At 34.4% G+C, this 130,074-nt stretch overlaps 3 protein-coding genes and 1 long non-coding RNA gene across 12 annotated transcripts; all 4 read right to left on the reverse strand.

Moving 5' to 3' along the window:
• Positions 1-12,533: 12,533 nt before the first annotated feature.
• On the reverse strand, positions 12,534-73,484 carry LOC149422584 (gamma-glutamyl hydrolase A-like). 7 transcript variants are annotated; one of them, XM_089633374.1, is made up of 8 exons: positions 71,908-73,484; positions 32,232-32,460; positions 19,897-20,080; positions 19,716-19,766; positions 18,318-18,553; positions 16,084-16,190; positions 15,262-15,359; positions 12,534-13,482 (listed from the first exon to the last, which is right to left on the reverse strand). In XM_089633374.1, exons 3-8 carry the CDS (start codon positions 20,052-20,054, stop codon positions 13,218-13,220), a joined length of 915 nt encoding a protein of 304 aa, XP_089489500.1. In that variant the 5' UTR covers positions 20,055-20,080; positions 32,232-32,460; positions 71,908-73,484; the 3' UTR covers positions 12,534-13,217. The 7 variants fall into 7 exon arrangements, with proteins under 7 accessions (XP_089489500.1, XP_089489501.1, XP_089489498.1 ...); XM_089633375.1 differs by lacking the exon at positions 71,908-73,484 and adding an exon at positions 40,883-43,750; XM_089633372.1 differs by lacking the exon at positions 71,908-73,484 and adding an exon at positions 40,845-43,750.
• On the reverse strand, positions 53,479-54,679 carry LOC149422585 (uncharacterized). Its single transcript, XR_016302429.1, has 3 exons — positions 54,627-54,679; positions 53,697-53,766; positions 53,479-53,595 (listed from the first exon to the last, which is right to left on the reverse strand). It is a non-coding gene; the product is annotated as an uncharacterized LOC149422585 (long non-coding RNA).
• A 1,811-nt stretch (positions 73,485-75,295) lies between the features above and the next one.
• On the reverse strand, positions 75,296-108,277 carry LOC149422586 (gamma-glutamyl hydrolase A-like). 2 transcript variants are annotated; one of them, XM_089633381.1, is made up of 6 exons: positions 107,975-108,277; positions 83,047-83,097; positions 78,038-78,267; positions 77,229-77,335; positions 77,003-77,094; positions 75,296-76,116 (listed from the first exon to the last, which is right to left on the reverse strand). In XM_089633381.1, the coding sequence occupies exons 1-6, from the start codon at positions 108,010-108,012 to the stop codon at positions 75,786-75,788; spliced, it is 849 nt and encodes a 282-aa protein (XP_089489507.1). In that variant the 5' UTR covers positions 108,013-108,277; the 3' UTR covers positions 75,296-75,785. The 2 variants fall into 2 exon arrangements, with proteins under 2 accessions (XP_089489507.1, XP_089489506.1); XM_089633380.1 differs by lacking the exon at positions 107,975-108,277 and adding an exon at positions 87,985-88,390.
• An 8,262-nt stretch (positions 108,278-116,539) lies between these two features.
• Positions 116,540-125,265, reverse strand: LOC149422587 (gamma-glutamyl hydrolase A-like). 2 transcript variants are annotated; one of them, XM_089633864.1, is made up of 7 exons: positions 125,165-125,265; positions 124,985-125,134; positions 120,644-120,694; positions 119,458-119,687; positions 117,971-118,077; positions 117,745-117,836; positions 116,540-117,387 (listed from the first exon to the last, which is right to left on the reverse strand). In XM_089633864.1, exons 1-7 carry the CDS (start codon positions 125,224-125,226, stop codon positions 117,063-117,065), a joined length of 1,017 nt encoding a protein of 338 aa, XP_089489990.1. In that variant the 5' UTR covers positions 125,227-125,265; the 3' UTR covers positions 116,540-117,062. The 2 variants fall into 2 exon arrangements, with proteins under 2 accessions (XP_089489990.1, XP_089489989.1); XM_089633863.1 differs by having other exon boundaries at positions 124,985-125,256.
• Between the last annotated feature and the right edge of the window lie 4,809 nt (positions 125,266-130,074).

Genomic DNA, 130,074 nt, shown 5'->3' on the forward strand with positions numbered 1-130,074 from the left:
GAACTTATCCTTTGGAGACTTTCCGTTTAAATTTACAAAACACATAACCAACGTTTCGACTCCTGTGTGAGATCGGCCTGTGCTTGTTCGAGTTTTGTGGCTTGAAGAGATGAAAATATACAATCGGTTATTTGGATTAAAAAATGGTTTTATTTGTGAAGCGTAATTCCTTGGAGACTACACTGGATTACCAAGCATGCTGTCGAGGTGACACAAAGATGAATCATCATTGTTCCGTTAAACGTTCAATGGATGCTGTTTAATTGAAGATGGCCTCGCGCACTCCATCAGACGAATCTCTACCCGGCGCAACCTGCTCACCGCTGGCGGAATCTCAAAACACCATCAGACGTGACATCGAACGTGACATTGGCGCCCAACGTAAATAAAGTTTAAAACAACTTTAGGTGCTCGTATTTAAGCCTATGGCAAGGGGATACTCTCTATCGTATCAAATTTAAGATTAAAAATTGTAATTTAATAATTTTTAATGTATAAATTCTCTAATAATATGCTTAATGTTTATATATAATGTGCATTACGAAGTACTTATGTGTGTGCATTGCGTGGTTGCGTTGTGGCTTCGTTCGCTTTACATTGATGTTTTGTTCGGTAGACGGTGTACAATTTTGACGTGAACTAGCTTCGTTCGCTCATTTGCTCAAAATATATTTTTTTAAATTAACTACTGAATGATATTCGGGTGCTGTTGTTTTAATCCACTGGTAACACGGACCTGTCAGTTGATATTGTTTTGAACATAGTGACAGCGATAATGTTTATTATTGTCGATCATTTGATATGTCATTACATTTGTAAATGCGAGCTATACACTTATATAGAATTTGAACACATTTGTTACGACTTGCGGTAACGTGTTAGTGTACCAGATTTTTTTTTTAAATTTAAGAGTTAATGTTTTTTAAATAATTTTTGAAAAATTTCTCAAAAATTTTTTTTTCCTTTCAATTAAAATGGCGATTCCTAACATCAATAGTTGTACGAGGGAGGAGTTGATGGTACTTTTAGAAGATAGAAAAATTGTTCCAGAAGCAACCCTTACAGCAATGAGACAACAGGCACGTAATTTTAATCTATCATTAAAGGAAGGGGGCTCCGAATCAATAGACAAATCCTTGGATCCTCAAGTAAATAATATAACAAATAACAACTATTATTCAGCAAGAAAGGAAGATGAAGTCTATTCATGGCAGTTACGTTTTGACGGGACGTCAGACGTCAGGGATTTTTTGTACAGGGTCGAGGAACTGAGTAGAGCCAGGAAAACTAAGACGGACAATTTGGTTTTGGGTTTTGGTGAACTTCTTGAAGGAAAGGCGGCCAACTGGTTTCGTGCATTAGATAAAGAGAATTTAAATTGGAGTACATTGAGAAATAAGCTTATAGATCGTTATGAACGCGAAGACAGCCAGGTAGAAGCAACGCGAGCAATTTACACTATGCGACAGGAACCTAACGACACTGTTGCTGATTTCGTGGACAATTTGAGAATAGCGAATTCCAAATTACTAGAATCCCTATCTGATCAGCAGTTGGTGCGTCTGGCAAGGCATAGTCTTTTAGACAAATATGCAAGTGTATTAGCCTCCAGCGACACATCCGATCTAGAGTCCCTAGTTTCAGCTTGCACAAAAATAGAGATGTACACTTCAAAGCAACCCTCACATAGTCAACCTCGGCGAGCTGTTCATTTTGAAGGACCGACTTCTTCTTCTTCTCGAAATAATTCTTCCCAGAACAATAGATCTTTTTATTGCAATTTTTGTAAATTACAGGGCCACTCTTGGAATAACTGCAGGAAAAGACAAAATCAAAATCAACGTCGGTTTTCAAAAAACTAAAGGGCGGTTTTCACCATCTTACGTACGAGGATGAGGGGAACCGTACTTTGTTTTCATCTTTAGAGTGTTCTAAGACACGTGCAATGCAGGCATTCACGCCTCTGGAACATGCTAAGGATGACATCAGACCACATATTAATATTAACATTGCAAATAGGATCTTTTCATGTTTATTGGATAGCGGCGCTTCGGTTAGTTGTTTTGGGGGGAATATTTATAATTTTTTTACTAGTTTAGGATTTGAATTAAGATATTTAAATTCTTTTGTTACCACTGCAGACGGTAAACACCAAGATGTAATAGGCACGATGCGAATACCTGTTACCTTTAATGAAAAAATTAAAGACATTTTATTCTTTGTAATTCCGTCACTTTCACCTACGATTATTTTGGGGGTCGACTTTTGGAGACAGTTCCAAGTAGCTCCGCAACTGTTTCCAGAAGTAAACATCACAAGTAATGATTTTGAGAGGGGCATTAATGAAATTAGAAAAATTACTGCAGCTTCTTTTCTCTCTCCAAAAGATAATTGGAAGTTAAAAGAAATCATCAAAAAATTTGAAACAATTTCATTTGAAAAATGTGGGTTAGGACTCACCCATCTTGTGCAACATCATATAGAAACCACGGGACCACCGATAAAGCAACGTTACTATCCTTTGTCTCCAACGCGTCAACGCTTATTAGAAGCTGAATTAAAGGAAATGTTAGCTTTCGGTGTTGTTCGCCCTTCACGATCGGCTTGGTCTAGTCCAGTGCTTCTAGTAACAAAAAAAGATGGTTCCGCAAGATTCTGTCTTGACAGTCGAAAAATCAACGCAATTATGAGGCGAGATTCATATCCACTACCATACGTGTCACGCATTTTGGACAAGCTTCGTGGCGCGCGTTTTATTTCGTCTGTGGACCTCTCGAAAGCTTTTTGGCAGATTGCTCTAGATGAGTCCTCAGCTCCTGTCACAGCATTTGTTGTACCTGGTTATGGTCTTTACGAGTTTACGCGTATGCCCTTTGGCCTAAAAAATGCACCCAGTGAATTACAACGTCTAATTGATAAGCTATTTGGCCCTGAATTTGATGAAAATGTGTTTGGATATGTAGACGACTTAATATTAATATCGGTTGATTTTGAATCTCACTTAAAACTACTACGAAAGGTTTTCAAACGATTAAAAGAAGCTGGTCTAACAATAAATTTAAAAAAGAGTGAGTTTTGCAAGAAAGAACTAAAATACTTAGGTTACGTGGTAGATTCAGAAGGACTACGGACAGATCCGGTTAAAGTTGATTGTATCAAACAATATCCAATCCCGAAAAACTCAAAGCAAATTAAAGCTTTCATTGGATTGTGCGGTTATTACCGCAGGTTTATTAAAGACTTTTCCACCGTAGCAGCACCGTTAACTAAACTTACTGGTTCAAGAAAAGGAGTAAGTAATTTTAAATGGTCTCAAGAAGCAGAGGACGCATTCAACAAATTAAAAGAAGCCCTTACAACAGCTCCCGTAATGAATTGTCCAGACTTCAAGTTACCTTTCATTATACATTGCGATGCCAGCGCAGTCGGGATCGGTGGAGTTTTAACGCAGAACGGTGAGGAACACCCAGTGTCTTACTTTTCGCGTTGCTTAAATGTTCATGAAAAAAATTATGGTGTCACAGAGCGCGAACTTCTTGCAGTTTTGGACTCGGTTAATCACTTCAGACCATATATAGAGGGAACTCATTTCACTGTGATTACAGATCACTCAAGTTTGCAATGGTTGGTGTCTCTTTCGAACCCTACCGGTCGGTTGGCTAGATGGTCTACGCGATTGTCGCAATTTTCTTTTGATGTCATACATAGAAAAGGCAAATTACATACGGTACCTGACGCACTATCCCGTATGGAAGTCTCATTATTGTCGACAGGGGATGCGCCTGCTCCAGTTCCCACAAGTACTGATACGTGGTACAATAATTTGTTCTCTAATTGTCTTAATGCACCTCAAAGATTTATTAATTTCAGAATTCTGGGTAACGAACTATTTAGACACTGTAAGACCCGTTTCGCCCTTTGCGAAGATACGGCGTGGAAATTAGTAGTACCTGCAGAGAAACGTATAGATATCTTGAGGAAAGAACACGAATCAGACCTTTCATGTCATCCGGGAATATTTAGGACTTACAAAAAGGTTCATCTACATTATTATTGGCCTGGAATGTATAAGGATGTGAAAAACTTCGTAAATCGGTGCAAAACATGCAAAGCTCATAAGATTAATACAGCTGCACCGGCGGGGATTTCTGTTAATCCAAAAATAGTCAACAGACCAATGAAAATGTTGTCCATTGACCTTGTCGGTCCACTGCCAAGAAGTTATTCCGGATTCACATATATTTTGTCAGTCGTAGACGTGTTTTCAAAATACACATGGATTTTCCCACTTAGGAACGCTACCACAAAAAGCATTGTTAAAAATGTAGAGCAGTACATTTTTCTCATTCATGGGGTCCCACAAACATTTGTTTGCGACAATGGCAAACAATTTATATCTAATGAATTTAAAAAATTGCTATCTGATTATAATGTTCCGGCACCTTTCTATAATGCTTACTACACGCCACAAAATAACGTCGTAGAACGTTATAACCAAACGATAGGTACTACACTGTCTATTTTGACCGAGTCCGACCAACGTAATTGGTCTAGGTTTCTGCCACAAGTACAGTCAGCATTTAACAATACGGTTAACTTTGCGACAGGTTACACACCTTTTTTTTTAATGCACGGGCGTGAACAAATAATTGATGGCAATTTTCATAAAAATTTGATCTCTAGCGGTGCGGATTCGAATTTAGAGGAATCAAGAGATAGTTTTGCTAAGAAATTAGAGGACTTGGCTCCGATTTACAATAAAGTTTCGGAGGCCTTGTTGCAGGCTTATAGGAAAAATGCTCAACATTATAATTTACGTAGGAAGTCGGTAAATTATGAAGTTGGAGATGTGGTGTGGAGGAAAAATTTTGTCCAATCGAGTGGACCCAATTTCTTTTCGCACAAATTGGCTCCGAGGTTTGTGCGAAACGTTATCAAAAACAAAGTTTCTAATTTAGTGTATACCCTTGCAGACATGCAAGGCAAGGTAGTAGGAAATTTTCATGTTAAGGACATAGTTCGTTTAGATTAGGTTTAGTTTAGTATATCATAGGAAGCCAATGAAATAGTGTAAAGGACTACCAACCCTTCATGCTGCTTCATTCCCTTCTTTATGTGTTTGTTCCGGTCACGTGTTCTGGAGTTTGGTACCTTCAGGACTTGTGCTTGGAATAAACGCAACATTCTAGTGTACTGATGATAGATTTCATTTTTTTATCCTCGTTGAACTAGAATAGGAACATCTTCACAAAAGATGTTTCTCTGATCCTAGTGATCAGTGGCGCCCATTAATTTAGTTTAGGTCTTAATTCTTTATTATCACTTAAACTTTACTGAGATTTATTCTTATTTACGTTTTGAGTAATTTTCATTTTAAATGACACGATTCGTCTTCTTACTGTTGTGAGCTTAGTAGTGCGACGCACACGCGCACAGACACACATTGGTACGTTCCGTCAGCATAATGGACATAAGTTTAGTTGTCATTATTCTTTGGTCTGAACCCTTCTTTCACAAGTTCATTGGAGTTTTCTTATACTTTTGTCAAGTATCGAAGTTTTATTAGTATCCAAAGAGTCTCCAGGGGACTTGGAAAGAAGGATTCTTATATTTTTGTGTGAAAGAATTGAGCAATTTTTCATACACAAGATTATGTAATTTCTATTTTAGTTGTTCAATGTACTAGTTTTATGATTAAATATATTTAGTTTAATATATATATATATATTTTTAAGTCTTAGTTTCTTAAGGAAATTCTCAAATTGTGTTGTTTCAAACAAAGGGAAGTACATACTGCTTTGGCGTACTTACATATTAAATAATTCCGTCTGGATATTATCGTTTTACCTCTACTACGTAAGAGTGTGTCTTTGTACAGTTTTGTTAGTCATAAGTACAATTTGGTTAGTTATAAGTAATATATGCATAAGTATCTCATTGCTAGTACCAGTGTTATGCTGTAAATTTTGTAGTACAAGTGTCGATCTCTTGAATTGTGCTCGTACACCTCGTAACCTGTGTCAATTATCTAAAGCACATAGTTGAACACCAATTATATTTTGTTTGTCCAAGAAATTTCGACTCTTTGCTTATGTGGTAAGTGAAATTTTTGTTAGAATGCCATCTAGGTTACTTCCTTAGTCATATTTCTTGAGCAAGCAATGTTCATTCGAAGAGAATATGCTGGGTATTTTTTATATGTAAACCCTGATTCAACCACGATAGACAGGTTTATCTTCTGATTGTAAAACCTCATCTAAAATTCTAGGCATTAAGTTATGTAAATCCTGCACTGAACATTTTAAAATCAATGTTGTAATTGATTTTGTGAAGATCCCTAAGAGATTTAGTGGATTTTTATTTTGTTAAGTTCTATTGTTTCAAGTTTTTATCTTAGAATGGTAAATTTGTTTTATATAAACATAGGGAGAGAAAGAGAGTTTAGGTAGTTACTTTATTTATTTTCTGTTAAAAATATATATGTGTTTTTGTTTTCTTCTTCAAAGAATAAAGTGGGAGCTTGAGTTCTCCATACTCACTGGAGTCTCAGAGAGATTGTCTCTCGATAAGTGAGTAAGTGTTTGCGAATCTCATATTAGAGATATAAAAGTGAAGGTACAATCCCCATGTAAATATTGATAATAATATCGGTTGTGCAACACCAATCTGCGAATTGGTTAACTCTTTTCGTTTTCTTGGTTTATAACTTGTTTAGTTTTATGGTTTTCTGTAAAAACTTATTTATTTCTACTAGCTTTGTCTTTTTCGTACATGTGCGGGATAGAAAGGTATTCGCGTGGGTTTTTTTTTGTTTTGGTAATTTTACTTCACTTCGCGGCGTAAAATTTCCGGGGGTTGCGGGGAATTGTAACGTCAAAGAATTGTGCAAGTTTGGATTGCCACGGTAGTGCCTGATTATTGTTTTGTTGAGAGTTTTTCGGGTGGCTGGCCTGCGATCGGTTTGACGGGCGAACAAAAATTACGCGGGTAGGTAGATTGGGAACAATACGCGGGAGGACGATTCCGCGGTGCGCGTGGCGTTAGGCGAGAAAAAATGGAGATTGATTTTTGAGAAAAAGATCGCGCGGATACCTTGAACTTATCCTTTGGAGACTTTCCGTTTAAATTTACAAAACACATAACCAACGTTTCGACTCCTGTGTGAGATCGGCCTGTGCTTGTTCGAGTGTTGTGGCTTGAAGAGATGAAAATATACAATCGGTTATTTGGATTAAAAAATGGTTTTATTTGTGAAGCGTAATTCCTTGGAGACTACACTGGATTACCAAGCATGCTGTCGAGGTGACACAAAGATGAATCATCATTGTTCCGTTAAACGTTCAATGGATGCTGTTTAATTGAAGATGGCCTCGCGCACTCCATCAGACGAATCTCTACCCGGCGCAACCTGCTCACCGCTGGCGGAATCTCAAAACACCATCAGACGTGACAACATGATCAAGGTTCTTCAATGCTTTTACACATTATGTCTTCTTGCCTTAGCCCCATAATAGCCCTGGTGATTGACAAGGGTCCATGCTCATCATACGCTCATCAGACGTGACAATCTATAAGACAACATGTTTATGTTCAACACTTAATTTTAATTTTCGTGATATGAGACAAGTTGGAAAAGAAGTTTTTAATTTTTTTTTTTTGTGTTAGGAACTCATATAATCTTTGAAGAAAGGTCGTCCCCTTTCAAATATCCATTGATGTACACGAGCAGTAAATATGGATATAGAATTACTTGACTTTAAGTCGGTACTCAATGCATTGTATATTTTAGGCGCGATGAACCAGAATTGCCGCTGAGCGAAAGAGGTTTTAGTTTGAGGAACCACGCAACCCAGGTTTGATGAAAAGCGGGTGTGAGCTTGGTGTTGTGGAGCCAACAGTAGGTTATTTTTTCGTATGTAACAAATGCTTATCTTAGTAAATAACTGTCGTATATCTAAGACCCTGATTTTAGCAAAGAGTTCATTAGAGGGATGGGTAGGTTGGCATTTAAATATAATTCTCAAAATTAGTTTTTGAACTGTAATAATAGGATTAATAATGGATTCAGCACAACCACCCCATCCCACTATACCATACGTTGCTATAGATTGGAAAAGGGCAAAGTATACGCTTCTTAAAGTCTGTAAATCAAGGATGGACCTAAGGGAGCAGAATACATGGCAGAGTTTACGAAGTTTGTTTACTGTGTCATTGATATGGGCTTCCCACCGTAGTTGGTTGTCTATGATTATTCCCAAATATTTAACTGCATTTGATGATTTAAGGGTAGAACACGTGCAATTTATATTAGGTGTGATTTCGTGAGTGTGTAAATTGAATGAACACGAGTGAATAATAGGTTTAGGGCAGTTGTTGGGTACATTATGTTTGCGGATGGAAAATGTCATATATTGGGTTTTGTCGATGTTAAGTGTGAGGAGGTTTGTGTCCAGCCAATGTTTTACTTTTAATAGACCATTATTAGCTTTGTTAGTGACTGATTCCCATGTTACATCTTCAAATATTAGAACAGTGTCATCGGCAAATGATAATATTTTACCTCCAATATTCATGGCACAAAGTGAGTTTATGTATACAAGAAATAAAATTGGTCCTAGTATACTGCCTTGAGGTACACCAAAGGACATATGTAATTTTTCGCTTATATGTGTTTTGTCAGAGTGGATGAGAGTTTGTTGTGTTCGGTTCATTAGATAGTTTTCAAACCATGTGTAGGCTACTCCTGTTATTCCAACCCGATGTAGTTTTTTTAGCAGTAAGGAATGAGAGACCGTATCAAATGCTTTCGCAAGATCGAGAAAGACAGCCAGTGGTTTGCGACCAATGTCAAGATTATAGGAAACGATTTTCGTGAGGGCAGCTATTGCATCAGATGTACTTCTACCTTTGCGAAAGCCATATTGGTTGTCTGATAATATGTTGTTATCTTCGAGGAACTTACACAGTCTATGTTTCACAGCTTTTTCTACAATTTTAGATATTGTGCTTAGTAAGGATATCGGTCGGTAGTTATTTACAGATAATTTGTCACCTGCTTTGAAGATTGGGATTATTGTAGCCTGTTTTAAGGAGTTAGGAAAAGTACCAGTTTTGAAGCTTGAGTTGATTATGTGTTTAAGAGGGGGGGCGATAAATTTTTGGAGGTGTTTAATAATTTTTGCCGAGATGTGATCTATTCCGGTGGAGTTACTGTTTTTGAGAGATGCTATTATTTCCATAATTTCTGATTCAGTAGTGGGAGTGAAGTGAAACGGGTTGTAGGTCAGAGTACTGATAGGTATACCATTTGCAAGATCTTTCTCTGAGACGTTTTTTCTGGCTAAAATTTTTTTTGCTAAGTTGGGACCGATATTGCAAAAAAATTGATTGAAATGGTCGGATATTTTTTCAGGTTCAGAATTTACATGTATTGTTTTGTCTTCGATATTAATTTTAACAATAGGTGTGTCGGTTTTATTAATGTTGGCTATATCTTTTATGATATTCCAAATTTTTTTTTATCATCGGTAGCTTCACTGATTTTTTTTTTGTAATAATCCCTTTTAACAGTGTCAATTATTTTTTTGCAGTTATTTCTGTAACGTTTGTAGAATATGAGAGATGCATAGTCGCTAGGGTTTTTCCTACAGAAGTGATGGATCTTATCACGCTTTCTGATACAGTGGAGAATACCAGCAGTGATCCATGGTTTAATTTTTGTTTGCGATCGGTTTGTTTTAGTTTTTGAATATGATGTTGCTTTGGCCAAGTGGTTATGTAAAGTATTTATAAATAAATCGCATGCAGAGTTGGCATCAGTACAAGAATAGATGAGTTCCCAATTTTCTTTCGAGACATGATCTAGGAGAATTTCATAAGAAATCATTACTTGGGGTGGAGCATTTTGAGTTGGTTTGTGAATTTTTTTGGTAATGGAAGTAATGATTGCATAGTGGTCTGTTATAGTTGATTGATATACAATGGATTTGTTGTCTAGTTTACTCTTAACGAACACATGATCTATACAACTACTATTGTTTATGTCTGATTCTCTTGTTGGAGAGGTGACAGCTGGCAAATATCCTAATAAAGTTAGTGCATTTAGGTATTCGTTGGCTTGAGGATGCGTTTTGTTGATTATATTTATGTTAAGGTCACCAATTATGTAAGTGTTTCGGCAGTGTTTTATGTTTGTTAATATTTCTTGTAGTGAGTATAAGAATGGGGTTATATTATGTGTATTCGGAGATCTGTATATAGTAAGGATTGTTATGAGGTTATCAAGTTGTATTTGAAGGCAGTTGGCGTTTTTAATTCTGATCTCTTTGACTGAGTGTGGGATGTGATTTTTGATGTATACAATAACGCCATCGTTTTGAGTTTGGTTATGTAGTGTGTTATAGTGATTGTAGTTTTTTATTGTTTTAGGAAGGAAATTTTTTTGAATCCAGCATTCGGTCAAGACAATTACATCGAAATCTAAGGCAAGGTCAGTAAGAAGAATGGATAATTCATCAAAATTTTTGTTAATACTTCTAATGTTCATTGAAAATATCATAAGGGTAGAATTAATTAATAATAATTGACGTACAACTTCAGAATCGTTGGTTGATGAACATGGGATAGGTGTTGTATTATCTAGTAGATCTGCTAAGTCTTCCATTTTTTGGTTTTTTGCATTGCGTTAATTATTAATAGTAAAGATGTAGTGACAGTGATATCTTTATTAGTAATATAGGTATTGATTTGTTGTGAAGATGTAACATAAGAATATAATTTATACTTGGTCATTTTGAAATTAGGAAGATTATAGAAATAAGAATTGAAAGCAATGGTATAATGAATATGTGGTATACATGGGATTTGAAATAATGATTTTGAGATAAAAATCTTGTTTGTAGGTAAAAATAACGCACGGTTAAGTAATGTAAGAAAAAAATATTTCCGAAAATTCTTATTGTTCGCAGAACTAAAAACAATAAAATTTAAAAAGTTAATTTCATTCTTGTTAGTAATTAAAGTAATATTGCATTTAAGGGTAATCGTATCAATATGTAGAATATTATTAAAATAAGTTGTACCACTGGTTTCTGTTGTTGGCAATAGTCGAGAAGGAGTTCGCCAGTTATTAAAAGCAATAACAAAATAAGCAATGTATATAATTGTATAAAGCATAGTAAGTTGTAATGGTTTTGATGCAATTACAATAACATATTTTCTACATGATAAGAAAAGTAGATTACTGGAAAGAGGTGATTGTATTAAGTTATTTGATCGATTAAAAACAATGATGGGGTACATGCTTTTGTTAAATGTCTTTGGGCTAGAAAAATCCAATAATATGTTTTTTGTAACAGAGAGTATCAAGTAATATATAGATGAATATATAATAGTATACAGGAGAATCAAGTAAAATAAAAGTATACCAAAGGATGAAAATTGATTATAAGTTATTTGGTGAGGGAGATAAAAGGTTTTTGGTTTTTTCATTGATAAGTATAACGGGCGTCCCAACGTCTTTGCGTACATATACTTGTCCCCCTCTGGTCCAGGCAAACTTAAAAATATTGTCTCGTGTAGCCTTACGTGCAAGAAACCAATGATGTTTAGCTCGAAATGTCAAGTGTTCATTGATATAAATCTGAGAGCTCTTTCCTGCCATTCCTATGATATTTGTGTTTAGTTTATCCTCCCGATTTGCAGATCGCTTGTTAAATGTTTTTATGTCATTTAAGAAGATTTCACGGTCATCGTTTGTTTTGAATCTGAGGATTATCGGCCGTTGTAAATCCTTGTTGGTTTTTTGTCCAGTACGGTAGGCTGCTTCCACGTTTTTCACTTCTGTTCGGGCATTTGTAATTTTTTGGATATTGAAAACAACATTTTTTAAGTCTTCTCCGCTTATTTCCGGGATTCCTCGTATTTCTACGTTTTTCGACCTGTTTTCCCTGTCTAAATTTTCAAATTGTCCTTCTATTAGCTCTAAGCGCGCTTCACTTCAGTTACACACACATTTTACATGACAACATCAATATAACAAACATGTAATTGCCATGACGCCTGGGTGGAACCCAGACGCGTTGCCAACTCACCCGCTAACTGGTCTATAGTATGTCACAAATACAGATAGTGTCTCTTATAAACATATTCAATTTTTTTTATATGGGATACCTATTAACTTTTTCTAGTAATGAATATTCAATTTTGAAAGAAAAGTTGTTTTGAAATATAAGAAAAATTAGTTAATATTGTTAGTTATGAATTTGAAATATTAGATCAACTAATATAACATATAATAATAAGGTCCCAATGGTCGAGTGGGTAAAGACGTTGTCCCGGTAAAACAGAGATTCTGAATTCTATTCCCAGTTAGTATGTGTTAGTATTATCTTCTTCAATGATGCATTACATTAATGGTTAAAAAAAAAGTAAAGTTGTTCGAATCAAAATATTACTGTTGACCTATTTAAAATATATGACTGGGAAATATGTAAAACATTAAATAATTTTGGTCTGTTTTCGTAAATCGGTTTGGTAAAATATATTTCATTTTTAATACAATACATAAATAAATATTTTAATACATAACTTTTTCTTTAGTAATTTCATTTTAAGCAATACATAATAATAGTCATTGATTTCTCTGTTCAGGACAGTCAAAACACAGCCTTTGGATAAATGATGATCAACGCATGCCGCAATTATTATTACAAGCTTTTTGGAAATATCGTTTCATTTCAATACAAAGTTGTTAATGCTGCATCAAATAACTATAACAAAGTTAAATGGTGGCTTATCATTTGTTCAATTCAATTAAATTTTTCAATTCTTTGTATTATCAGTCTTACTCGTACATTTAAATTGTTTTCTAATACCAAATATAAATATAACAACTACAAAATAATAAAATAATTTAAGTACAAAATAAATACCATATTCAGTTTTTTCAAACATCAACAATTATCGTCAATTTTCCCTTCTTTCTTGAAACAATCACATTTAACGTTAATAAATTTAAAGACATCTTTACGTGTAATTTTCTTTGCTCTTAACATAAGGTCACATCTTGACGTCGGCAAATAATATTTTGGCAAGCGGATTTTTTTCTTTATATAATATTCTTATTTTCTTCTGACAAAAAAATAAATTAAAATCTTCAAATCAAAATATGACAAAGCATGCTTTTACAAAATATGTGAAAAAAATTATTCTTTGGTTTATTCGTGTTTAAAAAGATAACACTGCTCATATGTGCTTCCTTGCAGTCCGGTGTAGGTAATGGGGTAATTGAAAATGACTTCTAAATCTTCTTCTTGATTATCTTCCGGATAACGGTGGGCACTATCCCTACACTTTTCGACAAAGAAGTCCGCAAAATACCGATTGGCTTTCACAGCTTCTATGGAGTGCGGAATGGGTTTGCCCCTTGACACCTCGAACAGCGGCTTCTCGGGGTGAAACTGAACACCGAAGAATGGATATCTAAGGAAATAAATAAAATATATAGATATATATTTACTTGTGTACTCCAAAGCAGAAAGCGACCAATCAACACTTTTTTTTAAATTGACTTTTCCATGTTTTCCTGCAAATAAATATGAGATTTTATCTGCTGATATCATCCAAGCTCCAAATGCCATAGATTTTTGGCAATTCAGTTTTATATATCAACCTTCATTACTCAGTTATCTCACTGTTTTGGTTTTATTTTAATATGTTTATAAAGAATAAGTTCAATCCACATAGTAAAAATGCGCCTTAGGGACCTTAGGTGCATATAAACAGAATTCGGAATAAATTTTGTAATATTTATACGCAGCAGATATACCTCGCCAACCGTTTCATAGAAGTTAATAAAAATATAACGAATTAGTCTCATTTACATTTCAACATTTTGTGGAAAACATTCAAATATTAAAATGTACAATAACGTAGGTTGAAAAAAAAACTGATTTTCAGTTCATAAATGCGCTAAAATGCCTTTGAATTGCCAAATTTTTCAAAGATTTTTCTTAGTTTCCTCTTTTCAGATTGGACGCTTTCTGCATAACTTTTTCCTATTATGAACAACACACATTGTGTGTATCATAATAGACTTCCAACAGTGATGTCCTTGCGACACGTCATGCGTCACTGAGAAACGATTTTTTTTTACTTGCTTACGTCTACTTGTTTTTAGCGAAAAATAGACTACAAATGTATAAGATGCATGAATTTGAATTTTCGAAAAGTTTTGCATTGTGTTCAATTTCACAAGAATTTTCTTTTGTGAAATCGAATAACAGGTTGTATACAAGCAATGCATCTGTTGTATTGAAAACTCTGGCTGCGATAACTATAAATTAATGAAGCTTAGATAAAGAATACAAAAATAGGGACAGCATATTCAAGAATAACTAAAGTAATGAAAACTAAATATATCAAAATTTAAAGAGTTGAAAGAAGCGAACAGCATTACTGTGTCAAATAAGTGAACGTGTTTTTCAAAAATTTGTAATTGATTTGAGATAACGATTGCTGGGTTATAGAGAAGTGAAAATATTATCGTATTGCACACACTACTGTGGCATCCTGTACGGAAAATAATTCATATTTTTGATGAGTGAATGTGATAGTGTTAGTAGCCTGTTTCTCATACTCAGATAATGTTGTAAGTGTCGGTAAAATATATTTGTGAATAAATAAGTGTGTACGTACATATACATATATATAAGTATATGTATTTATGTGTATATATGTGTGTGTGAGTAGAAATATATGTTTATATATAAATATGCGTATGGATATGTATTTGTCTATGTATATGAAAATGTGTGTGTTGATGTATGTGCATATACGTGTATTTACACGCTTATGCATTCATGCACACATACACAACTAGAAAAAAGAGTTATGTATATGATCCAATCCTGCATAATAGCATGTATTATTCTTCTTTTTTTATTTTATTTTTTGCTCGTTTTTCTGTTTTCTATTTTATAATAACATGTCTTTTTCTTCTTTATTCTTTTTTATTTTAGTTTTTCTGTTTTATATTTTCTATTTCCGTTATAAATTTTCTACCGTAATCTTTCCTATTCTCAACACGTTTATATATTTAATTCATATATTCACACTAGACCTCTCATAGACTCTACTCCATTGGTCACCATGAAACAGAAAGTCGCCTAGTATTATGATTTAATGTATCATATATAAATAAATGTACTATCATGTATTATATAAATTAAAAATTAAAAAATAAATTGAACAGATTATTACTTGGTAGATTCCATTGAAGATATGTAGGTAGCGTTATTGACATCATCACTCGTAGACAAGATTTTCCATTCCTCGCCCATATTCTGGTTTTCAAATATCTGAAAAGATACAGTTTAGGCTTTAATTTTTTTCAATGAATTCACCGTGTTTTTTAGGATTTTAATAAGGTAATCGTATCTGCCAACAAACAAATTCCACCGGTTGGTCTGCTAAGTCTTGCAGGCGACTCTTTGGACACTTGTAGGTAATATCCTATGAAAATATACCACCCACGTACAAAGAAATTTTCAGTAGGTACTACACAATTAAACTTTATAATTACATGATTAAATCATTGAAACAACCCTCAAAGAATACACCAACACATAAAATCAAACATAATATTTCGGTCTGGATTAAAACAAGGCACAGAAGTTTTCACAACATAATAATACCTAACCAAACTTAGCACATTTACATTAAATATTATTATTACTAGCAGTATTTTTTTTTATTTCTGAATATATGTTTTATTGTTCTTTAACATAATAATAAAATATATTTACAACAAAACAAAAGCACGTGAACACCTCGGCAGACGTACTCCTGTGAGGTGGTCACGAAACACTATAATATATGGTTTTAGAAATAAACTTTATAGATGGTGGTAGCGCAACACGGCGTAGTACCCCAAAAATAAATCACGAATAAATCGTTTGGTAATAATTTTATTGGAAAATTTTTACATAATCTTCTTGTTTTTTTTTATTTGTATTTTATTATCATCCTGGTAGGAGTTGGGTGTATAATATAGCAATATTGAGAAATTTTTTATGTGCTTACCTCATGAGTGAAGCAAAACCCGTGAAAATTGAAGGTGACTTCGTTTTCTGATAGGAGTTCAATTACGTCATCTTGGGCAGAACCGAACAATTCACTCCTCTTGTAATCTAGAACACAAATATTTATGCCAAAAACTTGTCTCAATCAATGAATTTGGGTGGAAATATATAATTTCATGAAATTAATACCTAAGGGTGGGTGGTTTCACATAATTTTAAAAATTCATAAAATTTCAATTTCTGTATAGGAGCCATTCCAGTTCTGTGAAACAACTAACCCATGATGATAAAATAACAGAATTTAAATAGAACTTTCACAGAAGTTGATAATTAACTTTTAAATTTGATAAATTGTTCAAATTCTGTGAAACAATTCGTCCTAAGAGTTGGGGTCCAAAATTTTTATCAATGTATTAACAATAACAGGGCTAAAAATATCCAACCAAATTGATAACCTTAAAGAAGTTTGCAAACGGATAACTTAATTACAAACCACAATTAAATCAATTTAAAATTATCAAATTAAAATTATACTACCAACCATTTAAAAACCCTCTGGGCGTTAAATAAATAAATAAATAAAATTAAAATAAATAAATTTAAAAACAAATAATCAACCCATTACATCATGTTTTTAACAATTGCATCACCACTAATAATTTTAAACTCGGCCACATCATTCCAATGCATAAATCCAAACCCCAATGTAAAACACTACTGACTAATGTAATGTAAAAACTACAGACCAATAACCTTAACTTCACAATTTTCCAAGATTTTTGAAAAATGTTTAGAACAACAAATTATCAACTTTCTAGAATCTAATACAAGCCTCTCAGCTAACCAATTTGGCTTTAGAAATAAACTCGGTACTTATAATGCTACACTTAATTAAATAAAGTTTCCATTCAATATTCCAATAAAGGTTTCATTCTTTTTATTTAGGATATCTGCGAGAAAACTGTCATCTCACTTTTTATATCAATAAAAAAATCAAAAATTCACACCAGGACAAAAGGGTTCGGAGCTGGGAAATTACAATATTGTCCTTTCCTCGTGTGAACTGGGTATTAGCACTTGTAACCATTAATTGGCGTTTTTATTTTGGTTTTAAAAAACTTTCCACGGGCTTCTTGTTAAGCATTACTATGAATGTATGTATGACATATCCTAAAAACTATTTTCTAACATAATGATCTTAAATAGAACAGAGACCTTTTTATAAATTTTTGTGTTTTTATATAAATTTAATTAATATAACCACATTTTTTTAAATGCCAAATCTAATCTTATTGCCATTTCTTTTTCATTTGAACGATGATTAATGAAATGAATGATTATTATACACAATATGCAACGATGAAGAAAATCATCGGTTTGCATGTCCCAGTAAAAAACAAAAAGAAGGATTTCTTGTAATCGAAGATCGGATTTGGATTTTGAAACACGCCCACAGGGGACTTCTTGTGGTATTCTTTAATTATGGACTCAAAAAAACTCACTGTCGGCATATATTGTAATATTACCGTATTTTTCTTATCCGCCACAATCGAATAAATCAAAGATAGGAGAATGTCTCACACACTTACGTATTGATAAAATAACTTCAAAACAATAACAAAGAAGATAATCCGTGCAGTGTCTTATCTTATCTTATCTTGGAATTATGATAAAATTGGCAATTAGTAAAATGTCACTGGAGGCATCACAATAATGTTCACAACAATTCTTGGAAAAGTAGACAAACAAATAATTTATAAAAAGGTAAAATAAATTCTCAGTGACAAACAATTAACACAAATAACTCGAGAATTTTCTAGAATTGCACTGTGCGGATTCAAATTACCAACAAGAAATGAAAAATTTACAAATATGAACAAAAATTATTTTTCTAACCATTAGCTTTAAAATTTCAGCATTTTCAATAAAAAGTGCAACAGAGTTTTCCTGGATGTAAAATATACTTGGAAATGGGAAATAAGTTGAGAAACTCCTCTTTAATTATAATAGAAATGAATTTAGCCGTTTCCCACGGGCGTAGGTAGAGAAGATGAACCATCAAACAACTTGGCCTTGGCACACACTCCTTACTTCATTCACATTCATACATCGTCTCATAGACACCACCATTTCGACAGAGCCACTGGCCTAATTGATACAGTCGGCACTCTTGCCAATAATTTGCAAGATAACCTACTATTAACCCTATGTATCAAATAAGTAAAAGCAACTTACCATCTACAAAATGAAGGTTCGAAACCTGATTTTTGGAATCGCATTTGCCACGAATTTCTTCCTGCGGCCTGTTCAGCCACAGGTACGGCAGGAGTTCGAATCCCAGACAGGTACCCCAAAGTGGGAAATAATCCTTCTTGTCGTTTAGTTCTCGAGCAATCTTAAAGATGTGTTCTCCAGCATCTGCGTACCCATCGGAATTTGTGAAGTATGTGGCACCCCCTGGCAACAATACTCTGCAATCAAAATTAAAGTCCATGACAAGTAAAACTTGAGGCCTATGCATATTATACCCGACTTTCCCACCGAATGTCGGAAAACAAGCGTTAATTATAAGCATATAAATAACAAGCGTATAAATGAACGATCGGACGGCCGAGCATTTCAACACGGAGAAAAAAGAGTATTGCTGATTGATAAAAATATAAAAGTAGACTTATGTATTGTAGTATGCACACTTAAGAGGAACGGCTGCGCCGCTTTCTTCATACAAAACTTTGGAACCAATTTGGATTTGAGGGCAATATACTTGACTAAACTAAATAATAATTATTTATTAAAGATATAGCAAATATCTATTATGGATATGTGCTGTTTTATTTTTGTATGTCTTACATTAAAAAACATAGGCCGTTAAAGAACTCATTATTTTACCATTAGAGGCAACTTTTGACAATTTTTTGTTAGTTGATAAATATTTTCTTTAAATAATCTTTTCCAGTCAACTATGTAGATACAATGAATTATAAATAATTAAAAATAAAGAATCATAAAACGAGGCATTTTTGTGTGGGAAATTGAAATTTATAAACAATTAATTTATGTTCCAACGTAAATCGGTCGTTTGAAAGTGAAGTTTCAAAATAATTTATATTTTATATTTCATAGTAAAAAAAAATATAATTTTTTAGAAATTAGCATTAGATCACAAATAATTGCCAAACTTGCCTCAAAAATCGTGTAAAATCGATTTTTTTAATTTGAAATACAAATAAATAAAAGTAGCACAAATCCATACTAGATTTTTGCTACACCCTTTGGTTAAAAAAATATTATTCAATTTGCTTAAGTATTTAAATTCATATTTAAGTTTTGTATGAAAAGTGCCGCGCAACCGTTCCCCTTAAATATATAGTGGTACTTTGATAAGATAAAACGCACACATCTTGCGTATGGGATTAGCAATTAATATTAATCGATTGATCTTGTGGAGATCGCTCTTTTTTACACTAAAATTTACTCTAAATAGATTCAAAAAACACGATTGTAAAATAAATACTAACTGAAAATCAAAAAGAGCATCTACATATTGTAAACCTAGGTACTGTTGTAACACCAAAAATATTTTCAAGATTTTATATAATATTTTTATCCTAGTAAAAATAAACATTTCCTTACCCATTGATTTTGTTCATCAATGACTCGTAATACTTTCTATCTTTCCCAATTCTGAAACGAATAGTAAAAGTAGATTAGAAATTTAACCACGAAATTTTACTAATTTTACGGTGGTCTGTCAATCATTTATAGGCCACCACTTCGTGCCAAACTCATGATTCAAAAATGATTTTTTCATTACCTTATCGGCACCACCCTGGCTCCAGAACTTTCCAAAAACTTCACATACGAAGCGGCGATATAACTGTGATATGTTCCTTTTCCGTAGATTTCTTCTAGCTTGTAGGAAATCTCTTGCGACAGAATGCCGATTACTGGACGTCGATTCTCGGTAGACATCGTCTCTCAATCCAGGACACGTCTCACTGCAACACAAATAAACCACACCTAGGTTATGAAAACCTAAACTGCCTCGACTACCTTAGATACACAGAGAGTGACCTTGCACTTTTATGCACTTTAAATCGCAAATTCACCTACAAATAATTAAAAATAAGATGAATCTAGATTTAATAACCACACTTAAGCACACCTTATAACAAAAAGTTTTATGCTTTTGTAAGCACACTTGCGCACTCCAATTATAACAAATACTGAAAGCTCGGTCATTGCGAATCGCATCGCCCCACCGACCGCAAGTGGTGGAATGATTGTGATGTTTACGTGTCTGATTGGACGATAAAAATAGGCAATCCAGTTTTAAAGATAATGTGCATTTTCCAGAAAAACGTTGTTTTTCATTCAAGTGCAATAACAAGAGATGATTTGCAAACAAAACTCCAAGATAATCCAAGTATTAAACACTCATGAAATATTGGATCTTTTCAAAACGTGCATAAAAATAAATACGTTGTAAATCTCTTCGATAAGAGACGAAAATTTATTCATGTTGATGCCGTGGGAGATTGATTCAAATCACCGCTCGCAAATTATAAAATTGAATGGAAATAATTTGCTTCCACCATGCCTAGACATTTTCATATAATTTCCCATTCATATATAAGCCCATCTACCCTGAAACCCAACAAAAATCACACTGATTTGAGATTTTAGAACTTTTAAATAATCACAGTCACCTGAATATATGTTGGTCTTTGTTTGTTGGTTATTTGTGTTGGGAATGCCGTTGTTTACACTTCAGGTTCACTGTCGTGTGCAGTAACTTACATGCACGGTTTTTGTTTTCGTATTTACACAATAAATTGTTCCCAAGTCAACGTTTGTCAACGGAATGATTAATTATTAGATAATGGCATGTATTTATTAAGATATTAACATTATCAATAAAGAAAGTCATCGCGATAGCTATTTTGGCTTCAAATCCAAATGTCAGTTTTGTATGAAAAAGGCAGCCCAACCTTTCCTGTTACGACTTAGAGGAAAAGTTGCGCTGCGGTTGCGGTTGTGTAGAAAGCGTTCAAAGATGGTTTGAAAGTTAGATATGTAAATATAAATGATTATTTAATAAAAAATATTTAATAGTTTGAAGTAGAGCAAAAAATCTCTCTTTATGTTTTAGTTGCCTTTAAAGATACACTGTGAATTTATCATTCCTAAAACATATTAAATAACAAAAAAGGGGTTTTAAATAATTTTTGGAGGTTACTTTGGATTTTTTTCTATCAAAGGAATTTCATATAATTGCCGTTTCGGCATTACAAATGTATAGATAGTATCTTCGAAAATTACATATAATTTTTTTTGGAACTTAAAAACCTTAAATCGGTAGAAATTGGGAATGCGGGGGCTTAAGTAGGAAAGTACCCACCCGTTCAGGAGTAATGAGAATAAGTAAGTGCCTAATGCTGATGACTGATGACTAATGACTAAAGAATGTTTACTGTCGTACAAATCTTTCCTTAGTGGGCCACTTGCGGGATGATTTCTCTTTTGGCTCTAGAACAAGGGTGGCCAACCAGCGGCCCGCTGGGTGTCTGCTTGTGCCCCGCAGAGCATATACACACTTTTTTTTTCTTTTAGTGTGCATAATGTTGATTTTTTAACAAAACAGAGCGCACATAAAAATATCGCTCCACAAAAATTATCTGAATTTATAGCGTATAGTACATAAAAAGCAAACAAAGTATCAGTAAACGTTTTAGTGAAGAATAGTACAGTGAAATATCAACAAACCGTGAACTCTTAGAGGTCTCATTAAGTGATTTCAAGTGTACAGATAAACTCTGCAAAGTGACAGCGAGTATTATCAAATAAATATCCATCAGCTTATTTATAAACGTACTTCTGCAAAGATAATTGATATTGCATTTATCTCACGGTACGTCAAAAGTGGCCGACAGCTCAGTGGCGAGAGCGGTTAAGGGAACGGCATTAATAGATAGGTATATATCCGAAGCAAGTCTGTTCGAATCCTACTGATTCGATAGGGTTTTTTTTATACACAAAGTAAATAAACAATACTACACAAAATGGATTCGCGAGCGCACACGAAATTGGAAAAAGACGCCGTAAATATACTTACTAATGTAGCAATGGATCCCAATCGCAAATTCACCAAAGAGCATATTGCAAAAATAATATCTAAGACCAATGAAATACTGGGAACGATAGCCGGTATAGGGCTGCCAGAATAGAAACTCTTGGAGGAGAGCTTAACGCATTTAAAAGCCAACCACCTCTTCGTCAGCTATCATCAAGTGGCACTGCGGACGTTTCTGGAATTTCAGAAACAATAGCAGAAACGGAGGAGAGGAAAATTCGCGCCAATAATACGAGTATTATATTCATCAACATTCCAGAAAGTAACAACGGCAACAATGAAATCTGACTGCATCATTGAAAATCGGAGCCAATTAACCAGTATACTCAAGAAAGTGGACAACGTCGTCACCACCCACCTACAAATTTATAGGTTAGGACGAAAAGTGCGAGAAAAGTGCTAGAAAACACGCACAATTAAGATTGTACCATCAGATACGAACCAAGCCCAAACTTGTACTAATGAAAAAAACTGTATATCTGGATAAAAATACCATTAAAATAAAACACGAACTAACCGTACTTCAACTTCAACAAATTGCAAGCTTGTGGAAGGAGCTGGAAAACAGACAAAACAATGGAGAATCAAATTTAACATTAAAATACATAAATTAAACACACAAAATAGTTTATTCACTTCCAAAAAACTCGTCAAGCCGTCCTCGAGAAGATTTTACTACAAGAACGTTAGAGGTTTAAGGACAAAGCTGAACGAATTTTGGATAAACGCCCCAATTATTTCACACGATGTCATCGCTCTTACGGAAACATGGCTAGAACCGTCATTCCACTGAGCGGAGCTTGGTCTATCCTATCATCAGGTCTACCGGCTTGACCGAAATATCAACACCAGTTCCAGATCCAGAGGTGGAGGAGTCCTCATAGCAGTCAGCAAAAAAATGTCCTCAAAAGTGTTAAAAACTATGTATTGTGATGTCGAACAAATTTTCACTATGGTAAACGATAAAAATCAAAAATACATCATTGGTTGCGTGTACATTCCTGCGTCAGCTAATTTATCGATGTATGAAAAATCATTCCAGAGATATCGAATTTTTAAAATCAAAATATAAAAAATAGAAATAATTGATATGTCAATATTTCTGAATCTCACCCATAATGTACATAATTCGAATAATCGCCTCCTAGATCTTGTTTTTTCAAATGAAGAGGACATAATAGTTAGTAAAGCATTAGAATTTATCCTCCCTAAGGATAATCACCATCCTCCACTGTCAGTAATTATTCCAAACAATGTTTTAAAAAGTAATAAACTCTCAAGTTCTAGTTTTAATTTAAAAAATGTCAATTACAATGTTATTTATGATCATATCAGCAAGGTAGATTGAACGTTTCTCAAGGAAAACGATATGGTCCATAATACAGAATCATTTTATTATAAAATAGATACCATTATCATAGACTTTATACCCTTAATTTAATTCATAGAATCAAAGCATCTAAAATGGTTTAGCAAGGAATTAATTCAATTAATAGCTAAAAAAAATTTACAAAAAAAAATATTAAGAAGAGTGATCCCTACCAAATTATATTGTGTTCAGTAAAATAAGAAAAGATTGGAAAAATATGTCAAAAATTTGTCACAAAATTATAAAATTCAATAATTGACAGCCCTGAACTATTGTAACGGGATAAATTAAGTACCCGTTAATTATATTATTTGGTGTGGATGTCCTACAACTCCGAACCTTGTCCAATAGTGTCGCCAGTGTCGCCAGCCTTGTCCAATATGATCTATAGGAAAAAAAAATAACACCACACACACACACAATTATTATTTTCATGCATATATTTTTTTTTCTTTCTCAACACATTTTTGATGTTGATGATTTTTCAAGTAAAATTTACTAAAATACACTTGAGTATTTTACTACAACACGGTAAAATAATGTTGTCTATCTCACTCTAAATATTTATATTATTCGTTCTTTACAAGTTCTCGTAATCGTTTGAACGCCACAAACGAGAAATGACAATTTGATCGCTTACATTTGATGCGTAAACGTAACGCGTATGTTTACACATTAAATGTATGTTTTTTTTTGTACTGTTCGGTAGTCTTGTTCGGTAGTCTTGTCGTATTGTTTAAATTTTGTTTGGGTTGGTCTTAACGTATGATTTTCAACTTAAAAAAAATATATATATATATACATTTACATCTAATGTCCATAGGGCATAGGGGGCCTGTAGCGTTTGGAATTTTTTGCCTACATGAGACAGGGGAACTATGTTCTATGTGATATAGTGAAAGTAATTGGCTTTTGTTGCAATTTTCCTCGGGAGTAAAGTACAACATGCTTTTTAGCCTCTGAGAGTACATTTTCTTTAATGCCGCCATGCTTTTATATGCCTCTGAGTGTGCACCTGATGAAATTGTAGATAGTGTTTTTAAAATAATATAATTAACGGGTACTTAATTTATCCCGTTACACTATTATACTTGATTTCTTTACATATGCATCGCCAACATCGAGGCATTATCTACCGTTCTATTGTGATAACTCATAATTCATAATTCTATACCCCCGATCGCCGTATACAAAATTTGGGTGATGACTATAAAGATGTTGTTGATATATTCAACACATCATTCACCAAATATAAACAAGTCATAACCTAATTTATTTAAGAAAGAAGAACATCAAATTTAACTATACAAACTACGTAGCTGTGTGTATCTTACCAACTTATCTTTTTTTTTTTTTTTTATAGTGTACCTCACTATAAAAAAAAACCTCCCAAGAGTCCCAACTGCTCCCGTCTGGAGCCAGTGAGACTATGGCATCCCCAATTGGGGGATGTTGTGAGGCTGAAGGTAAGTGGGGAGGGGAAAGAGGAAGGTGGGGAAGTAACTGGCTATTCAGATCTAGTCACTAAACACGGCTAAAGCCATTTGGAGCAACGTTTCAATTCTGAATGGTGGTCTTACACCAGGGCGATACTGGTAGTATCTTCCACTCTGGAACGTGCCGCAAATATACTATATATTATTTTAATTAATTAATTGTGAAATAACACAAATTAATCAAATAAAATTTATTTATTTGAAAACGCGGCTTACCGAGCCTACAACACATCTCGAACGCCCGAAAGCAGATTAGCATACAACAAATCGGCAAAGGAATGCAAGAGAATCATTAATAGGTCAAAATTCGAACACGACCTGCAGACCAGCAAAAAGCTGGCTGCCTGCCCGCATGGCAGCAGAGCATTCTGGTCGCTTGCGGGCTCAATAGGTCGAAATTTTTGCAAACCCAGTTTGCCACCTCTTACCAGACCTGACGGCTCACTAGCAAACACCGCCACCGAAAAGGCTAACTTATTAGGGAAAATGTTTGCGGAAAACTCGACCCTCGACGACGGGGGTGCTGTTCCGCCGTCGGTTCCTCACTGCGGCTTCTATATGAAAAAGCTGAGGATCCGGCATCGGGATGTACTCCACGTCATACGGGGGCTCGATGTTAACAAAGCTAGTGGACCTGATTGAATACCTGCCCTGGTATTGCAGAGGTGTGCTGCGGAAATAGTTCCGGTTTTGACAAAGCTCTTCAAAATGTCCCTGAAGTGTGGCACTGTGCCCTCTGGTTGGAAAAAAGCGGTAATTCACCCTATTCCCAAGAAAGGTGACCGCTCCAACCCGGCCAACTACCGCCCCATAGCGATCACATCAGTTCTGTCCAAAGTGATGGAACGTGTGATCAACGACAAACTGCTCACATACCTCGAGAAGAACAAAATTATCAACGACCGTCAATACGGATTCCGGCGGAACCGCTCGTGCGGTGATCTTCTCGCGTATGTGACGCATGTTTGGGGGCGGTGCCTGGAACGTCACGGTGAGACCCAAACGGTCGCACTAGACATATCCAAGGCCTTTGACCGGGTCTGGCACCGAGGACTTGTCAACAAATTGCATTCTTACGGACTTCCCGCATCCCTGTGTACGTGGATTGCTAACTTTTTAAGGGATAGGTCGATTCAGGCGGTTGCTGACGGTTTCACCTCTTCCTCGCACTCCATAAATGCTGGCGTCCCACAGGGATCGGTTCTGTCTCCGACTTTGTTTTTGTTGCACATCAATGACCTTTTGACATGTGCACCGATTCATTGTTACGCGGATGACAGTACAGTTCATGATAGCTTTTTGTTTGATAAGCCCCCAAAGGGCACACAAACTCCAACGGCTCGGAGGGCTTTGAAGCAGAGAATGGACGGTTATCTCGAGAGTATTTCCTCCTGGGGTAAAAATAATCTCGTCGAATTTAATGTTTCAAAGACCCAATCCTGTCTGATTACGTCTAAAAGGGATCCAAATGATAATCTAGTCTCCTTCAACGGAAGCAATCTTCCGAACAGGCCTTCCATTGATATGCTTGGTGTAACTATAAGTGACCAGCTCAGGTACGGGGGCTCCATCGAAGCCAGAGTAAAGTTGGCCTCTCAGAAGCTGGGCGTACTGTACAGGGCCCGCAGATACTTTAATAGTACACAACTGCTCACCCTGTACAAATCGCAAGTGCGCCCTACGGTCGAATTTGGCAGCCATCTCTGGTCTGGAGCCCCTAAATACCTGAAAAAAACCCTTGACTCTGTGCAGAAACGGGCGGTCCGTTTGATAGATTCCCCAATCTTAACAAACGGACTGCAATCTTTAGAGCACAGGCGTCAGGTAGGTATGCTGTCCTTGTTCTATCGGTATTACAATGGAAGATGCTCTGAGGAACTAGCGTCATTGATCCCTTCGGCACCGGTGCGTAGTCGGGATACACGCCAAACGCGCGCCCAACATTTGTACACAGTTGACACTTGTCACATGAGAACGGGTCGCTTCTACGATTCGTTCTTAAGTTCAACAGCTCGGCTGTGGAACGAACTGCCGGCCTCTGTGTTTCCTCCCTCCTACAACATGGGACTCTTCAAGACCCATGTTCACTCCTTCCTCTCCACAAAAAGACCCTCCACACAGCATCCCCAAAGATGACATAGGCCCTGAGGGAAATTATTTTCTTCAGGGCCTCCTGTGTGGAGTAAATATAAAAAAAAAAAAAAAAAAAAAAAAAAAATTTGCGCACGCCGGGTTCGAACCCGCGACCTTCGGAATGGCAGTCCAATGCGTTACCGCTGGACTATGCCGGCCGCCGTTTACAATACATCTTACCAATGTATTGTAAATTTCCAAGTGTGATATTTTCCATTTTGCATGGTGGAGTATCTAGTTTCAATTTTATATCGTTTTTGACTTGTTTTAGAGGTTGTTTTTCATTTAGTCTTCTATTTTTTTGCTTTTTTTATCTTGCTTTGATTTTGTTTTTTGATTTTGTTGTGCTTATTTATTGGCTCTTTATAATAAATAAAAAAAATAACATGTAAAAGCCCAGCAGGGCGGAAATAAAAAATAAATAAATAAAACCACCAAAAAAACATTCCAACGTTCATATCATATCTCGTATATAAGTAGTATCTTAGTGCATTGATTCATGTTTTGCGACTATTGCCCTTACTGCTAGTCTTTCAAGTCTCGGATGTCTCTTGCGGCTGTGATGGACCAAGGTCTTTCCCAAGGAAAATGACATAAACCGTCATGGCATAGACATCTATCGGAACAGGAGTGCATGAATGAACGGCACCGGTGCGTAGTCGGGATACACGCCAAACGCGCGCCCAACATTTGTACACAGTTGACACTTGTCACATGAGAACGGGTCGCTTCTACGATTCGTTCTTAAGTTCAACAGCTCGGCTGTGGAACGAACTGCCGGCCTCTGTGTTTCCTCCCTCCTACAACATGGGACTCTTCAAGACCCATGTTCACTCCTTCCTCTCCACAAAAAGACCCTCCACACAGCATCCCCAAAGATGACATAGGCCCTGAGGGAAATTATTTTCTTCAGGGCCTCCTGTGTGGAGTAAATATAAAAAAAAAAAAAAAAAAAAAAAAAAAATGAATTAAAGGGAACTGCATACTTGGTTAGGAATTTTCTATCAGGGATTATCAGAAGAATTGAATTGCCCAATCGGATTACAGGGAGAAAGAAGGAGGTACGACTTTTGACAGGACAAAGGATATCTTAAGAGAGGGGTGTGGTTTAAGCTTTGATTTATATGACATCGAATTTGAAAATATTCCCACCAAATGGTTAGTTGAACGCACTAGCAAGAGCCACTCAGATTCAAGGTTGATTAACTTGACATTTTTGAGGGATTCACAACCTTTTTTAAACGTGTAGCGCCATATGGGACGACGCGAGATAGGGTTGCAACAGATCTGTTACTCGAGAAAAAGGTTTCCGATTTCTTTAAAACTCAAGTGGAAAGATTTAGCAGAATTTTAGTCTAAAGTACCCACTAGACTTTACATGGTGGGTATAGGAGTAAGAAAATCCAATCAAATTAATGGCCAGAGATAAAATAAATGTATAGCTTTTTTTGTTAACACTTTCAAGTGATGTTTGGCACATTATAACTTATTTATGTCTTTTTCGTGAATGAAAGAGACAAAACAAAGGTACAGCCCCGAATAAATGAAAAAACACGCCCAAAAGAAGGAGCGTACTAGAATATTTGGCAATAAAATTACGTACAATCAGGAAAAAAATCGGAAGTTGGAGACAAAAAATCGTGGAAGAGTGATGGGTTCACGTAGAAAAGGGAGGGGAAAGTGAGTCATCAGAGGCAAATTGAAGATGATCAAAGCTAAGCTCGTGAAAGCGTTAAAAACAAAGCGTACCACATCATAAACAACTGTAGACGGTAGGGGAAACTGCTGCAGGTCTACGTTAGATTGTGACCTCAGTCAAGGATGGTTGCAGTGGGCATTTCTCGGGTTGGACTGGTTAGTATAAAGAGACATTCGTCTATCAGGGTAGCTAACGACAGTCATTAAAGCAATTTTGCGGACACAATAGCATTTTAAAATTAAAAGTCTGGAATTCACACTTCAAAAAACAGCGTTCACTAAAGCATTATATTGAAAGCGCCCTATGGGAATCGGAACTCGCTTTTCCAGTCCACGCCTGATCATTTGATCACATGTAACAGATTTCTGGGTGTGAACCTTTTGAAATAACCAGAATGGCCTAATTAGCATGATGCGACTATGACCTCAATAGAAAAGAACATACAAGTCGATAAAGGTTAGAATAGCATATTTTTAACGTGATTAAAGGGAAAATACAGTTATAAATAGATCGGATTTAGAAAAAATGGACAGTTTTGCCAATTTTTGGGGAGTTAGTTGCAGAGTAAGTGCGTCGCCAGATTTTAAACAAAAAGTTTTCAAAATTAATTTGAACAGTTTTACACAGTTTTCGAAAGTTTCGGCAGTTTTAGAGAAGTGAATTCGCCGAGTAATTACGTCGCGGTAATTTAAAAAAAGGAGAGTTGGAACCCAGTGTTAGGATTTCTTTTTTAAAGGGTTTTGATTTCGATAAAGTCACGGGTTAAGAATAAATTTTTAATTAAAATAATATACGTAAAAGTCTTTATCAAACAAAATAAAACGCAAATGTTAAGATCTCCTTTTAAGATTTTGATAAAGTCACGGATTACAAATTAATTTATACTTAGAATAATTACATAAAAGTCTTTTTAGAACAAAATAAAACGCAAATGTTAAGATCTCCTTTTAAGATTTTGATAAAGTCTCGGATTATAAATATTTTTGTAATTGAAATTCTTGAGCTGTATAGGAACGCGAGTGTTAGGCTCCATCATAGCTGCGCATTATAAATAAATTTATGATAAACAAAATAATATCCCTGAAGTCTTCTTAAAACATAGTAAAAGACATAGCTGTTAGATTTCAATAATTGCTAGGTTAGGGAGGGGTGTTGATTTTACAATTATTGGGTTGACTCTATAGGCAATCCAAATATAGATTAGTAGAAAATGGAAAGTTCAAAGTACATTCATTATGGAGGGTAGTGTGGATAACACAACCAAATTAGGGAAATAAGATTGTAGATATCTCGGATTAAGATATAAAATTTTAGCTTACCATCTCAGGATAAATCTAGTAGTAATTACGGTACGCTCCACCCAAGAGCAATGGTCGTGTGTTTCCTGGCAGGATTTTGCTATTAGCGGGTAGAAGCTTGGTAAGTGTTTTCATTTCCAATTCAGGTGTTCCACATTAACTTAGAACGAGCGATGCTGACATCTGTCGACTAACAATTACCACTAATCCATTTTAATATGTATATAAAACCAACATTTCAATTTTTCAGGATTCCTCAACAAGTCCGATATTACCTCGGTAGTATCATTCGCAAACCTTTACCTCATCCCCGAATTTGAACCTCGATTAAACTTCATAGTTGGTTGATGACAGATAGTGACGCTGTAAAACCGAATCCCACAAATACGGGCCAATCAGAAGGATTTTTTCTCACGCTACCATGTGATAGGGGTTGCCAACGTGGACGGAGCGGACAAACGGGCTGTTGAAAATTATTCCCTCTGACGGGACCATGTTGCGTGAGGGGCGTGAGAGAGGAATGAAAAATTGTGATGCCGCCTTGTAATGAACGGGGACATGGTTCGCTGTCGGGGCGTCTAGAATGAAGATACTTCGGGGCGTCTGTGAAATCCACGTGGAGGGGGCGACGACGTGATATCACGTGAGAATAAGTCCGCAGCGCTATTACATTATCCAATGGTGTCGACCGGGAAGCTGATGTAAGCCAACTGGAACGCTAACTTGGCGGAATTACAACAGCTTATTTGAGGTGGAGTGTAGGTCGGAGGGAGTTGAGTGGGAGGTGAGCTTCATCAGACGAAACCTACATGACACACTTTCCGCGTTAGCATCATGATATGGGATGCAATTACCTTCCCCATCTAGAGCCAGTACAGTAGATCTTACGGAGGTATGGGCGTTGGAGCGATTTTGGAAATGGCGTGATGACTTAATTCGTTTTCTCTCAGACGTGAAAGGATCCGCGTAGGTCAGGTACCTTTATGAAATGGGTTGCCAGCTATGGGGGACAGTCACCGTTATCGTATTGGTTGTGGAGGAGCCAACGTAGTTTGAAAAGATTTAATTCATATAGTTTACCCCTTCTCCTTCCTCCTCTTCTCCCCCCTCTCATTCCTTCCCTTCAATAAGATTATGTGTCGAGTAACAAAACTAATATATATTAGAACAGATGGAGGCGACCCCGGAGCTGAGATGGCAGGGAATTCCCCCCCTACCTATGCATGTCGGTACTATACTATACTAATTTGTGCAATAACGAAACTATTTCATGTTCTCGGATTTATTTAAGGTCGGAAACATTAAAAAAAATACAAGTGACGACTACTGTATTAGAGTTAGGCGTACTGTAGGGGACCAGAGTAGGTTAAGCGCATAGTTTTATAAGAAAAGTTTTAAAATTTCAATAGTGAAGAGATCACTCACTCTAATTTAAACGAAACTGGATTACCACAAACGTATGCATTAATAGCTCGTTCATATAGGGGAAGTCCCCTTCATATGAATTTCAAAACCAAAAAAGATAACACAACGCTGAAAAAGTGCATTATTGCGAAAATAACTTAAGATCTTGTTACTGTATACTCCATACAGGGATCGAAAGGTTTAGCTAGGGTTTCCTTTTAAGGTATGCCTCCTAAGGGGTGCCAACACTAGCATAGGAAAATCGAAGGACAAAGACCAGGGTGCTACATTTTACAAATCAGACAGAAGAAATTATCATTATTTTAACGTAGGTAGAAAGTTAGGATCATCACACGGTCCGTATACGCAATACTCGCCAGCCGCAAGACGCTGAAAAGAGTGTTCCTCTCATGAAAAAAATTTGGGGAATTTTTCGACACGGAATTCTCCAGCTACCTCCCTCTCCCCATGGATTTTTGAAAAATCATTGTGAGGAATCATGGAAACGCACTCGTAAAATAAAATACGAAATACTAGGGAAAAGGTATTTGGACTAGGTATTTATTCATACTTGCACCAGTTGTTCTAAAGTATCAAGACGAGCTAGTACGACTCACCTCTAGTGCGGCCAGGTAGGAAATCTCATTTCTAAAATCTTGCCTGGCTGCTAAAAAGGTTGGACAACCATGCTTTAGGTTGTCTGCAGCAGTGGCCAGTTCAGTCGGTAGCCAGCAAGAATTGGCCAACCTTTGGGTTTTCAGCATCGGTGGCCAGCAGTCGGTAGTCTCAGGACGTCAGTGGCGGCATGGTCATTTGATTATAAGGGCCGGCTAACGTCCGGCTCAGCTGTTTGAAGGAAAGCAGCTTTCAGTTGAGAATCAGGGATGATAATTCAAGTTATAGAAATTGTATTATTTTCGTTTTACATTTTTTTAAATAAAGTATTTATTTGGAGTAAAAAACGTAGAGTAAAATTATATTTAATACAATATATTAATGTAATAATAAATATAAGAGACAATGACTACTCAGTAACAAAATGTTACTCTCCATATTGCAACATGTGTTACTTTTGGAGATTTAATATATTTTTTGTTAATTATTTCCCATTTTTTGAAAAACAATATTATTTAACTAATAAAATACACGTAAAATGAAAGATTACATTATTCAATTCAAATAAATCACGTAATTTTAGGTGCCGAAAGCGCAGGTCCATTAAGCAAGTCGTCGAAGCAGCGAATGACGATCGTTTGAAAGGGACTTTATAAGGGACAAAAAATGCATACATATACAGTATTGTATTGGATTTTCTCGAAAGAATTGAGTTTTCAAATGAATAAAACTTTTTATTCATATTGCGTATGTACGGGCGCAAACAAATAATTGGTCTTAAAATAAAATATAATAATAACGCATTTCAAATAAAAACGTATTTAAAAAAAAATGATTAACGCCATCTACGTACACGTATATTATAACGAGCATCGCGTTTAACCTCAATGACAAATTATTAATCACTTAAGGCGTATTTCGCCAAACTCTTAAAATTTTGATTATAACTATGTATCTCATAACTTTATGCACATGATAAACATGCCCATAAACCTACGTGCGTTTCACCACAGAAAAAAAGGTCCCATATGGCTATTATACAAATTTTTCTTAGTGATGGGCAAGATTGAAACATTTACATGATCGAAATATTTTGATCGGAGTTTAGAGTTTTTACAGAGGCAGATTTATGTCTGGGTGGGGAGAGGGGGGGACACATAGACAAAGCATGGTATATTAGTATGGCAACATTTTTGTATTCAACATTACTGCATTTGCAAAAAATGGTCTAAACCAGTGTTTTCATAATGGCAATTATGTTTATTGTTTACTAGAAACAGGGCTTATAACTCTGCTCTGGCCTTGAAACCCATTTGAAACCGAAAGCCCAACTCCGTTTTCTTATTGAAAAAATGTTGTGGCTGAAAGCTCATATTTCATTAGCTTAGAGTTTGACATCTCGCTCCAGGCCACGCGGGACATGACACAGTTGGCGAATGGCGTAAAATACTATCATTTCGTTTCTTAAATATTGCTTGTTAAAGTTTTTCGTGATAAAAATAGGGAGGCAGTGTAGTGCTGTAGCGAGTAAAAACATATATACAACTCGACCTAATTGTATTACCTACGGAAGTTCACGTTCAAAGTGAATTGACAGATTTTAGGTTATTCCGACATAAGTTGTGCGTCATTTTGTGGTATATTGCTATCGCAAAAGATGATTGCTCGTTAAAAAGTGCTTCATACCAACGCCTTCTTTCTTCCTCCACAACGTATAAATGTTATTAATTACATCAACCAACTTATTCAGGTTATTGATTAATGATTATACTGTTTTATCTTATTGTTTTGGTGAAATTAAAAAAATGTAAGCCATGAGTTTTTTTCATTTTTCTTTTCAATAAGCAGAAAAATGTCAGAATTCATCTGTCGTAGATAAGCACTATCATGTTTTGCAAATTTTCTTCAGTGTTCTTTGTTTTTCATCTATTCAAATTACTTGTTCCTTTTATAAAGAAATTTAAATTTCAATTCATTTTGGGTTTTTTCGTCTCAGATCAATAAGTTTCACTGGCAATGTTTCCACTTGAGAAAATTAGCTTTAAAAGCTAATTTTCTTAGTCAGATGTACTCCCTTACGAAACATTTCGATATTTTTCTGCTTCAAGGACAATTTTATTTTTAAAATAGTTTTTTGGGCTAAATAATAAATTGCTGAGTGCTATTATACTGTCTATGGTCGCACCTTTTTTAAATGGCCTTGAGTTTCTCTACCTTGTCTATCATCACCAATCCGTCGGCTGTATCCGTGATTTAGAGCGGGAGCACACAGAGAGCGGTCAGGAGTTCCGAGTTCCGCGTTCGGCGTTCATTAGAATGTACTGATATTATAACAACAACGCACACAGCGGGCAGTCAGACCGCGGCGGCAGGGGCGTACAACTCCCATCTGACCTTGTAACCCTGATGGGAGGAGTTATCCCTAACCCAAATTCTTATAGACAAAGCTGTTGTGGCTGAAAGTTCACATCTCATTGGCTTACAGCAAAAATTGTAGTTTCATCTCTCGCTCTCTACCATAGCGACTTGTGTAACAAAAAGAGAAGCTAAGCATCGGTTACGCTCCAATAAAAATTAACGGTAATTTCCAAGACGCCATTTCGAAGGTTGAAGTTGAAGTCAGTTAAAGTTTTTAGCGTAAATATTTTGAATTTTCTTTCGCCCATCTAAAAATAATTTTGCGTGCTAGAATTCTTCAAGGTGATAAATTAATGCCGTGTTGTGTTAAAGGTTGCTCAGACGGATTCGATAATCCGGTGCTAGCAAGAAGCAGCAAGAAATACGTTTGTTTGTGGGTGTCATTTCGCGATTGAAAGCACACGGTACTTTTGAGATTTAAAAATAATGCGTTGCCAACGCTTAATCTTCCAATCATCATAAAATATCCGGTCTACCTCCACCAATTGAAAGAAGGACCCGATCCCGTTGTTAAATACAGGTACTAACCTCTCGTTCTTTGATACAATGTTCCTGATTCCTGAATGTACTTCATTGGCTAATAATTTGATTAATTTTCCTTTTCAGACCTATCCGTATTCCGACGCGATCTTATACCACGTATTAGGATGCTAAAATTGCTAAACAAAGACACGATTACATCAAACAAGGTCATTTAAACCTCTCCAGAATTACATGATGTTTGCTGACGACAAAGCTGTGGAAATTATATAAAACCCTTGCAGGAGAACTTAAATAACTTCTAGTGCTGTGGCGATAATAATTAACACTTAAATTTGTTATTCTTTAACTAATATTTATAAGATGTAAGTCACCTACAGTACGTTCAACAGTGTGGAATCCTCATTTGAAGGAATATTCTGAAGGTATACACCTAATTTATATTACAGTGAAACTCGCTCAAGAAGTTTTGTTTTCAGTCCCTACAAATTCTGCAGAAACTGCATAAAACAAGATTTTTTCCAGAAGACAGTGAAAATCCATCACCATAAATGTCCCCTTTTTCTTAAAATATTTTTAATTAATTTTATCCATGAAATTTATTAAATATGTGTACAATACTACAATAGTGTAATCATTGGCCTCAAATTTTGTCTTTTTCTAGGTAAAACGAAGGGCATTTTGAGCTGCATTTGTCCGACGGCAGCCCTTTCTCCCAGAAAACGGAAGACGCACTTGGAGATTTTGGGGACCAGACGGCAGCTGCGATATGTATCACATTTGTATATATATATAACAAACTTTTATGTCGGTCATTTTAAGGTATACAATTCCGTAGTACATTATTTTGATATTCTCATAAGGTCTCGCCAGCGTTACCAATGCAAGCGGCCAAAAATAATCTTTATATCGACTTTTCTCTGCTTTTTATCAATATTTATTTATTTATTTATTTATTATTGGATAATTTGTATAGCGCCGCTTTTGTGAGATATCACCTCAGGGGCGCTTTACAGTTGATGCAGGTATTACAGAAAATATAAATATTACAAAAATAGAGTGAAGTTAAGTTAAGTAAAATGAAGTAAAGGAACAGGTGACACGAAGATAGAAGATGGAGACTCTGCAGCAAGAATCCCAGGTGGTGAAGAAACTGGTCCAGCTGCTGCAGCGAAAGAGTCCACCGCGTCCACCAACAGTGCCAGCACGAGGTTCGTCATCCGTCCAGGTATGTGTCTGCTGCTAATAAAGCGCTGACACACTATCCTCTCACAGATACCAGACCTTGACAGCACCGCTGTGACGTTCTACGAAGATAGAAGATGGAGACTCTGCAGCAAGAATCCTAAGTGGTGAAGGAACTGGACCAGCTGCTGCAGTAAGAGAGTCCACCGCGTCCAACAACAGCGTCCAGGTATGTATCTGCTGCTAATAAAGCGCTGACACCTCACATAGATAAGAGACCCTGGCAGCACCGCTGTGACGTTTGGCAAGTCCATCATTTATCTCCATGTAATCCTGTTCCTGGTAATTGTTGAAGTGGTGCATTCTGTCCGCAATAAAAAGCGACGGTTGGGTAATAAATTGCCCTGGGCTTAGTAAAAAACTTGCCAGTGTCCAAGCTTGCCCAGTTTCCGAGAATTTTTTGAAAACATCTGGAGTGTATTTACCGGTCGCCGTTCGTTTCGAAAGTCCGATATTTTTGAGCAAATTTCAGAATATTCACTTTAAAACACTGCACTCAAATCACATATTATAAAGTTCTAATAATTATTAAGTTTATTTTTATTTAAGTTCAAATGTTGATGGATTGATTTTAAAAATAATTTCAAAGGGATGTTGCCTCATTTCCCTTGAAAATACTAAAAAAACACAAAGCGGTTGGAGGAAGCGTTAGGACGCGTCCTGCTGCCACGAAGGGCGCTACAATACTAATATGTGTCAATGCATGTGTTATTTATCTAAACCTTCCGGAATAAATTCTATTAATGATGGTGAAAACCTTATCAAAATCAGTTGCATAGTTAAGAAGAACTAAGCGCACAAACAGACAGACGCGAATGTCACTTTATTTTATACTATTTAGAGATAATGGATTCCACGTCAGTATCAATAGAAATATTGATTACATGTTCTTAACTTCTATTTTATAATATCTTTTGTTGTTATTATGGTTTATGTATTATTTAAATTATACCATGTAAAAGTCAAAAGGCGTTACTATTGTTGTTCGTTTAGTCAGGGCCGGCCCTGAGCCAAATGGCGCATGGCGCAAGTAAAATTTTAGCGCTCCTTGTCAAAACCAGTAGAATAGATGCCTAGGCCCTAGGTAGTAGATAGACGATCACTGTAATCAATTATATTTTGATGCTTTGTATGTATGCGTAGCGTGGTTTTTATGAAAGATAATCTTACGTTAGTTTAGGTATTATCACCTTTTGAAATTCAGCGCCCGAAGCGGACTGCTCCAATTGCGCCCGCACAGGGTCGGCCCTGCCTCTAATTATTTTTTTTTATTACTTGACATATCTTTCAACACGTTGTATTTTGTGTATATATTCTTGTATTTTTGTGCAAGGTCAAATTAAATCCTATTAAGTTGTTGCAGTAAGACAGAAATCCTGGGTTCGATTCCTAGTTGAGACTGTTACTTTTAATTTTTCTGTGTCTTGTTCTGTTTCATGTTTTTTTTAGATATATTAGTATTATTTTCTACTTCAATGATAAATCAATGCTCAATACATCGGTTGTACTGACTCTGTTTTGTATTACTGCCCATTGTCTTTTTGAAAATAAAAAATAATTTGATGTGTTCATAGCTGTGGGTTTTTTTTTATTTTCCTTTTCCTGCATTCCAGTATTTTTATTTTTAAAATATATTTTTTTGGGCTAGTGAATGAACGATGTTAGCTGGGTGCAGGTATATTGTCTATGTTTACTTTTGTTTTAAATGGCCTTGAGATTTCTTTATGGTTCACCATATATTTACCTGTCTGGACCAAACGACCGTTTTATCTGTGGTCGTCTGTGGATAAGGGGGTGACAAAATGGGGCCATACAAAAAGCCCGAAGATATCGATCTAGAGAGTGGTTTATTTATGCGCGGCGGTCAAAACGGAACGTCGCGTTTTAAAGGCCCGAACAAACCGCCGCGTTCAAAGTGCGTCCGCGATCCCGTGCACGGTGGCGATCAGATGTTGTATATGAACTTGTAGCAACGTGTTCACATCGAAGCGTTCTCTGATTGGCCGCGGCGTCCTGTGCAGCGTCTGGACGCGGTGCTCGCGTCCGCGGATCAGTTGCTGCTTGCAGGATCTGCACGCTGCACGCAACGTAATTATCTCTGAGTTTGTGATATTTCTCATGATGTCGGATACAAATACAGAGAGAATGATCAACGAAATTAGCATCTGCCGATGGTTTTTTCATGTTTTCAGCAATTAAATTACAATTATTATCACTTTTGATATAAAATATAATAAACATAATCGATTAGCTATGAATATTTATATTTTTCCGATATTAAATCGCTTATTTTGAGATGTGTATTGACTACACAGCACCGGAACGCGTGTATTTTTTTAGCACAGTTCTATGTTTATATTTTGTACAAAAGAAGTTGTAATTATTATATATGTGTTCGATTAATTTGTTTTATGTAAGTGTAAACCATTCTTAAGAATTTTGTCCCCATTAATCTGATATTTAAAATATTGAAATCGAAAGAAACTCTTGTAATTAAAATTCATTAAAAAATAGTTTATTCAAATATACATAAATTCTAACAAAATTGCATTATGGGTTTCATTTTATCCTACCAACCCGTCGAAATTATTTATCTTACCAAACCGTCTTTTAAGTAAATTTACCCTTTTCAGGGGCTTTTTCACCATCTTCCCAATAGCTTATCTACCCTAATAACGAATATTATTAAAATAAATAAAAATACTTGCAGTGGTTAAAAAAATCGGCCAACTTATCCAATATATAGGCACTATACATAGGTTCGATTACCGAACTATAAACTCCAACTTAATAAATAAATAAACCGTAAATCGTAAATCGAAAATATTCGTTATTAGGGTAGATAAGCTACTATCTTCATCATCTGCAATAGCCGCTAGAAGTAATAATTCTTCTTCAGATTCGTCTCCAAACATGATTATGATTATTTAAATGGTTCCCGCTCCGAGCTATACCTACCACACAACCGACACGAACGTACGAGTGCCATGGACCCCAGCTGATCGCTAGTTGATCGCTAGTTTGGTGTGAACGGTTCTGCACGCACACAGGACGCTCACCGTGCCATTGCGGACGCAAAATGATCGCGGCGGTTTGGCCTTGCCTTAAATCAATCTGACAGTAAATAGGCATCTCGCATTATAATATCACCATTTACTTCTTAAAAGTAAAATCTGCTTTTGAATGAATAGAAATTTTTACATGGGAGCGCATATTACTCGCCACGTTATGAACAAATTTGCGAAGTCCAAATTCGGCAAAAAAATTCGGTTCTATTTTCAGAGTCGAATATTTCGTTTAAGTATTTAGTTAAGACACTCTTATAAATGTTCATAATTTACTTCCCAGCAACCAACCAGCTTTGTGTTTCGCGTCCAGACGTTTCTCGATGTGATAGTAACAACTGATTCATATTATACGATGTGAATATGCTTAAAATAAAGTAAAATAATGCTTATATATGGAATGTAATACGACAATTGGGTTTATTCTCTTTTTCACATCTATTTTTACAAGTTTTCATTGTACAAGTCAACATTTTGCCGTGTTATTTCGTAAAATGAACCGATGATGCCTCGACCATAGTTCGCACAAGAATGATGACGTCACGTTTTCAAATTTCACTTGAGGCCATACGCGAGCACAGCCGGCTCCAATGGAACCGGTATGGGGAGTGGGGATAATACGCTTTTAATCACTTAGGGCAGGTCTACTAATATTCATATGTCTATGGATGTTATACAATTCATTAAAACTATTAATCGACATTCGAAAATAAATATAGAATCGTTGTTCATCATTAAGTAAATCCTGAAAAATACTAGAAATTCGCCTTGCTCTTCTCGCGTTGTGTTGATTGGGTGCACCCAATACTTCCTTTTCTTTTTAGAAGCTGCTAAGCTCCACAAGAGCAATAATTCTTCATCGGATGATGAACTTTCTAGTGACATGTTGCATATGCAAAGACCCAAACGAAACTAGAACCCGAGAATTTGAACGCCGCTTGTGTGCTTTGGAACTCTTGAGCGTTCAACGGTCACTAGAACGCAGAACTCTGACCGCTCACTGTGTGCTCCCGCTCTTAGAAGTGTACAAACTTTTTCCATACAAAAAGCCCGAAGATATGGATCTAGTGAGTGTTTTATTTACGACGTGTAGATAGCAACTTAAAGATCGTATCGACATCGCAGAATACTTGCATTTTTATGCACAAAATACCTTTTCTGTTGAGGACTTCAGCATTTTTTCACCTGAAACAAGGGAAAGTGATTTCAGTAATTAAAATTATCATTTCAGTGTAATGGCAATGTCATCAGGTGACAACAATGTGCTTGTCACTTGTCCTGTGAATGAAGTTGGCTTTGCGTCTTCATTACAGTATGTTATTGAAGTAGCAGAGGTACTTGATGACTTTTCTATTTGCAACATTTTTGCAGGATAGCCTTTAGATCCAAGCCAAATTATAAATATACCTCTTTTGGGAGCCAGGTCCTGAGGGAAGTGAACTTACACTGGAAGAAGGCGTACAATAGCCTCCAAGCACTCCTGTTTGATGCAGCTTTATTCCTGAAAACAATTATATTTATTATATTATGGTGTATCTACTAGTATGTACAATGCTTGTAGCAGGATAGTGTTGATATAATAATATATTGTGTGGGCACACATAATAACATTACAAACAGTACATAACGTCACTGCACACATACACTGTTGTTATTTTTGTTAAAAATATAAATATTCGTATTAAAATAACATACCGGGTGGTTGTTATTGGAGAGATTTTGTCGTTGATTCGGTGGTGGATTGTATAACAGTATTTTTATCAGTCGAAAGCGCGAATGAAAGTTACATCATTCAACACTTTTAACTTTTCACAACCTTATTTTTCACTCTTGGTCTTCGCATTATTGACGCCCGCGACCCGTCATATGCTTCTGCATCTTCAATTCTGGCAAAATCTTCAATTAAATCCATTTTAAAGTAAAATAAATAATGAACTCTAAATAAAGCTGTAAACTTCACAGCTCTCAAAAGTGTCAAGTTAAAACGTACTGAAAGGCGATAGGTAGAAAACTCGGCCAACTTATCCGATATATAACCACTATTAGCTGCTTCGAGTGCCATTTAGTAAAGAGGGACTTTATCTTAAACATAAGCGTTTTTGAGCGATGATGAAAATCGACAAAATACTTTATCCTATGCATAGTGCTTCAGACAGCCTATGATCAAGATGGTAAAATAATCCCTTATATGTGTTAATGTTATACTTGATAAACTGCTTGCATTTAAAAATCTATTCACTTATTTCTTTGATCTGTGGTTCATAACGTGGCTCATTATCCTCTTTCTCGTAAGTCTTGCAAGAAAACGTAAAATACGAACAAATATGAAAATTACGAATGTATCCAATAGTATAATATAAGTACATAGAATAAAGTGAATAGAATAATTAATAGAATAAATACAAGTACATAGAATAAAGTACATAGAATAAATATAAGTACATAGAATAAAGTACATAGAATAGATAATAGAATAAATACAAGTTCATAGAATTGGCAATCCAGATTTTTTTAATTCTAGTTTTCTGATTTTTCACAGTGCAGAATCCAGATTTATTAATAATATTAAATCAAAATTACTTGAATTTTTTTTTATATATTTGTGATGGATTATGAAATGTACGCGTCCAATAGTAGCCTATTGTGTACTTTATTTAATATTCAAACATTTCAACAAGTCAAGTCGTGTGATGAAAGGCTTTAAATCACAGTGAAAAAACAGATAAACCATAGCTGCAAAAAAATATACGAAGTAATTATGAAAACGGACATGCTAACGACATCTGGCGGAGAAAGAATTGATTCAGTTTGCTTGCAGTAGGCGCCTGTAATAGTTGGACTTAAATTGAGGTTCCGGGATGAAAGCAGAGAGGTCGTAAAATCGTCTAAGACGAGAAAGGAACCCCCTTTCTAGGCTTAAAAATAAATATTGAAGGTTGTCGACCAATTAGACCTGGTCGAGAACGATAAAAATTTTGAATAACCAATCAGTGAACGGAGAGGCGTGCATCAACTACAGACAAAGGAATGAACTTTGGATCGGGCAATAAAAAAGATAATTAATGGCTTCTTCTTTCCCACAAAAATCAGAGGTAAATGCACTATAGAGTAAACATCGACGTTCAAGGGAACTAGTCCTGGGAATGTTTACAATAACTGAGACATTTATGAGGTATCGAACCATTGAAGTCGAGGGCTTTGGAAGTTTTACAAGTTGTAAAGCACACACACAAAAATGCAATGAAAAAATTATAAACGTGATAGTATAAGAGAGGGCGGAAAAACTTATGGAAATTACTGGCAGAATTTTCAACTGTAGTGCAATTATTTATGATAGAAGGAAGGTGTCAAGTTCGATAAAAATCGTACTAAAGGGAGGTGAGAGTTTTGGAAACAATGGAAATAAATCGTTATCAATTTAAGGTGAAGCGGAAATATTGGTAAATCAATTTTGGGTGAAAATCTCGCAAAAAAAATAGACATTTTAGAAAAGTGCGGCGACCGAATGGAAGGATAATACAGAGATTTTGAATTGCTACGAAGGTCCTAGGGACATGAAAATTGAGTATCAGAAGAAGACAGTAAAACTAAACATATAGCGATAGATTAGATTCAGGAAAAGTAGACATTTTACATGATTATTAGGTTAGATAGATATTAAAGTTACACAAGATTACAGAGGGATCGAAACAAGATAAAAGGTTGACGGTCTCATGTGTATTTTGGAATATAAACAATCGAAATCCGAACATGATTTTTATTTACGTTAAGGTAATAAACGATTGGAGAGACAATTAACTTTAACGTGGAGCTTATGAAGTATTTAGATTAGGCAAAAGAGATTAAAATTAATAGGTTTGAAATAAAATAAAATTTACGACCATAGTACATAAAATCTGAGGCGTAAACATATGTCCAGACGTATAATTTATGTGAAATCTTGTAAGTGAGGGATGGAGAATGGGCGGAGATTGGGTCAGGCAATAAAAATGACAGATATCCCAGAGTCTAATTAGGTATATCTCCCATAGAAGTGTGGAAAATTATATATTAATTAATAATAGATGAAGTATGAAATTTTCCTGGAGACCACACACATCGGGAAAAGTGGAGAAAAGATAAAAGAAAGGGTAAAGAACGGTGATAAAGAATAATCCAAGTGGAGAAAAGTGATACAATTCAAATTTATCCGTGAAATAAATAAATACGACTTGGAAAATAATTAGTTATAGAGTTATGAGAAATAACAAAAGAATAAAGAAGAAAATTGTGCAGGAAAACGTCGCGAATAAAAGAAAATCCAAAAAAATAAGGAAAACTCAAATCTGCGACATAAAGAGGGAAGGTACGGGTGAAAATGGAAAAGCTCATATAGGTGACAATAAAATTAAGTAGAATTTAGACAAATCGAAATTCAAAAATGCGTAGTAAAGATTTCAGCATGGATTTAAACAATTTTCGCACGAGATGCATAAAATTGAGATCTATATATATGTTATTGAGGATGGACCTATCGCGAATTGAGAAAAAAAAGGAACGCAAAATCATGAGATTTTAACTACATTTTGTATGAACGGAGGACAAAGGAAGCTTGGGCGACTAACGCGGACTTACCCGATTCGGACCCTATCGACTTAGAGTTGTAAGATAAAAATTAACCACCGCCCAGAGCCGGAAAGCAGAAGATCTTATGGAAGCACAATCGATATTAATGGCAGGGATGTTCGGATTTGCGAGTTGGTAAAAGATAGAATCGATCATCAGAGGAAATTCAGATACGTCTTTTGGAATCTGAGAAGGGTATAAAATGGCGGTGCAGACCAGTTTTCAGGGAGTCAGTCGAGAGTTTTGAAAACGGAGTTTACGTCGCAGTACTACGTCTATTGGTAAAATTCTAGTGAAATAATCTAAGTGTTAAATTTTGAACAAGTCTAAGTATTGAATTTTGAACAAGTCCCTGGACTTAGGAAGTTTTGTGAAAAGTTAGAAATTTTAAATTCAGTTTAAATTCCTTTGAAAATCCCATCAGTGAAGTTTTGTTGAGTCAGTTTAATTTGGTTAAACAGTGAAAATAAATATAATTTAAACTCAGTGCTAAAAAAGTGTTTAGTGAAGTGCAAAAATTGATTACTGAATTAAAAATTAAATCAAAATTTAAAAATAATTATTCCATTCAAGTGAAATTTAAAATTCGATTGAGAGTTTTGTCGTTCATCTAGAGTGGATGTGCTCGTGAATTGATGTTTAAAAATAGATTATAATTTAACATCAATTTGGTTAAAAAATAATAATAATAGTAATAAATATTTACGTCTTAGTTTAAAATAAACACAATCTAGACAGTTCGAAAAGAAATAACAACAAATGCTCAAACCTTTGTTCTAAAAGTAACAGTTCGGAAAAGAAATTAATTTATTAAGAATCGAGATAATTAAAAGTCTGCGCAATTCGGAAAAAATTTTCTTATAAATTTATAAATAAAAAGAAATTTAGAATCAATAAATTGATCAATTAAAATCCATCGTGCGTATAGCGACAGTGTTAAAAGTGTTTGTCGTTTTAACCGGAATTCTAAACATCAGTCTACCATTTCGAAAAAAGAATTTGAAACAGCTATCATTCAAAAGCCTAAACTAGAAAAGTGTTATTAAATCAACGGGTTTTCTGGATTAGGATTTCGTTCGGAAGAAAAATTAAATATCAGCTAATTTATATGATTCAAGCGAGAATAAAATATTATATAGGAATAAATAGCCGAAAAGATTTATTTTGAAATTAGTTGAAAAATACAATTAATTAGGTAGGATTTCTTCATCAAGGTTGTTGTGTACTACCCGACCGGAAATACCTTGACGGGGGTAAGTTTTCCTTTTATAAATAATTTTCAGGTCCCAGGAGACAAAGAAGGGCTGTGAAGTGGAAGTATATCAATTGAATATTAAAGTGAAACAACAAAAAGGAATTACACACTAATATATGTAATATATGTATTTATTCATAAAAAAAATAAAGTAAAATATTGTATATAAATAGTATATATGAGTAATGTATGTACCATGTATATGTATATATATATTTATCATTTAATCAGAACATCGAAATGGTAGCGATCTTAGATACCTACATATGGACATATCTACTTTATTGAAAAGAAAATATGTATTTATTAATATTCAAGACTATGTAGAATCATATATTCTATATTTATTTATTAATATATGTACTCTTATTTAACATATTTTGACAATCGAGATATGTGTACTTATATATATATATATATCTATTCTTCAATTAAACTCTAGTAAATTTACTAAATTCGGAAAAGAAAAAATAGTTTAGCTTCAATAAAGGAATTAAAAATATTTTAAATTGACTATGCACAATAGAGGGTAACGAAACTGAATCACAAGGAGAGCGCGAGATAATTTTAAAATAAACAATCTCACATTTGGGTTAGTGGGTCAGATGAGATGTTTATATTATTCGATTTGTTGATAAACAAAGCATACACTGAAGAATTGGGTCAGTCAACTGCATAGTTTGAAAACGACCTTGGCCATAATTAGATAATTTATCAGAGTTATAAGGATAATCATCAGGATGTCATTGTGCAATGTGCAGTGATTTGGGTCATTCACAAATGCCTATCGTTCGCAAACGACGATTGAAAAATCACGGGTTAGCCAAATTTATATCGAATAATTATACGAAACATTTGAATATTATTGATTGGGTGCTCATACAGAACCCCATCAGTTGCCTGAGACATTTGAGAGTCGAGTACTCTCTAATGTGGCAACCAACTACTTGAAACAATTGGAAAATCACGGGATAGGATGAACAAAAATTAATGTTGAACCCTGGAGGTAAAATTTAAAACAAATACAGTTCATCAGATAGGAGGCAGTGGTCGCTCCTACAACAAGACCATTAACCAAACCAAATAGAGATGACGATTCTCTTAAATAAAAACGTCAAAACCAAACAAAAAGCCTGGAGTTCGATAGCTCTCCAAAACAAACTATCAATAAGATCTTATTCTACTAGTATTTATTAGTATAACCTTATTCTTACGTATATATTCGGTTACCAAGCCTAGAGTTTCGCAGAACTCTTCGTGCGAGATCCGAGCTTGGAATGCGAGGTAGATAGCCTCGTATTGCGAGTTATAAACCTTTCCCAAACTGTATGTATACATATATTTATTCGTATGTACTGTTTACTGGAAGATGCGGACCTGCATACAGCTTGCATTTTAGGTCTTCTGGACCACTCTCGCATCTTCTCTTAAACGTGGAATGAGGATTCACGACCCGTAAGTCCACACCAACCGTGAGTATATGATTGTATATAGGACGAAACCGGTTCGCCCTAAGTAAATTGTAGTCCAAGGAGGGGTCGGAATTTGGGGGTATCGGGACCCGAGAGGAAACTTGAAGGCAGTGCATGATGACGTGGAAGGCTTTTTGGGACGCGATAACTTAGGTATCAATCAAAGAGCCGTGTCAGAAGATTGTGCGAATTTCACGTTGACTCACGATCATCTCGTTTACTTGCAGGAGGATTTGGAGCCAAATTATGCCAGCAAATGGGCTATTCCGAGTTCGTCAAATATGCAATTAACTAATTACATTAACCTACTAAATCAATCTTTACATGTACCTCATAGCAGCAGAATCATAAAGGAGTGGCGCCAAACAGACACAAGAGTTTACCAAAATCAAATTTACTAACAATTAACCATTTGAGTTATATTTAATCACCTGTTCAAATAAACATGTATAATATCTTTTATCAGCATTTAACTACGACTTTGTTAAGGTGCAGGGAATCAGAATAATTACAATAGGAAAGTTAGCTCATTCAGAGAATTCATTTAAGTCTAGGTTTGCAATGGAAAGACCAATTAAATTTTGAAACTCGACGCCTCGATCAGAACCAAGGGGGTTACCACAAAAATGAAGGTAATTAAAATCCTATATCATAAATCAAAAAATTACACAACGTTTGATGGAATTTAATTACAATATAAATACGGAAATATTTGCGTTCAAGTTCGTAAATAACGTATTAATTAGTTGAGTACATATGTCTATAAAGATACGTAGTACAAGAGAGCTTTAAGTAGTTTTCTGTAGATATCAAAGAAATTAAGGGTCCAATTTTCATGGAGGCTTATGTGTTGTAGGGGAGGAATTTCCCATCCCTGCGAACACATATGCAAAGCCTTAAAAGAAAAAAAATTAAATATCGGCCATAGCCAAGAGAGAAGAAAATTTTATTTTGTTTTAAACAAATAAAAGAATGGCGAGAAGATGGAGAATATCACAGTCGTAGAACATAAATTTATAATCAATCGGTTGCAAAATTTAAAAAGGCACAAGAAATGACATGTGGGCGTTTTTCGTGATTCAAAAGTTTGACCATTCTTTGCTTAATTTATATGTACAGAACTAAAATTCAAATGATGGCAATATTCGATGTCAGGTAAGTACGAGAGACAGAGAGCACGCTAAATGGGATAGAAATAAAAGGAAAGTCAGTAGCGAATTGATTTCCATCTAATCTACATAAATCATACAATGCTAAAAATAAAAGAAATTCGCTTCTCAAACACCAATTTATTTACAGTATTTTTCCGATCGATATCGTGTGTATGTGTGTATATGTGTGTGTGTGTTTTTATTAAAAAAATAATATTAAATAATTTACAGAAAATATAGTCATTATTTCAGCCAATTTTATACGTAAGATGTACCACCATAATAAAGCTATGCTTGGGTGTATGGGGAATGTGTCATTTATTACGTTCATTTTATATAGGTATTTAATTTATATTTTCAGTAGATTTTTTAATGTGAATTGTGAAGAATGGGAAAATTATTCGAAATTAAACTGAAAGAAAGATTTTTTCATTTATGTATTCAATAATATTCCTATTAAATTTACAAAAAAACTGTTTATTTAAAAACAAGTTCTGCTGTGTAATTTTTATTACGCGCGACAGCTGTTTAGCCCTGTGAAGGCATTATAAAACTATGGTGAAGCCATTTCCAGATTATATATTTACATTACTTCCATATTATATTTCTCGGAATTAAATTTTTTAACTCATTACCAGAAAAAATTAGAAACATGAATGCAAATATAAACGAATTCAAAAGCCACCTTAAAAAGTATTCCGAACAGTTGAACTGAATCGTACCAAATATAAACAAATATAACAACACCCCCATACACACAAGCCCTGCTTATTTATGGGGGTACATCGAATACTTATATTATGTAATTAATAACCTACTATATTGTGTAATTATATTATGTAATTGTTATATTATGTAATTCGTGTATCTTTTTTTACTAATAAAAAAAACTTTAAAAAAAATATATATATAGGTACTAAAAATGAAAACAAATTGATTTAATTTTTATTACTAATGCCATTATCGATTTCCGAGTAAAATTATTAAAGGTTATTCATAATTGAATTACCCTTTAAAGTTTCCAACAACAATTCCATTGTTTAAATTTGACTAAAGGTGGTTAAAGTAAGAAAAATAATAATTTAGACGAGAGACGAGTGAATTATATTTTTTATTCATTTATCAAACTAGCTTTGGGGCTATTAGGTTTTTTTTTATTTCCAACTGTTCGTAAAGATTGAGGTTTACGGCCTTTATCTTGTATCTGTAATGGGGTTGGCTTAGTATTATCATTGAGTGAGTGATTTTTTTCTAGAAGATGTTTACGAATTGTGACAGTATTCTATTTTTATTTTTAAGAAATCGCACGTTTGTAATAAATAAAACTCAACATGTCAACTGCAAAAAGAAAAAAAAACAATGGGGAAATTCAATTATAAATATACATTGGAGTAATTTTTTATGATTCATTACCAGAAAGATTCATAAATATATATGACAATTTACCAGATTTTAAATTTCACGTTAAAAATCATGAAATGTATATAAACTGAATAAGTCTGACAAATAAACAATTAAATAATAGCAATAATATTTATGAAATAAAAACAATATTTTTTGTTTAAAACCACGATTTTTTTATTAATTTTAAGACCGACCGGTTTCGCTACACTCGAGCATCGTCAGGGTACAAAATTAAACTAATCAATAATACAAAATGTGTCATTATATATACATACAGAGGGAGATAGAAATAAAACCAAAATGAAACAACAATATATTAAAAGAAAACGATTAGTGTACATAAATATTATAATAATAGAGAATAGGCATTAATAATTGTAAGGTGATTAAGGGATACTGGGAATTTTACAGTTTACAGGGAATATTCCCAGTATTGGGCTTTTTGACAAATCTAATTGATTATTCAGAATTAAACTTTTGGTTTTAATGGCTTTCTTAATTTCTAGTGCTTCTAGGTTATTCAATTTGTTACTATGGTATTTTCTATGGAGAATCTTAGCACCGGTGCTTTTATTGAAGGTATGATCTTTTTCAATAAGATGATTGGCAAACTCTGAAAAGCCATTGCTATTTAGGCATCTAAGATGTTCTTTAATCCTAATGTTGACATTGCGCGTTGTCTTCCCGATATAAAACGCTGGACAATTGTTACAATTTAATTTATAAATTCCTGCATGACAAGGGCGAGTTGTTTCGGAAAAAATCACGTGTGAGAAAGTCATCACAACGTCAATCCACTCAATTTTCCATAAATTGGGTTGTTTCATCGTCCGTCAAGAGAAAATTCAACGAAATATTCATGAAAATGTGATCAGCCGAAATCGGCCGGTTAACGCGATCCGCCATTTTGAAAAAGATTGACGCATGCGCGAACGTCACAATTGCGGTCTGACATATCGTATGTGCCAATTACTGGTGATAACGACCCTCACTATTTTGGCAAATAACGCAAAGAAAACCCAACGATTAAAATTTATGAAGTTAAAGGTTTTGTGGGAAGAAGTTTAGATACCTTTTCTACATAAAATATTGTCGAAATTCGTTTTTATATCGTTGGTTTCCGTGATTTAAAATGACGAAAAAACTGGTAAAAATATTGAAAAACTACAAGTTTGTTTCTTTTGTCGACCAATATATCACAAATTATGACCAACATAGTAGCCAGGTGGCCTGGAGATACCCATCTTTTTAATAGTAGCAGCATCAAAGTAAGGTTGGAATGCGGTGAGTTTGGAGATGAAGTGATTGTTGGAGATGGTGGTTATGGAATAAAGCCATATTTACTAACACCCTTAAGGAATTCCGTTTCTCGAGAACAACATTTATATAAAGAAAGTCAGATCAGGACCAGAAATGTTGTTGAAAGAACTTTTGGAGTTGTTAAAAGATGGCTTCCAGTCCTTTCTTCATAAATTAAAATGCAGGTAGGTACAAGGGATCATTGTAACAAGATCAACCACCTGTATTCATAGACCCCTTGGACGAGGTTAACGATGTACTGGTGCAAGCACCAATCTTTAACAGGGGAGATGACCACGTTCGTCAAACCCTCATTAACTCATATTTTGCCAGATTGATGGACTAATAAATAGTAAAATACTACCCAGCACAAAAAGCCCTATCTTACCTCCTTCTGTACCATTAAGCCTGTCGTCCCACGTGTCGGTAAGGAATCCACATAAGCCGAGTGCTGTAAAACCCTGCATTGCAAGAGAGGTTCCACAGTAGACCGCCTTATAAACTGTTTTCTTACTTTACTTCTCTGTGCAGAACTCGGTTTATATTGATTCTTTACCAACCCATGGGGCAACACTTTCTGCAACATCTTCCGCCTGGAGACTCGAACACATGTGTACAATCTCTTGGTACATGAGCGAAGATAATATAAGTCTTTAGAAGTAGGTATATAAAAACACACGCATATTTGAATGCAACATTGTGTCTAAATTTCAAAGCAATCAATGAAGAACTTTCAGAGATTTTCAACAAACGACCATTTACATATATTCAGAGATAGATAGTTAACATGTACAAAATAATTAATGTAATGATAAATCTTCTATTTATTTTATACTTTAATGTTTATAAACTTAGTAAATTACTTTGTTTATTAATAGAGAATACATACCTACTATTAGAAATGTTTTGAACAACTATCTCACATATACATATATTATGTAATATGCATTGGATCGTTATTGAATGTGAATAGCTTAAGTGTAACTGCATACTCCTACAAAATTTCATAAAATAAATAGAGTACCAAGATGTAGTATATTCTTTTATTTGTATTTTACATAAGTGAGGAACAAAATATATCAAAATAATATAACAAATTAAAATAAAAGAGAAAATAAGTAAGGCACCTACCTACACTGTAGAAATTGAAAAAAAAATGAATAAATCGGAAGGTTGCGGGTTCAATTTCCATCAGCGGCATTTATTTTTTCTCAGAGTTTATTTATTTTTAAATATGTATGGGTGTTTCAGACTAATATTTACTGATTATAATAATTTGTTAATATAAATTCAGTAAAAAAAAAGAAAATAAAGGTTTAAAATAATATTTATGGTATTTTCCAATTATGTTCTAAATCCTGTATTAACAATTAGTTAATGTTAATTAAGTATTAATCTTAAGTGTACCGTACCATACCGTCTACAGTACCATACTTATCTACCAGGTAACTATGGTACTGTATATTATCTCCATATATAGTTAGTAATAACATAGATCATTCTAGAAATGTATTACATAGTAAATCACATCAAGGTCGCTGTAGCGACTTGATTAGCGATTGTGATTATTTATTTTTTATTAATGCCCTGAAAAAAGTAAAATTATACCAGAATACTCTCTCGGAAGAAAGAATAATTTACAGCAAAAATACATACTTATACAATGGGAAAGAAACATTTAAGAACATAGTATAATGGACTAGTTAATTGTGTGCGAATGCATTCATTCATCTTTTTCTAACAATAATTGACAATAATTGAAAAACATTAGAAAGAACACAAAAGATTATACGGCCCATAAAGTAAAGGTCACACAGCATTAACCTGTTGAATGTGGGACGAAATTTCGGAAACGGCGCGAAAATTACCTCGATGTGTTCTGCTCAAATATCTTAATGAAAACTAAGTATTTGCTTTTTTTTCGATTGTTTTCTGTTTACCAGATAATGTAGCTAATTATTCATATATAGTTCATGATTATATCGTAAGACGTTTTCCCAGAATAGCTAACTTTATCTGAAAAATTAATAAAAAATTCCCCCGTTCGGGAAACAATTGTCAAAAAAATTATGTATATGAATATAAACGGATTTTATTATTTCTACACAAACCTGAATAAATAGCCTATATGAAAAAAAAAACAAACCAAAAGTGTTTTCAAAGAAATAATGGCATTTACGTTGTTTTGAAAATGTAAAATATTTTAGGCTTTTCAAAAAAAAATGTCAAGCCAAGCGTGCACTTTAGAATTTTTTTGTGTCGTATTGTATAAAGTTATGAAAGCAATTCTTTCAGTTTTTGGTAGTTCATACTATTGTTGTTACTAATAATATTTTTTTATACTAGAAACCTGTAAATAAATAATGCTAAAAATATATTTATGCACTATGATGTAAATTTTCGCTGTCACTTTACTAACCTGGTTTTTGACACAATTATATTGCGAAATATTATAAAAATTACATCAAAATAAACTAGATAGAATTACCTTTCTAATGGAACCTCACACCTATTATTTCGATAATGAATTTATATCCAAAACAATGCTAATATATACAATATTTACCTCAGACAGTTGACCAACTTCAATACATCGATATCCAAAATGGCCGCCATTTTTGTATACAGATATTTATCGAAATACAGAGTGGTGCAAAGAATCATGATTCAATGAGAATAAAAATAAATTTTAGTGATATTTTTTTTCATAATATTTATTTCAATTTTATATAACATAAAATGCATTTTTTCAATTTCAAGTAACTGGGTGGTTCAATAAAAATAAAAGTCGGAGATTTATGTTTCATCATATTTATTTCATTTTTATATTACATGAAATACATTTTTTTATTCAAGTGCTGTGGGGTTCAATAAAAAAATGTTTAGTAAAAAAAGTTTTTTTTCATCGTATTTATTTCAGTTCCTCTTATGTTATGTTCTCTTATGTTCCTCTTATGTGGCCGATTTGAAACCTGAAACAGTAAACATTTATTGTTACACTAATGTCTTTCAATTCTGGAAAAGATGAAGCGTACAATCAACCTAATATAACTACTACTAATACAAAACATACCGTCATGGCGATCGATGCGGTGTCTTTGGTGGTTCTGCCCCCTGCATCATGTTGTATTGTGGTCTCCATTCTGCAAAGCGATAGAAGCAATCAGACATATACTTGTATTTATATAATTTTAAAAAAGATATTTATAATTGCATACTGTTTTTTTTTATCATATATAAAAAAAATCTTATAATTTTTTTTAGCACATCCTGTACACCTGATCTAATTTTGTGATATTTATTACGATTTTTCATAAAACAATAAATAACAAAAAAAATATTTCCGTAAATAAAACAATAGTTTTACATTTTCTAGTACACCCTGCTGTGGTGGATTCTTTTGTATGGAGATTGCAATATTCACATATCACTACAGGTGGCGACACTAGTCATTTTTCAAAGCTTTCGTAAAATTCCGTAAACACATACATTCAAACAAATTGGAAATCTTGATTGTATTGGTGTAAATTGCTGAGATGCAAAACTTATTTTTTTATAATATTTTAACTAAATATTGACTAAACAATGATTTTGAAACACAATGCCAATAGTTTTCCCTACATAATGACATATGAATCTCTACAAATAATATAATATTACGATGTCAATAATGATAAACAAAAACGAACTTTTTATAAGCAAGTTTTTTTTGACATTTTCGGCCAGTAATTCATTTTTCATAAAATAAACACTAAATATTGACAAAACAAAAGCTTTTATATATTCTCTCAAATGGTTTTTCTACACAATAACATGTAAATCATTCCAAATAATGTAATATATGACATAAATAACTTGATTCAAACACAATAAATTTTCAGAGCGAAAACACTTCCCGTTTTTGACAGGAATTTTACGTATTTGTCTTTTGCAAAAATGAATTATATTTATGAAAAACACATGACTTGTTCACTGAACTATGCATAAAATCATGTTTACTTACGTTTCTTTGGGAAATTCGTCGTATAATACAGTCTTTACTGTAGCAGTCCGTCCACCAGCGAACGTTGAAAAAGATGCACAAAAAAGATGACAACGGCTTTTCATAGAGAAGTCAATTTGAAAGCTACCAAAGAGGCTACACTAATAAAATAAAAGGTATCTTCTAGACTGATATTAGCGCAAGCGATTTTGACCTTGTTCTTCATACAGTTTCTCTATAGATAAGGGTTAAAATAGCACTTAAAAAAAAAAACCAAGCAAAAATATTTCTCGGATGCCGGCGTCCGACTCACAGTCGAGAGGTTAAAAATATGCATAATATAAAAACCTGGACATGCCGTGCATAATATTGCATAAAATGCATTTTTTTAAATTTACAGTTTTAAAAGGAAAGAAAAGAAAAATGCGGTCTTACTGGAGTACCCCGTCGTAAGTACACAATGTACATTTGTTAGTATTATCATGTAATATAATGTAGGTAATTGTGAAGCCAGAAAATACTTCATAAGAATTGTGTACATAAAAAAGAGAAAAATTATTAAAATTAATATTAGTACATTAAAGAATTCACCCAGTAGATAGTGAACAGAGGGGAATAAACTGCTTTCATCTCAGTTTAGTTTTAGCATGACTCCGATATTACTCGTTCTTGTCTCAATAATCCAATTTTTTTTTAAACCGGAAATCGGTATGTATAATAGGGGGCGCTTCTGTCAAAAGGGTTGGATTTGGATGCTTCAACAACATGAGAATACATTAACTAATCAGATTATTATCTTAAATAAAGCAACGATAGTGAAATACAAATATTTTGTACTAAAATCTACTAATAGTTTGTTTGAAAACTTGTATTAAGTCAGTCAACAAATTCGTTTACATTTAAAGGAGATGAAATTGCCCTTAGGATTGAGGTTTCTGGGGCGCTGCTATCAAAACGGTTGGATTTGGATGCATTAACAACATAAGAATACATTAATTAATCAGATTAATTTCTTAAATAAAGCAACGATAATGTAAAATAATTGCTTTACACTACACTCTACTAACATCTTATATAAAATCATTCGACAAATTCGCTTACATTTAAAAGGAGAGGAAATAGGTTTTTAGATCGTTGGTTCTGGGGCGCTGCTGTCAAAGGGGTAGGAGTTGGAAGCTTAAAAAAATGTGAAAATGCATTAATTAACCAGATTATCTTAAATGAAGAACTAATATAAAACTAGGAAACATTGTAGTAATAGTTAGTAAACTGCAGTCAACACCATAATAAACCCCAGCTATGGCGCTAACCAAACTCCCACCTTCTTCCACCACCAGCTAGCTCCTGCAGCACCAAAGTGCTGATGTCATCGTCAAACACGCTAGGGAGTCCGTCAATCGAAGTAGCCACTATGCTCCGCATAAAATTTGTGTCCACCGCTAGTCCTCTCCTGAATTTCTCTGCTACCGTCCTTGAAGCATTATTAAAAGTCAATTAATAAACATATATACCTGCATGAATTAAACAAAGCATCAGGGCAACGAATTACTAAATATAACAGTTCATTTAACAGCATTATGGCGTTAAGATTAATACCAATTAAGAAATATATTCCAACCTGCCTTGCCCGACGCTTCATATTTTCAAACCGAGCTCGGAGCTGTTTGACAGAATCCATCGCCATTGAAATCGGATATAAGAGTAAGCCATGTCGCCTCTCGTTGTTTGAAGATGACTGCGTCGGTCTTTTTATTGGTGAGAATATGGCTATACTTCCTCACCAACATTGCATTGTTTCCTGAAAACACATTTCATATTTATAAGTAACAAGATCGTACAAGGAATTGCTGATCTCCTGTAATTGCTGAAACCTGTCTCATTGCACAGAAACACCGGGTAATATTACAAGCGATAATTATATAGAGGTATCGCAAATGTTTTCATTATGATCGTTTATGTTGTTTAGAAGACGAAACTCTACATAATATTATCAAGCTTTACATTGGGATTTAGGAAAACAAAATGCCTCACGTACCTATACGGTTACAAACATGTGTATTATTTATTCATAAAGTTCTTATTTATTATGGAAAAAGGGTATAATTTACAATACTTACAGTAAGTTTGGGTCCATTTTAAGTTTTCAACATTTGATACAATAAACAATCACAAAATACAGGCAGTCTAACAACGCGACGGCGGGAAAAAGTTTTGACAGATTGATAAAAATACGAGGTGTTGCCAGCGTAAAAATGATTCCTGTCTCGTAAAAAAATTATTCTCTGCAATAATTGCCCGATTCGGCGGGGAACACTGGAACGGATTATTCAAATATAACGGAAGCTTTTTCGGAGTTGAAACAACCCAATTTGTATTTGAATAAAATCGACGTGAAGATTTTATTACATTTGAATAGAAGTGTGTCATCTTTATCTTTAGAATTGACTAAAAATTTACCTAAATTGTTGTTGGTATAAAACGCCGGTTTGACTTCAGAAGGAAGGTTAACTATACTGCAGGAAGAAAAATTATTAATGAATAGAATACGGCGCCATTGGAAAGGAAGATTATTATTATTAATATTATGTGGACTCGCGAATAAGAAGTTTTTAACTGCTAATTGTTTTAGTTTTTTACTTAAAATTCTATCAATAAAATCTGGATCGTATCCATTATTAGACGCTATTTTTTTAATTATTGATAATTCGTTAGAGAAATTAATATTAGTTAATGGAATCGTGACCAAGCGATGGACCATTGAGTGAAATGCTGAGTGTTTGTGTGAAAAAGGATGATTGGATGTATTATGTATGACAATATCGGTGTAGGTAGGTTTCCGAAAGATATTAAAATCGATTTATTATTTATGAGAGATAATGATAGGTCTAGGAAGTTTAAGGATGAATTAATACCTATCTCTAATGTAAATTTAATATGTTTATGATAAGAATTTATAAGGTTGAGGAAGGAATTTAGTTGACGTTCTGTGCCTGTCCATATACAAAATATGTCATCGACATATCTTTTCCACAGAAAGACGTTTTTTATAAGTGGTGAGTTACCGGCAAGTATTTTACTCTCCAAGTTATTCATGAATATATCGGCAATCAAAGGGCTAGTGGGGGCACCCATAGGTAAACCTTCTTGCTGATATATTACATTATTAAATTGGAAATAGTTTTGACTTAAGCACATATTAAATAATGACATGAGATCATTTATAAAGTCTTTGGATAAATTAGAAGTATTTAACAAGTCTGATATTAAGCCTCAGCATATGCTGTTTGGAATTGCGATTTGGGTAACACCCTCCTTTTTTAGTTTTCACAACTGCGCATAGGGTTTTGATTGTCGCTAAGATAGCAATGTTATATATTTCACTTCTTGCGTTTGCTACATCTGTTGATATTATTGAGAACTAAAATTAATTTTACCAAAAATTGGACATACTCTCCAAATTCGCCGTGCATTTAACTGCAACACGTAGTAAGGGTCGACAGGAGTCCGCCGGTCGTTAGGTATTTGGTACTTGATAAATAAACTTTTATTTCGGTGGACAAATACTAGCGAAGTTACTTGAACTGGACGCGCGCGGGACTTAAAACGTCTACAATTCTCAAACTAAGGATATTACAGATTTAATTAATTAAATCTTTTTTATATTAAATTAAAATGTAACTTATGTATATACTTTTATAAAATTATATAAATAAGTAAATAATTACATATTATTATATACATTTATAAAAGTATATACATAAGTAAATAATAACATATTTTCAAAAATACTTTTTATTGTTTTAAGCTTTTTTTATATCAACAGGGTTTGAACTCTAGGTTCCTCCTAAGGAGTTGTAAAACAGAAGACTTTTTGTAATTATATATTTATTCATTTAAACAGTACAATAATTTTAAATAGTTAACTAATAAGTTTGCATTATAACATTATGAACTACAATCTACCATATTTTACCCCATTACGACGTATATGTGCTGACGGAAAATCGGCTCTACTCGGAAATAAAATCAACAAAACTCGGACTTAAGGCGAAGCTCAATTAGTGCTAAATAGTGATTTTCCATTAATCTTTATAACGAATTTGTTTACATTATGAATACCAAATAAAATGCTTTATATAAATTGATGCTCTTCTTATCTTTTCTCTTGAGGAGAATTCAAATGAAAAAAAATTGCTTCATATAAAATATAAATGTAACCTACTAAAAAATGTATTTATTCAATAAAAATGTATGAATGCACAAATGAATCAACTTTTAAAAAATAACATATTATGGGTAAGATTATTTGTGACAGTTTCCTTTGATTAATTTTTTGCGTACTTATAATTTTTTATACAAAATAAATAAAAACCACTTTTGCGCATGAAATTGAGTGTTTCTTGAATCCATTTTCCAAGCGAATTTAATGCCTATTACCTGTGTATTCGTCACGAAATAAGGCAAACAAAGAATATACATATTTTTGGTTTGTAGCTTCCTCTTAAGACGCGGCATTCTGCATTTCGAATTGTAGATGGGCGACGCCCACCACTTTTACCTGTCATAGAGTTCGTATAGGGTTAACAATCCATTGTGTTTTTCCTATAGAACAATATTTTTCCATAGAAAAATATTTATTTATCCTTTAGTTTATTAACTTACTTACCTGAAATCGACCTTAAAGCGTTGGAATTTCGAAAAATTAACATTTTATTTTTTACTTGTATAATCACGCAGAATTACCTGCATCCTGTGTGGAGTTACGTAACAAAAACATCATCATTTAATGGCCAATACAAAACAAACTTACTCGGTTTTTACAGTTATCAATGCATTAAATATGTCTAAATGGACGCAATCTAAAAAATAATATAAAGTATAAAATTATAAAAACAACTTGAAATAGTTGAATATGTTTTGTAATACAGAGTTGTCCCTTGAGGATAATTTCTAATACTCGATTTTTTGCTTTACTTCACTTTTTTCTTTTTTAAATAAATATTGAATTTCATAAAGATATTTGTAAATTTTATAAAAGTATACGTGATAGATACATTTGAATTAAATATGTTATTCAAAATATTTATTGTTGTTGTTTTAAACCACTTCATTTTGCTATACACGTCGACCGGTTTCGTTTGATCTCAATCTACTACTATTTCTAATGCTTCTATATTATTAAGGCGTATTCCTATTTTATTTTTATGTATAATTTTGACTCCTGTATTTTTATCAAAAGAATGGTTAGTATTAATTAAATGTTCGGCAAAGTCTGAATAACCAGTATTTTTTAAACACCTGACGTGTTTTACTCTAATATTTCCAGAGTGGCAAAAAACGACTGCGGAATTCATTCAAGAAATAATCTCACAGTTTTAGAACAATCAGCTTCCATCGCCTTGTGGCAAACGAATTTTTGGCGAATAGTACTTTTGTGCACAAGCCGCGGCCTTGGGACATTTCATTTATGTTTGTTATTTATTTTTCATTTTTGAAAAACAATATTATTTAACCGATAAATGCAATATTCACGTTAAATAAGCTATTCAAATATTTTAAATTAAATATTATTTACAATAAATCACGTAATTTTAGATGCCAAAAATTCTGACACACGTCCACTATGCCTGCCGACTGCGCGGGACTGATGAATGTTTGAAATGGTCTTATGTAAATCAGAATGTTAGAGAGAGCGCGCTAATATTTAACGCGATTGAAATGAACAGACGTAAGCGACTGCTGAGAAAATATTTAATAAAACACGACACATTTAAAATAGAAAAAAAATCTCTCGTTATATTTTTATTTGCATTTTAACATACAGTCTAAATTTTTTTCATTCCTTTAACATATTAAATAACAGAACAAAACGTGTTTTTAATAAGTTTCGGAGCTTACTTTGCGATTTTTTTCTATCGAGGGAATTTCATATAGTTGACGTTTCGGCAAAACAAATGTATAGATATAATCTTCAAAAATAACATTTATTTTTTTTGGAACTTCAAGACTTAAGGAGTTAGCGAGAAACTGCTTATAAATCGGTAGAAATTGAAAATGCCGGGTCTTAAACATTTACTTTCCCCAATGGGAACATTAGGGAACAAATTAACCACGTCAAACGAAATGAGTTTACAATTATTAGGGAGAACCAAATCTTTCAATTCTTCTACTAATGTAAATGAGTTTTTAATTGTGTATTTAGGAGTGAAAACATTGGTATTATTAAACACTTTAGTAATAAATGACGATATTATAAAATTTGGGGCATTACAACATAATACTAATGGTCTAATTGGGTTGTCAATTTTATGAATTTTAACAAAAACCATATAATTTTGGAGATTTGGGGTTTTTAGTTAAAAAATTTACTTGGTGATATGAATCATCTTGGAATTTTTTAGTTTTACATGCCTTAAGGCGAAATAGGTAGACTCGACCTGAAATTTGGCATTTTTGAGGCCACTTTTAGACGTATGGACACTTTTCTAGAAAAAAACACAAATTGATTTCGAAAGATCGTTATTTTATCTTGTAAAGTAAGATGTAAAATTTTGAAAAATAATATTATTTTCATATCATAATAAAGTGTTACCGTAGGACGATGCGCAGATTTGTTGCATTTTCAAAGGTGAAGTTGTATTATACAACAAATATTTCAAATCATATAATAATACAGTATAAACAATCAATAAATTATCTATCATAAGTATGTATGAGAATTTTGTTATTATTTCAAATAAAATTACTAATAAATAGAGACCGGATTATATGCAACAAAAATAGCCCAAAATATGCATGCAAATATGCAATAAAAATAGCTAAAATATGCACGAAAATCCATAATAAGGGTCAAAATATGCAAAATGAAATAATACAGGAAGTCGTATTTTTACATATTTTTTTTTATTTTAGTAAGCTCACAAGGATAACAATTATATTTTCGAAAATATCAATTATAAAATTTATTTAACAATAAAATTTAGAATTTACCTTTAAAAACGTACATGACTAAGTACCTACTGTTCTAAATGTTCTGTAGACAAATTGTGTCTACGATCGCTTAATATATTTTTGTAAGCGGAAAAGGAACGTTCTACGTCTACTGATGTGGCTGGACAGAATTTAAATTTGGGTGCGATTTTTGAACTTATTGTTCCGGGCAAAATTTCACCGGCCCCGTTGATGAAGTTATCAATTTGGCACAAAGGTTCAAAACCTGGGTTATTATTCAGTTTGTTTTCAAATTTTTCTTTGAGTTTACTCGGGAATAGCTTTGGCAACGAGGAATTCATAAGGCGAATTTCCTTCATAACCTGAATAGATGCATTCAACGCCAATCCATGAGTTTCAATCGTTTTTATACTTGCAGGTATGTAGGCAAAATGAGTGGTAATCATAGCTAGGTTTTTTTTAATACTGGCGTCGTCAAATGATTCTTTGCACTGGAAAACTGCCAAAGCCTTTGCACTATCGAAGTCATTGATAACACCCTTGATGGCTTCAAAATGTTCATGGTAAAACATCGCAGCTTCGATACATGTACCCCAACGTGTTATTACTGGCTCAGGAGGTAAGGGGATATTTGGCAGTTTTTCTTTGTAGGCCTTTATACGAGCAGGCGCCTTAAGAAACACTTTCTTATCTGATGAAATCAGGTTATTTACAATCGCAAACGTGGATCTCACTTCTTCGACGAGTCTGTGAATTCCTTGAGCAAAACACGTCACATGAATCAAATTGGAATAAAATACTTGGAGGGCTTTGCCTGCTTTGATCATATAAAGGGCAGCATCTGAGAGCAACACATACACATTTTCATCCGCAGAAGATTCAGGAAATATTTTTTTATACCCTCATTCACAAATCTGGCGATCGTAAATGATTTGCCTTTTCAAGTTCTCTGCAGGCCACCAAATAGGAAGGTGAAGGTTCAAGTTTTAATGCACCAAAAATCAAATTTGCAATGTAACGGCCGCAAGTGTTGGTGGTTTCGTCAGCTGAAATCCATATGATGTTATCCTTGAGTTCATTGCGTATTTCTTCCAGCACATGTAGATAAATGGATGGTATGTAATTTTTACGTAAAGTAGATTCATCCGGTATATTTTGATTTATGCAATATTTTCTGAGAAAATCCTTCAAGGCAGGATTTTTCAGTTTGTATAGAGGGATATTGCTTGCAAGAAATGCTTCACATAGATCCATTCTAAAGTAATTTTGTTGTTTACCTTTGGAGGTTACTTCACTGTTACTGCTACTTGCCACTGTAAAAACTTGTTGTCGTGGGCCCTTTTTCTGCACTCCTGCGATATGAACACTGGTTTTGACATGCTGGTCTATTTGGAACTTTTTTGTGCTAGAAATTTTTTTCTCGCAAACTCGGCAGTATAAAACTTTTCCGTCTTATGCAAATATTCCAGGATATTCAGCTATCCACGTATGGGCACTTTTTTATCAGGGAGCATGGTTCACTTTCACAATGTACAACTTCGTACAAACAAACAAAACACTAGACGAAACTCTAAAGAACAGCGCGTGCGACCAGTCAAAAAAACAAAATTCGCAATTCACTGAATTACCATAAAAATATACCAAATCACCCCTCATACGAATGAATGAATTGTTTTCGGCAATTAGCCGAATTAAGCCGAGTAGGCGCGAGCGCAGGCGAAGATGAGAGAGGTTCCCTCCCGCTCCGGCCGCCGGCCGTAGCGATCAGTAAGATCAGTTATCAGTTCTTCGCTCAGCTTTGCTGGCCGTGCGCCTTGCTATCTGACGTCTATTGTGTCGCTATGTAAGGCATATGAACGATATCAAGCGTAAATATGCAAGATCTCAAATTATTTGCTAAATATGCAACTACCGCTGAAAAGGGTCTAAATATGCATTTGCATATGCAAATATGCAAATGCATATAATCCGGTCTCTACTAATAAATAAATCCGAGCACGCGTTTTGTGACGAAAATCCCTCAATTGGACTATTTATTTATGGTCTTACAAATTGGTATAGTTCAGATTTTTTTAGAAAAATAATTTATCTAGACATTATTGAAACATTAAAAATAATTTATGACCAAGAAATATATTATTAAAGTATATAATAGTAATTAATTTCGATTCGCGTTTGTTGTTTGTGATTACCCCGGCGCAAGCCGAAATTTTATCATTCCCCGCTGCGACAGAACGGCGAGCGGACGTCTATTCCACGCCAGTCTACTTGATAACATTTTAAAGAAATTCCTCGCTTAAAAATGAGGAGGAAAATTTTTTTTTCTGAGGAGGAAGGAATGAGGAGGAGGAATGAGGAGGAAATTTTTTTTATTAGATAGCACAAATTACGACATCAAAAACGTATGTGGGAGATATATTTTCAGAAAAAACAAAGGTTAGTGATATTTAATTATCCGTGTACATTAGGGTGTCCCAGGACATAAGGAAGAATTTTTTTTTCATGAATTTAAATATGCATACCCTCTTATTTTATTCCATTTGATCCCAAAAACTCATATAATAAATATTATTTTGATTAAACATCGGCAACCCGTGCCGACTTGATGCCAAACATATGGTACAGAGTTAATATGGAAGGATTTTCAACTTTCATTTTTGTCGGATAAATAAAATTTTAAATTGCACTAATGTTCAATTATGTAGTATTTTATATTTAAAAATGGTTTATTGATTAAATTTTGTCTTCATAGTTTGTTTTTTACAGTCAGGATAAATCTTCCGGTGTTCCTGAACGCATCGTAACAAAAATTATTTTTGTTCCTCTTCGACCGTGAGATTAAGGGGGTATTTCACTATGTCGGGCTAAATATCTGACTAGCTAGCCGTTGGCTGGCTTTAAAGATCAGAATAACTTCGTTATTCAACGGCGACCGTTTCACCATTGTTGCCGAGCTTCCGGAGAGATAACACTCGAAATAGTCTGGCAACATCGCAAAATGTTTGCAGTTACCCAATCTACTACAACGGCTGTCATGTTTTGCCGCAATGTCTATGGAATGCCAACGTCAACGCAAATTGACAAGTTTCCCGCCCACACCGCAAAGTGTGCATTTTTTGGTTATGTTATGTTGATTATCAGGTCATTTTAGATAGATTCGTGTCGAATTAGTACATTGTTTCTTATTTTGAACACAATCAAATAATTCAGGATGGATCATACAAGCATTCAAATTCATTCAGGCTCTTAAAACTCGCGGCCTTCGCATCGCCGCCCTTTCACCTGCTTCTGTAAATCAAAAACCTCGGTATCCATAATAATTTGCAACAGAATTCGACTCACTTCTCCGCTGTCAAACTCGGAATGTTTTGACGCCATCTTTGATTCGAGGAATAGCGCCTGACGTGAGGTTCGAGCACTGATTAGTCAAATCGAACTTTAACCCGAGCTTTAGCGTTATTCAGATATAGTGAAAACGAAAAAATGACTAATCCGCGGATTAGTGCTTAGTCAGAACATAATCAGAGATAGTGAAATACCCCCTAAGCCATGAAAATCTTGCATTAACTTAATAGTTCTTTCAGCTGTATCATTCACTACCCTCAGCGGCGACACCTTCTTTCTGACTTCTTGATATGAAGCATTATTTGACCACATCGTAGGGAATTCGTTAAGAAAACTGGCATCTGTTTTCAGACAGTCAAACAAATACTTGTTCTTGATTGAAATGAAGTCGTAAATATTTTTCTCTGAAATAAAAGTCACTAAATTATGATATGAACAAAAACCTCAATACAAAACATAATTTAAACTTCTTAATTAACTTACCATACAATTTACAATCAAGATCTTCCTTCGATGGGATGTAACGTTTGTCATGGGTTGATAAATTTTTTTTTATGATATTTCGACTATTTTTATTTTAGTTGTTTGACCTACAGCGTCGTCAAACAGCGATAAAATAGATCCTTCATCGGTCAAATACCATAACTGCTTACTGAACAGAAATAAAGCTGCCATTGAGATGTTTTCATCAATTTTTTCCTAAGCCTTCATCGATTTCAAAAAGCAAAAGTCCTGCTATAATACATTGTAACCATGGCTTGACATAGGATGTTACTATGAACAGGCAAACGTCTAAAAGTGCCGCCTTATCCTTACCGGTAATTTTAAATTGCGCACAAATTAATGATATTTTCAAGGAATAAAGCGCCTTTGCCATCCATCGAGCACCTGGAGGCGGAATCTTAAATTTTCTCGCTGTATCTCCTCCTAAAACTATCACACAGAGCTCTAAAAACTCTCAATAGTCATCTCCAAGTATTTTTGTTGTCAATGCAGTATGGTAAAAGTTAAGCAAATCATCGATTTCGGAAGCGTTAGGTGCAATGTGAGATTTTCTCTGTAGCACCGAATTTTATCGGGATCAACATTTTTACAGTTATCTCGAAACTTTTTGAAGATTGGTATGTCAGGGCTTGTAGTCATTTGACTGATTTTTACTTCAAACACAGCTTTCAATACCAACTATGGCTATATTTGGTATATATTGACAGTTAAATTCACTTTCCGGATATTGTAGAGCAAAACTTGTCGATTAGATGGCAGTTTAGAACCCGATATTTGGTGTTTTACGACTCCTATTAAAAATATACTCTTTTTAGAAGTGCGTATATCTAATAACATCTTGCTTGAATGAGTGATTTTCGTTTACTAACAAAATAGCAAGTTACTACAAGCTCATCAACACGTTTGCTCGCTGGCGTCTTAATATACAAGTACTGACATCTTTCGATGCAAGTCGGCACGGGTTGCAGTTGTCCAAAGTAAACGAAAAAATGTTTATAAGTGTTTTGTCATTATTAAAACAAAATCAGAGGGTATGCGTTCAAAAATAACAACTTTAATTTTTTTGGGACACCCTAGTGTACATTGTATGTACTTATATGCTACAGAGTCGTTCGAAAGAATCAGTCAGAATAAGCACATATTTTTTATAACATTTGGCGATAATTTTGTGTTGTTTAATTTCCAGGGAAAAGAATCAACTATGGACAGGAGTTTATGTCTGTTATCGTTTTTTCATTTATAAATGTTAAAACTTATGCCAAAGTACGTGAAACTGTTTGTGATTGGTAGTCAAAAAGTGCCACGAACCAAATGAATTTCGATTCGTGATGTGCGATTCAAATCATTTTTTGTTCATAATTTCTATTTTATTGTCCAATTCACTATTACATTGGTATAATTCAACATATTTAATATTTTTTGTGTTACTTTTTGTCAGTTTCATAATGTCATATTGTGAATTGAGCTTCTTGTTTTAGGAAAAAAAACAAGGTTATTTTTGACATACTAACCTATGATTTTTCAATCGAAATTTACTTGTGAATGTAAACATTTCTAAAATTAGACGAGTCAGGTCGCTCCGTTAATCATGAAAACAAATACATGAAAGCGATACAATATTATGCAATCGCATAACTACATATATGTAGGTAGTAACCGTAGAAAATAGTTGGAAATAAAACCTAGTTTTAATATATATACTACTTCAGTTGTAAGGAATAAACCCTCTTTTCAATGTCATACATGTCAAATCAAGTAATACTTTAAAGATAAGTATTAGAAATAAAACTTACCGGTAATACCTTTCGGACAAACGAATAAATAAGTAAAACAAAAGATTTTTACTCACCTTTGGAAAACTCGTGTAAAATATTTTAAAAAAAAAACAAATTAAACAATTATTTGAAATTTTTTTAAATGTATATTCATATACCTAGGTACATTTTTTTATCTACCATGTCAACAAACTGCATTTGTATTTATTTATGTTTACGCACTCCGACGTATAATTTACAAATATGTATGTAACTACTTACTAGGAAGAAAGCTACAACCAAGAATTTAACAACAATAATTGTTATTTCATCGGAACCATGCTGTAGTTTTCACAGCCGCGCGAGTGTACGGCTCGCAGCGGAATGAATTCGGTATTTCTGTCTCGGTCTAAAAAAACGTCCGATCGCGAGACCGTCTTTTAACGAAATTTGAATTCTCGTCCGCTGGTTAAACCGCCATGTTTGTTTAACATTTTCTAGGTACTTGTTAGTGGGGTCTTTATTCAGAATTACAAAATTATCACTATTAATGAAGTCTTTCACTTTTTCATTATATACATTTCGTGGGATGATTAAAACTGTATTACCCTTGTCAGCTTTCGTCAGGATCAAATCTTCATTGGCTAATTTTTTACGAATATTTTTCATTATAGTTGTCTCAGGATTTGGCATAGGTTTGAATTTGGGTATGAGTTCTTTTATTGTTTCAGCGCTCTTGTAAAAGAATTTTTGTGAATGATTATGTAAAGCTGAATCTATATCCACTGCAACTTGTTCTATTGCAGCATTAAACTGATTATTAGAATACTTCAGGTTATATTTTAATCCCTTGGATAGTAGGGTTGTTTCTTCAGGTAGAAAATGTACATTTGACAGGTTCTGTACACGATCGAAAAATGTATGGGCTGGTTGTAGGTTTTGTTTGAGGAACACAAATTTTCAAGTTTTTTATTAATTGTATTAAGCTTATTAAAAGCTTTAACAGAAACCAAGTATCTCACTTTGTCATCAAATAAGTCCCATTCGATAGGGTGCAACTCGTATATGTATAAGTTTAATTCTGAATAATCAATTAGATTTGTCAAATAGCCCAATACTGGGAATATTCCCTGTAAACTGTAAAATTCCCAATATCCCTTAATCACCTTACAATTATTAATGCCTATTCTCTATTATTATAATATTTATGTACCTACACTAATCGTTTTCTTTTAATATATTGTTGTTTCATTTTGGTTTTATTTCTATCTCCCTCTGTATGTATATATAATGACACATTTTGTATTATTGATTAGTTTAATTTTGTACCCTGACGATGCTCGAGTGTAGCGAAACCGGACGCTCTTAAAATTAATTTAAAAAAAATCGTGGTTTTAAACAAAAAATATTGTTTTTATTTCATTAAAATGTTAAACCACAAAGTGATTGCTTTCTACGAAAAAATAATATTTATTATAATGCTCCCCCACACACACAAGCTAACCTTAATTATCGGATACAACTTATGTATTACATTATATAAAATTAATTTTACACTACAAAATTTTGTTTTGTAAATGATGGTGCATTACTTTTTTAATAAACATATTAACCTGTCCGGTGGTATGACCGTACAGGTACGGTGAAAAAAAAATTCCTCGTAAGGAGTATGACCGTACCTGTACGGTTGCGCCTAAAATTAATTAATTATTGAATTTCTTCCGGAAAACCGATAGTTACTGCCATCTAGGGACAATTTGTCATAACTTGCTAAAGTTCTTAGCGATTTAGGTACATTACCAACGGAGTTATTCACAATTAAAATATTTCGTGGCGTCACCGTCTGGTAGTCGGTGGTAAACAACATTTTTATTGCGAGCGACGTTTTTGGTGAAGTGAAATTTGTGGTTTTTGTTTGTTTTTACACTGAATAACCTAATCATCTTCATTAAAAATTACCTCACGTGTTTGAATGTGAATATTTATTACATATATTGTACCGACAGTGTTTGTTTTCAGTTTGAATACAGTTTTTGACAGTTTGAACAAAATTCAATAGTGAATCTGAGTGCTGTGAACTATTTGAAATATTATTCGTTTTACTGTTATTATCATTGAAATTTTATTATTTTAGGTTATTAATAATTTGGACAGTGTTTTACTGTGATTTGACTTTGTGATTCGTATTGATAACTTGTTCAATTTAAATATTTTACTTTTATAAAAATGGTTAACCCTTTGAATGAACAAGACATTGCTGATATTTTAATCGAAAGTGAAGATGAAGATGTTTACGAGGATCTTCATGATTTGCCAATACATTCGGATAGCTCATCCGACGAATCTGATACATCTGATGAGGATGAAACTCTCCCTAGTTGTTCAACATCCAAAAAGAGAAAAGTTGATCATCGTAAATGGGATCAGGGTAAGTTTACGCCCATTATTCTTGAATTCGATTCAACTAACTCAGGTATAAGAGCAAATATTCCCGTTAGTGAAAATTCATTGGAAATAGACTTTTTTGATTTATTCTTCACGCTTGATATAGTAAAAATAATTGTCAGCGAAACAAATAAATACGCTGCAAAAATTTCTTTAGACATTTCTCTGAAGTCTAAAATGATGAAGTGGAAAGTCACCACGGAGGCTGAAATATATACATTTTTAGTCACGATTATGCTTATGGGACTTGAGGGAAAAAATTCGCTGAAGAAATACTGGACAAATAATCCAATAATTGAAACACCTTTTTTCAAAGTATTATTTTCGCAAGATAGATTTTTTCTTTTGCTCCGAGCTCTTCGTTTTTCTGATAACGATACTGCGACAACCGATAAATTATCTAAAATAAGAAATCTTCTGGAATCATTGAAGATAATTTTCAAATCAACTTTTTACCCATATCAAAATCTGTGCATAGATGAGAGTCTCTTGTTGTGGAAGGGAAGACTTTCATTCAAAATTTATATTCCCTCAAAACGACATAGATTTGGGATCAAATTGTTTGTACACTGTGATGCACTCACCGGCTATTTTTTGGATGTAATTGTGTACACTGGCTCTGAATCAGACATACAAATGAATCCCGACATTGGTATATCAGGATCAGTCGTTACCACTATGCTTGCAGATTATTTGGAAAAAGGTCACAGAATGTTTGTAGATAATTGGTATACAAGTTATTTTTCCCTGTTCGATTTCCCGCATTAACATAAAACTAATGCATGTGGAACGGCTAGAGCAAACCGAAAAGATATGCCCAAATTTGGTAAGGAGAAAATGAAAAAAGGGGAAATGAAGGCTTTGAATTCGAACAATCTCATGGCGCTGAAATGGCACGATAAAAGGGATGAAATTATGCTTAGTAACATACATACAGATGCAATGATTGTTACTGATAAAATTGAATTCTCTACGGGAGAAAATAAAATAAAACCAGAGGTAGTTTTAGATTATACCAAGAATATGGGAGCTGTTGACAAAGTGGACCGCATATTAGGCTTCGCAAGCAGTTCCAGGAAGTCTCTAAAATGGTATAAGAAAATTTTCTACAGATTGATAGACATTGGAATACTAAATGCTTTCTTTGTGCATCGTTTGAAAACGCAAAAGGTTTTATCATTTAGCGAATTCCGGGAAAACTTGGTGTCTCAAATGATCGAAAAATATCACACGCCAAGGCCGGCATCATCTGGAGGAAGGAGAGTAGTGGATCAACCAACTCGCCTTTTAGGAAAATATTTTCTCCTCCTGTACCAGAAACTGCAGCCCAAGGAAAGCGAACTCAACGACAATGCCATGTGTGTAGACATACAGCAGTTCGAGCTAAAAAAAGAAGTGACACGAAATATATGTGCACCGACTGCAATCTTACATTTTGCGTATATCCATGTTTCGAAGACTACCATACGAAAAAGCAGTATTAGTTAGTGAAGACAATTTTATTCCTAAGATAGTGTACATAATAATTAGAACAGTGTTATTTTTATCGTAATTATTGACTGCATATACATTGTGTACCTATGTTCAATTTTTATAATGAAAATATTGTGAAGTAATCTGATTATAAGTGAATCTGATTTTTATTAAGTAAAAACAAAAATCTGCTCCGATTTCGATGGTTGGCGATTTCTGCAAGATTGGTTTTATTTTTTCCTTCTAAATAGCTTAGTATTTGTTTTTTCGTGCTAGTTTCTAAGGATTTTTTTATTATTTTTTTATTCTCTACGAAGTGGCATTTATTTTTTTCTATATTTTGATTGTTGAAAAAACTCACTCCAGCGGGACCGTTTTCTTTCCAGAAACTCACCACCGGACAGGTTAAAAAATACAATTAAAATATTATGGATTATCAATATTCTCATGAATTATTTATATAACCTTATACTACCACATCTATTTCCAGTTACTAATAATTATTAGCTAATTAAATCTTTTTGAGTTGTGTTGTTATAAACTAGATTTTTAGATAAATTGAAAAAATAATAATTTATATACTATGAGCATCGATGTGACGACCCTGGCGAAAATTTTCGAAAGCTTTACTGATATTTCAAAAAGTTTTCCACGAATGACTGCCATCTATGCAGCGTTTCTTAAACTACGATTGGAAGCAAGTTAAAAAGCGTAGATATAACTTTTATTTTACGTAAGTATCAAATATTCTAAAATGTGTGCTTATTACATCCAACAAAATTATAAAAATATATTTTTTTAAATATATGTACTTGTTTACTTATTCTTACCTTTAATTGTAGCCATGGTGATAAAGCCAAGAAATGTTTTGTTATGATAATTGTTAGATAACATTATTTTTGACAATTATTGTTCTTGTTCTCAGTCTTATATTTTTACGAACAATAAGAAAGCTCCGAAGAGACGTAATTAGAAATTTACATTTGCATACATGTTCGATGGTTCATATACCATCTGCAAATAGTATATTGCAAAAATCTTGAATTCTGAACACTACGTCCGAACTAGCGAACACTGTGATCGCCTCACGAAGCACGAACTGAATACACGAACATTGTATTTTTCATTCTTCTGCATACGCATGCGTCCATTACTCCAATCTCAAAACCAAAATGCCCGTTCGTTTGGAACATAATATTATATTTTCTGTAACCAATAGATTTCATTGAAGTTTTTTGTAATCTTTAATATTCAACTCTTTTTAGGGACCAAATTGCCTAGGATTATGTAAATCATCGTTCATCCAAATATAAAAACAATACTTTTTTTCCCGACTTTATGTCCGGGTTAAATCTTCCCCACAGGAAAAACTAAACCCTTCCACACACTTTTCCACAAATTATCATCTAGTCAATCCACATTATGCAAGTGCATTATATGTATAAGCATAATAAATACAAGAACAACACGTCAACTCACCAAACATCAAATGGGAAAATAATTCACCGACTCCAGATATTTTCATATCAGAGGGTTCGGCTCGGTAGAACTCCTAACTGGACCTATAGATCCTACTGATCCCTCAATATAAATATTTAAAAAATCTTTCGTAATCCTACATGTACTAAATATGACGGATTTTTACATTTTTATACATAAATTCTTTGATAGATCTAATACGCCTAAATTTTGAATAAGAGAGCTAGGTATAATGCCAGTAGCCGAAATAACAAATGGTAATATTTTTATCGTCTGAGAATGCCAAATTCTTTTTGTCTCATTTCCTAAATCTGTGTATTTACTATTTTTTCACTAACGGATTTCTTAATATTACAGGAATTTGGAATAGCGACATAAATAATATAAGTTATTTTTTTAATTGTGTCATGTAAAAACATATCGGGTCTATTATGACTAATCGTTTGGTTTGTTAGTATAGTTTTATCATAATATATTTTATAAAATTCATTTACTAAAAATGAATTTGGTTCATATTCATAATATGGTACTTTATTACGGCAGTCAATCAAGTTATGTTTAATTACCAAACTTTGGTGAATTATTTTTAAAACTTGATTGTGCCTAAATGTATACTCGGACGGTGCTAAAACAGAACATCTAGATATAATATGTTTTATAGTTTCCGGAAATGCCAAACATTTTCTAACTAACATAACATAACTTTTAAAGAATGTTCTTACCTGGAAGAGACACGTTGACGATATTTTCTATATTGGGACTGGGACAGAGCGGCAATTAACTAAATTCCTCATTCTTATAAATTCATTCCATAAAAATATCCAATTCACTTTAGAGATAGGCAGTAATGCATCGATTATTTTTTTTAGATTTAACGCTAACTTCAGTAAATAATAAAATTGATTTTAACATTACACGGATACAACCATGCATACAGAGGCGGATTTGCCCTTAGGCCTATGTAGGCCCGGGCCTAGGGCGGCCAGATATTAGGGGCGGCCAATCGTGACAAAAAAGACACAGATGATAACAAGAAATTTCTTCCTAAGTACCTAAATATTCTACTTACGAAATAGCGATATTTTATTTATTTATTTATTAATCTTAAGTTAGCTCACATCTTCGTGTGTGCTAATAGTTTTATAAACATATAAACATGTACATTGTTTGGCAAACATAATCTTTCTTTAAATATTTCAATAAAGTCACAAAAAAAGAAACATTAATAATTGAGATAGACATATTTTCTTAATTCATTTTTGAACTTATTAATATTTTCTATCACAGCAATTTCCTTCGGGATTTTGTTATAGAGTTGAACGGCCTGGTACATCAGAGATTTTTGGGTGCTTGTTTTTTTTCTTGTTGGCAATCTAATTTGCTTAGAATTTCTCGTCCCGTGTCCGTGTATCTCGTTATTGTAATTTATTTTTCTTTTCAGTTCCTTAGACATCATCCCTAAGTTAATTTTATGTATAAAAATAAGTACATTCAAATACACAGTTTGCTTCACCGTCAAAATATTCAGCTCCTTTAACATGTCTCTTATCCGTATGTATATGTTGCGCTTAAGTATTATTCGCATTGCTTTATTTTGCAGTATTTGCATTTTTTTTATTTTCTCTTTATTGCAGAGAAAAAGAATACTTGAACAGTAATTAAAGTGTATGATATGTAATGATATGCAAGAGCGTGTTCACACACAGCACACAGCGCGCCCCCACGCCCCGCAGCCGCCCTCGCCACACCTATGATGGGTACTGAGAAAGGGGCGGCTACATGGTCTGGGGCCTAGGGCGGCCAAGACTGCAAATCCGCCTCTGCATGCATAGAACGTCAAACCATCCGGTAACACGTAAACATTCTGCCTATCATTCGATGGTACACCGACTAGTAAAAACCCCCTTATCATCTGTTAATTTCACAATTGAATTATCTAAAATTAAACAAATTGCTCTTAATAATGGTTACTCCACACACTTAATTGATAAAATCCTGAATAAGAAACTTAAGCTCATTTCAACTAATATTTTTTATTTGGTACAACCGAAACTAATAATAAAATCACAAATCCCTTTCAATGGCGTAGAATCTTATATATATCCAATTTTTCTTCAGTTAGTACAAACAAATTACCTTCCCACATTAAACCCGCGTTCTATACTGATAACACCTTAGGTAAATTATTAAAAAAACACTAAAGATAAAGATCATAAATTGAGCCACTCAGGCATTTACCAACTATGTTGCAATAATTGTCCATCATTCTACATAGGTAAGACAACCAGAAATATAAATATTAGAATCACGGAACATTTAAGATGTTTAAATAACAATAATTTTTCAGAATTTGCCAATCATCTTATTTCCACCAACCATACTTTTAATAAGGACACAGGGGTTAAAATTCTTCACCGTAATAATAAAAGCAAAAGATTGGATAACTTAGAAGCTCTTGAAATCAAAAGATCCCTAAATAATAACGCTAGTATATTGAATAACCAAATTAATTTATCGTTTAGTCCCATTCTAGATATATTTCCAGTAAACCGCTCTGTTATTGCCGGAATTCCCGCAATTGCCCCTCCCCCTTTGTTAACCTCCCACTCAAATACCTAAATTATATTTTTTGTGTATATATCTGTCAATATTTTGTCATATTATCATAGGTTAGTTTCAATATTCTCCTGACGAAGGAAGGGTGCTTCCGAAACCGGTAGAGTACAATTAAAATTAAAGTGGTCTAAAACAAATTTATATCTTTTATTGTAAATTATGACGAGCCACAAAGTAAATGCTTATTACAAATATGTAAAAAAATGTATTTATATTTATGTATATATTTTTTTTATTAGTTGCCGGAAACCCGGGCGTTTATTGCAATTACATGATTAATATTACAAATGTGAAAGTAACCCGCCTCACTAGAAGGTTTCTGTTCTGAGGCGGGTACATATATTTGCTTACACATACACATACATTTATACAAATATATACATATATCAATATATACATGGAGCATTCCATATATAGTTACATACCTATATAGCAGTAACCATGTGTTGAAATGTTTAAGTAAACTGTTTGGGTGTTTATGAATGTTGTAGTGAGTGGTTTCTTTTAGGAAGGTGTTGAAGATGTAAGGTATATATATATATATATATATTACGGTTATCTGCTACATTCAATTTGTAATTGTTATAGAATAAATGGTAAATAACATTTTTTTCTAATAATTATGCATGTGGTTCCGACTCATCTTTTCGGTCCTTCTTATTTTCATACTTTTCGTCGAATCCTCGTTCCCTGTAAAAACGTAGATTTGCTCGTACGCACTTCCTTTTATTCCGGAATACTCGAGATTGTAATTATAAATCACTTTAGATTTTTCTTCGTCGACATCAGTGAAAGCGTGTTGGCTCATTCGGGCCTGGGAGACGAGAAAATCACCGAAGTATCTGTTGGCTTTGATAGCTCTCGCCGAGTGATCAATGTTTCTGTTCCGAACCCACTCGTAAATATTTTTTTCCGGGTGAAATTGAACCCCGTAGAATGGGTAGCTGGAATAAATTAATAATATATTATTTGTAGTTACAATTGCTGAAAAATTGTGAAATAGATCTAGTTATGGCGTTCCCAGTATCCAGTTGCGGATTTTCCACTACTCAGAATGCTCGCAGGTATACAAGTGTAAAGTGTCAGCTACACTACTCGCTTCGACACTTCGACGAAGTCCTCGACGAAGTTAGCCGAAGTTCGAAGTGCGTGCCCACACACTCGTGCAACTTCGCGAGTAACGCTTCGAGTCCTTTGACTCGGGCGCATTTACCGACAACAACCGGAAGTCGGGCGAAGCGAAGCGAAGTTGCCCGAAGCGAAGTGAAGTTCGTGCCCACACTATCGTATTCGGTCAACTTCGATCAACTTCGCGAGTAGTATAGCTGGGCTTTAACCCTAAAGTGCCAGCTACACTACTCGTTTCGACGCTTCGACGAAGTCCTCGACGAAGTTAGCCGAAATTCTAAGTGCGTGCCCACACACTCGTGCAACTTCGCGAGTAACGCTTCGAGTCCTTTGACTCGGGCGCATTTACCGACAACAATCGGAAGTCGGGCGAAGCGAAACGAAGTTGCCCGAAGCGAAGTGAAGTTCGTGCCTACACTATCGTATTCGGTCAACTTCGATCAACTTCGCGAGTAGTGTAGCTGGGCTTTTTTAAATTAATTTTAAAGTTTTTTTCCTGTATATAAAATCGTGATATCTGTATAGCTCCTTGTGCCAGAAACAATGTTTTGTATAATATGAAACATGTGACATTTAACATATTAATTAAAGTATTAACTTGTTATAAAAATATATTTTAAATACCTACTACCATGGGTATGCATACAAATTACCAACTGGGCAAATATTTTAAAAACCCAAACCATTAAATTGGGTACTTACTTCTGAGATTCCATTGACGAAACAAATTTCAAACCATTAACGTCGTCATTAAGCGATAAGACTCTCCAATCGTTTGAAAATTTAGACAAAATCTATAAAATAAATATTTATCATTATTATTATTAATATTAATATAATAAATCAATTTCCTTAAATGTGGCCTGTAAAATGAATAAGTATCTGCCTACCAAATCAATGAAAAAATATTTCAAGTATGAAAACTTACATCTTCTGTTATACAGTAAGAGTGGAAATTTGATGTGACGTTTTCATTTGATAGAATAGACACCACATCGCTTGGAGCACCTTTGAACATCTTACTTGTTCGGAAGTCTGTAAATAGAAATGCCTGGTTAAAGTGCATAATAATAAAATAGTGACCCCATATCAGATTATCCTAAAGGAGTTGCAAATTAGAGGAACGATGGTAGCCTGGGATAGCGGAACATGCTAATCTCTAATAATCATTGCTGTGGTGCTCATAAAAAAACCCAAACTAAAACACAATTAAAATAAGTAGATTAACCGAATAAAAGATAACCAGCACCAATAGTGATGATGGCTTAATACTAAGCTAGATGATTGGATGCCGAAAGTCATGGTCAAGTGGAAGCTACCCAGAAGCAAACCGAGGAAGAGCTGGACTGACTGCGTGGAAGAGGATTGGAGCAGGATTGGAAGAACTGAGAATGGAAGGTGAATGTCTAGGGACCGGAACCAGTAGAGAGCATTATTATGGAGGAGGTAAAATGAGGGTATTTTCAGATTTCAACGCAGTCTTCCACAATAAAGACGATTAACAACAACTTTGACCTGCGACATTGTATCTAGTGTCAATGCTACACAAACAATTCTTGATCTAGATGCACTCTACACATCTACCCTGAAACTGGAAACTGCGAGGCTGACCAGATCGTGATTTCAAGAAACAAGAGGAAATGAAACAAAGCGTAACACCACAAAAATCAAAGAGCATTTTGTAATAATTTTATAAATGTTGGGTACGGTTTGGGCTGTAGAAAATGCATTACATACCATTTTTAAATTCGAGATTTAATGATTCTCTCTCACTGCTGCACACCGCCCTGTGGTCATTTCTGTTGTCTGAAAGATATGACAGCAATTCAAATCCAAGGCAGGTACCCCAAAGAGGAAAATAGTCGCCACCGTCATTCAAGTCTTTCGCAATGTTGTAAATATGTTCTCCTGCATCAGCATAACCTCCGCATCGGTTGAACCAGGTTGCTCCACCCGGGAAAAGGACTCTGTAAGGGTGAAGACACATTACGCTATACGCATCATGGCTTGACCTATTTCAGCATATCCCTCGGGATACTACCTATGGGAATGTATGGCGAGCGATTTACTGAAATAGGTCAAATCACGAGAATATAGCGCGTTTATGGCGTGGTCTGTCACAGGCAATTTTTTCCACTATCTACATAACAACACATGATACCGGAATATAATTAGATATTAGGTATAGGTTGTGATGAAAGGCTTTAAATCACAGTGAAAAAACAGATAAACCATAGCTGCAAAAAAATATACAAATTATTTATGAAAACGGACATGCTAACGACATCTGGCGGAGAAAGAATTGATCCAGCTTGCTTGCGGTAGACACCTGTAATAGTTGGAATTAAATCAAGGTTCCGGGACGAAAGCAGAGAGGTCGTAAAATCGTCTAGCACGAGAAAGAAACCCCCTTTCTAGGCCTAAAAATAAATATTGAATTTTGTCAACCAATAGATCTGAACAAAGAGCTATAAAATTTTGAGTAACCAATCAGTGAACGGAGGGGCGTGTGTCTACGAAACACAAAGGAATGAACTATGGACCCGACATTAAAATAGATAATTAACGACATTTCGATTCCCACAGAAATTAGAGGTGAACGCACTTTAGCGTAAGCATCGACTTTCAAGGTGACAAACTCCTGGGAATGTTTACAATAACTGAGAAATTTAGGAGGTAGCGAACCATTGTAATCGAGTGCTTTGAAGTTTTCATGTTGGAAAAACACACACACGAAAATGCAATGAAAAAAATTATAAACGTGATAGTATAAAAAAAGAACGGGAAAAGCGAAGGAAAGTTACTGGCGGAATTTTCAACTGTAGTACAATTATTTATGATAGAAGGAGGGTGTCATGTTCGATAAAAATCGTACTAAAGAGAGGTGAGAGTTTTGGAAACAATGGAAATTAATCGTTATCAATTTAAGATGAAACGGACATATTGGTAAATCAATTTTGAATGAAAATCTCGCAAAAAAAATAGACATTTTAGAAAAGTGCGGCGACCGAATGGAAGGATAATACAGAGATTTTTGAGCTGCTACAAAGGTCCTAGGGACATGAAAATTGAGTATCAGAAGAAGACAGTAAAACTAAACATATAGCGATAGATTAGATTCAGGAAAAGTAGACATTTTACATAATTATTAGGTTAGATAGATATTAGAGCTACACAAGATTACAGAGGGATCGAAACAAGATAAAAGGTTGACAGTCTCATGTGTATTTTGGAATATAAACAATCGAAATCCGAACATGATTTTTATTTACGTTAAGGTAATAAACGATTGGAGAGACGATTAATTTTAACGTGGACCTTATGGAATGTTTATTTAAAGCAAAAGAGATTAAAACTAATGGCTCTAAAATTAAACTAAATTTACGGCCGTAGTACATAAAATCTGAGACGTAAACATATGTCCAGACGTATAATTTATGTGAAATCTTGTAAGTGAGGGATGGAGAATGGGCGGAGATTGGGTCAGACAATAAAAGTGACAGATATCCCAGAGTCTAATTAGGTATATCTCCCATAGAAGTGTGGAAAATTATATTTTAATTAATAATAAATAAAGTATGAAATTTTCCTGGAGACCACACACATCGGGAAAAGTGAAGAAAAGATAAAAGAAAGGGTAAAGAACGGAGATAAAGAATAATCCAAGTGGAGAAAAGTGATACAATTCAAATTTATCCGTGAAATAAATAAATACGACTTGGAAAATAATTAGTTATAGAGTTATGAGAAATAACAAAAGAATAAAGAAGAAAATTGTGCAGGAAAACGTCGCGAATAAAAGAAAATCCAAAAAAAATAAGGAAAACTCAAATCTGCGACATAAAGAGGGAAGGTACGGGTGAAAATGGAAAAGCTCGTATAGGTGACAATAAAATTAAGTAGAATTTAGACAAATCGAAATTCAAAAATGCGTAGTAAAGATTTCAGCATGGATTTAAACAATTTTTGCACGAGATGCATAAAATTGAGATCTATATATATGTTATTGAGGATGGACCTATCGCGAATTGAGAAAAAAAAGGAACGCAAAATCATGAGATTTTAACTACATTTTGTATGAACGGAGGACAAAGGAAGCTTGGGCGACTAACGCGGACTTACCCGATTCGGACCCTATCGATTTAGAGTTGTGAGATAAAAATTAACCACCGCCCAGAGCCGGAAAGCAGAACATCTTATGGAAGCACAATCGATATTAATGGCAGGGATGTTCGGATTTGCGAGTTGGTAAAAGATAGAATCGATCATCAGAGGAAATTCAGATACGTCTTTTGGAATCTGAGAAGGGTATAAAATAAAGGTACACACCAGTTTTGGGACAGTCAGTCGAGATTTTGAAAACGGAGTTTACGTCGCAGTACTACGTCTATTGGTAAAATTCTAGTGAAATAATCTAAGTGTTAAATTTTGAAAAAGTCTAAGTTTAAATTCTGAACAAGTCCCTGGACTTAGGAAGTTTTGTGAAAAGTTAGAAATTTTAAATTCAGTTTAAATTCCTTTGAAAATCCCATCAGTGAAGTTTTGTTGAGTCAGTTTAATTTGGTTAAACAGTGAAAAATAAATATAATTTAAACTCAGTGCTTAAAAAGTGTTAAGTGAAGTGCAAAAAGTGATGACGGAATTAAAAAATTAAATCAAAACTTTAAAAATAATTATTTCATTCAAAGTGAAATTAAAATTCGATTGAGAGTTTTGTCGTTCATCTAGAGTGGATGTGCTCGTGAATTGAAATTTAAAAATAGATTATAATTTAACATCAATTTGGAAAAAAAAAAAAAAATAATAATAGTAATAAATTGGAATGCGAGGTAGATAGCCTCGTATTGCGAGTTATAAACCTTTCCCAAACTGTATGTATACATATATTTATTCGTATGTACTGTTTACTGGAGGATGTGGACCTGCATACAGCTTGCATTTTAGGTCTTCTGGACCACTCTCGCATCTTCTCTTAAACGTGGAATGAGGATTCACGACCCGTAAGTCCACACCAACCGTGAGTATATGATTGTATATAGGACGAAACCGGTTCGCCCTAAGTAAATTGTAGTCCAAGGAGGGGTCGGAATTTGGGGGTATCGGGACTCGAGGGGAAACTTGAAGGCAGTGCATGATGACGTGGAAGGCTTTTTGGGACGCGATAACTTAGGTATCAATCAAAGAGCCGTGTCAAAGGATTGTGCGAATTTCTTGTTGACTCACGATCATCTCGTTTACTTGCAGGAGGATTTGGAGCCAAATTATGCCAGCAAATGGGCTATTCCGAGTTCGTCAAATATGCAATTAACTAATTACATTAACCTACTAAATCAATCTTGACATGTACCTTATAGCAGCAGAATCATAAAGGAGTGGCGCCAAACAGACACAAGAGTTTACCAAAATCAAATTTACTAACAATTAACCATTTGAGTTATATTTAATTACCTGTCCAAATAAACATGTATAATATCTTTTATCAGCGTTTAACTACGACTTTGTTAGGGTGCAGGGAATCAGAATAATTACAATAGGAAAGTTAGCTCATTCAGGGAATTCATTTAAGTCTAGGTTTGCAATGGAAAGACCAATTAAATTGTGAAACTCGACGCCTCGATCAGAACCAAGGGGGTTACCACAAAAATGAAGGTAATTAAAATCCTATATCATAAATCAAAAAATTACACAACGTTTGATGGAATTTAATTACAATATAAATACGGAAATATTTGCGTTCAAGTTCGTAAATAACGTATTAATTAGTTAAGGATATATGTCTATAAAGATATATAGTACAAGAGAGCTTTAAGTAGCTTTCTGTAGATATCAAAGAAAAGGGTCCAATTTTCATGGAGGCTTATGTGTTGTAGGGGAGGAATTTTCCATCCCTGCGAACACATATGCAAAGCCTTAGAGAAAAAATTAAATATCGGTCATAGCCAAGAGAGAAGAAAATTTTATATTGTTTTAAACAAATAAAAGAATGGCGAAAAGAGGCGAAATATTACAAGGTATTACCTACCTAACAAAAATGTCATGAGTGCCAATTATTTGAACAACAAAAGTGTTAAATTATTTATCAAAAAGATGAGAAACAAAGTAGGTTATAGTAGCTGAATAAAGATAGTAGGTACATAAAATAGTAATGGAATAATGAGAAAAGAAAATTAAATTGCTAAATCAAGGTAGAACAAAATATTACATTTTTCAGTTAAATATTTAAATTTAAGACCATGTAATGCACATAACTAAGACTGAAAATAATGCCACGCTTACAGCGAGTACTGCAAAACTATTACTGGATGATGTTTGAAACGAATTTTTAATTAAATATATCGATTTGAATTACACTTTGCAATGCAATTGTAATTTTACAAATCTTGCAAATCTTGGTGGAAATCATGTACACACGTGGACAAATGCGCATTCCCCTGAAATCGGATGACATTACAGCAGTTAATATTTGAAATAAATGTCGGTCCTACCCGATCGGCATTTGGCGAGGTTGGTGAAGTAGTACACCAGTTCCTGGGTTCAATCCTCAGTCAACTCATTTTTTAAGTATCAAAACACATTTTAAAATAGATGTACAAAAATCTGTTATTAATATATTATTCAGTGTGTTTTTTTACAATCTCCATAGATTACTCGGGCCAGTTAAAGTTGTAGTTATATTAGATATGTTTGGAAACATTTATTTCGGTCCTGGACGGTGTTGTGTAAGAAAAATTAAAACAATTATTTACCCATTAATTTTGCCCATTATATCTTCATAGTATGCCTTGTCTTTTCCAATCCTAGAATAGACAAACAAATACATATGTAAGTAGGTAAGTTATGCATCAACTTTATAAATAAGGAATTCCTATTAAACATGTCGTGTTGTCCTGCCACACATCTAACCTACAGAACCTCGCAGATGTCCGTCATTTTTTTCGACTAAAAACAAACAAAATATATTTTCTATCACACCTCGCCACTAAATATACCACCTAACATATCACGAGGTACTTGTTCCGTATCGTTCCAGCAACAACTTAAAGATATCTACATTTTTCACTCCAAATGAGCTCAGGAATCGCAAGTCGTTACGTCCAGATGCAACCTGTAATTATACATAAATCGCAGATCCGTACATCCAGATGCAATCTGTAACTACACATAAATCGCAGTTCAGTACTTTCAGGTGCAACCTTTAAGTAGTAACATAAAATAACTTAGTTTTAAATTTAATGACACAATTAAAATAGTCACAATTAAATAATCTTCAAAAAATATTGAATAACCAACATATCAAAACACTCCGAACGAGTTTTGACGTCATAAGAACCGTTCTGAACGTCACCCAGTGAGGAGATTGAGAGCATATAATACATATTATAATGTCAAGTGTCTAGTACCTACCTATGGAAGAATAAATCGGGGAAGAACGATGAAGACAAGGAACGGTCAAATACTTAGTCGGTTATGTTAAAATTTTGTACAGTGTTGTAACAGAAGACTGAATGAATATAAGGAGAGGGGAAGGAGATCCGGAAGTGGAAACTTAGCCTATTCAGATCTAGTCACAAAACACGGCCATATAAGCCATTTGACTCGTTGTCTTTCACAAGGGCGACACAGAGAGAATCTACCTCAGGAACCTGGTGCAGCTTCTGTTTATGAAATTATTTATATGTAAGTATTCAAATTAATTTGTGCTTTATAGCTAGTATACATCAGTCAGAAAATTCTTAGTTATGTTCTGATGTACTATTTATCTGTACCTTAGAAGTCAAAGGTCGGTTGTCCAGTTCTTAGTGAAAATGAGTTATGTATGAGATCATTTTAATTTTTTTCAGTATCTACGCAGAGGTATAAATACGGTTGTCCTATTACCTTAATGAAATGTGAAACTAAGTTAGGTCAACATAAAAGTTCTGGAATCCCCAATTTTACTATTTCGTCTCTCCTAAACAATTTAATAAATGTGACAACTGACCTTTGACTTCTGAGGTACAGTTATTACAATAGGTGAAAGGTCTCGAATATGAGAATGTGACTCTTGCAAATAGTCAACTAACCAGGTAGGCAGAGTGGACGGACCGCCAAACAACTTGGTCATAGCACACACTCCTTGCTTCATTTACATTCATACATCGTCGCATGGATATATTTTTACTATTCAGATTCTTGACATAATAACATTGCGTAACACCAAAAAATATGTATTAATACGCTTTGGAAAATTTGTATAGCGTTGTTTTTATTAAAAATAGCCTCGAGGGCGCTGTAGGGATATACATAATTATTATATTGTGTTACGATGTAGTTAATATATATCTACATGATTATTTCATGATTTCATATCAGCTGATTGACTCTTTATATCGATCGATCAATTTATTTTAAATTTTATCGATCGAGTTATTTTAAGACACAATCTTGAGCACGTATTTTTTTAATAGTTGATTTTAATCGTATTCTTCTTGATAAGTGTTGTATGATTAGCATCGCCAATTGTCATTATTGTAATTCAATGCCAAGAGTCCAATCTAGTGCTATGTACAATATACACACTGGGGCATTCAATCCCGGGAATCTTTTTAGCACCGGGATTACGGTGCTAGCATTTTTCAATCCCGGGATCCCAGTGCTGGCACTGAGAATTTAAATGTTTGAGTAATTAAAAAAATAGGGGTTGCAAAAATGTTTTTTTTTTAATATTTTTTTTTTCAGGTATTATAGGTACATAGATTAGGTAACATAAATTATTAACTAAATTCCACTAATTTTAAAAATAGCAGCCAAACAGAAAAAACATTTACAGTAAAAAATCTATATTTTGAGATTTAAAATGGGACCTTAATAAGATCAAAGTGTCTAAAGTTTCAACAGTGATGATCTTATTTTATTCGTCGCTATTTTTCCACAGACCGAAAAACCCGTTCGGATTTTACTCTGTGTTGGGAAGTAAGAGCTACATAGGTGCACTCATAGAGGGCAGTGCATAGGACTTGCTTGGAAGTCCGCAAGATGGCATCTAGTAGCCAGTAGTCGCCAGGACCAGTTAGAATGCTCCCAGACAAACTTGGTATATTCAGATCTCATTTAGCCAGCTCCTAGATAAAGCTACCTACTACTTATCGAGTCACCATCATAATACGCGAGGTATTAATTTAACACAAATAACCTATTAACACAAATAACCTATTATTTAAAATCTCTTTCCACGACGAGTTGGAGAACTGTTTGTGGAAACACAACACTCTGTCAGGTTTCATTGATTTCAAATCCTTGAAGTAGTGAATTGCCAACTACTGTTCATGATATTTGGTATATCTCTGGCTGTTCTTATTTTTTTAATATTTTGGAATTAAGTCCATCTATCGAGCTTCTCTTGTAGAGACATTCAATTCCCATATCTAATTTCGATAAAGAGAAAGATATCTTTTCTTCGGCAGATTTCGACTTGTCTGTAACCGTCTGGCGTCTTCATCTTCATCTTCTGAAAGGATTTAGGTTTAGATTTCTTGAAGAGAACATCTAAAACGGCTAGATAAATTGCATGTGCGAAACAAAGAGACGTGAAAGCTTGTCTGCCTGAACAATTCCTGTGTAGTGATGTAAGAAGACTTAATACTGAATGTTATTCAGATTTCCATAAAACTTTCCTTACTTCTGAGAATATATGAATAAACCTACCTCAAATTGTTTATGACGTATATCCCAAGATCTCGAGAATATTGTGCAATGAACGTCGTGCTGCCGATAAAAAAAAGATATTCCCACGGTTGAAACAAGCTTGTGAAACCAAAAAACTTCCCGTAACACGAGATCAAGATAAGCGCAGCACCGGGATTACGGTGGAGACAAAATTTCGGGATTCCTGGGATTGAAAGTTCTAGTATACACTTACATTCATGCTTGACGGTTTGGCTCGATCGAACGTGTTGACTTCGATGAGCATGGAGTGTGGGTACTGGCCTGCGATTCTGGAGTTAAACCATCAATCGTTTTCGTATGCGCCGTCTTCGAGTGAAAAACTACTAGTCGTTGCGACTAACTTTTTCGAATGTTTCAATTTTACGTATTCTTGAGCGTCGAACGGTCGAAGTTGGTAGAAGAGATGATTATATTGGCACCCTTGTGAATATTGTCTATGTTCCTGATGTTTTTGGGATTTCTATGGTGTGACTGTCAAACAGACAACAGTTATTCGTTATTCAAAACAGAAATGGCTGCGGGACATATTACAAATTGCCAAAAGCAACTCTTAATTGAGCTTGTAAGCTCCGATAAAGACTTAGTAAGTGGGAAATTTTCACCCACTTTTACATTTGCGGAATCCGCACGGTAAAACAAAAATTGACAGCTAGACTAGATTTTGACAGCCAATTCCATAGAAACGCCAACAACCTACCACTTGCTGCCCTGTTTCTACTGGTTATACCCAGTAGTTGTTGTGTGGAATGACTTTTGACGTTTGGCGTCGAAGTATGTACCTTCGACCAATTTCGGGAATAGCAACGACGACCAACGTACGTACTTTCGACGGCGATTACGAGCGCCCTCGATTCAGGAAGGAGCCCCTGGACTACCGAACAAAATCTACTTTTCATATGTACCTACTGAAAGTGTCCGTGTCAAAATTACAAATCTAAAGTTTTATTTCGAGATTGGTGCAATTGTGCACATTTGACGTTCAAAATAAGAGGAAAATTGCTGTCTAAATCTGATTTCTTTTTGTTCTAAAATATTCAATGCAAGAATTCAGCCTTTCGAATTTTTTTTTTCAAATCCGCACCAATTTGTGCCAATTTATGTTTAAAACATCAATAGTTAAGAAAAATATTTTTCATGTAGTAACGTCGAAGCCCAAAAACAGAAATATTTCTTTAAATTTAAAAAAAAAAAAAAACAGGAAATCTCGAATTTTATTATTCTCATCAACCTATTTTATTCAAATCAGTTTAAAATTTAATGTATGCAAGAGATTAATTCAAGTATATTTAAGAGCACAAAAATAAAAAAAAACTAAGTTATTTTTGAAAAAAAAAAATTTTTGTTATGGTTTAATCAAAAAGTAAAATAAAAAAATGGTAGAAAAGCGTTATGTTGGGTGTGTATGATATGATGTAAGAATGTGAATGAAGCAAGGAGTGTGTGCCTAGACCGAGTTGTTTGGCGGTCCGTTCTCTCTGCTTACCCCTGCGAGAAACAGGGTGATGGTTGGTGAATTAGTTAGAAAATTGAAAATACAGAAAATAGGGACACGCTTAGTAGGCACTTTAAAAAACACTTGGTAGTAGTTAGATAATAAGGAGAAGTAAGTATATCATTTTCCAGAAATGGAAAATAATGCATTTTAATAGTTATTTGGTTAAAATTAAATTCACTTGGCGACCATTGTAAAAGTTTGAGTTTACTTTTTTCTTCTCTTATTTAACCCAAAATATGAACCTATAATCTTAAAATAGGTTATTAGGTTCTTAGTTTGGGTTTAATTTTAAAAAATAAAAACTAGCTATTACTAACTTGTGTCAAAATATGATTTGTTTCCCATTTCAGTTAACTGAAATATTTACTTCTCATTATTATCTAACTGACGAAAAGATTTTTTTAAATAAAATGTGTCTATTAATAGTGTCCCTATTTTCTCTACATTTACCAAATTAAATAATAACAAAAAATTAGGTATTTACCATATAGGAACTACCCGGGCACCGGATCCTTCGATTAATTTCACATAAGAAGCCGCTATATAACTTGAATACATTCCAGGATAAAGGGAATCGAGATAGTAGGACATCTCCTGACTCAAGACTCCAATGATTGGTCTCTCATTATGAATAGTAGCGGCCTTCGACCAACTTACATCGACGGTAGCGGCCCTTCCTTCATAAAGGAACACTAGTAAAACAGTAGTCAAAGAAAACCACTTCATATTGATTTTTTATTATCAACAGGTCTAAGCCACGCCAGTGCTAAAACTATACTGAAAACTAGTGATGGTATGCCCAAAAGTTTGAATTTCCCTAGATTTCAAACAGAAATTACCCGAGATTTTAATATGGATTTCTATTGTATTTGCTCAGTAGGTACTGGATTCCCCACAAGCTTTTAGAATCCATTGGGGGGGGCTTGGGAATTTCAGAGAGAATATTTGCACTAATATTTCCGTTTAGTCTAAAAACATTCCCCATAAAATATATCTACATTTTCTTTTAAATTTTTTAAATTTCTCCAGAATTTCGTCAACATTTCAGAATTTCCCTAGATATTGTAGTTTTCCCTCAATTTTTTTTCTCCCCTAGATCTAGGGAAATCTCCCTAGACACGCGTCACTGCTGAAAAGTCGTGTGAATAATGTTGTGATACGTTGGATATTGGATCGACCGGCTACCCGCATACTAAATCATATAATATTATAACGCAGGTAAGTCATAAGTCATTGCAATGACAAAGATAATAAATTATACAACAGATGCGCGGTCTTTTTCATACAAAACGGTAAGAATATGTGCTACTTTATATATTAGTGCTGTTGAATTTTAAAATATAGGCTAAACGTATTTAATGGTTCATGATTTTGACAATATGTGAGTTAATATTTATTATAAATATTTTTTCAAATGAATTTTGGCCAATCTATCATGCAAACGTAATGAAATATAAAACATCTCTCATATCCAAATGTAAAATATATATATATGACAAATTTGTATTGCAACGTGAATCGTTCGTTTGTAATTTAAGTTTGCACATCAACTCAATATTTTTGTTTTATTGTATATGCGTAATAGGTAGGACAAAACATATTCTTTAATAATTTCATTAACTGATAAATAATTGCTTAAGTTGCCTCTAAAGACGTGACAAGTTGGCCCATGATTTATAATTTGAAATCTAGATTTATTTTTGGGGTATCATGCCGTGTTGCGCTACTTCGCGTTTCGGATAGTATAACAGTGTCCATAATCAGGGCAGATGATGGACACTGTAATGCTGTCAGAAAAGCGCAATACGGCATAATACCCAAAAATAAATCACTATAATATTTTTGTGGTGAAAATCTCAAATCATATCAAAGTAGCACATGTATTTTCCTTATATTTGCTACACTCTTTGTTTAAAAATAATTATTCAGTTTGGTCAAGTGTTTTGGCTTCATAATTTTATTCATATTCATATTGCATATGCACGGGCGCAAACAACACACAATATGAATCGAATAAATAATTTTGTCCGTATAAAAATTCAATTCTTTCAAGAAATGCATACAAATACAATATTGTATCGATGACTCAATCCAATATTGTATTTGTATGCCTTTTTGAAAGAATTGAGTTTACGGAGTAATTGAGTATATTGAGAATACGGACAAAACTATTTATTCACATTCATATTGTGTATGTAAATAAATAATAAATATTATAATGCATAATTAAAATAACTCCAACTATAAATGCGTAGATTATAACATACGTTGCGTTTAACCTTAAGACGACAAGACTTTAAGAACTGGGGTTTGCTCGACGCTCACATTTTAAATATTTCTGATGGAACGTATTAATAAAATCTCAATTTTTTCTAGAGGGATCCCTGCGGATGCAAGTAATTTATATTTTAAATTAATAAAAACAAGACCTTACTATTGAAATATTTCATTTAAAACGCTTTGAAAATTTTATAAATCGTTTTTCAACTATAAAATTAGCGGTTAACACCAGTTTTTATTTTTCTAGACTGTGAATTAGTATCTTCCCAAGGGATCCCTCTAGAAAATTTTAGTAATACGTCCATCAGAAATAATTAAAATAAACCCCCAAAGCTGCTTTGCTTTGCTAAGGCAACGTCGACTGTAGGTCCATCCATTAATCATGTCTGTAAGATTCCCACTTTATTTTAGATATTTGCTAGGGAAAATGCAACCACAGGTCTGTCCAATACACCAGGGCCGCTCGTCGCAAATTTTTGTGCACGGCTGCTTCACTTACGTCGTTTGGATTCAGGCATTATTTTAGGGTATTGTCTCGTCTTAAGTGGCTCATTGTTGAAATATTTAAATAATTGCATAATTAGGAACATCATTAACATTCGGGAACAGAGTTCCGTCTGGGACTGGCGTGTGACGTCACGTGACGCATTGCTACTGTTGACGCAACAATCTTCCATTAACATTGTCCTTGATATTACCTACAAGTACCTGTCATTATCCGACAATACCCACGTTTGTGTGACATTTACAACAATAAACTTAACTGTCAAATCAGTTTATTGATGAAGCCGGTCTGAGAAACATCTCTTTATGATCAGTGCTATTATTGATATCAACTCGGGGTAGAATACCTACTGTGCAGTGAATATATTCGGTTCCCATCAGTGTTTTCTTACCCAATCCAGATTTTGTGGAAGTTGAGTGTGAAACAAATCACCTCCTGTGAGTGAAACCAACCAGCAACATCGTTGACAAACATCAAAGGGGTAAGTCGGATTCCTTCCTTACTCCCTGTTCACCATCTCTAACCATCGTTGTGTCAACTTCAAGTTCACAATTAATTTTACCGTCCGTTCTTGATTCGCCTTGCGATTACATTATTTGGTCCATTTCGAGCAGGATTGAATTAGAAATTAAATTCATTAGATTCAAAATTATTATTGTCGTTGCGTATTGGCTGTTTTCTGTGTAAAATCATTATTCTTACAAAGTAATGAGCAAAATGGCAGATAAGAAGGTCGCTATATTGAAGGCTCGTGGAGATCGTATGTTAGCAAGAATTCAAATTACACATCAATTGATTCCTTTTTTAGACCAAGATGAAAAGAAATGGGAAATCTTTTTAAGCCGTTGTGACAAAGTGTCTGACTGGCTAGGGGAAATAGAATCATTACATAATGAAATCGAAGCTATATTAATCGAATCAGAAAAGGCAGGCGATTGTTCGGAGATTATCACAGTTTCCGGGGAATTGGATGTCTTGTATTTTGAAATTTTATCTGAAAAAAGAAAACCGTAAGAATTTAAACATTAAATTAGAATCAAGTTCTGAAAATAATATTAACAACTTAAAACTACCCGCAATTCAAATCACACCTTTTGATTCCAATATTGAAAATTGGCATAGTTTTCATGCATTATTTGCGAGCTTGGTACACAATAATGCGATGTACACAGACATTGAAAAATTCCACCATTTAATATCGTTACTGCGGGGAACCGCAATGAATTTAGTAAAAACATTACCTTTAATTGCCGAAAATTATCCAATAGCTTGGAATATTCTACTGCAGAAGTATGAAGATAGTAGATTATTATTTACATTTTATGTAGACGAGATGATGAATTTTAAACCGTTACCTAATGAATCGACAAACGGATTAACACATCTATTAAATACTTTTCAAGAGAATTTATCTGCCTTGAATGCAATGAAACATGAAAACTTATTTAGTAAATTTGTTGCCCATATAATTGTACGATGTCTGGATCAAGACACCAGACGACAATTCGAAACTTCACTTATGAGAACACAATTACCGGAGACATCTCAATTATTTGAATTTTTACACAATCAAATTAGAATTCTTGAAACATCAAACCCAATAACTACGAACATACCTAAACTAAAGGCGTCGGTTGCGAGAAAGTCCTTATTGACTGCAAATCCTAGCTCTGACTTGTGCGCTATTTGCAGAGAAAATAACTCCATTTATAAATGTACTAAATTTCATGAAATGTCTCCAATTGAAAGGAAAAATCGGATTAAACGGTTAAATCGATGTTTTAACTGTTTAAAGTTGCATAGATTCGGTGAATGCCAAACACAGTCTAACTGTAAAATTTGCAACAAACGACACCATTCTATGTTGCATTTTGAAACACCCTCAACGGGTGAAAATGTGACTACCACGTCATTGACTGCAGTCACAAGGTCAAACGAACATGTGAATAAAGCACACAGTGTACTATTGAGCACAGCAGTTGTTCACACGCAAAATAAATTCCGAAAGTATGTACCTATTCGAATTATTATCGATAACGGGAGCCAAGTCTCTCTTATAACTCAGGGCTGTGCCAAGAGGCTAGGTTTATCTATACAAAAATTTAAGATTACATTAAATGGATTAGGACAGACAGTTGTCAACTCACGTGTTATCAAACCTGTTAATCAGCAAGCACCTACGTTATCCGCGACACCCATAGTGATTCAGGAAATTACTTCATGGATGCCATTTGTTGCACTGGATAAAAGTGTGAAATCGCGATTTCTCAATTTAACGTTGGCCGATCCAAGTTTTGATCAGCCGGGTCAAATAGATTTTCTACTCGGCGCCGATCTGTATACAAATATTTTGGATGATAAATCCCATATCGTTCGGGGTAACCCTAGTGCTTTAAATACAGTTTTTGGCTACATTATTCTCGAGAAAGTTGGATGTCAATCAACCGATTCATCGCCAATGTCACTTTTGACATTGTCCGACATGTCATTTAATGATACAATGAAAAATTTCTGGGAAATTGAAGAAGCTCCGGTCATTTCTGAATTGAACCCCGATAATACCAAAGCGGAAGAAATATTTCAGAAGGAGCATTACAGACAGACAGATGGAAGATATGTGGTTCCGATTCTTTTAAAATCGAACAGTCCTTCACCGTAAAATACCTACAGCTTGGCTGAATCACGAATGCACAAGTTGGAAAAGCGTTTTTACCGGGATGCGACGTTGGCATCAAATTATGCAGATTTTCTTGATGAATATGAAAGTCTTGGTCACATGAAACGTGTAACACCTCACTCTGGGGCAAATTATCTACCCCATCACGCTGTAATTAGTGAAAAAGGTAAAGTTCGCGTGGTTTTTGACGGGTCTGCGAAGGCCTCCGATGTGTAATTAAACGACATGCTGTATAGCGGTCCAAAACTACAAACAGAAATACCATACATGATATTAAATTTTAGATTTCATAAGTACGTCTTTACTGCCGACATTTGTAAAATGTACCGGCAAATTTTGATTATTCCTGATCACCGTAAATATCAGCACATCCTTTGACGCAATTCACCGCATGAACCGATGAAAGATTATGAACTTCTAACTGTAACCTACGGTTTAACATCTTCTCCGTTTTTGGCCATTTCGATTCTACGTCAATTGGCCAGAGATGAGAGGGAAAGCTATCCTGCCGCTTCGAGGGCACTGTTAGAGAATTTTTATGTTGATGATTTGGCGACTGGTGCAGACTCCATTGAATCGGCTCGCCACCTCAAAGATGAAATTGTAGCCATTTTAAAATCAGCCAAACTAGAGCTCAGCAAATGGGCAAGCAATTGTTCAGAATTACTCGAGCATGATTCTGAAACTCAACAACCATTAATGAATTTTAACAAAACTCAATCGAATGTTAAAATATTAGGCGTGTATTGGAATCCCGAAGTTGATTATTTCTCTTATCATATTTCAATACCAAATTCGGCAGTATATTCGAAACGGAATATATTGTCAACCCTTGCTCGGATATACGATCCGCTAGGGTGGTTGTCTCCTGTAATCTTCACGGCAAAAAGGATTGTGCAGGAATTGTGGAAGTTGAATGTGGGCTGGAATTCCGAAGTTCCACTCCACATCCTTTTCAAGTGGAAAAGCTTTGTGGAACAACTTCCATTGCTACAACATTTACGAATCCCACGTCATTACCATACGAACCTAGATAGTCATTGTATTCTCGTAGGATTTTGCGATGCATCCCAACTAGGTTATGCCGCTGTGACATATTTAGTTGTTAAAAACGATAACTCCAGCCACTTGTTGATGGCCAAATCCAAGGTCGCAACTTTAAAGTCATTAACAATCCCTAGACTAGAGTTATGTGCAGCTGTGCTGCTATCAAAACTGATCAAATATTATATTGTCGTCAGTACATTTTGCCACGCAAATTAAAAATGTTATTCTCTTTACTGACTCGAATATTGTCTTATCCTGGCTCAAGACGCGACCATATTTATTAGAAACTTTCGTCGCGAACCGTATTGTTCAGATCCTTGACAATACACCAAGAGCAATTTGGAATCACTTTCAGAGGATAACAGTGCTGACTATGGGTCCCGAGGTACCCTTCCCGTTCATTTTATAGAACATCAATCTTGGCTTTCAGGTCCGTCATGGCTCCGTAATCCATTCGATGATTGGCCTACAGTGAGGCCAACATCTATTCCAGTAAGTGAATTACCGGAAATTCAACCCCAGAAACCTACCGTTTTTAGTGTAGAATTAAAATCATCTTCTATTATAGCGATGTATTCCACATTATCAAAATTAAAGAAAGTCATTGCTTGGATCCTTAGGTTCAAAACAAATTGTCTGTCTGATGTTTCCCAAACGGCTTTTCATTTTTATAATTATTTAAATTTTTTTAGATAAATACACAGAGGATAGCCAATATGCTTGCGTCCCGTAATAGTATTCTTTTTTTTGGTTGATATCATCGTTCGAGACTATTTGTACCCAAAAGACAGCCGGTGTGCTTGCGTCTTCTAATTTTTATTGTATTTTGATTGATCTCATATGTAGTACCGGGGCTATTTTTTGTTTGTTAATTTTGTTCCAAAATTAGGTGGGCGGAAATGTTGACGCAACAATCTTCCATTAACATTGTCCTTGATATTGGTCCCATCCTATTACCTACAAGTACCTGTCATTATCCGACAATACCCACGTTTGTGTGACATTTACAACAATAAACTTAACTGTCAAATCAGTTTATTGATGAAGCCGGTCTGAGAAACATCTCTTTATGTACGTAACTCATATGTACGTATCACATGCAGCGAGAATCTTTGTAAGATTATGTTCCCAACAAATCTATGTAAATCTGGAAAAAATCTTAATTTACATAAATATGTCCTAGTATTGGTTCTTCTTTGCATTTTTCGCATGTTATGGTATTTAATTATTGTTTTTTGGCATTTTTTTTCGCATCAACTCCTCTACAGAATCAGCACATACTTTACATTTGGCCATTTTATTGATTTTATTGTTTTCATATTTATTGTATTTGCAGCCTTCATGACAGATATCTACATAATCATCAACTGCTTAGATTGCTCTATACGAAACATACCAACACCATCATCTTTTATAACATCTTTTATATCTAATATAATTAGTGGAATCAACTTTCATCTCGAAGTAAAATACGCATCATACTCGAATTATCAGAACTCACAATCTACTATACAATATATTAATAAAACACTGATTAACAACACAGTAATTTACACTTTCGTTTGTAACTTTTTGTTTGCAGACTTTTCGCAAAAGAACTACGGGTTCACCACCACACATCATAGTAAATTTAATCATAATTATGTTTCAGTTACCTTCGGATAATTACAATGATTCTGTAATTAGCATTAATATGAATATAATTCGAGATCTGGAGAATTTAAACAACTATAACTGGGACTCATATAGTCTAAAAATCATCCACCAGAATATTAGAAGCATATCAAATCTCGATGACTTTACAATTTTTCTGGATCAATTTAATTCATCTTTCGATGTCATAATATTAACCGAATGCTGGTTAAATAAATACTACACCGTAAAATCAATCCACAATTACTCTGAATATCACACCACAACCAACCTCAACAAATCCAGTGGAATTGTCATCTACATCAAGGACGGAATTAAAGCTCATGTAGAGGAAATTACTTTAGCACAATCAAACTGTATGAAAATAGTATTGAATAATAACATATGCATATTTGCCATTTACAGATCTCCTTCCTTCATCAATATTGACCCCTTCCTTTCTTCATTGCAAGCAATTTTAAACAATGCGAAAAAATTTGAACAGCAAATTATAATGGGAGATTTAAACATTAACACTATCCCTGACTACCACCGTCAATCAATCGATTATCTATGTCTACTCACGGAAAATGGTTTCACACAGACTATTAACAGCTTTACTCGTGAACAGGGCTCGAGTAAATCCTGTCTTGATCACATCAATGTAAAAAATATTAACTTTATTGACACTTTTGTTATACACTCAACTATTTCAGACCACTATACAACATCTCTTTGTCTTAAAAACAAGCCTCTCCCTTCTTCGAAAATTAAATACGTTGCTAAAACTAATTTCAACAAGTTAATTGAGGACTTGAGCGCAGAAAACTGGCTAAATGTTCTAGATAAATCAGACACTGACTTAGCCATGAAAGAATTTATTATCAAACTACACGAGTATATATCAAAACACACAAGTAATATAACCGTATCTAATAAACAAATTAAATTCACACCATGGATCACCCTGGGGCTAGTTAAATCGATTCACAGAAGAAATCATCTTCATGAAAAGGCAAAAACATATCCTGAGAATTTGATATTACAATGTTATTATAAAAAATATAGGAATTTGTGTAAGAAATTAATTACATCGGCGAAAGAAAATTATTATAAAAAACTCATTTACGAAAACAACTGCAATCCAAAACGTTTTTGGGATACCTTTCGCAACATAACCAAATCCAAAATCAATAAATCTTCTGAAATAAAATCGCTATACATTAACACATCAAACTCTGAAGTCCCCAAAGATATGGCAAACTTTGCAAACAGTTACTTTTCATCTGTGGGTGACACACTTGCGAAAAAAATTCTCGATAAGTGTAAGAAATCAGAAACCGCTCTCGCCAATTTAACTATCCCTAGGATCGGTCACAAAATAGACTCAATCACAACTTCAACTAACGAAGTCATGAAGATAATTGACGACCTTAAGTCATCAAATGCATGTGGTCCCGATAAGATTTCATCAAATCTTCTAAAAATCATTAAAGTATACATAGCCATACCGATTGCGTTCATTGCGAATCTAAGCTTTAAATCAGGGAAATTCCCTAACCATTTAAAGCAGTCAATCGTCATTTTACTGCATAAAAGTGGGGACAAATCACTGATACATAATTACCGGCCTGTTTCCTTGCTCAACTCTGTCTCTAAAATTATGGAGAAAATTGTAAAGAACCGTCTCATCCTCTATCTCGAAAATAACAACATCCTTTCTAGTAGACAATTCGGCTTTCGCAAAGGTTTAAGCACTGAAAACGCCATCGCTAATTTGACAAAAATCATCTCTAATAATCTAGATAAAGGTAATAAATGCATTGCACTTTTTTTAGATCTAGCTAAAGCGTTCGACACTATCTCGCACAAAATTCTGCTGAATAAACTACAGCGAATTGGGATACACGGTCAAATTTTCAAGTGGTTTGTTAGTTACCTAGAAAACAGGAGCCAAAGAGTGGATATTAACGGTACTCTAAGTGATCCAGCCAATATTAAATATGGCGTACCGCAAGGAAGTACACTAGGTCCCATATTGTTTAATGTTTATATAAATGACTTATGTAATACTTCATTTGCAGACCACATTATTACATTTTCTGACGATACAGTACTTTTATTCGAAGGCAAAACCTGGAATGAGTCTTGCATTAAAGCTGAATTTGGCATAAACAAAGTTAAACAGTGGCTAGATAGTAATCTCCTCACTCTAAACTCGGATAAAACGAAATTCATCTGCTTCAGTTCAACTCAAGCGGGTCAACCACAAGAAATTATCAACATTAGAATACACCATTGTTACGACACTATTACATGTAAATGCAATACCTTAGAATGTGTGGACAATATAAGATACCTAGGAATTATCATTGATAAATTTCTGAGATGGGACAAACACATAGCCTTTACTTCCACAAAGGTCAGGAAACTTACACATCTGTTTATAGCAATAAGAAATATTCTATGTCTAAATGATTTGAAACGAATTTACTTTGCAATGTGCAATTCCATACTAGACTATGCTTCCTTAGGTTGGGAGGGTTGTGCTAAAACCATACTCGATCCCTTAGCTAAATCCCAGAAATCGCTTATAAGAGTCATACTGAAAAAACCTTTCAGGTACCCCAGCGATTCATTGTTCGCAGAGTTTCGTGTTCTTGATGTAAGACAATTATATATGAGGAAAATCATATTACATACTCAAAAACAGAGGCACTACTTAGCTTCCGTAAACCACTGTCATAATACAAGACATGCAAAAAAAAACCCAACAGTTCCGCCCACCACTTCCTCATCTTTAGCACAGAGACAATTCTCATACTTAGGCCCTAAACTGCTCAATCTCATACCTGATGCATGGAAGGCAAAGAGTACTAATATTCTGCGTATGCAGGTAAACAATTGGCTTCTGGTCTTGGGGAGAGCTGAATGCGAGAATATGCTAAAAAACAGTAATTAAATTGTAAATTTTGTTTTCTTTACATTCTTCTTTACATTTTAACTTATATTGGTATTATATTAGCATTACAGGAACTGTATTTTTACATAAAGAAAGTTCGAAAATTGTTCAATTCTTCGTGATATTTTTCCTTAAAGGAAAAGTTCCTTCTTTACTTTCATTTTTTATTTTTTGTTATTTTTCATTTCCTTGTTTTATCTTTTAATATTTCTTTAGTTTATTATAGCAGCTAAACAATAGTAAAAAAAAAAAAAAAAAAATGTCGTGGTATAACTGAAAGTATACTAGATTATGAATATACATTTGTATTACTTTACCAACAGAATTTCTTGAATTCAGTTTCATTTTCAAATTCATTTTCTTGTTTTTATCTATTAATATTTCTTTAGTTTATTATGTCAGCTAAACAATAGTAAAATATGTCGTGATATAACTGAAAGTATTCTAGAATATGAATATACATATGTATTTTTTTTAACAACAGAATAGTCAACACTATAATTTACTATAATTTTACATGTAAAAACATTATCATATTGGAATGTCCTAAAACGGGCAATCGCCTAGTTGGACATTTTAAGTTCATTAATTGTATTATGTAATATTTACAAACAAACAATAAATAAATAAATGATCAGTGCTATTATTGATATCAACTTGGGGTAGAATACCTACTGTGCAGTGAATATATTCGGTTCCCATCAGTGTTTTCTTACCCAACCCAGATGTTGTGGAAGTTAAGTGTGAAACAAATCATCTCCTGTGAGTAGTGATGTATAAATTCCCGGGAATTTATTTCAGGGGAATATTCCCGGGAATATTCCCGGAAATATTCCCCTGGACGGGGAATTTTGGGAATTTTGATTTTAACAACATAATACCTCAAAAAGAATAATATTTATTAAATAAAAAATAAAATATACACACACATGGTACATATAGAGCAGGATAGATCCATAAAAACTATTCCCATATAATATAGGAATAGGATCCAAGAGAAAAATAACAAAAAAACACCGATCAAAATTATTTTAATGTGAGTAGTATCTCTATATAATTGTATACTGTACAGTATTAGTAGCCTATATACACTTTATGCTAGTAAACGGTACATATAAAAAATCAATCATAAAACTGTAAAAATGACACAACTTCACAAATCGTTACTGTTCATCTGATGATACCGATTGGACACTGACACTATCAACTTCGCTTCCACTTTCACCTTCATATTCTTCTTCTTCATCCGACCCGGACGAAGTTGTTGCCGACTCAGGATTATCTACGTTTTTTCTTCCTCAGCACAGTCGATTGGATGTTTGCGTTTGCCAGTACCAGATAGGTTTGAAACGTTATGATGCGAAGAAATCTGCTCATCCGTGGCAGAAAGAGTTTTTTTGGGAGCAACTTGAGAGCCTCTTTCAGAGGAAAGAAGTTTCCAATTTTGTGCCACAAATGTTATTTTCCCTGCTCTTTGAGTTGTTAGACGATTCCTCTGTGTTGTATGAATGCGACTAAACGTGCTAAAAGATCTCTCAGTGGCTGCTGAAGTAATGGAAGCAGTCAATATTCTTATGGCAACCTGTGACATATCAGAACATCCGCACATCCCCTTCCACAAGGTCACTGGCATGATTTTATCGACACACTTCCATAGGAATGCCTTGCTCCATGATTCTTCTTTAGCACTATAATTGGCTAAATCAATAAGAACATTTGCACTATCAACAGTATCCATATGACTTGCTACTTGGTCAATGAATTCAAGTTGCTGTGCGTGGCTTAGCAGATATCCTTGGGAACCTGGATCTAGTAGGGCAGCAGCCAGATGTATTGGAGCAATAGCAAATTCTTTGCGCTGCGCCGCCTTTTCCAGTATTTGCTTCTCTTCGGCATGTGACAGTAGAGACGCTGGAAGAGTTTTACTTAGACTGCTCTCAATATCCTCAAAAGCATACAATGCTTTGTGTGTAAGTGGATCGTCTCCCTCTAGCTGTGTAATCCAGGAAACAATCGGTCGCAGAACATCGGCTAATGATGTCACTCTTGTCCAGTAAACATCATCGTCTAACAGGCTGTTCTTCATATCACGAGGTAAAGATGAGGCAGCTTCGTTTACTGCAAATGTTTGCAGGCTTACTTTACATGCTAACACTCAATAAAGCATCCAAGAGAAGTGTAGAAACCATTTTATTAAAAATAAAATAAATTCCCCGTTTTCGGGAATTTATTTCAGGTCGGGGAATATTCCCGGAAATATTCCTGTTCCCGGGAATATTCCCCGGGGAATATTCCCGGGTCTACATCACTACCTGTGAGTGAAACCAACCAGCAACATCGTTGACAAACATCAAAGGGGTAAGTCGGATTCCTTCCTTACTCCCTGTTCACCATCTCTAACCATCGTTGTGTCAACTTCAAGTTCACAATTAATTTTACAGTCCATTCTTGATTCGCCTTGCGATTACAGCTACATTGTACCCAAGGTTCGTAGAAAATATAAACTTAATGTATTTCTACATTCCCTTCTCTGTCAAATCCTCTGGAGCGGGTTTAATCATCACTGTGTAGAAGCGGTCAGACTCAAAAACGCAGCTTACAATGGACTCCAAAAAATTGGCTAATTTTATAACCTTTCAGAATGCCGAAAACGGGCAAAGGACTGCAAGAGAACTCTAAATAGAGCTAAGAGCGACCACGATAAAATAATTGCCAAAAAAAACTTGCAGACTGCCCCACCGGTAGCCGTTCTTTCTGGTCGCTCGCTGGTTCAATCGGGAAAAACTTCTGCAGAACTACTTTCAAGATTTACGGAGAGACTCCTCTTTCCATTCCGCACTGCGGTTTTCAAATGAAGGAACCAAACCAAATCATTCTGAAAGTCCCTGTAAGAACTAGCAATGACGAAATCTTCAACAAACTTTACAACATGTCACTTAAACAATTCTATTCTAAGACAATACTCCCTTCCATTCATAAATACACAACACAAGAAATAACAACTAACACATATTAGAAACACTAGATACCTAGAGGATAATAACATCCTAAGCAATCGGTAATGGCGATCTGCTTGGAGAATCTCAACCCGCCTCGGGATGGATACCTCCAAAGCCTTTGATAGGGTCTGGCACTGGGCGCTTGTCGGGAAGTTATCATCGTAGGTCTGCATAATTAATGCGGACTTTCTCAAGGGAAGAACAATTTTAAATCGTAATTGGCGGATCTTCTTCCTCTCCACAACAAATCAATGCGGGGGTGCTACAAGAATCTGTGCTGTTACCAACGCTATTTTTGGTTACACAACAACGATCTTGAATTGTTGAATGTTCACCAATTCATTGCTACGCTGACGACAGCACCGTTCAGGAGGGTTTTTCACGTATGATCTCCGAACAGCTCGGGAAGTTTTAACATAAAAAGTTGACCTCCACCTTGAGAATGTTTGTGCTTGGGGTAAGGCCAACCTGGTCAGTTTCAACGTCTCAAAAACCCAGGCGCGTCTGATTTCAGCTTGTAATGATCTGCACTTTTCAAACTTTTCTTTCTTCTCTTTCTACGATAAATTTTCTTTAAGTCCCATTGGCAACTTTTCCATAAGGCTTTGATTATGTATTTACCCAGGGTAGGAATATCTTCCCTGCCGTCGGTACAAGCCTTTGCTCCTCTCTTTATTACACATCCCTTCAAGTGTGCGCTTCCTAGTTTTTCTACGTGATCTACGACCTTGAACGTAATCATTACACGTGACGGTTCAGTATAAAAAGGTTTCACCGAACGTTGTGTTGGTTTTTTGTTTCTCGGTATAGAAACCTAGTTATCTTTGTATGTGTGTGGTACCCCTCGGTTCTTTTGAGATAGAGTAAGTTGAATCCATTACCGCTGTGTTTTAAAGCCATTTCATAAACCTTATTTTCTAAGTCGCCTGCTCTCCAACTAGCTACGTGATTCTTTCTGTCGTAGGGTAATGTGAGTATAATAAAGTGTTAGATTTTATATATGTGACATACATACGATAAATTTATGGTGTTAGTTGCCGGCGCCATCCATGTATATATTTTGGGAGGGAAGGGAGAGGAACGGAAATGAAATTTTTCAAGCTAAGTTGGCTCCTCCTCTTTACCAAACAAATCTGATGGATGATAATTTGAACAAGGCGATCGATATCTGCGTGTCTGGATATCCGAACCAGCCGGGTCTCCTCTTGTTCCAAATTGGAAACCGTCACGCCAGAATAAAGAAAACCAGGTCTCCTCACCAATTTCAGAAATGCCCCAACCTCATTGCACCTCCAAGAAAATCTACTTTACTGAGTGTAGAAGGGGAAAACCATGACATCCCTTGTCACGAATCTAGTCGCGAAAATGTGACACGTAAGGTCCTAAGTTACATTCCACCTCCAGAAAACGCTGTAAATTCCTCGTCGTCGGGAACTTACATCCCTTTCTAGGTCAATAACATAGATAACACACGACGATCTTTTCGACATTTAATCTGCTTCTATTGATAGGTTGTGTGCCTATCCATTCAGCCAATTATCATGTGAGATATATGTAAGGTTTACTCGAAATGCCAAATTTAGGATGAGGACTGTCTGTATTTTAGTATTTGGTTCCGGTAATTATTTTATGAGGTTACTAGCATCCTCGTGTATTAGGTATGGGTAACTTCTATTGAATATCTATCCTCTCAGGTAGGTATAAACGGATAATTGGTTTGATTTTGGCATTTAATTTTATGAGGCTGCCTACTTCTCGAAAGGGACCTGTTGAGAAAAGTTGTTCGGTTGGTAGTTTTATTTCGGAGATTACCATCTCCCTCTTTTGACTCTAGATTTGTTTTTGTGCATCCCAATTTGTAAATTAGAAAGTCAAACAATATATGAAAAGTATCAAATTAGAAAGTCAAATAACAGAAGAAAAGTATTCATTTTTGTTCTGTCTGGTTGCATCCGATCGCTTTCTATTCGGGCGGTCATACGCAAGCAAAACTTCCCCTTCGACTGACTGTACCTGCGTCTTGTCCCGGCTGGTGGTGATCGCCGTTTTAAATGGCACGCCAGTGTTTTGGTAGGTACTTTGTAGATAGGTGTTTTTTATACTGCGAGTTTATATTGCTTGGCCTAATTTGTAATAAGTACCTATTTTAATGTTTTCGTCGGCTATTCAATACCTATCGCAGGGACAACGCCACGATTTGATTTGTAAAGTTTTTAAAAGAATAACAGATCGGCAGTAGGTAAATTCTCAATATGACCCTCGGTCCGAAGCATTCCCGTAAAATAAACGTTATCGGCCTACATATGAAAAGGTCGTTGGCCCGTTCCCCACTCACAGCTGATAGATAATATTGTCTGGCACATTCCTTTTTGAAACATTAATTTGGGTGGCAGGAGTTGTAAACTTGGTTTCTGTTGTTCGGATGAATCCGTCCTCTGGAATTTAATAAATAATATTAAAAAACTCACCCAGTTAGACATCTCCCAATCTTAGCGTGAAGCTTACCTGGTTACACACTAAATAGCTAAATCAGTTTAGTTTTACGGTCTCCTCCCTACAGGCATTCCATTACATTAATCATTTTCTCCTTTTAGCGAAATCCTTGAAATTTTTTCAATTTTTGATCCCCTCCCTAAGCCTTTAAAAGGGTAATTAAATAATTCTGTAAATAAAATTGTACCTCCCTAATCTCTGTCAGGATTCGAACCCGCAGTTTATGATTTGTTTGATTCTCTGGTTTACGGTCTCCGTGGATAGAACGCCATCTCGCCAATCTTTAATTCCTCCCTAATCCGATCAAACACTTCCTGCCTTTAAATACGTTCACTCTGTTTTAAACGCAATCATTATCATTATTATTTCCATGTTTTTAAAACAAGTAATTTAGTTCGAACCGTATACGAAATCACGCTTAAATCAACACAATTTTATAACACAATCGCGATCGCACAACACCTAGCGCCCCTGAGGTGATTTTTCACAAAACGGCGCTCTACAAATTATCCATTCATTATCACTGTTAGAAGTATCATTTCTATCCTCACTGAGTACAACCACTTTCACTTCACACAAACACCGGTTCAATAATATTTCACTTTAATTCAATATTCAACAATACTTTCTAACACCATTTGAATTCACTAATTAAATGTAATTTCACACATCACTTCTGATTTGTATTGATTTCTCGGAGCTGTCAACGTATCCAAGTTCAAAAACCGACTGCCCCTCCTGCGATCTCTTCTTTTCTCCCTTCCCGTGGGAACGTGTTTACTTCAAGGCCCGCCTGTCAATAAATCTTATGTCGTTAGTCTAAACGAAAAAAATTTTGGAGTACATTCGTTTAGTTTATTTATGTGATTGTTCAAACCATCACAAGCTAAGAGGCAGATCAGTAATTGTCTGATGCAATATTATGAAAGCACCCTCCTCAATAAAGACTCCATCGAAATGCTTCGAGTAAGAATTTCAGACTAGCTCCAATTTTTTTTTTTCTATAATTTTTTTTATTGACTGTGGAAGTGGAGATATCATATGACAAGAAGAACTGACCGGAATAAGCCCTAACAAAGAACTTAAGGGGCAGTTCTGTAGTAGGGCCAGCTACAGAAAGAAATTCCCGTTGCTTATCCTGCTCTATTTTCATTTGGTGTAATACCTCACAAGGGCGCCCCTGTCTGCATAACATTAAGACAGAGGAACTATACCCGCCACCCGGTTGTTGGACAGGCAAGGTAAGGGAATCTTCTTACGAAAAAGAGAAATGATTATCATATGGGACGTTAATAGTTTTAGGAAAATTCAATATTCGGCAGGCAGGGGGTCTACGGAAAAAAATATATTTGGCAAGTGGTCTACGGGGCAAAAAAGTTTGGGAATCTCTGCTTTAGAGGATATGTAAAAAAATATATGTAGCTTTTTTTTTTAAATATTAAATTTTGTTTATATATATTTTTTTTATTAATCATTAATCAATTTTCCTAAATTCATAACGTGAATTTAGGAAAATTTAATCAATAAAAATTACAAATGAGTTCATATATATAAGCTAAGAACCCTAAACGAGTCAAACAGCTCCGTGGTTGGAATTATCGATGGTTTTCTTAGGATGACTTTCAAAATTAACCTCTGAACCTTTTCTACAGGTGAAAGGTTAGTTTTGAAAGTCCCTCCCCTACCGATTATACCATATTGTAATATGGATTGGGCAAGAGAAAAATATATAATTTTAATCATACTGGATGATAGGATTGTTCTTAATCTAATAAATATATATTAGTTTTCTTACTCTAGTTATAGTATTTTTGATTTGCTCCCTCCATTTTAATTGACTATCAACTATAACACCCAGATACTAAATGCTATTTTTTCCCGTTATGGGTGAACATTTCACATGATTACATTATTTTTTTTTATTTTCACACTCAGCAGAGTGGATTTTAATTCGAACATTATTTTCAACGTTTTTTTTCTTTCAACGAGAATGGGATAAAATATGTTTTCTCGGTGTTTAGTGACAGGCAATTTTGGTCAAACCATATTTTTAGAGTGTTTATGTTGGAATTTGCTATCCTCGTTGTTTCCTCCCATGTTTTTCCCTTTGTTATCAGTACAGTTTCATCTGCATACGATATGATATCTCCAGAGATGTGCTTTATTTCAAATAAATCCATTTCAAATGGAAATGCAAAATGGGTATGTTCCATTTTGCATTTTAAATGCTTTTCTCAATGCATTTTCCATTTTAAATGCTTTTTTGCAACATTCTTCCTACTTATCTCCACTCATCTTTTTTTCATAAGCCCCAAATATCAGTTGGTCCTCAACCTCGCTATGAGAGATAATTTACATTTGTCAAGTTGCTCCCTGGTAGGAGCCCTGGGAATTGAGTGATACCATTACAAAAAATACTGAACATGGGGCCATGACGCTGTAATATTAAATGTTACATCAGTTTTTATGTTTTTACGTTGGCAACTTTAGTCCCGCGTAAATTTTTTGTGGTCTCATAATCTGTAGTAGTTGTGTTTTTGGATTTACCATCATTTAATATGTTTGTTCTACATTGATGTCCATTATTAAATGATAAAATTGTTTAAAAATTCTATAATTATTTTAATTGTTTGACCTGAGAAACCATTATGCATTTTCAATGCATTTTGAAAATAGGTATTTTGCATTTTGCATTTGAAATGCTTTTCTAAAAACCATTTTGCATTTTGCATTTTCAAATGGAAAAGTTTTGACCCATTTCCATTTTGCATTTCAAATGCTTTTGGGTACCCATTTTGCACATCTCTGGATATCTCCAACTATTGGGAGTGTGAACATATTATTTACATAAATAGTAAAAAGGATTGGACCGATGACAGTTCCTTGCGGAATGCCAAAAAAGGTGGTTTCGGGTTCACTTAAAGTATTATTTATTTTAACATATTGGAGTCTCTCATTTAAATAACTTTGGAACCATGATAGCGCTATTCCATCTATTCCAATTTGCTTTAGTTTTTCTATTAGTTTGGAATGTGATATGCTATCGAATGCCTTGCGGAGGTCAATGAAGATACCGAGGCACTTTTCTCCATTATCTAACTTTTGCATGATTGTCGATGTTAGTTTAGCAATTGCATCTGCTGAGATTGTCCCTAAAGTTAAATTGATGAGGACTCATTATTTTTTTGTCTTTTATGTAGTCGTTAAGTTGTTTCTTTAAACAATGTTTTCATAAAATTTTGCTATGTTTGATGTAAGAGCTATTGGACGATAGTTGGAAATATTTTCTTCATCACCCGATTTAAAAATTGGGGTTTTGATAGTTTTCTTATAATTATTTGGGAATACACCTTTTTTTAAACTGGTGTTAATTATATGAGCAATTGGTTTGCTGATTTCCTTATGTACGGCTTTCAATGTTGTAACCGTTATATTGTCGTATCCAGGACTTGCTGATGCTTTTAAACTTATTATAAGATTGACCCCATGTTGGAAGTCAGTGTTAAGATAGGTTAAAGCCCCATCTTGGTAATGAACCAAGAAGGATTAAGATATGCTAGCTCAAGGTAGAACAGGTGAAATTCTAATTCATCAAGGGTGGGGGACTCTCAGTTCACTTCCACGTCCAACCGTCAGTATATGGGAAAGGTCACTTCAATTATTACACGTAATACAAGTGGGACAAGGTTTATTTGAGTAGGATACAATGGAACACATATCAGTTTTAAAGAACACATATTAGCGTTAAAGAACACAAATTAGCTTTAAAGAACACAAACTATAATCGAATTCTCTCTCTCCCTCAAGAGGATGAATCGGTGTCTATGTGAATTTACGGTTTTGAACACAATTGAAGGGAATATTCTGAAGTTTGCTTACTGTGCGTCGTCACGTCGTGCGGGTCGTTCATGCCCCATTTGGGCAGCGATGTATTGATGCACCCGCGAATTTAACGATAGAAAGACTCCAACGGGCCGAATATAAATAATGAATCCGAATCATGGTTAAGAACGGTACTGCAGAATATCGATTACATCAATGAGTCGGTTTTAAAATGCGTGAAATACGGGGAATTCGGGTATATTACGTCATGCTCGAGAGCATTAATAATGCCAAGCGCGGGACGCTGCGAGCGCGACTCGAGCTAGCTGTGAACGAGGCCGCGGTTGATTTTTGACTGAGGGCTGCACCTGCACGTGCAAGCGTCGGCCGCTTGACCATCTGGCGTGTTTTGTCCGCCGGAGTGGGGATAAACAAATGCTGCTACAGGGTGATTGTACTTTAATATAAATAGGGGTAATTGTACTTCATAACAATATTTTCAACATCTTTGTCAGTTACTAAAACAAAGGTTTGGAAACCTTCCCCAGAAAATGTGTTTTGTTCTGGTTGGTTAGTTTGTGTATTGTCAAGGATAATATTACGAGCAAGGTTTGTTCCAACATTTGCAAAATAATTATTAAAAATATTACCACATAGTTTTGGGTTTTTTCTGTGCCAATGGTGATTCCCTGATATGAGATTTCCTTAGGTACTTTTCGATTTGTGTTTTTGTTGGTTATTGTGCTGATGGTCTTCCAGAATTTTTTGCTGTCTTGACCAGCGTCTTTTATTTTGTCACGAAAGTACTTTTCTTTTGTCAGTCTAATTAGGAGCGTAAGTTTATTTCGGTATTTCTTGAAAAAATTAACGATTTTTTGATTTAAATATCGGGGTTCTATAGAAACCCGAGTAAATCTGGCTTCCAAGAAACTGGGCGTCTTGTTCAGGTCTAACATATTCAGCAACCAGCTGCTAACTCTCTACAAATCTCAAATACGCCCAAAAATTGACACAATGTTGGCATGCTGAGTCTTTTCTACAAGTATTTTAATGGAACTTCCGCTCTATGGAGCTAGCAAAAATGATCCCTGACGTACACGAGCAGAATACCCCTTTATATTTTTTGTTGGCTTCATGAGAACGAGCTGCTTCTTCGACTCTTTTTTGTGTAAGACGGCTCGTATGTGAAACGAGGTACCAGCGTCTGTTTTTCCTCCTTCATATAATCCGGGCCTCTTCAAGACCCGCATTAACAAATCCCTTCCTACAGCCTATTACAGCATACTACCTAAACCCGCCTCACAACGCTGCCCAACCGGATGGCAACATAGATCCTAGCCTTTACATTGTACAGACAGGGCGCTCTTGTAAGTTGTAAATAAAAAAATTTAAAAATGCAATTTAAAAACAAAATATGCAGTTGAATCACCAAAGTGATATAAATATTTAAATACACAGTTCAAATTTATTTATTTATTTATATTTATTTATTTATATTTATTTATTTATATTTATTTATTTATATTTATTTATTTATATTTATTTATATTTTAAATGCATATTTACAGAATAAAAATATCCAATAACAAAGATACATTATACAATCACAATTGCCTAATTAGCAATTTAAATTTAGTAATGTTCAGGTGGAAAATGTCGATGTCAGAGGCTAGTGAGTTTAGAAGGCCTATCATTCTTCCGAGAGGCATTGCTGATGGTAAGTTAGTCCTACATCTCGGAAGAATGAATGGTTTGTGTCTACGCGCTCTTGCGAAGTTATCAGGGACGTAAAATAAAATTTTATTCAAAATTTCTGGATTGTTAATGTGACTGTTCAACAAGTTATAGGCCATCATCAGCAACGCAGCTTTCCGCCTGTTGACAAGACTATCGATACCTAGCATTCCGGAAAGGAAGGCTGATGGGTATAAATAGGGATAGTACCCGAAGTCTCTAAGATAAAGATGACTCTTACTAGTCCAGTTTTCTTCCATTTTCTAAAATGTCTGAACTTTCGCTTTATATCACTAATAATTTCATTGGAAAACCATTGAGGATACTTTCTTTCATTCTTCGGAATGCGTTTCATTTTGAAGCACATATCGAAATAATTATTAATAGTAGAATAGAAATAGTCTACGGCTAAATTAACGTTATCAAAATTCATCAAAAGTTGCCAATCGTGCGATTGTAAGTGATTAAAAATCTGTTTAAAATTGCCATTTTCGAATTTCAACCCTCGCATTTTACTCATAAATTTATTATTATCATTAACTGGTTCATTTTTAATTTTTTTTTCATATATAGAAACTCTACGTCCAGTGATGGATGGTAAGGATCTTCGCTAACTAGCGAAGAAATAGACTTGTACACATTCAAATCAAAGTTACTCACAATTAAGTCTAATGAACGTCCTTTTGAATTTAACACAAAGTTTTTGTTTTACATTTGAAACAAATCCAATACATACGAAAATTCAGAAGTAGTGTTTTTGAAATTTAAACACGAGTAGAAATTAAAATCACCTATTAGCAGTATTTTTTTGTTATTTAGTAATTTGTGATTTGAGATAATATTTTCAAAGAGGCTAGTATACCTTTCAACAGGTGATGCCGGTGGAATGTAAACAATACATGTGTATATTTTCAATCCATTTAAATTAATTTTCAGCCACATATTTTCTCCGTCAGTCTCGAGATGTTGAAGTCTCTCGGCACGAGGTCCATAGCAAGCATTTATTAGAAAACCTAAATTAAACAGTTGAACTTGCGTCAAAATGATCACCGGAACATATTTCAGTTGACCTAAGTGATAAAGAAGCATTTTTCTAATGCTTACTTTGATGGCTTTACACCATTTCTCCCGTGGTAAGTTTTTATGTACGTTTCTTTTCCACAATATATCCGACACAACATTTCCGAATATATCCGAATTACGAATAACCTGACAGTATTGATAACCTCCTACAACCACCACAGTAAGCGGAAAATTTTGATTGTGTCGTGATGTAGGATTTAGCCAACTGATGAATTGAATGCACGACGACGCCTGGGTGGGACCGGAGCGCCCAACTCAGCCACTGACCGGTCGACTTGTATTTTTGTGCAATGGTTCAATTCAATAACATTAGTAACGAGATGCTAACATTTTAACTACTGTTCTTCAATGTTAAAAGCGGTTGATCTTAAGAATAAAAAACGTTTCGAAAAAAAATTGGCTTTTGAGACTGTCACATCGTCACACGTCACATCCATAGATTTTGTGCGATTTTGGGAGACCCGAAAAATTAGAACTTTGAAAATCATCTCAACTATTAAAACTAACGATAATAATTTAAAAAATACTGGTGTATAAGTTAGAATGTCAAAAAAATAAAAACGGAATGGGATCTTGGATCAAGCTTGGCATTCACTGTCGTTAGGTATTTTTGGTACTTACTTATACAAATTGTCCAGGGGTAAAGTGCACAAATATCCGGAGGTAATTCTACATGATGGTAGAAGTAAAAACATTAAAAATTCTGTTTTTTTTTTCAATACAAAAATATTTTTCCATATAAGAATATTATTTTCTCCCTGCAAACCAGAGGCGGATTTGCCCTTAGGCCTATGTAGGCCCGGGCCTAGGGCGGCCAGATATTAGGGGCGGCCAATCGTGACAAAAAGTCACATATGATAACAAGAAATTTCTTCCTAAGTACCTAAATATTCTACGTACGAAATAGCGGTATGCAAGAGCGTGTTCACACACAGCACACAGCGCGCCCCCACGCTCCGCAGCCGCCCTCGCCACACACAGGAGGCTTTGAGTAAATATTTTCCCTCACTTCCTATGTCATCTTAGGTGATGCTGTGTGGAGGGTCTTTTTAAGGAAGGGAAGGATAGGAAGTTCTGAAAAGGAAAATGTATGAGCGGTGGGTAGAAATCTGGGGATTAGTGTGTCCAGGAGTGACATACGTATGAATACATCCCTCCAACTGCGGTGCAAGGCGATGGGTCAAGATAGTCCGGCTGGAAAGGTCAAAAGGCCTCCCTCACCCAGTCTCTCTCGATCCGGCCCGCCACGCAGCAGGTGGGCAGACGTATCCGCCGCCAAGACCTGGACAAATCTCACCCCATGAACCATGAATGATAATGGCAGGAAAATTAAAACGGTTTTGACCCTAGGAACTTACTGAAAAGTTTGGATACTCCTGGTCAATATGATGGGTACTGAGAAAGGGGCGGCTACATGGTCTGGGGCCTAGGGCGGCCAAGACTGCAAATCCGCCTCTGCATACACTGTTGTTATTTTTGTTAAAAATATAAATATTCGTATTAAAATAACATACCGGGTGGTGGTTATTGGAGAGATTTTATCGTTGATTCGGTGGTGGATTGTATAACAGCATTTTCATCAGTCGAAAGCGCGAATAAAAATTTACATCATTCAACACTTTTAACTTTTCACTACCTTATTGTTCACTCTTGGTCTTCGCATTATTGACGCCCGCGACCCGTCATATGCTTCTGCATCTTCAATTCTGGCAAAATCTTCAATTAAATCCATTTTAAAGTAAAATAAACAATGAACTCTAAATAAAGCTGTAAACTTCACAGCTCTCAAAAGTGTCAAGTTAAAACGTACTGAAAGGCGATAGATAAAAAACTCGGCCAACTTATCGGATATATAACCACTATTAGCTGCTTCGAGTACCATTTAGTAAAGAGGGACTTTATCTTAAACATAAGCGTTTTTGAGCGATGATGAAAATCGACAAAATACTTTATCCTATGCATAGTGCTTCAGACAGCCTATGATCAAGATGGTAAAATAATCCCTTATATGTGTTAATGTTATACTTGATAAACTGCTTGCATTTAAAAATCTATTCACTTATTTCTTTGATCTGTGGTTCATAACGTGGCTCATTATCCTCTTTCTCGTAAGTCTTGCAAGAAAACGTAAAATACGATCAAATATGAAAATTACGAATGTATCCAATAGTATAATATAAGTACATAGAATAAAGTGAATAGAATAATTAATAGAATAAATTCAAGTACATGGAATAAAGTACATAGAATAATTAATAGAATAAATACAAGTACATAGAATTGGCAATCCAGATTTTTTTAATTCTAGTTTTCTGATTTTTCACAGTGCAGAATCCAGATTTATGAATAATATTAAATCAAAATTACTTGAATTTTTTTTATATATTTGTGATGGATTATGAAATGTACGCGTCCAATAGTAGCCTATTGTGTACTTTATTTAATATTCAAACATTTCAACAAGTCAAGTCGTAGAACATAAATTTATAATCAATCGGTTGCAAAATTTAAAAAGGCACAAGAAATGACATGTGGGCGTTTTTCGTGATTCAAAAGTTTGACCATTCTTTGCTTAATTTATATGTAGAGAACTAAAATTCAAATTATGGCGATATTCGATGTCAGGTAAGTACGAGAGACAGAGAGCACGCTAAATGGGATAGAAATAAAAGGAAAGTCAGTAGCGAATTGATTTCCATCTAATCTACATAAATCATACAATGCTAAAAATAAAAGAAATTCGCTTCTCAAACACCAATTTATTTACAGTATTTTTCCGATCGATATCGTGTGTATGTGTGTATATGTGTGTATGTGTGTTTTTATTAAAAAAATAATATTAAATAATTAACAGAAAATATAGTAATTATTTCAGCCAATTTTATACATAAGATGTACCACCATAATAAAGCTATGCTTGGGTGTATGGGGAATGTGTCATTTATTACGTTCATTTTATATAGGTATTTAATTTATATTTTCAGTAGATGTTTTAATGTGAATTGTGAAGAATGGGAAAATTATTCGAAATTAAACTGAAAGAAAGATTTTTTTCATTTATGTATTCAATAATATTCCTATTAAATTTACAAAAAAACTGTTTATTTAAAAACAAGTTCTGCTGTGTAATTTTTATTACGCGCGACAGCTGTTTAGCCCTGTGAAGGCATTATAAAACTATGGTGAAGCCATTTCCAGATTATATATTTACATTACTTCCATATAGGTACTAAAAATGAAAACAAATTGATTTAATTTTTATTACTAATGCCATTATCGATTTCCGAGTAAAATTATTAACGGTTATTCATAATTGAATTACCCTTTAAAGTTTCCAACAACAACTAATATAAGCTATATACAAACATTACAAAACTCCATTATAAAATTGTTAATCCATAAATATGACAATCAACACAGAAGTAACATTAAATTAATATACAAGTCCCTGAATGTTTTACCTGTCAGAGGATTATTGTTTTATAATATTGTAAGTCAAAATGTTATATTGTCTGATTCATTGTATAGGGAAAGAGTTTGCCATAAACATAACACAAGATTCACTCAAAATGAAGGACTGGTAGTTCCAAAATGTACTAATAAATATGGTGAAAGAACTTTAAACTATATAGTACCCAAAATTTTTAACCTATTACCAATGACAATTAAAAATAATAACATGTATACTGCTAATGTTAAATATAATCTAAGGAAATGGTTATTGGATAATAATGATCTATACTGATGCCCCTGAAATGGAATTCATATTCTTAGAAAATGGAAAAACAGTTATTTTGTAATACCTGACTACCTACCTCTATTTATGAAACTATTGATGTACTTGTTGATAATACTAATTTGTTCATACATTTATTTTTACTTGCTTATTATATAAGGCTTTTATGTTGCTATTTAAACTTTTCTGCAATGTAACCAATTTATGTAATTATGTACCGTTTCAAATTGTATCTTATGAGTGTATAAATGTTGTCTCTATGTCCCTGCTGACAAACTACGTAAGTAGTTTAGCGGGTTTAAATGTGAATAAATAAATAAAAAAATAAAATAAAATAAAAAATAAAAAATAAAAAAAATAAAAAAAATTCCATTGTTTAAATTTGACTAAAGGTTGTTAAAGTAAGGAAAATAATAATTTAGACGAGAGGCGAGTGAATTATATTTTTTATTCATTTATCAAACTAGCTTTGGGGCTATTAGGTTTTTTTTATTTCCAACTGTTCGTAAAGATTGAGTTTACGGCCTTTATCTTGTATCTGTAATGGGGTTGGCTTAGTATTATCATTGAGTGAGTGATTTTTTTCTAGAAGATGTTTACGAATTGTGACAGTATTCTATTTTTATTTTTAAGAAATCGCACGTTTGTAATAAATAAAACTCAACATGTCAACTGCAAAAAGTAAAAAAAAACAATGGGGAAATTCAATTACAAATATACATTGGAGTATTTTTTTATGATTCATTACCAGAAAGATTCATAAATATATATGACAATTTACCAGATTTTAAATTTCACGTTAAAAATCATGAAATGTATATAAACTGAATAAGTCTGACAAATAAACAAATAAATAATAGCAATAATATTTATTATAATGCTCCCCCACACACACAAGCTAACCTTAATTATCGGATACAACTTATAAATTACATTATATAAAATTATTTTTACACGTCAAAATTTTGTTTTGTAAATGATGGTGCATTACTTTTTTAATAAACATATTAAAAAACAATTAAAATATTATCGATTATCAATATTCTCATGAATTATTTATATAACCTTTTACTACCACATCTATTTCCAGTTACTAATAATTATTAGCTAATTAAATCTTTTTGAGTTGTGTTGTTATAAACTAGATTTTTAGATAAATTGAAAAAATAATAATTTATATACTATGAGCATCGATGTGACGACCCTGGCGAAAATTTTCGAAAGCTTAACTGATATTTCAAAAGGTTTTCCACGAATGACTGCCATCTATGCAGCGTTTCTTAAACTACGATTGGAAGCAAGTTAAAAAGCGTAGATATAACTTTTATTTTACGTAAGTAAATATCAAATATTCTAAAATGTGTGCTTATTACATCCAACAAAATTATAAAAATATATTTTTTTTAAATATATGTACTTGTTTACTTATTCTTACCTTTACTTGTAGCCATGGTGATAAAGCCAAGAAATGTTATGTTATGATAATTGTTAGGTAACGTTAATTTTGACAATTATTGTTCTTGTTCTCAGTCTTATATTTTTACGAACAATAAGAAAGCGCCGAACAGACGTAATTAGAAATTTACATTTTCATACATGTTCGATGGTTCGTATACCATCTGCAAATAGTATATTGCAAAAATCTTGAATTCTGAACACTATGTCCGAACTAGCGAACACTGTGATCGCCTTACGAAGCACGAACTGAATACACGAACATTTTATTTTTCATTCTTCTGCATACGCATGCGTCCATTACTCCAATCTCAAAATCAAAATGCCCGTTCGTTCGGAACATATTATATTTTCTATAACCAATAGTTTCCATTGAAGTCTTTTTTAATCTATAATATGCAACTCTTTTTGGGGACCACATTGCCTACGATTATATAAATCATCGTTCATCCAAATATAAAAAAACAATACCTATATTAATGATGTCTGAGCACATGTAGGGTTTTCCAATAAGAGGTGTTATTTTGAATAGCCCGCTATTTCGGTAGATGTTACTTTTGAAGCTGACATTTTTAATTTATATACATAATAAAATAAAAGAAGTGATAAGAAAGTGATAAGTGATAAGACGTGATGTGTAGTTTGTGGCAAGTGTGTGTTTATGTATATAAAATAAATAAACATTTAATTTATATACATAATAAAATAACACCACTTATTGGAAAACCATATATTTTTAATAGTGATCATCTTAATCGTTGATACCTTCTTTAAAATAATACACATTTTTAATGAATGACTCCTTTTTTGTTTTTTTTTTTTAATTCTTATATTTTCAATGTTTAAAATAAAAAATATATATGGTAACCAAGACTATATAACTCATCCTTACGTGGAAATAGCTCTAATAATAGTATTATTGATCCAGTTTATAAGTACCTACATAAGTAAGCACATATAAGAAAAAGTTTCAAATACATTTAACCTTAGAACGGGGTACCCCACTAAGATCACAACCTTTTACAACCTTTTCAACAAACGTAAAAAAATGTATTTATATATATATTTATGGCTATCTGCTACAGGCATATTTGTAATTGTTATAGAATAAATGGTAAATAATATTTTTTCTAATAATTATGCATGTGGTTCCGACTCATCTTGTTCGGTCCTTCTTATTTTCATAATTTTCTTCGAATCCTCGTTCCCTGCAAAAACGTAAATTTGCTCGTACGCACTTCCTTTTATTCCGGAATACTCGAGATTGTAATTATAAATCACTTTGGAATTTTCTTCGTCGACATCAGTGAAAGCGTGTTGGCTCATTCGGGCCTGGGAGACGAGGAAATCACCGAAGTATCTGTTGGCTTTGATAGCTCTCGCCGAGTGATCAATGTTTCTGTTCCGAACCCACTCGTAAATATTTTTTTCCGGGTGAAATTGAACCCCGTAGAATGGGTAGCTGGAATAAATTAATTATATATTATTTGTAGTTACAGTTGCTGAAAAATTATGAAATAGATCTAGTTATGGCGTTCCCAGTATCCAGTGGCGGATTTTCCACTACTCAGAATGCTCGCATGTATACAAGAGTAACCCTAATAAATTAATTTTAATTTTTTTTCCCTGTATATAAAATAGTGATATCTGTATAGCTACTAGGGCCAGACACAATGTTTTGTATAATATGAAACATGTGACATTTAACATTAATACTTGTTATAAAAATATATTTTAAATACCTACTACATGCGTATGCATACGAATGACCAATTGGGCAAATATTTAAAAAACCCAAACCATTTAATTGGGTACTTACTTCTGAGATTCCATTGACGAAACAAATTTCAAACCATTAACGTCGTCATTAAGCGATAAGACTCTCCAATCGTTTGAAAATTTGGACAAAATCTATAAAATAAATATGTATCATTATTATTATTAATATTAATATAATAAATCAATTTCCTTAAATGTGGCCTGTAAAATGAATACGTATCTGCCTACCAAATCTACGAAAAAATATTACAAGTATGAAAACTTACATCTTCTGTAATACAGTAAGAGTGGAAATTGGATGTGACGTTTTCGTTTGATAGAATGGACACCACATCGCTTGGAGCGTCTTTGAACATCTTACTTGTTTGGAAGTCTATAGATAGAAATGCCTGGTTAAAGTGCATAACATGATAATAAGTTAATAATAATTAAATAGTGACCCCATATCAGATTATGCTAAAGAAGTTGCGAATTAGAGGAAGGATGGTAGCCTGGGATAGCGGAACATGCTAATCTCTAATAAATCATTGCTGTGGTGCTCATAAAAAACAACCCCAAACTTAAACACAATGGACATAAGTAGATTAACAGAATAACTGATAACCAGCATCAATAGGGATGATGGCTTAATACTTAACCAGATGATTGGACTCCGAAAATCATGGTCAAGTGGAAGCTACCCAGAAGCAAACCGAGGAAGAGCTGGACTGACTGCGTGGAAAAGGATTGGAGCAGAATTGGTAGAACTGAGAACGGAAGGTGAATGTCTAGGGACCGGAGCCTGTAGAGAGCATAATTATGGAGGAGGTAAAATGAGGGTATTTTCAGATTTCAACGCAGTCTTCCACAATGTGACCCGTGACATTGTATCTAGTATCAATGCTACACAAACAATCCTTGATCTAGATGCACTCTACACATCTACCCTGAAACTGGAAACTGCGAGGTTGACCAGATCGTGATTTCAAGAAGCAAGAGGAAATGTAACAAAGCGTAACACCACAAAAATCAAAGAGCATTTTGTAATAACTTTAATGGCTAATGGCCTCCGCCAATACGTTGGTGACCGCAGCCTACCAGCACCAAGCGCCACTCCTGAGTGAGCGCTGGGCCCAAGCGCACTCAAGACCACACCCTGCATATTTGTCCTCATTTGTTAATTTATTAAATCTGTTATACAAAAAAAAAATATATCTATATGGGACGTGTGGGTATGCACTAACCTCCCCACATTCTGGAAATTTTAATTAAACATCCGATTTTATATCCGGGTTAAATCTTCCCCATAGGAAAAACTAAACCCTTCCACACGCTTTTCCACAAATGATCATCTAGTCAATCAACATTATGCAAGTGCATTATATAAGCAAAATAAATACAAAACAATACAAGAACAACACGTGAACTCACCAGAGATCAAATGGGAAAATAATTCACCGACTCCAGATATTTTCATATCAGAGGGTTCGGCTCGGTAGAACTCCTAACAGGGCCTATAAATCCTACTGATCCCTCAACATAAATATTTAAAAAATCTTTCGTTATCCTACATGTATTCAAAATGACCGACTTTTGCATCTTTATATATAATTTTTTTGATAGATCTAATACGCCTAAATTTTTAATGAGAGAGCTAGGTATAATGCCAGTAGCCGAAATAACAAATGGTAATATTTTTATAGTTTGAGAATGATTATTATTATTATTTATAAATGTTGGGTAAGGTTTGGGCTGTAGAAAATGCATTACATACCATTTTTAAATTCGAGATTTAATGATTCTCTCTCACTGCTGCACACCGCCCTATGTTCATTTCTGTTGTCTGAAAGATATGACAGCAATTCAAATCCGAGGCAGGTACCCCACAGAGGAAAATAGTCGCCACCGTCATTCAAGTCTTTCGCAATGTTGTAAATATGTTCTCCTGCATCAGCATAACCTCCGGATTGGTTGAACCAGGTTGCTCCACCCGGGAAAAGGACTCTGTAAAGGTGAAGACACATTACGCTATACACATCATGGCTTGACCTATTTCAGCATATCCCTCGGGATACTACTTATGGGAATGTATGGCGAACGATTTACTGAAATAGGCCAAATCACGAGAATATAGCGCGCTTATGGCGTGGTCTGTCACAGGCAATTTTTTCCACTATCTGCATAACAACACATGATACCGGAATATAATTAGATATTAGGTATAGGTATTACCTACCTAACAAAAATGTCATGAGTGCCAATTATTTGAACAACAAAAGTGTTAAATTATTTATCAAAAAGATGAGAAACAAAGTAGGTTATAGTAGCTGAATAAAGATAGTAGGTACATAAAATAGTAATGGAATAATGAGAAAAGAAAATTAAATTGCTAAATCAAGGTAGAACAAAATATTAAACTTTTCAGTTAAATATTTAAATTTAAGACCATGTAATGCACATAACTAAGACTGAAAATAATGCCACGCTTACAGCGAGTACTGCAAAACTATTACTGGATGATGTTTTAAACGATTTTTTAATTAAATATATCGATTTGAATTACACTTTGCAATGCAATTGTAATTTTACAAATGCAAATCTTGGTGGAAATCATGTACACACGTGGACAAATGCGCATTCCCCTGAAATCGGATGACATTACAGAAGTTAATATTCGAAATAAATGTCGGTCCTACCCGATCGGCATTTGGCAAGGTTGGTAAAGTAGTACACCAGTTCCTCGGTTCAATCCTCAGTCAACTCATTTTTTAAGTATCAAAACACATTTTAAAATAAATGTAGTACAAAAATCTGTTATTAATATATTATTCTGTGTGTTTTTTTACAATCTCCATAGATTACTCGGGCCAGTTAAAGTTGTAGTTATATTAGATATGTTTGAAAACATTTATTTCGGTCCTGGACGGTGTAGTGTAAGAAAAATTAAAACAATTATTTACCCATTAATTTTGCCCATTATATCTTCATAGTATGCCTTGTCTTTTCCAATCCTAGAATAGACAAACAAATACATATGTAAGTAGGTACGTTATGCATCAACTTTAGAAATAAGGAATTCCTATGAAACATGTCGTGTTGTCCTGCCACACATCTAACCTACAGAACCTCGCAGTTGTCCGACATTTTTTTCGACTAAAAACAAACAAAACATATTTTCTATCACACCTCGCCACTAAATATACAACCTAACATATCACGAGGTACTTGTTCCGTATCGTTCCAGCAACAACTTAAAGATATCTACATTTTTCACTCCAAATGAGCTCAGGAATCGCAGGTCGGTACGTCCAGATGCAACCTGTAATTATACATAAATCGCAGATCCGTACATCCAGATGCAATCTGTAACTACACATAAATCGCAGGTCAGTACTTTCAGGTGCAACCTGTAAATAGTAACATAAAACAACTTCGTTTTAAATTTAATGACACAATTAAAATAGTCACAATTAAATAATCTTCAAAAAATATTGAATAACCAACATATCAAAACACTCCGGACGAGTTTTGACGTCATAAGAACCGTTCTGAACGTCACCCAGTGAGGAGATTGAGAGCATATAATACATATTATAATGTCAAGTGTCTAGTACCTACCTATGGAAGAATAAATCGGGGAAGAACGATGAAGACAAGGAACGGTCAAATACTTAGTCGGTTATGTTAAAATTTTGTACAGTGTTGTAACAGAAGACTGAATGAATATAAGGAGAGGGGAAGGAGATCCGGAAGTGGAAACTTAGCCTATTCAGATCTAGTCACAAAACACGGCCATATAAGCCATTTGACTCGTTGTCTTTCACAAGGGCGACACAGAGAGAATCTACCTCAGGAACCTGGTGCAGCTTCTGTTTATGAAATTATTTATATGTAAGTATTCAAATTAATTTTTGCGTTATAGCTAGAATACATCAGTCAGAAAATTCTTAGTTATGTCCTGATTTACTATTTATCTGTACCTCAGAAGTCAAAGGTCGGTTGTCCAGTTTTTTTGTGAAAATGAGTTACGTATGAGACCTTTTTAGTTTTTTTTAGTATCTACACAGAGGTATAAAGACGGTTGTCCTATTACCTGAGTGAAATGTGAAACTAAGTTAGGTCAACATAAAAGTTCTGGAATCCCCAATTTTACTATTTCGTCTCTCCTGAACAATTTAATAAATGTCACAACTGACTAAGGTACAGTTATTACAATAGGTGAAAGGTCTCGAATATGAGAATGTGACTATTGCAAATAGTCAACTCACCAGGTAGGCAGAGTGGACGGACCGCCAAACACTTGGTCATGGCACACACTCCTTGCCTCATTACCATTCATACAACGTCGCATGCATATATTTTTACTATTCAGATTCTTGACATAATAACATTGCGTAACACCAAAAAATATGTATTTATACTCTTTGGAAAATTTGTTTAGCGTTGTTTTTATTAAAAATAGCCTCGAGGGCGCTGTAGGGATATACATAATTATTATATTGTGTTACGATGTAGTTAATATATATCTACATGATTATTTCATGATTTCATATCAGCTGATTGACTCTTTATATCGATCGATCAATTTATTTTAAATTTTATCGATCGAGTTATTTTAAGACACAATCTTGAGCACGTATTTTTTTTAATAGTTGATTTTAATCGTATTCTTCTTGATAAGTGTCGTATGATTAGCATCGCCAATTTTCATTATTCTAATTCAATGCCAAGAGTCCAATCTAGTGTTATGTACAATGTACACACTGGGGCATTCAATCCCGGGAATCTTTTTAGCACCGGGATTACGGTGCTAGCATTTTTCAATTCCGGGATCCCAATGCTGGCACTGGGAATTTTAATGTTTGAATTATTTAAAAAATAAGGATTGCAAAAATGATTTTTTATTTTATTTTTCAGGTATTATACATAGATTAGGTAACGTACATTATTAATTAAATTCCACTAATTTGAAAAATAGCTGCCCAACAGAAAAAAACAATTACAATAAAAAAATCTATATTTTGAGACTTAAAATGGAACCTTAATATGATCAAAGTGTCTAAGGTTTTAATATTTAGTGATGATCTTATTTTAGTCACTATTTTTTCACAAATCCGTTCGGATTTTACTCGGTGTTGGGAAATAAGAGCTTCTTAGATGCACTCATAGAAGGCAGTGCATAGAGCTTGCTTGGAAGTCCGCAAGATGGCAGCTAGTAGCCAGTAGTCACCAGGACCAGTTATAGGATGCTCCCAGACAAACTTGGTGTATCCAGATCTCATTTAGCCAGCTCCCAGTTAGGTCGACTATCGAGTCACCACCGTAATACGCAAAGTATTAATAAATCCCTGATTTAAAACAAATAACATTTTATTTAAAATCTCTTTCCACAAAGAGTTGGAGAACTGTTTGTGGAAACACAGCACTCTGTCAGGTGGTATTGATTTCAAATCCTTGAAGTAGTGAATTGCCAACTAATTTTCAAGATATTTGGTATATCTCTGCTTGTTCTTATTTTTTTTAATATTTTGGAATTAAGTACATCTATCTAGCTTCTCTTGTAGAGACATTCAATTTCCATATCTAATTCCGATAAGGAGAAAGATATCTTTTCTTCGACACATTTCGACTTGTCAGTAACCGTCTGTTGTCTTCATCTTCATCTTCTGGAAGTATTTAGGTTTAGATTTTTTGAAGAGAACATCTAAAACGGCCAGATAAATTGCATGTGCGAAACAAAGAGACGTGAAAGCTCGTCTGCCTGAACAATTCCTGTGTAGTAATGTAAGAAGACTAAATACTGAATGTTATTCAGACTTCCATAAAACTTTCCTTTCTTCTGGGAATACATGAATAAACCTACCCCAAATTGTTTATGACGTATATCCCAAGATCTCAAGAATATTGTGCAATGAACGTCGTGCTGCCGATAAAAAAAGATATTCCCACGGTTGAAACAAGCTTGTGAAACCAAAAAACATCCCGTAACCCGGGATTAAGATAAGCGCAGCACCGGGATTACGGTGCCGACAAAATTTCGGGATTCCCGGGATTGAAAGTTCTAGTATACACGTATATTCATGCTTGACGGTTTGGCTCGATCGAACGTGTTGACTTCGAACCACGCTCGTCGTTGGATCCACACGCTATCCAATATAACCATCGAGCATGAACGAGTGTGGGTACTGGACTTAGGACTACCGAACAAAATCTACTCTTCATATCTACAGAAAGTGTCCGTGTCAAAATTACAAATCTAAAGTTTTATTTAGAGATTGGTTCAATTTTGCACATTTGACGTTCAAAATAAGAGGAAAGTTACTGTCTAAATATGATTTCTTTTTGTTCTAAAATATTCAATGCAAGAATTCAGCCTTTCGATATTTTTTTTCGAATCCGCACCAATTTGTACCAATTTATGTTTAAAATTCAAGTCGTCGATCGACTTTCATGTTTAAAAATCAATAGTTAAGAAACATATTTTTCATGTAGTAACGTCGAAGCCGAAAAACAGAAATATTTCTTTAAATTATCTCGAATTTTATTATTATCATCAACCTATTTTATTCAAAATCAATTTAAAATTTAATGTATGCAAGAGATTAATTCAAGCATATTTAAGAGCGCAAAAATGAAAAATAAAAGTTATTTTTGAAAAAAAAATTTTTTTTGTAAATATGACGAAATCAAAAAGTAGAATAAAAAAAGGTAAAAAAGCGTTATGTTGGGTATGTAAGATATGATGTAAGAATGTGAATGAAGCAAGGAGTGTGTGCCTAGACCGAGTTGTTTGGCGGTCCGTCCTCTCTGCTTACCCCTGCGAGAAACAGGGTGATGGTTGGTGAATTAGTTAGAAAATTGAAAATAGGGACACGCTTAGTAGGCACTTTAAAAAACACTTGGTAGTAGTTAGATAATAAGGAGAAGTAAGTATATCATTTTCCAGAAATGGAAAATAATGCATTTTAATAGTTATTTGGTTAAAATTAAATTCACTTGGCGACCATTGTAAAAGTTTTAGTTTACTTTTTTTCTTCTCTTATTTAACTCATAATATGAACCTATAATCTTAAAATAGGTTATTAGGTTCTTAGTTTGGATTTAATTAAAAAAATAAAAACTAGCTATTACTAACTTTTGTCAAAATGTGATTTGTTTCCCATTTCAGTAAACTGAAATATTTACTTCTCATTATTATCTAACTGACGAAAAGAATTTTTAAAATAAAATGTGTCTATTAATAGTTTCCCTATTTTCTCTACATTTACCAAATTAAATAATAACAAAAAATAGGTATTTACCATATAGGAACTACCCGGGCCCCGGATCCTTCGATTAATTTCACATAAGAAGCCGTTATATAACTTGAATACATTCCAGGATAAACGGAATCGAGATAGTATGACATCTCCTGACTCAAGACTCCAATTATTGGTCTCTCATTATCAATAGTAGTGGCCCTCGACCAACTTACATCGACGGTAGCGGCCCTTCCTTCATAAAGGAACACTAGTAAAATAATCGTCAAACAAAACCACTTCATATTGATTTTTGATTATTAATAGGTCTAAGCCACGCCAGTGCTAAAAGAATACTGCATAAATTAACCACTCTCATACTGAAAACTAGTGATGGTATGCCCAAAAGTTTGTATTTCCCTAGATTTCAAACAGAAATTACCCGAGATTTCAATATGAATTTCTATGATATTTGCTCAGTAGGTACTGGATTCCCCACAAGATTTTAGAATCCATTTGGGGGGGGGCTTGGGAATTTCAGAGAGAATATTTGCACTAATATTTCCGTTTGGTCTAAAAACATTCCCCATAAAATATATCTACATTTTCTTAGAATTTTTTAAATTTCTCCAGAATTTCGTCAACATTTCATAATTTCCCTAGATATTGTACTTTTCCATCAATTTTTTTTTCTCCCCTAGATCTAGGGAAATCTCCCTAGACACGCGTCACTGCTGAAAAGTCATGTGAATAATGTTGTGATACGTTGGATATTGGATCGACCGGCTACCCGCGTACTAAATCATAATATGATATTATAATATTATATTATAATATTATAACGCAGGTAAGTCATAAGTCATTGCTATGACAAAGATAATAAATTATACAACAGTTGCAATGACAAAGATAATAAATTATAAAACAGATGCGTGGTCCTTTTCATACAAAACGGTACGTATATGTGCTACTTTATATATTAGTGTTATTGAATTTTAACCCTTGATTTACCCGGTGACTTCATACATACCTACACAATTTACCTGGTGGAGTCCCCAGGACTCCCGGAAATAAAATCGTTAATTTAACATTAAATAAAACATTATAAAAAAATGCTAGTTACATTTGTTAATTATATATTTGGCTTTACAATGGCATAGGTTTTTACTTAAAATTATAGAATCACGGCCTTTTATTAAGGAACTTTTAAAATATGGCACTTTTTGTTACAAAATCACGAGCCCTAACTTCTAGTCTCAACATTTCAAAAACAAATCAATTTTTAAAACTGATTTTTAAAGAAATATAACAAAATATACATAATCAATTCTTATAAAAAGCAAAAAAAAGGTTAGAAGAAAAAAACTTGCAAGACCTTCCAGTCACGGTTGGTGACACAGTCATTGCTTATTTTTTTGTACAGCTAAGGCACACAGGCTTAGTACAACTATGGCAAATATATACAGTTTTCCCTTTTAGACGCGGTGGACAAAGGTGACAATACTTTCTCTTATTCCGGGGAAAAAAGTACAAAAAAAACATACTGTAAAAATACCACAAAACAGGCTAAAACTGCAACATTAATACCCCGGTGGAGTCCCACGGACTCCATTAGCGTGATTGCTCATCTACCGGAGCCACGCACATCGACGTCCGCTCTCCCTTGCGTTTGGCGCTGCGCGTTACTGCGTGAAGCATGCGTGAAGGTACTGGAACGCACAGTTTGTAATTCCAAAAACGAACGGTTTTATGAGCACTGAAAGTTTTCAATGGAGTCCTAGGGACCTACCGGGTAAATCAAGGGTTAAAATATAGGCTAAACGTATTTAATTGTTCATGATTAATTTTGACAATATTTTGTGAGTAAATATTTTTTCGAATCAATTTTGCCCAATCTATCATGCAAACGTGATGAAATATAAAACATATCTTATGTCCAAAATAAATTACATATACGACAAATTTGTGTTGCAACGTAAATCGGTCGTTTGTAATTTAAGTTTGCACATCAAATCAATATTTTTGTTTTATTGCATAATACCCAAAAATAAATCACTATAATATTTTTGTGGTGAAAATCTCAAATCATATCAGTAGCACATGTATATTCATAATATTTGCTACACTCTTTGTTTAAAAATAATTATTCAGTTGATCAAGTATTTCGGCTTCATAACTTTATGCATATTCATATTGCATATGTACGGGCGCAAACAACACACAATATGAATCGAATAAATAATTTTGTCCGTAAAAAACTCAATTCTTTCAAGAAAGGCATACAAATACAATATTGTATCATAAATATAAAATAAACCCCCAAAACTGCTTTGCTTTGCTAAGGCAACGTCGACCGTAGGTCCGCCCATTACATAATGTCGTTAAGATTCCCACTTTATTTTAGATATTTGCTAGGGAAAATGCAACCACAGGTCTGTCCAATACACCAGGGCCGCTCGTCGGAAATTTTTGTGCACGGCTGCTTTACTTACGTCGTTTGGATTCTGGCTTTATTTTTATGGTATTGTCTCGTCTTAAGTGGCTCATTGTTGAAATATTTAAATAATTGAATAATTAGGAACATCATTGACTTTCGCGAACAGGGTTCCGTCTGGGACTGGCATGTGACGTCACGTGACGCATTGCTACATTGTACCCAAGGTTCGTAGAAAATATAAACGAAGAAACTCTGGAACGGGTTTGTTTGGCTGTGTAGAAGCGGTCAGACTCAAAAACGCAGCTTGGAAATGGAAAACAATGGACTCCGAAAAATTGGCTCATTTGATAACCTTTCGGAATACAAAAAACGGGCAAAGGACTGCAAGAGAACTCTAAATAAAGCTAAGAGCGACCACGATAAAATAATTGCCACAAAAACTTGCAGACTGCCCCACCGGTAGCCGTTTCTTTTTGGTCGCTCGCTGGTTCAATCGGGAAAAACTTTTGCAGAACTACTTTTCCACCTCTGACCAAGCCCGATGGTTGGCTGGCTAACTCGGCCCTCGAGAAAGCTGAATTACTAGGCAAAAAAAATCAGAAAACTTGACTCTTCAAGATAACGGAGAAACTCCTCCTTCCATTCCGCACTGCGGTTTTCAAATGAAGGAACCAAACCAAATCATTCTGAAAGTCCCTGTAAGAACTAGCAATGACGAAATCTTCAACAAACTTTACAACATGTCACTTAAACAACTCTATTCTTAGACAATACTCCCTTACATTCATAAATACACAACACGAGAAATAACAACTAGCACATATATTAGAAACACTGGATATCAGGGTCAAAAAAATATCCAATGAGCAACTACAAATACAACATTCGGGTAAAAAAGGTTCCTATACTATGGTACTACTACTCCTACTACTACAGTAAAATCCCACTCTCATTCAAAACTCACAACAATATTTTAACATTTAAATCTCAAATAAAAAGCTGGATAAAAAACATAAAGAGATCAGAAATAGATAATATACTGACACCAAATACAGACTGAAACTGAAACCACTCAACTGAACAAAAAAACACCATGTAATGTGTTCATAATTATTTCAGAAAAAACACTTTTCAATATGTTTATTACTTGATAATATCGAAACTACTAAATTTGATAACTATGGAAATGAAATCCTCAGCACGGGCAATCCCAGTGAGTGTATCATTATATCTATTTATTAAAAAAATAATAATAAAACATTATTATTATTATTACCTTCCACCCAATGCCTAAGAAATGGAGCGCTCAGATCCTTCCAATTACAGTCGCATGGCCATCACTTCCATACTCGCAAAGGAATTGGAAAGAGTGGTTAATTACAAGTTACTCACATACCTAGAGGATAACAACATCCTAAGCAATCGGCAATATGGATTTGCGTGAGGCTATCTGCTCGGATATGTGACGTATATTTGGTGGCGGTACTTGGAAAGTTTTGGAGAAACTCAAACTGCCTCGGGATGAGTACCTCCAAAGCCTTTGATAGGGTCTGGCACCGGGCGCTTGTCGGGAAGTTATTATCGTACGTCTGCATAATTTTAATGCGGACTTTCTCAAGGGAAGAACAATCCAAACCGTAATTGACGGCTCTTCTTCCTCTCCACAACAAATGAATGCGGGGGTGCAACAAGGATATGTGCTGTTACCAACGCTGTTTTTTGTTACACAGCAACGATCTCGTTGAATGTTCACCAATTCATTTCTACGCTGACGATAACACCGTTCGCGAGGGATATCTTTTTCACGTATGATCTCCGAACAGCTCGGGAAGTTTTAACATAAAAAGTTGGCCTCCACCTTGAGAATGTTTGTGCTTGGGGTAAGAACAACCTGGTCAGTTTCAACGTCTCAAAAACCCAGGCGTGTCTGATTTCAGCTAAGAGGCAGATCAGTAACTGTCTGATGCAATTTTATGGAAGCACCCTCCTCAATAAAGACTCCTTCGAAATGCTTGGAGATTTTCAAACATTGTTGGGTTATTCGTAACCTGGGAATGTTTGTCTTTCTTTAAAAAAAAATTTTAAAAAAAGTATTTCAGACTAGCTCAAATATCAGGGCTCTATAGAAGCCCGAGTAAATCTGGCTTCCAAGAAACTGTGCGTCTTGTTTACGGCTAGCATATTCAGCAACCAGCTGCTAACCCTGTACAAATCTCAAATACGCCCAACAATTGACGCAATGTGGGCATGGCATGCTGAGTCTTTTCTATAGGTATTTTAATGGAGCCTGCTCTGAGGAGCCAGCAAAATTGATCCCCGACGTATACGAGCGGAACACCCTTTCACAGTTGATGTTGCCTTCATGACAACGAGCTGCTTCTTCGACTCGTTTTTTGTTTAAGACAGCTCGTATGTGAAATGAACTACTAGCGTCTGTTTTTCCTCCTTCATATAATCCGGGCCTCCTCAAGACCCGCATTAACAAATCCCTTCCTACAGCCTATTACAGCCTACTACCTAAACCCGCCTCGCAACGCTGCCCAACCGAGTGGCAACATCGATCCTAGCCTTTACATTATACAGACAATGCGCTCTTGTAAGTTGTAAATAAAAAAAAAAATAAAAATGCAATTTAAAAACAAAATATGCAGTTGAATCACCAAAGTGATGTGAATATTTAAATACAATACAGTTCAAATTTATAGCAAGCATTTAT

The sequence above is a fragment of the Hesperophylax consimilis genome, chromosome 7, assembly GCF_061612785.1.
Source record: "Hesperophylax consimilis isolate HC1 chromosome 7, BYU_Hcon_1.0, whole genome shotgun sequence".
Taxonomy (NCBI): Eukaryota; Metazoa; Arthropoda; class Insecta; order Trichoptera; family Limnephilidae; genus Hesperophylax; species Hesperophylax consimilis.

What these genes read in the sequence shown, in the direction of transcription:
- LOC149422584 (XM_089633378.1), bottom strand. Translation starts at nt 20,054, where the DNA reads ATGTCTACCGAGAATCGACGTCCAGTAATCGGCATTCTGTCGCAAGAG. An exon ending in GCCAGGGTGGTGCCGATAAG is followed by an intron (nt 19,767 to 19,896) that starts GTAATGAAAAAA and finishes TATTCGTTTCAG; the next exon opens with AATTGGGAAAGATAGAAAGT. An exon ending in TTGATGAACAAAATCAATGG is followed by an intron (nt 18,554 to 19,715) that starts GTAAGGAAATGT and finishes TTTTGATTGCAG; the next exon opens with AGTATTGTTGCCAGGGGGTG.
- LOC149422586 (XM_089633380.1), bottom strand. Translation starts at nt 88,226, where the DNA reads ATGAAGTGGTTTTCTTTGACTACTGTTTTACTAGTGTTCCTTTATGAA. An exon ending in ATAATGGGCAAAATTAATGG is followed by an intron (nt 78,268 to 83,046) that starts GTAAATAATTGT and finishes TCACCCTTACAG; the next exon opens with AGTCCTTTTCCCGGGTGGAG. An exon ending in TCGTCAATGGAATCTCAGAA is followed by an intron (nt 76,117 to 77,002) that starts GTAAGTACCCAA and finishes AATTTATTCCAG; the next exon opens with CTACCCATTCTACGGGGTTC.
- LOC149422587 (XM_089633863.1), bottom strand. Translation starts at nt 125,226, where the DNA reads ATGAAGTGGTTTTGTTTGACGATTATTTTACTAGTGTTCCTTTATGAA. An exon ending in CTTACTGTATTACAGAAGAT is followed by an intron (nt 117,837 to 117,970) that starts GTAAGTTTTCAT and finishes TTTATTTTATAG; the next exon opens with ATTTTGTCCAAATTTTCAAA. An exon ending in TCGTCAATGGAATCTCAGAA is followed by an intron (nt 117,388 to 117,744) that starts GTAAGTACCCAA and finishes AATTTATTCCAG; the next exon opens with CTACCCATTCTACGGGGTTC.